General features: G+C 38.6%; 5 protein-coding genes across 13 annotated transcripts; 1 reads left to right on the top strand and 4 right to left on the bottom strand.

The window, feature by feature from the left end:
• The first annotated feature begins 28,989 nt into the window (after positions 1-28,989).
• On the top strand, positions 28,990-32,882 carry rnf26.L (ring finger protein 26 L homeolog). 3 transcript variants are annotated; one of them, XM_018224207.2, is made up of 2 exons: positions 28,990-29,171; positions 30,982-32,882. In XM_018224207.2, exon 2 carries the CDS (start codon positions 31,131-31,133, stop codon positions 32,451-32,453), a length of 1,323 nt encoding a protein of 440 aa, XP_018079696.1. In that variant the 5' UTR covers positions 28,990-29,171; positions 30,982-31,130; the 3' UTR covers positions 32,454-32,882.
• A 5,888-nt stretch (positions 32,883-38,770) lies between these two features.
• On the bottom strand, positions 38,771-53,559 carry LOC108696431 (complement C1q tumor necrosis factor-related protein 5). The gene is made up of 3 exons (XM_018225782.2): positions 53,460-53,559; positions 45,112-45,329; positions 38,771-42,334 (listed from the first exon to the last, which is right to left on the bottom strand). Exons 2-3 carry the CDS (start codon positions 45,326-45,328, stop codon positions 41,886-41,888), a joined length of 666 nt encoding a protein of 221 aa, XP_018081271.1. The 5' UTR covers position 45,329; positions 53,460-53,559; the 3' UTR covers positions 38,771-41,885.
• A 663-nt stretch (positions 53,560-54,222) lies between these two features.
• mfrp.L (membrane frizzled-related protein L homeolog) lies at positions 54,223-70,559 on the bottom strand. 2 transcript variants are annotated; one of them, XM_041569236.1, is made up of 14 exons: positions 70,188-70,303; positions 68,216-68,393; positions 67,196-67,351; positions 65,392-65,491; positions 62,044-62,166; positions 59,818-59,919; positions 59,218-59,425; positions 56,868-56,998; positions 56,659-56,784; positions 56,255-56,480; positions 56,008-56,138; positions 55,745-55,879; positions 55,525-55,652; positions 54,225-55,116 (listed from the first exon to the last, which is right to left on the bottom strand). In XM_041569236.1, the coding sequence occupies exons 3-14, from the start codon at positions 67,331-67,333 to the stop codon at positions 54,892-54,894; spliced, it is 1,773 nt and encodes a 590-aa protein (XP_041425170.1). In that variant the 5' UTR covers positions 67,334-67,351; positions 68,216-68,393; positions 70,188-70,303; the 3' UTR covers positions 54,225-54,891. The 2 variants fall into 2 exon arrangements, with proteins under 2 accessions (XP_018081270.2, XP_041425170.1); XM_018225781.2 differs by lacking the exon at positions 68,216-68,393 and having other exon boundaries at positions 54,223-55,116; positions 70,188-70,559.
• Positions 70,560-77,621: 7,062 nt separating this feature from the next.
• usp2.L (ubiquitin specific peptidase 2 L homeolog) lies at positions 77,622-131,159 on the bottom strand. Of its 4 annotated transcripts, none has more exons than XM_018225779.2 (13): positions 130,967-131,159; positions 98,797-99,476; positions 87,006-87,056; positions 86,799-86,919; positions 86,515-86,626; positions 85,827-85,937; positions 83,643-83,707; positions 82,030-82,133; positions 81,304-81,384; positions 80,236-80,314; positions 79,665-79,772; positions 79,106-79,226; positions 77,622-78,607 (listed from the first exon to the last, which is right to left on the bottom strand). In XM_018225779.2, the coding sequence occupies exons 2-13, from the start codon at positions 99,433-99,435 to the stop codon at positions 78,520-78,522; spliced, it is 1,680 nt and encodes a 559-aa protein (XP_018081268.1). In that variant the 5' UTR covers positions 99,436-99,476; positions 130,967-131,159; the 3' UTR covers positions 77,622-78,519. The 4 variants fall into 4 exon arrangements, with proteins under 4 accessions (XP_018081268.1, XP_018081267.1, XP_041425169.1 ...); XM_018225778.2 differs by lacking the exon at positions 130,967-131,159 and adding an exon at positions 121,098-121,543; XM_041569235.1 differs by lacking the exon at positions 130,967-131,159 and adding an exon at positions 119,056-119,151.
• A 2,747-nt stretch (positions 131,160-133,906) lies between these two features.
• Positions 133,907-143,404, bottom strand: thy1.L (Thy-1 cell surface antigen L homeolog). 3 transcript variants are annotated; one of them, XM_018225777.2, is made up of 4 exons: positions 143,296-143,404; positions 138,119-138,175; positions 137,417-137,764; positions 133,907-136,240 (listed from the first exon to the last, which is right to left on the bottom strand). In XM_018225777.2, exons 2-4 carry the CDS (start codon positions 138,153-138,155, stop codon positions 136,128-136,130), a joined length of 498 nt encoding a protein of 165 aa, XP_018081266.1. In that variant the 5' UTR covers positions 138,156-138,175; positions 143,296-143,404; the 3' UTR covers positions 133,907-136,127. The 3 variants fall into 3 exon arrangements, with proteins under 3 accessions (XP_018081266.1, XP_041425168.1, XP_041425166.1); XM_041569234.1 differs by lacking the exon at positions 143,296-143,404 and adding an exon at positions 143,257-143,280; XM_041569232.1 differs by lacking the exon at positions 143,296-143,404 and adding an exon at positions 142,746-143,250.
• Positions 143,405-144,179: the final 775 nt, after the last annotated feature.

Below are 144,179 nucleotides of genomic sequence, written 5' to 3'. Positions count from 1 at the left end.
ATACATTTGGAAATGCAGACTTGGGGTCAATTAGGGAAAACTTGGGGTCAACATATATTTGCTATCCTAGATATTCTTGGAACTATGGCATCTGTTTAATTAATGATAATGATGTACCAAAAATTGCCAGTGCCTGTTTGCTAACCTTTTATTATTTTACAGAGTAAATGGATTCAAGTTCAAGACAAAATGGTTCACATATAAGCATTTCATCAGAATTTATTTTCAGTTTCAATTGGATGTTGTTAGGAGATAATAGGGAGAGCCCTGCTTACATTCATCTGCCATCACTTCTGATTTTTGTTGTACGTATATTTTTTCTATTAACATATCCACCCTCTGACTAAAGTCTAGTGCCTACCTAAATTATAGCTCAGTCTTGTGAAAAATTACGCCAATTTCAATTGCTGACCATTGTATGGCAGTTATTAAAAACAAATACCATTATTAATAATTTAATACATTTACATTATATTGATTATACATACTGTATATAAAGACAATGAGATATATACAATTTTAACACAATTTAGGAAATAGATACCTGCATCTAAGTGACTGATACAGCAATAATTTCATAGTTTTGTAGCTCTGGTATGAGCTAAGGGGCCCTGACCAAAGAGTGGACCTTAAATGGAGACTGAACTGAAATAACTCTGGTTTACAGTATAGAATATTATATATAATACGTGAATAGCCTGTAAATATACAAAGAAGAGTAAGTGTTTACAGGCACACATGTAGGTGTCAGACATTTTGCCACATTTCTGATATGGCACCAAAGGACCAATATGCCTCATATTGTGTTGAATAGATAGTGCCTGAGAATCCCATTCAGCAAGACACTGAGGAAGATCATTTCAGGCTTTGACTGGGAGGTCATTTTTATTGTGGTGTGAAATTCCTCTTTCCAACTGGCTTTCTGTCCAGCTGCCAACATCAACATTTAGAACTAGAGTGTAATTTCAGCCAATGTTGGTTGCTTTGGCATCCTAACAAAAATGAGAAGCAGAATGCCCAAAAATCTTGACTTGTGTGTCATTGTCTGCCAGCCCAGCATTTTGAAAGAAATTTAACATACGCAATACTTTTTTTTGTATCCCAGCAGAACACTGCCCCCCCCCCCAAACAGCGATATCCAATGCTTCAGAGGACAAAGTGAATTGCCATGTGTTTTAGACCTGCACTCTTAAACAGTACAACTACTGGAGGCAATTCATACAAATCACATCATGAAGACAGACATTCACTGAGGTCAGAGGCCACGCATATTCAGACCCTGGAAAATTCCACAAGATTACAGAAAATGCTATAGACTGTCTATTGCTCTATTGCTAAAAGGAACCTAGGGACCTTACATTCTATCATATGTCCCTTTAATTTAATATCATGGCTAATAATCTGGTCATCTATGAATGTTGGGAGTTGCAGCCTGGCTAAAGTTGGAAAACCAAATGTAAGTGGATCCTGGGCTACATGACTTGCTTACCTCCCCAATAAACCAGTCTTTCACACTATGGGTCAGATTCAATTCGGTTAGAAATAGTTATCTCATGGTTTATCACGTGAAAAGTCATGAACAAGATTCAATTTGAGGAGAATTTTTTTTTTGTAAATCCAGTTTTTTCCCCATAGACATTCACTTGATAAACAGTGGAGATAAGTTTTTCTAAATTGAATTACATGTCAAATTGAATCTCATCCATGACTTTTCACCTGATAAACCTTTTTCTCACTGAATCGAATCTGGCCCTATATGAGAAACTAAAACATGGGCTTGTACACTTTGAGGCACATAAAAGGTCGAATTTCGAATTCATGTGAGTTTTTTAAAACTCTATTAAATTAGAATATACTGTACTTGAAATTCGACTGGGGGGTTAGTTATAAAAAAAAATTGAATATCTAAAACTTGGATGATTTTAACCAACTATAAAACTCGAATCGAATTCGACTAAAGTCGATTTGAGTTTTTTCTCCGAAAAAAATACAAACATCCAAATTGGTCGCTGGACCTCTCCCATTGACTTGTACATGAAGTCGGCAGGTTGAATTGGATTTCTTAAAGGGCGAGAATCTTGAAATCTGAATTAAAACTCGAATCGAGTTCGGATAATTCACAATTCGAATATGAGAGTTTTGACCATAGAAAAAAATTCTAAAATTTGAATTTTAAATTCGACCCTTAATAAATTTGCCCCATACTGTATATTCATCTAAGAAAATGCTTCTCAAACTATGCTCTCCCTTCAGTTTTAAAACCCCCTCGCCCTTCTTCCATTTTCTCCTCCATGCAGACTCCCCACCCTTTCTATGGCCTCTGCAGCTGTCTCTGTCACTCAGAAACCTCTGATGAGAATGAGCTCCTTATTTCCCAGAGCAGCTCTTGTATCTGAATCACCCACAGGAAGAGCAGACTGTTAGGGGGCGGGAGCATAGCCCCCTCTATGTAATGTCAGGGATCTTCTCACGAGCCCCAGACCCTTTCCCAGGGCTCCACATTCTATTTCAGTCTCAGAAGATGCTACTTTTAGAATAAGTGGCTCATCTGGAAATGATGGTGTCCCCTGCTGGTCTGTTCTGACACAGCTGGATTGGACTTTGCCCCAGAATCCCTTAGTCAGCTGAGCACTTCAGCTAAATCTCACCTGTGGCAAGAATACAAGAACTTTAGAAGAAACATGGAAAGAATCATATGATACCTGATTGCTATAATGTGTGCTGTGGGGAGGGGGACATTTGAAAAATAATATAGAAGGCAAAGTGTGCGTATGCTGCTTTAAACTAATAACTGGGGAAATAATCATACTGGGGATCGGTAAGCAAGTGAAAAAATAATATAACAGGAATATTTTTATTCCTATATGACTGCGCTAGTTTTGTGAAATTTTCCACATTAAAGGATAGAAGATGGAACATAGAGATGCACACCACTCACTCTTCAGAATACAGAATAATGCAGGATAATGTCAGCATCATCAGACTTATACATATAAAATAGACAGTACAGTATAAAGCAACTGGTGTCCCAATTGGTATAGGGGATTCAGTGAGATACTGAAGTTATGTTGAAGTTTCAGCATAATTTTATGAAAAATGTACTATTCCCATTGTTTAGGAGGGGCCAGTATCAGGTTTGTTCTGGAACTGGCAACCTCAACTTCAGGAGCACGGAGTTGCTGATAGCTACTGATCTTCTTTGACTACCACTAGAAATGTATAAGGCAGAAGACAGGCAGCACAGAATTTACTGTAACATGCTCCATAGTTTCTGCAGTACTAGCAAATGGCAAGGCTTATACAGGTTTTTCACAGGCACTTTGCCCACCATGATTTTTTTTCTGAATTGCACAGTTTCCTAATATTCATTCAATTTTTATTGGGGACAATGAAGGGCCCATTTATGCTGTGGATATAGAGAGGATAAATAGCCAGGTTATTTAAATACCTGTGTGTCCCCAGCTATATGTAATGTCACATGCATTATTTTCTCTATTAATTGGAAAACTCTCAATACTGCTCACGCAGGCTGCCATTAATTTCAAGGCAAACCTGTCAAAATTCTGAAAGTATACAATAAATGAAATTCCCTGTGTTTGTACAGTGACCGGTGGTTGCAATGTAATTTACCAGCAGCCGTGTGTGGGTGGCCTCAGGCACCATTGAGCTAAAAATGCTGGGAGAGAAAGTGCTGTATGTTTGATGCTAGAGCTAAGATCAGATCCATAATGAGTAACTCTATCTAGGTATAATTGTTGTGAAACACTACACAAAAGGAGAAAACAAATAACACTTTTCAAAATAAAAAACACAGAAAGAAATGATTGCCTCTGTTATTTAGTAAAATATAGCTGCAAATTAATGTTAATAAAACCTTACTGTCATGAGGTATCACAAGGAGTAAGCCAGGTAGAAATTCGTAACAAAGGTGTAGGCCTTCAGTTATTGATAAGAAGAGACACTGAGTGACATCCTCTGTCAGACATTTACTAAGATGGACAAAGTGCAAACCAAGTGCAACGCACCAGTATACCAGTTTAATAGTCCCAGCACAAGAAAACTTTTGTGCCCAGATTTGCATTGAGTAGTACATAGTGCACATTTGGGTTATGTATGGGGGGTGCATTCAAGTGATTGAGTGTAAGGTGGATTGATCAAACCCTTTTTTGTATTTTTGCTTGGGATACAGAGTTTTAATTAGTGCAATCCCAGTATCAATACTGTAAGGGTTTAAAGGACAAGGAAATCCAATGCACAGGGATTTACCAATTGACTAGACATCCCCAAAGTGAATTAAACCATATTCACTCATTTTGCCAGGGATGCGATGTGTGTATGTGCAATGAACAACTACTTTGTGCATTAGCCTGCTCTGTGTGTTGCAGGCAATCTCTGGGGCATGAGCTAAAATGGTGACACGTTGCTGTGAAGCAGTTTTACTTTTGATTTGACTAAATGTGAATCTGAAATCCTTATAGCTAGAATGTAAAGTCAAATCAGATAATGGGCCAGATTAAATTCAGGGAGAAAAAAAGTTCATTACGTGAAAAGTCAATTTGAGATGCAATTCAGTTATCCCATGATTTATCACGTGAAAATTCTAGTGAAGTCTATGGGAAAAATCTGGAACAGAATTTGTAGAGAATTTGTAGAGAAGTTATTTTCTTTCAATTGAATCTCATTCATGAGCTTTCATGTGATAAAACATGAGATAACTTTTTCTCATTGAATTGAATCTGGCCCAAAGTCTGATGGTGTAGTTTGTTCATGCATCTACATCAAACATTCAATGTATTTCAATGGAGAAAAACGTCGGTCAGACACCATCAGATTTAGTGTACGGTTGCCACCTTTGCTGGAAATATGTACCAGCCTTTGCATATTTTTATCTTTCTTTCCGATTAACAGTAATCTGCGAATCTGTCGCTTTTCACTTCACCGAAAATTTTTAGAATATTCACGAATACAATGAAATGCGTCAAATTTCATGCCCGCATTAAAGTCAATGGGCGTCTGAATAATGTTGACGCGAATCAGTTTTGACGCGAGCGACTTTTCCGACGCCCGTCCAAATTTTTTTGATGCTGGCGAATTTCTGCTTCAGTTTTGCGAATTTATTCGCCCATCACTATCTATTAATAACATTGGGAGCAAGAGTAATTTTTACCAGCCAGGCTGGTAAAATACCGACAAGGAGGCAACCCTAATTCAGTGAGAAAAAGGTTTATCACATGAAAAGTCATGGACAAGATTCAATTTGAGATGCAATTCAATTCAGAAAAATGTATCTCACAGTTTATCACGTGAAAACTCCATTGAAGTCTATGGGAAAAACTGGAACTGAATTTGGAGAAAAGTTTTTTCTCCTTGAATTGAATCCCGTCCATGAGTTTTCACATGATAAACCAGAAGATTAAATTTTTCTCACTGAATTGAATTTGGCCCTATTTCATCAGATGAAGATGCAGCATTCTCATCTGCCAGTCATGTTGCTTCCATGTAGTTTACACATCAGATTTTTGTATCAGTCCCATTATAGCTTGACCCATGCAAATACATCAGACTTGTAGGATGCATTTTAATGATCCGACACCATCCTACAAAATCTCCTGTGGAGTTTAGCTCTTAAGGTTAAAGACTCAGGTGGGGTCCTCTCTAGTGATGGATGAATAAATTCAGCAGGCATGGATTCACGGTGAATTTTCACATTTTGCGGCAAAAATTTGCTGGCAAAAAACCCGTTGCATCAAAAAAATTTGTTGCACGTTAAAATTTGCGCTCGTATTAAAATTGTTGCACGTCATAATTATTCGGATGCCCATTGACTTTCATGCATTTGAACAAAATAGTCGCATGTATAAGAACTGTGGCTCACGTCAAAATAATTTTGATACCTATTGACTTCAATACGTTTTGCAAATGTTTCACCTTATTGCTAATTTTTTCGCCATTTTGCTAATTTTCCGGCGAAGCGGGACAGATTTGCCCATCACTAGTCTTCTCTCCTAGTGGAAAAACATTGGTGGAGAAAATGCCAATGTGATCTGAACTGATGGTAGTGAGCACTTACAGAATCCCTTTGTCATGTGCCCTTGGGCTAAATTCAGATAGAAAATGCTCTTAAGCATTTTTAGGCTGAACTCCACACTAATTAATATCAGATTTAAGATGAACTACAAATAATTATTTGCTGTCCAGGATATTCTGTGACTATGGCTAAATGACTGGTGCAGCAATGTTTTCTTATAGCTTCCATTGTAGAACATATGTTAATAAAAGAGACTACAGAGCAACAATGTTTAAGCTCCAGCATCAATGCTCACCAGGCCAAATGCTTCTCCCCCTCCTCAACACTTCACATTCAGTCACCTGCTTCTCATCTTGTACTGCGTGTGCAGCTCTCAGTGCTGATGGATTCCAGGCACCTGCCTGGCTGAGAGAGGAAAGATATAGGGGCAAGGGAGATTTTATGGAGAAGGAAAATAGGAAAGCAAGAAGAGAATGCATTGGTTTTTCCAGTGGGCAGAAACATGTTTAAAGGGATCACATCATACTCCAGCTATCCATTAGTTAGCTGGAAATGGAATGAATTAAAATGAGAAAGATATGTTGTGGGCATTTACAGAATAAAAGGGGAGGGGGACTCGGCTCAGCAGCTGCTTCCAGCTGGTAACTCCTCAGTAGTTTAACACTGGGTGCCATGTTGACTTTGTGGAGGGGGTTGATGGGCAATTACTGTGACATTAGGTCTTTGTGTAAAGTGACAGCTGTCTTTTGCATGCTGTGTGGTATAATTTACTAAAGGACAGTCCTATTTAGTGGCCATGCCATTCAATTAAGAGCAGCACTGCTGGCTGTATAAGGAGAGCAATCATATATAAACAAAACTGAAAATATGCATTTAATGGGCAGACTGGATGTGCCAATAATCTGTCACAACAATGTTATTTTCATCATCATCATCATTTATTTATATAGCGCTGTCAAGATACGCAGTGCTTTACTGCAGTTATAGCAAACAGGGAATAAATGGTGGATAACAGACAAGGATTACAGAGTACAATAGGGTTTACAAACTAAAAGGTTAGGGTACAATTGAGACATTAGGATTGTATAAACACTTTGTCATTTTTGATACAGTGATGATTAATTAAGGTACATCGAATAGGCCTCTTTAAACAGATGGGTCTTTAAGGAGCGCTTGAAAGTTTGGAAAGAAGGAGAAAATCTGACAGCTTGTGGCAGAGAGTTCCAGAGAAAAGCAGAAGCCCGAGAGAAGTCTTGTAGACGGGAATGGGCAGAAGTGACCAGAGGAGAAGTGAGGCGAAGATCAGAAGCAGAGCGTAGGTTTCGTGAAGGAGTGTATTTGGAGATTAGAGATGAAATATAGGGAGGGGTTTCATTATTAAGGGCTTTGAAAGTGAGTGTAAGTAATTTGAATTTGATTCTAGAAGAGATTGGGAGCCAGTGAAGGGACATACATATGGGAGCAGCTGATGTTGAGCGGCGAGCTAGATGAATGAGTCTAGCGGCCGCGTTTAGAACGGATTGGAGTTGTGAAAGGTGACTTGTTGGAATACCTGTGAGGAGTAAGTTGCAGTAATCAAGGCGGGAGATGATGAGAGACTGAATCAGTGTTTTAGTTGATTCTGAACTGAGATAGGGTCGTATTCGAGCAATGTTGCGCAGTTGAATACGGCAAGATTTTGCAAGTGTTTGAATGTGTGGTGAAAAAGACAGATGAGAGTCTAAGATGACTCCTAGGCAGCGTGCCTGTGTGGTGGATAATAAGAATGTCTCAAATAGTGGCCTGAAATCAGTAAATAGCAAAACATAGATGTATAAATAGACATGCAGAAAGACAGACAGACAAAAAGAGAGAAAGATAGACAGACAGTCAAGTAGTTAAAGGGATACTGTCATTTTTCAAAATGAATAAGTTAAATTCTGCACTGAAATCCATTTCTCAAAAGAGCAAACAGATTTTTTTATATTCAATTTTGAAATCTGACATGGGGCTAGACATATTGTCAATTTCCCAGCTGCCCCAAGTCATGTGACTCTGATAAACTTCAATCACTCTTTACTTCTGTACTGCTCCCCCAGCAGCCAAACAAAAGAACAATGGGAAGGTAACCAGATAACAGCTCCCTAACACAAGATAACAAGCTGCCTGGTAGATCTAAGAACAACACTTAATAGTAAAAACCCATGTCTCACTGAGACACATTCAGTTACATTGAGAAGGAAAAACAGCAGCCTGCCAAAAAGCATTTCTCTCCTAAAGTGCAGGCACAAGTCACGTGACCAGGGGCAGCTGGGAAATTGACAAAATCTCTAGCCCCATGTCAGATTTCAAAATTGAATATAAAAAAAAATATAAAAGAAATGGATTTCAGTGCAGAAGTCTGCTGGAGCAGCACTATTAACTGATTCATTTGAAAAAAAATTTTTTCCCATGACAGTATCCCTTTAATGGTTCAATCAACCAACATATTTTTTTGTCTAATACTTATTCAGATTGGTGTATATCAAACCAAAATCAACCAAGGATACCAGCAACATACAAACTACATACATCATATGCTACTTTATGCATGGGACTTACACTGGGTATATGCTCCCTATCATTTACTTTAGTCCCTCGGTCTGGTTGTCTCACATGGAGCCTAACTGGCCAAGTGCCAATGATTTATCACCTCTTGTAATTCAGAATATTCTTCCACACCTTTAGCATGAGCTACACCAACAGGTGTAAAGGGGCTGGTATAAGAGGCTAGCTCAGCTCCTCCAGATGGAGTCAGTAGACTATTTGTCAATGTATGGACCCTTCCTGACAGCCTGGCTGATATGTGACACAAATCAGCAAATCAGATGTCTATCCTACAGGTTAGAAAATCTTGTTGGGTAATGTGGCCCTCTCCCAGCAGGCCTGCATAGGCCTGCTGCATTTTGATTTGATCGTTGGCCGAGATGAGTGGTTCTTTAAGTCAATGCTTAAGGTGGCCATAGACGTAACAATTACAATCTTTCTTGGAAAAGGTCTTTCCAAGAAAGATCGTTCGTTTCAATACACACGTGTGGAGCTGAATCGTCAGATATACAGGTAGATATACGGGAAGAAACAATAGAATTCTACCTGTATCTGACGATTCAGCACTAACAATGGCCGATGTTTGGGTCCCTTCAAAGGCACCCAATCAAAATTTTCCATCCAGCCAGATCGACGAGCTGACCGATATCCAAGTCTTCTGCCGATATCGGTCGGCTCTTTTTCCACCATACACACACCGAATATCGAACGAAAATTTGTTTCGTACGATATTATCTGCGCGTCTATGGTCACCTTTAGATTAAGTCACCCAGTGTTTACCTTGTCTTACGCCTGATTTTAAAAACAATGTACTTATAGTTGCTAAGGCGCCTACTGATTAACTAATATAGACAAAAACAAAACAGGGTAACACCCTTAACTTGTAGATAAAGATGTAAAACACTATAACTCAATACATCAGCATTCCAATACAGAATGGTTTCTTAACTTGTGATAGGCCACATGATCATTTTGGGAGTCAGTTTTGTGGACCCAAGATCAGGTTTAAAATAACATTATTATTATTATATCTATGATCATCCATTGAAGATAAAAATATCATAGTATAATAGATTTGGGGGTTTATGATGACCCAAGCTAATTACAGCATGGTGAACCATTTTTTAGGTTCCAACCCATATTTTAAAAGCCCCTGCCCTAGAGAATCATGTTTTAATAAACAATAATCTCTTAAATAAAAAATTCAGCTAAGAAGAACATTAGAGACGGAAACAGGGAGAAGGAATGGGGTCATTTGTATAAAACAAATATGCATAACTGTTTAGGAAACAGAAACCCCCAAGAGACTTGACATGTTCTAATTAAAACAGTTCCTGGAGATGTTTTTGTAACTTGTCATGTATGTGAATGAATGGAAAAAAGAAAGGAATACTCTGTAAACCAATCAGTACAAAAATCTGAGTCTCACAAAGCTATCATTTCACGAAAAGGCATTATGGTCTAGGATGGCTATACGTTTTACATAGCATCAGTTTAAGTTGGAGTCAATTATTCACCTGCTTACATGGAATGTTATCTGCTACCAGGTTCCAGCAATATCTATTGTTAACAAAATAAGGGATAAGAGCAAAAGCTGTCTCTAGAGAGGTTTTAAGAAGTTGAAGGCAGATGCAGTAAAACAAACTCATCATTCTCTAAAAATATAACACTTTTTAGAGATTACAATTGTGGCATGTTGTATTTAGACAGGTAGGAAGGGATCAAAAATATTTAGAGAGGGTCATCCAATCTGTGGGGCAAATTTACTAAAGGGCGATGTGGCTAACGCTAGCGCAAATTCGTCAGCATGATGTAATTTCGTTACTTTGCTGATTTACTAACGGGTGCTGGTGTAAATTCGCTAGCGAAGTTGACCTACTCTAGCGCTACTTCGCACCCTTACGCCAGGCGAAGTTGTGCTATGTCGAAGGGACGTAACTACGCTAATTCACTAACTTGCGCATTTTACTGAACGTTACCTCTTGCGCCAGACTTGCCTTCGCCACCTCAGACCAGGCGAAGTGCAATAGAGTAGATAGGGCTTGCTTCAAAAAAAGTTGACATTTTTTCAAAGTCCCAAAAAACGCTGGCGTCTTTTACTTTTTTAAGGGTGATAGGCTTTTTTTTTGGGGGTACCCTCCTTCCACCCTACATTTCCTAACATATGGAACCTAAACTATACAGTGGCCACATGTATAGGGCAAAATAACAACTCTATTTTATTTTACGAAGCTTTCCCAGCCTTGTGTAGTGTAATGTATTTGCTGTTACATATACCTCTATTGCCTTTAACTTGGCACCGTATGCAAATTAGGCATCATTAGCGTAACTTTGCTTAGCTTGACGAAGTAACGCTAGCGCAACTTCGCTACCTTTTGCCTCCCTGAGTGCAACTTCGGATTTTAGTGAATTAGCGGCACTCTGGCGAAACTTTGCCTGGCGAAGTGCGGCAAAGCCAACACTGGAGCAACTTCGAAGGTAAGTAAATTTGCCCCTATGTCTGCAGACTGTCAAGGGGTACGGGAAGCAATAGCAGGAGTTTGGATAGCCCTGTGTAATAAAATAATAATAATTTGGCCCAAACAGGTTATATTACCTTGGACTCAAACATCATTTAGGACAGCACAAGTGAAAAATGTTATATATTTTACATGATTCTGCTTAATTTTTTTTATCTTTCTCCAAAACACCCACCGTGCTACCGTGCTTATTAAATCATTTGGCCTGGGGCGAAGACAGCATCAATTAAGGGACATGACCTCCTTTAGAGCTATGCCTTAACCATAGCAGTATTTTAGGAGACCTGTTTTTTATGATTTTTGAACTACTCTTTTTTTACTTGAAATACACTAAATGGTTAAAAGTATCCAGCAACCCTTCTACTTAATGAATGGGCTATTTAAGCCACAACAGAGGTGTTTATAACGCCAGGTAGAATGATAAGTAATGGCAAGCAGAATGGGTCATAATGAAGAACTTTCAGTCTGGCACCATTACAGGATGTCAACTTTCAAACAAGTTTCTTCATCACATTTTGGCCCCATTAGAACTGCTATGGTCAACTCTGCTCTGATTGTGATGGAAGCATCAAGGAGTAACAACAACTGGAAATGGCAGGTCACACAGTTTGCCATAATAGGTATTCATGCTGAGTTCCCACTTCCACTGCTATTGTTCCCTTATGGGGGTCAATTAAACAGCTTTGGAACTACTGCAATAAAGGAGTTGGCCTGCTTATTACATTACTTTATTGTATCTACATGTATTTTTTAAATCTTTTGGTGGATGGAGGCCTATTTTTTTGCCACTACAGGACATGCATATGACTCTACTTGGATTTCACGCAAGCTGAACCTGAGTCAACAGCTATATAAGAGATACCAAACTAAGAGTAATCATAAACTGTTTCAATATACCTATTAAAGAGTATGTTCATACTATAATTAGCTTTTACTGCGGTGACAATGCTATTTACAGGGAGTCTGCAATTGGCCTTCTTTTGCTGTGCTCTGTGTAGGTGTTTTAATAATTTGCTTTTCTGTTCCTCTAAGGGAGATTTAGTCGCTTGATGACTAATTGCCCCTTCTGCGGGGCTTGCGGCACTTCGATTTCCGAAATCGATGGAAGTTGAGGAAACTTCGGGCAATTCCTGAAATCGAAGCACCGCGAGTGCATTGTGCTGGCGTTTTCTCATTCAAGCAGGTGGAAGGCAGGAAGAATTCAGTTTGGGGAGATTGTCGCCCCACAGAAGAGGCGATTAGTCGGCAGGCGACTAAATCTCCCCGAATCTGCCCGTCTGCCTCAACCCTAAAATGTTCATCTCATTGCCAAACCTGCCGGTCAAGTAGAATCACTTTAAGGCTAGTTTTGTATTCTTATTATTACTACTTTTGTATGCAGGGTCTACTATTTATCTTCCATAGTACTATTTGTCATAGCACTTTTGTTGGGAAGTTTGGCTAGTTTCAAACAGTTTCCATCTGGGCATGTCCGTCAGTCATTTCTGATAGACTGCCCTGCAATCCTATTGAACTAGAGTGAATTTGTCCAAACTGAATTTTTTATCTGCCAGTGTACAGTATCTTGTACACAGGGACATGGAGCATGAAAGATGACAAAGCCACAGCTGCTCTTCTCTTCCTGAACATTCTGTTGTTAGGAACAACAGTATATGGCCATCACCATTTAGGGCCAATCTTATAGTCTCTGCCTGCAGGTCAATCAGTCAGATGCCATAAAGGTTGGCCAGTGTATCAACTTCTTTATACAAGGAGTACGTCAAATAGACGTTGATGGAAAAATCAACCAATGCATAGGTCTACACATGTCTAATTATAGCTATGTCAAAATACAGCCTTATCCAAGAGCTTGACAACATATCAGAATCAACAAGAGACATGAAAGATGATTGTAGAGCATTATTTCATCTGGCTTACAGATACTGCATGTAGATAGTTTCAAACTGTTTTATGTCCTGTGGTGGCATCACTGCTTGGGCTTTAGGAAACAAGAATTCCCTTTTCTAGCTGGCTACAAGTAGTAGCTACTACTTTCACTGTGTGAAATAAACCTTAAATATGAAGTTTACAAAATTAAAATAATAAAAATGTTGCCACTCGCAAATCGTCTACATTTTGCCACCCATCTGCCTGCTGGGGATCAGTCTGTGTGCCAGTGTGGTACGGCTAATGACACACAAGTCGGTTTCTTCACTGATGTATAAATGTCAGTGGAAGAACAAACATTTATTCATTATAAACTATAGTGTAAGTTCAGGGATCTCATGGTATCAAATACTTATAAGAACTCTGTTGAACTTTTTTTTAGAACTATGTTGTAAATTATTTTCCTGTGGGTTAAACCAGGAGGGACAGATAGTGTATTATGGAATCAATACAATCTTCTTACTAATTCCCCTAATAAAAGGAAAGGGTACAGACATCTGAGGATTTTCTTTGCATCCGTCTGAATAAGGAAGGAGGGCACATATAGCTTTTGTTCTCTTTGTTCAGATAAAGAGTAAACTATTTAGCTACAATCCCCCTAATGAATAGTGTCATGCTTAACAGGAAAATCTATTAAAGTCAAATATTTCAGCCACTCCCTTCAGGAACCTTGGAGGTACAAAGACAAAGAAATGCACAGAAAGATCAAGTAAAAATTAACATGAGAAACTTTAACAACTGTTCAATCCAGCAGAAGTGTCTTTACAAGCAAATAGTAATACTCCCTAAGAATTATTTTCAAGTGTCAGTACTTCAGGATTGGTGTGTAACATACCTATGGGTGCTGATACCTCAGTGGATGGTGCAACAAAGCTCTGCTCTTGTCCTGATCAGGAGCCCACAACAGAGACTTGGCGGCTAATGATAGAAACCAAGGAGGAAAACAAGAAGTCAGACAGGTGTTAAGCAAACAAAAAGAAGCCTTAATACAACAGAACAAATCAAAATGACAGCACTAGTACAGGAAGGGTTAACTGAAGGAAAGGCAAGTAGAACATTTTCTGGCACAGCAAGGGTTAATGCAGCACCAACTCCAATGTACAGGCAACAGGGCTGGCAGAGTTCAGACAAGGGTCAATATCAGTGCCAGGCCATTTAGCTTTTGCACCCAAGGCCACCCCTTCCATCCCATCCCCTGTTCATCAACCCTCTTCTCCCACTCTCTTTCACACATCAGCCTTCTGAATCAAACTAGTGCTAGTCTGGCAGATAAAGTACATGCCTGGCTTCTCCCTTCAAATGTTATGCTCTAGGCATGTGCCCCTTCTGCCTACCCCTAGTTGTGGCCTTGGTCAATACCAAATAAGAACAGGATCAAGGAAGCAGCAGTACCTACCATATGCAGAGTGACTGGCAGAAACAGGTCCAGCGAATTTGCCACAAAAGCTGGAGTCTGTGAGGTTTTAAAGGAGATTTTCACACCACCAGAAAGAGCACTTACATATGTTCCAGAATTACTGGTTTCTATTGGGCATGCGGCAATCCTCTGGATGTTAGTACTTTCACAGTGCAATACAAGCTCAATGACTGACCAGGCTACCCCAAATACCAAAGCTGTCTCCTGGACTATAACAACCCCTAGCTTTGCCTAAACTGTCATTCTCTCAGACTGGCTAGCTAAAGCTTTACTTTCAGTACTTTCAGTACCTTCTACTTTGGTACTAACAACAGGGAGTGGCTGGGTGAATTATGTTAGTACAGGTAGGTTTGCCTTTATTACCAAAAATCTCTGTCTGGTTTGCTATGAGAGGGTGCAGGTCTGTGATGGGGTGGGACGATGAAGCAAAAAGGACAGGATGGGACAGATCAAGCCAATCAATTGCAATGTGGTGAGTCTGGCAGAAACATAAGCAGAGGAGCAGGAGAGGACAGGGACAGATTTTGGGGTGGGCCAGCGGCATAACTCAGGTAACTACAAATTTACTGGCACATATAGTGGCATTACTATAGAGGAAGCAGACCCCACTGTCATGGGGGGGCAGGAGACACAAGGCCCAGACCACAGGGTTTGCTTTCTATAAGATGTAGAGCAGTGCGTTTTGGAGGACTTTGCAGTGCACGCCGGGCCCCTCCAAAGATTCTTCTGCAGGGTGCACGGAGATCTGTAGCTACATTGCTGGGTTCATACATTGCCAGTAAATTTGTAATAATTGCAATACCAGCCATGTGGTAACCCTAAGTACAGGACACAATAGAAATTAGGATGATGTCCTGCTATGCAGAATTCCTTTAGGCCAGTACTGTCCAACTTCTGTGATACCAAGGGCTGGAATTGTTCTGGCCTATGTGGTGGAGGGCTGATAATGGAAGCCAGTGTTTTAATCCACACACTTTAAACCACGCCCAGGTTACCACATTATGGTGGTAGCACACCAAGAAACCAAATGGCTGGTGCTCACTGCAGGGATATCACTCATATGTGAAAAAATTAAGTGATATTAAAACATACCCATAAATCTATATGCATCCTCCCCTATGTCTAACACAATACCCCCAGCACATGATTAAACACCTTAGGGGACAATTTCCAAATGCTAACAAACCCCCAGAATAAAGCCTATTAGGCTCACATCCCAGAAGTAGCATAGGGCAGGCAGAGTATGGCACACACAGGGAGCATAGGACAGGTACAGTATGGCGCACACAGGAAGCATAGAGCAGGCAGAGTATGGCACACACAGGGAGCATAGGGCTGGCAGAGTATGGCACACACAGGGAGAATAGGGCAGGAAGAGTATGACACACACAAGGAGCATAGGGCAGACAGAATAGAGCAGTAGACAGGGAAACCTCTCAGGACCATTCTAAGATTAAGAATTCATACTGTGCTATATACAGTGACACAGTGCTGGTGCCCCTCCAGCAGTGTGAACAGGTGAAGAATGTGGGCACTTTCAGTCTGGGTCTGAGATGTGAACAGTACAGGGCTTTAAGGGTATGAACAATAGAGGTGGAAACATCCAGAAAAAGATACAAAGTTTCTAAAACGTAATTAAATAAGTGGCAATTCAACTTCATTAGTAAAAATGTAATAACACATAACACCTGACCCCTAAAACCCCTCCAAAATTTCAAACTTTCAATAGCCTGCCAAATTTTGTAAAATGGATATGGTATTTAGGGTTCTGCATGGAAAATCTTATTGTCCCTCTTTATATTTTCAAAATGTTGGGAGGTATGCAGGGGGGATTATAAGTGTGAACAATACAGAACCTTACAGTCTGAATTTGAGATGTAAACAATACAGGGGGGCAGTTAATCTTTTAAAGCTTACACAAGGAGTATGTCACAGCAGGCAGACTTTCATGTGGGGGGTCACAGGTCAGATGCGGACCGCCGTCAGCCAGCTGGACAGCACTGCTTTAAGATAATAACCTAGGACACCATTTTTTTTAGTTCATTGCTAGCTTTCAAAGCCAAAGGAGAATCACTTGCCACAAAGAGTGCAAAATTAAGGGGAGTTCTTCATCAGTATTCATTCATTATTTTATTTGTTTCAAGAGTTGAACTTTACTTGAAAATTAGGGTACTGGTACAGATGGCAGAAGTATTTGATCTGAATATCACACACCCCTCAGATAATAGGGTGAGTCCACCAAAGGATTCTGACCTCTGCCTTCCAGGCACTTTATGTGTTTTACAAAATGAATAGCTTTTCAGTAGCCATGGAACTTGGGTGTACGATTTTATGAATACTTGCCTATTTTTCTTTGAAATGAACAATAACCATTATATAATTGTCTGTCTCACTCTGTGCTTCATAAGTCTGAGAAGTGAAGTCTTTATTTCTCACCCACTAACACATTCCATTCCTTTCATCTCTTCTTGAGGAATCCCCCTCCTTTTATGCACATTGTACAGAAACTGTAGATAAATATTTAATGAGCTTTATCAGAGAAATTCAGCAGCAGTAAGTAGTGGGGGAAGGACTACAGTGTAGAATGAAGAGTAAAAACTAAATATACTGATAGGCTCTCTAGCTACTGCTGCTGCTGCTGCCAGAATTGTGATCTTAGGATGAGTTAACTGTATAGAGCAGGCTTATTTCAGTAATTGTGCTAAATCCGAAATATAAAGGGCTGCAAAACACAGGCATATCAAACTGTAAAACTCCAGCCTGATTAATTAGAATTCTGGCTTCTTATTGTTATTGTTAGCAGTGGAAGCTGTAGTTCAACAATAGATGTAGGGCTGCAGGTTGGGGAACCTTGTTGAAGGCTTAATGGACACTGCTTTTGTTTACATTTTTTCAGCCATTGTCCTTCCAAGTAAGTCAACTCTTTAGATCCTTAAAGAAGAACCAAACCCTAAAAATGAATTTGGCTAGAAATGCCTTATTTCTTATACTGATCTTACTGCACTCTTCAAGAGGCACACCACCCCTATAACAGTTATAATTCAGGTCATCAAAATTGAGCACAGGAGTTTGACATCTTGGATTTTGTTAGGTCATCTTTTGAGTGTCAGTGACAATGCACGTGCTCAGTATTTTCTGGGCAGCTGTTGTACATTATTACAGGTAAGCAGAAAGTGACATTTACTTGTCTGATGATATAAGTCTGCTTATTCAATTATGATGCAAAGTGCACTGTTTTCTGAACTGTCATGTAATGAGAATCTAATCTATTATGAATTCCTAAGCCTTTTTTGTGACTTTTATATATTCAGTATATTGTGAGTAGGCCCCTAACGTTAGTAACTGACTAGCGTGACTAACGCGAGTGACGTTATTTCGGGAACTTCACTGATTTACTAACGGTCGCTGGCGTAACATTGTTAGCGAAGGAGATCCTTAAAGCCTGGCGAATTTGCGCTCTGGCGAATGGACGTAACTACGCAAATTCACTAAGATGCGGATTTTACTGAACATTACCTCTTGCACCAGACTTGCCTTCGCCACCTCAGACCAGGCGAAGTGCAATAGAGTTTCTAAGTCCCAAAAAACGCCAGCGTCTTTTCCTTTTTCAAGGTGATAGGCTGAAAAATAGCATACATTTTTTTTGGAGGTAACCGGCTTCCTCCCCTACATTTCCTAACATATGGCACATAAACTGTACACTAGGCTCATGTGTAGGGCAATGTAACAACTTTATTTTATTTTATTAAGGTTTCCCAGGCTTGTGTAATGTAATGTATTTGCTGCAACATATACGTCCATTGAACTTTAACTTCCCACCGTATGCAAATTAGGCAACGCTAGCGCAACTTCGCTTCACTTGGCGCAGCGGTCGGCGACTTCGGATTTTAGTGAATTAGCATTGTCCTGGTGAATTTACGTCTTTCGAAGTGTTGCGCTGTGAGCAAAGACGTCACTGGCAAATTTTCGGAGGTTAGTGAATTTGCCCTTCAGAGTCATAGATCTGTACTTAGATACGACTGTGGTTGCATTGGGCTGGTACAGAACCCCAAAACAAAATTATTAAGCTTTAATTTTTTTTAAACAGGCTTGCAGCAAGGGTAGAACACTGCCTCACTTAGCAGTGCCTGTTGTAGTTGTGTCTCATTACAGTTAAAATCTTTTACATATCAATATTAAACCCCAAAATGCTATACACCAAGATCTTAGAAAGCTAAAAAGCAGGTGGGGGGAGCAGGGGTACATTGGCAACCTATACTAGAAAACTGAACATTTTATTTATACAGTAATAGAAACCCCTGTCTATTCTATCAAATATGGTCTTCTCCTACTGACCCCTCACTGAGTGTTGGGGGATTAAAAGTTAAAATCTCAAGTTTAGCGTGACTGGCTTGCAAAAATAATAGACCTTTATTGGATATTGTAACAGAAATATAGGTCCTTTTATGTGCATGAAATAAGTCCTACCGGAGGTTGGTATCGCAGACATAGTCAATATCTTTATATAGTCTTTTGGCATGTAAACATGTGAGAATATGGTAAGGAATAAAATTCCATTATCATATTTACTAGTTCATTGTGCAGCTATCTGATCATTACAATATATTTCACCTTCCTGACATGTACATACTGTAACTTAAATAGAATTTACTAGATCTCAAAGCAAAATTATTTGGGCCCTTACGACACATGATCAGTTTCACAGAGGTACTATGTACTACATTTGCAACTGGTCAGTGATTCTGTGTACTACCAACTATAGTATTTTGGGGGTACTACATAGGTAATATCCTTAAGGTATGAATGGATCCCTGGAATTATTAGATTTCTGAACAATAATAGAGAATGAAAGGAATAATATTGCCTAGCTCTGAATATAATGGTGGATGGAGATCACATCCTAGAATCTTGATAAAGAAATAGGGATGCAGCAAATTCTCTTTTTGAGATCCAGGTGAATCCCGAATGTTTCGCACAGGATTTGGCCCCAAGCGGACTCTGAATCCAAATTTGCACATGCAAATTATACACAGGATAAATTATAAAAAGACATGCGTGTTAAGGTTACCTAATATTTTCGCGCACAAAATACATGGCCTGGTTTTCTGTAAAGCAATACATTTTGGCCAAACCACAGCCTGAAGGCTGAACTTGTGGCTCTCACATTTATTCTTTTAATGTGATGCCTCAGTAAGACCTTTCTCTATGTTTCATGCTTCACTTTGCCTGTGTTATCTATAATTTTGTAAAGCACTGCAAAAAGTGTATGCACTATATAAATAACATAAATATTAAATAAGGACAGATTGGCGTATTTCAGAGTAAAACTGCATGTGTGTGTATTCTCTGTGTATAAGCAGTTACTCAGCGTACAGATATTGGTTTTGTTTGTGTTTCTCTATTGATTTTTCACTGGTTTCTCTTAATGATTTCCTTTCAGTTGCTCTTAACTGCCTCATTGCCAGCCTGCAACATTATATTGGGTGTTGGGGGAAAAACTGGTGCAGGGCTATGGATGCCCAAGGGTACAGATAGAATGTATAAAATGATATCTCATTTAATATAATGTGAGATCAAGGACATTGCCAAATAACAATAAGCAAGACATAAGCTGGCCACACATGCCCAGATATGTAAGGCAGCTGCATGAGCAGTCTCTATAGCAGGGCAGGGCCAAGGTATTTTGGCACCCTAGGCAAGGGCTTCAATCAGTGCCCCCCACCCGGTCCTGCATTACCATTTCCCACCTTACCGTTCATATTGCCCACTGTACCTGCGCCAGCAGCCATTGTGTTGCCTCAAGTACCTGTGCCAACACCTATCACATTGCTCCCATTTGTACATGTGCCAACGGCAGTCAATCCCTTAGATTGCTTCCAATCTGTACCAGTATAAGCCGAAACATCCATCATATTGCTATCCCCAATCTGCACCTTTGCCAGCGGCAGCCAAAAAATCCATCATATTGCCCCTAATTTATACCTGTGCCAGCAGGAGCCAAAAATCCATCGAATTGCCCCAAACATCTGTGTACCTGTGCCATCAGCCTCCATATTGCCCCATGTACCTGAGGCAGCAGCAAGCAATCCCTCATTTTGCCCCCGATCTTTACCTGTGCCAGCATCAGCCAAAATATCCATAAAATTGCCCCCAAATATGTACTTGTGCCAACAGGAGCTAAAAAATCATCATATGTATCTGTGCCAGCAGCAGCCAAAAAGCCATCATATTGCCCCATATCATCTGTTTACCTGTCCAAGTAGCAGCCAAGATATTGCCCACAAATATATACCTGTGCCAGCAGCTGCCAAGAGGGAGGTGGGAAGTGTTTCTGCCCGCAGTATAAATAACAGGCAAGAAAAGCCAGTTTATAGAATTGAAATACTATTAAAGACCAAGTAAACCAAAAAATTCCCCTTAAAATTGCCCCCCCATGATAGCGCCCTAGGTGGGCGCCTACTCTGCCTATCCCTAGTTCCGGCCCTGCTCTATAGACTGTACTGTATCTAGTCACACTCTTCTACAATCCCCAAAATGAACCCTTTTCATTTTTTTCCTTATTGGCATAAAATTAGAGGTGGTCTTTTAGAAATGATTGTAGCTTGCTAACATTTTCAGGAGCACAGAGTGCATGGCTATTTTTCCACATACCCTTGTGTCGCCCCCCCCCTATTTAATAAGTTTTTATTAAAGATATCGGGATACATGACAAAATGATACATGAATCTGTATGTAAGAACATCAATAAAGTATCATTCGATACTGTTAACATCCATTGTTTTTGTTACATAATGGTTGCCCCCCCTTTTAAAACTCAGAAATATCTAAACCATAAGTCTCTATATCTAGAATAAGTCCTCATTTACCATTAATATCCTATGACAGAGACTCTCAACCCCCCCACAGCAGCCTTTCTTCCCTACTCAGACTTCATTATCATATGTGAATATCTTCTGCATCTATTCTAGTTATATAACCTCGTATAGGCACTTGCCATGCCCAAGTTGCTTCTTATCATTTCATTATCCCTACTCCTGGCTTAACCCAGCGTAACACACTCCCCCTCTCACATTCTCCACTAGCACAAGCCTGGCATGTCTCCTGTTGCTTTGTATGTGGCAGAAATAGTTTTGTGCTTCTAAATTTGGGCTGGCTATGACTTCAGCCAGACACACATCTCCAGTGTACAGTTAACCTTGCTGTAAAGAACTGCATACCATGCTCAGTAAATTCATATCATTGTTTAGAGATTTTTCAATTGTAGAGTTTATTTTGATAAAATAAATGTCCATGTATAGTAATATAAAAAACATGAGATAAGGCTCTTGACTTTCATATGCTTTATGTCACTGAATGTTAAAGGGGTTGTTCATCTTCCAAACACTTTTTCAGTTCAGTTGTTTTTTTTCAGATTGTTTTCCAAAAATAAAGACTTTTTTCAGTTGCTTTCCATTTTTTACCGTAAAGTTTAGCTTAGACTGTAATCTCTACAGGGCAGGGACCTCCTTTTCCTGTTGTGTCCCTTACCACATAGCACTTAAGCTCTTTATCCTGGTATGAATTATGTGTATATTTATTGTGTGATTTGTCTTCCCATGTATACTTTTATATATATTGTTTCATATATTGTTGTGTTATGCATTGTACAGCGATGTGGCTCCTTAAAGGATATATCAACCTGTGGGGAAAAAACCCTGTACCCCCACCCCAGGTAGACCTCCCTCCTCCCCCCAGGCTAAGCTGCAAACCAGCAAACTGCTCCAACTGCGCATGTGCAGAAATACCGACCTCTCAGTCAGCTTACAGAGGAGCCAGAAGATGGACACGTGGAACATTGCTGGAAGAATGGAGGTAAGTATGGAGTATGGGGCATTTCCCGGGGGAGTAGTTTGCCTGGGTGGAGGAGGGAGGGAGGTCTACCTGGGGTGGGGGGTACAGGGTTTTTCCCCCACAGGTTGATTTCTCCTTTAACAGCGCTTTATAAATAAAGTTATACATACATACATACAGTCATATTACAAAGTCTGGGAAACCCCTCTCAGCCTGCATTATAATTTACTCAATTTTCAACAAAAAAGAGTGGTATGTCTTTTATTTCCCAGGAACATCCCAGGAGTACTGGGGTGTTTTCTGAACAACAAATTTTAGTGAATCAGTATTCAGTTGTATGAAATTAAAGCCAATGTGAAAAACTGTCTGTGCACAAATTTGGATACCCTTGTAATTTTGCCAATTTGAATGCATGTAACTACTCAAAATTGGTTGGATTAGCTCGTTAAGCCTTGAACGGCATAGGCAGGTGTGTCCAATCATGAGACAAAAGGGGACCTTCCCCGAAACGTTGCATCGTGTGCAAATAAATATACGCAAGGGTTTCCCTGCTTGAACACGCTGTGTGTGCCATTTGCTTTCTTCTTTCGTTGTATGAGGAGGGTGCCGATCCTTCCAAGCAATTGAGCACCTGGCGGATCTTTAGAAGGCCTGGGTGTGCGAGTTTGCCATACTTTCTTGCAATCATGAGAAAAGAAATTTAAATTGGCCAATTGCAAGGTGTGCTTCTGTTTGACACTGAAGAGTGACAGCATGGGATCCTCAAAGCAACTCTCAAAAGATCTGAAAACAAAGATTGTTCAGTATCATGGTTTAGGGGAAGGCTACAAAAAGCTATCTCAGAGGTTTAAACTGTCAGTTTCAACTGTAAGGAATGTAATCAGGAAATGGAAGGCCACAGGCACAGTTGCTGTAAAACCGAGGTCTGGCAGGCCAAGAAAAATACAGGAACGGCATATGTGGAGGATTGTGAGAATGGTTACTGACAAACAAAAGATCACCTCCAAAGACCTGCAAGAACATCTTGCTGCAGATGGTGTATCTGTACATCGTTCTACAAATTAAACATTTTCTAATCCCCTTAATCATGTTACCTAAAGTCACTTGCTTTTAAGGGTTCCAATTTAGGTGAATCTGAATCCTGCTGAAAAAGGCTCAGACTTGGCTAAATCCTGAACCAAATCCAGGATTTAGTGCAATCGTTATTTAGGGTAATCAATATAAGCCACACTGAGAAAATCAGCTTTATTAGGAAAAAATATTAAAGTAGCTGAATACAACCTTGTTCATCATTACCAGTATACAACCCCAACTCCTCACCTTTTGTTGTGACTGTGTGGTTCTGTTCTGGTTGTGTATTATGCAGGGAGATTGATCTGTGCACTTGCAATCTAATTATCTACCTCGCAAGATCAAACGTGGGGTTCAATATCCTTCAATATCCCTATTTGACCTATTTGGAGAAAATAAAGTTTTTTAATAATTAAGAAATAGGCAGAAACGATTCTTGACACAAGCACTAATCAATGTTAAATATTAAAAAGGGGGGTATACTGCCCCTTTATGAAGGCACGTCAAAATTAAAATAATAAAAATTTATGATAAGAAAATTTGTTAAAAACACATTTAAAACACTTACATATAGTAAGTACATAAGTCCTAACGCTAAACTGTTAATTAGTGGCATAACTACTAGGGTGCGGAGGATGGATGGCAACCGAGGCTGCATCCCCTCTGGCCTTGCCAGTGAAGCAGAGCCAGGAAGAAAATTTTCACCTGGGGGGGGGGACTGGTTGCACATGCCTCTCCGGGGCCCACCCTGGGGTAGTTACGTTACTGCAACTAGCAATTAATTTAGATGCTTTCCTTATGACTGCACAGAAACCAGTGTAGTCTAAAGTATATTTCTGAACCAAATGCTAATAAGTTATGCAGGATTGTAGTCGGAGTCTTCAAGTGTTGCGGTAGCAACTTAAGATGTGACCTTTAGATATATTTATGGAACCTGTCATACCGTACAACATTATATATACAGTATGACTAGTAAGCAGCCAGTTAGCAGCTCTAGAAAGGAATAACTCCTATAACTCTGCCATGTGAAATGTCATACATAAACCCATAAGACAGCTCCCAAGTCATAACAGAACATTAGTATTTGTAAAATGCCCTGGATATTTTGTCTGCTCAAGGAGATAGCAAAGTCCTTCTTGGAGGGAATATGCTAACATCACCGGCAGAGCATTTCATAGCCTCGCCACCCTTGAAGTGAATAACTATTTGCACTAAAATTTAAAGGGAAAAATTTAACTAAAAATTCATCAGAGTGAGCTCTTTTTGAATTTACACTTTTTAGAGGTTACAGATATTAGATATTTTACATAACCCTTTGAAGCACCACTAAACCAGTAAAATGTAACCTAGCTTTGATAGGCTTTCTTGTCACTTAACTGTTTCATTCATTTTACCAGTTTAGTTGAGAGCATTTACAATGCCAACCTCAAGAATGTTTAAAAATAAAAAAAGTAAAAAAATGGTGCAACTTAAGACCCCTAATGTTTTTCGAAACATTTAATTTATTACCACTGTTTTTAATCTATCATTCAGTGTTCTCTCTTTCCAGGGTTTCTGCTCAGCCTCTCAGAGTAGGCAATTAGATTTGCTTGACAAGATCTCTTGCATGAAAAACCATGCTGGCACAAACTCACAGTATTGTTATTTGAAATACATTTCATACATGTATCCCTTAAAGGGATACTGTTACAGGAAAACATGTTTGTTTGTTTACATCAGTTAATAGTGCTGCAGCAGAAATCTACACTGCAATCAGTGCAAACAGTTTTTTTTTTATATTTAATTTTGAAATCTGACATGGGGCTAGACATATTGTCAGCTTCCCAGGTGCCCCCAGTCATGTGACTTGTGCTCTGATAAACTTCAGTCACTCTTTACTGCTGCGCTGCAAGTTGGAGTGATATCACTCCTCTCCCTTTCCCCCAGCAGCCTAACAATACAAAAGTGGGAAGGTAACAAGATAACAGCTCTCTGACACAAGATAACAGCTCCCTGTTAGATATAAGAACAGCACTCAATAGTAAAAATCCATTTCCCACTGCGACTCCTTCAGTTACATTGAGTTGCAGGAACAATGTCCTGCCTGAAAGCAGTTTTATCCTGAAGTGCTGGCTCTTTCTAAAAGCAGGCAAAATGACCGGAGATGGTGCCTACACACCAATATTACAACTTAAAAAATATACACTAGTTGGCAGGAATAAAATTTGATATAGTAAAGTAAATTATCTTTAGTGTAAACAGTGTAATTTAGAAATATAAACTACACCATAAAAATCATGACAGTATCCATATAAAGAAGAAAGAAGGGCAAATACACCAGTGGGTGGCAATATATAGCCTGCAGTGAATCGAAAAAAAAAATAAACTAAAAAACAGGTACTCCATTTAGGAAAAAAACTGCACCAACCTGGGACATGTAAGTAAGGTGGCGACACTTTGTTAGAGTAAGAGCTACACGCCACAGGAGATTTTGTAGGATGGTGTCGGATTGACAAAATGCATCCTACAAGTCAGATGTAGGATCTTACAAATCTCATACTATTGTGTGGTTTTACATGACAAAATCAGATAAAATTTGACCCACAAAATCTCTCATGTAGCTTTAACCTAAGAAACAACTGTAATTCACATGCACATGCCCCAAGTGACAAATGGGAATACAGTAATATGGTAGTGTGCTCTATACAGAGTACACTACCATATTACTGTATTCCCATTTGTATTTTTCCTCTGACTACTACAGTTTTTTTCCCCAAAGTGGAGCACCATGCTGGGGAAAAAAACAATTCACTGGGACATGCCTAACATGTTGGCACCCCAATGAATTGGCCTTCCTTGTCCTTTAATATACATTTTAAAATCTTTCATATGACAGATATCAAATTAACAGACCAATAGTTGCCTGGCAGAAAATCAGATATTATAAATTCACAAACCTGTTGCTGTAATTACTGAAGATTAGATTCACTTAAGGGTTGGAGGTAACTTGTAAATGTATTGAACAACTACTTGTCAGTGCTGTAACTAGATGTTATTGGGCCCCATAGCAAATTCGATTTAGGGCCCCAAAATATTGCTAAGTTAGTCTATTCTACCAAGATATATTAAAATTGCTCATTAATTAGGGCCTCATGGGCCCCTACACTCCTTCCCCCCCTGCAACTGCAGGGTCTGCTACCTCTATAGTTACGTCACTGGTGGTTATGTAACACCCAACTGGAAGACTGCAAAAGCAGTGAGAGTTGCTGCTGTCAGGCTTGGACTGGCTGTAGATCAGTGATCCCCAACCAGTAGCTCGTGAGTAACATGTTGCTCTCCAACCCCTTGGATGTTGCTCTCGGTGTCCTCAAAGCAGGTGCTTATTTTTTAATTCCAGGCTTGGAGGCAAGTTTTAGTTGTATAAAAATTAAGTATAGTGACAAGTAGAGCCTCCTATAGGCTGCCAGTCCACATAGGGGCTACCTAATAGCCAATCACAGTCCTTATTTGGAACCCCAAGAGACTTTTTCATGCTTGTGTTGCTCCCCAACTCTTTTTAAATTTGCATGTGGCTCACGGGTAAAAAAGGTTGGGGACCCCTGCTGTAGATTCTAACAAATGCCAGAGGGTATGTTATAAAATACTATAGACATGGTCCTGTGTGTACTTACAATGCCAGGGTCTGAAATAAATCTAGATAAAGGATAAATGCAAGTAATAAAATAAGTCCATAACATTAAACGGTTTTTAAGACTAAAGTAGAAAATCAACATTCAGGGGGTTATTTACTAAAATCCGAATTTATCTCATTGTCCCAATAAAAAAACCTCGACCAAACTCCTGTGCCCAATTATGTCTTATTTATTGATAAATTAACTCGATTTAATTAGATCGGTTAAACACTTGAGGCAAAACCCGTATTGTATGATTTTTTGGGCTTTTCTCCCAAAAAGCTAGATTTTTTTCGAGGTTTTGGCCAAAAATATTTTTTAGGCTAAACCCTGCGCAGACCAGGTTAACTTCAATTTGGGATAGGTGTCTCTCCCATTGACTTATACAGGACCTCAACAGGTCTGAGATGGCGCATTTTCGCTTTTTGCAGTATTGGGGTATAATAAATCACGAAAAATTTTAGTTTTTGCCCCAAAAAGCTAGATTTTTTCGAGTTTTTGTCCAAAAAATTGGGATTTTTGGGCTAAACAAAGTGCAGACCACGTTAACTTCAATTTGGGATAGGTGCCTCTCCCATTGACTTATACAGGACCTCGCCAGGTCTGAGATGGTATATGCAGTATCGGGGTATAATAAATCACGAAAGATTTGAGTTTTTGCCCCAAAAAGCTTGATTAGTAAAATTAGAGGTTTAATAAATAACCCAGCCTCAATGTATACATAGGCTGCAGTCCTTCCAGATAAAGAGCACATGTGAGATCCAAGTGGAATAGCTACCCTCAGCAACTATCATTCCTCTTATGAAACGCGTCCAAAACTTGCTGGCTGGCTGTGACGTCATAGGGCAGAGGAACAATAACATCAGGGTAGAAAGTGGGCGGATCAAGTCTCCAGGTGGAGAGCCTTAGGGCAAGGCCAGTTGTGGCGTTTTTTGCTGCGTTTTTAAAAAAAAGAGCAGCCAGGCGTAGATACGCCACTGAAACCACATGCGACCGTCAACATGCATTTTTCAGCACGTAGGATTCTTTTCCCAACATGCACTTCTCATTGTTTTCATTGTTCTCATTAAAAATTTGGAGGCCATACTTAAAATACGCTGCGTATTTACGCAAAGTGTGGTTTCAAACGTGCAGATCCCATAGAGTCTATTGATTTGGTTTTTTGACGTATTGGCGTTTCTGCTAAAAAACACCAATACTGGCGTCCTGTGGAGGATTTCGGCTTGCAAGCGCCCTGCGTGAATTGCCATAGTGTGTTTTCCATTAGTTTCAGTGGTAGTTCAATTTATGCGTATTTACGCCTGCCTGTTTTTTTTTAAAACATAAAAACGTCACGTCTGGCCTTGCCCTAAGAGCCCTAAAAACGAATGCAGTGACAGAAAACTAAAGAAGAGGGGGAATTACAAATTTACCAGCAATTACAATAACATTGATGCTAAACGTGTAATACAGGCCCCAGCCAAAGCTGCCGATTTATAGACTAGTCCAATAAAGGTCAGGTGGCAACTATATATATATATATACTGAGAGGTCACGATTCAGACAGTGAGAAATGCCAAAACTATAAAAATATTTGTATTTGTGTTCTGTTCTGTATCTGTCCCCATGCTGTGAAGACCTTTGTCCTAGTTTACACATAAAACACCATGAGCACTTTGTAAAAGAAATATTGTCAGATTACGGGAAACAGAGGCTCTGGAGGTGGCAGGTATAGTTGGCAAAAAACAAAGGTCTCGTTTTTGCTTCCTGGTAAAAAGTCAAAGTTCTGAAGAAAGAAAACAAATGAATTGTATTATTGGTCAAATAATTGAGGCTCTGGTGGCATTGGCAGCAATTACTGCTGGAACAAGCAGGAGCTGTGAGGATTGTTATAAAACAAAACAAAAAGTTAGTTGTGTGAAACTGTTTACACTGCTTTGCCTCGCGCATCACTCCGCTCAAAGCAGCTGCTTCTCGCGTCACTGCGTATAGCTTAGCGACACGCGTGACATCAGAATCTCATCTCGCGAGACTGTGACGCTTCTGGCTTAGCGTCCGATAGGAGTCAAGGAGCGGGACATATAAACAGCCATACGGAAGTGCGGACTGCTTTGTGAAAAGCGGGGTTTTGCTGGGCCACTTGGAAGGTATTCAGCAATAACATAAAAGAGTAGCGTGGCTTTTAGGTACAGACATATTTCAGCCAATCCTTTATTACGTATCTTTATTTTATTTAGTAAAGGGAAATGTGTTTCATTTGTTCCCACTGCCCCGTTCTAATGTGTCTGAATGGGAACAGTAGCAATAGTTGTGCTGTTGGCCTTTCCCTTAGTCATTGTCCTATTCAATAAGGTAGTGATAGCAAGGATTTCCCACGTTAGAGAAGCCACGCTTTTGTTTTCATTATTCAAATAATAATAATAACGCTGTTTAGTACTGGGGCAACCTTTACCACGTTTTAAAGGGGTTCTTCACCTTTGAGATAACTTTTAGTATGATGTAGAGAGTGATATTCTGAGACAATTTGCAATTGGTTTTCATTTTTTATATTTATTTAGCTTTTTATTCAGCAGCTATTCAATTTGCATTTTAGCTAATCTGGTAGTTAGGGTCCACATTTCCCTAGCAACCATGCATTGATTTGAATAAGAGTCTGGAATATGAATAGGGGAGGCCTAAATAGAAAGATGAATAATGAAAAGTAGCAACAGCAATACATTTGTAGCCTTACAGAGCATTTCCTTTTTAGAAGGGGTCAGCGACGCCCATTTGAAAGCTGCCAAGAGTCAGAAGAAAAAGGCAAATAATTATAAAACTAAAAAAATAAAATAATGAAAGCCAATTGAAAGGTTGCTCAGAATTGGCCATTCTACAACAGACTAAAAGTTACCTTAAAGGTGAACCACCCCTTTAAAGGAGAAGGAAAGATTAAAACTAAGTAAGCCTTATCAGAAAGGTCCACCTAAATACACCAGTAAACCCTCAAAGTAGTGCTGTTCTGAGTCCTCTGTCAAAATAAACACTGCATTTCATTCCTTCTATTGTGTACACATGGGCTTCTGTATCAGACGTCCTGTTTTCATCTTAAACCCAGGACTAGGGCTTGAGCATGCTCAGTTTGCTTCTCCCCCCCCCATCTCTGCTGTAATCTGAGCCCAGAGCTATGAGTGAGCAGAGAGAGGCTCAGGCAGGAAGTGTGTCACACCAAGCTAATATGGCAGGTTCTACAGAGAGATTCTAGAGCTTTTTACTCAGGTATGGTAAAACATTTAACAGAATAAATATAGCATTCTAGCTTGCACTATTGCAAATAAAATGCCTCTGTAGCTTTCCTTCTCCTTTATGCTGACCTCCTCTCATGCTTACAGGCATCAAAGCGCCCATGCCTGCACTTCCATGTGTTTTCCATTGACGTCAATAGGAAGCAACCATAGTTGTTTCTGTGACAGCAGAAAACCACCAGCAGTGAATTCTGCATGTGAACTCAGCCTTTAGTGTGTGTTTGTGTAGGGCATAGGGTATTCTCGCACCTCAAAGGGCTGATAGATTTTCACAGAGTCTGTTTAAAGTGCCAAAATATTTCAGTTCTAATCACACAATTTTATGCATAAGCAATAGAAATATACATGTACAGACACTTGTAGAGCTAGTCATCTTTTTTTCAATTAGCAGAGGTTTAAAACCCCACTTGTAAATCAGAATGCTTACTGTTCTATATTCAATTCACATTGTCCACATAACAATAAAAAGTACATAAGCAACCAAAAGTCCTATGGTTCCAAAATGCACGATTAACCACTTGATCACTTTCCTTTTAATAGGCAAGGTTTGTAAAACCTGCAGCTTATGCCTTTTCTCAACCAGGATCTGCTGGGAGTTGCTGCTCTATGAAAAGCTGGAGGTCCACAGGCTTTACAATCTTACACTGCAGTATAAAACTAAACCAGCAGTACATCTTTTTGTGTTTTTAACTGCTAACATACTTATGTTTTGTAGCAGAGAAGAAGAAGAAGAGAATGATGAATGAGGCACTGTCTGTTACCTGGCCCTGGGGATTCAAGTGAACATGCTTCGTCTGGCTTTTCCATGAAGGGGAATACTTTCCCCTACGTCCCACCTGTTAGCAACTTCATACTTCTTCAAACATGCAGGCGATCGTTATGCTCCTCAATGGGCTTGGTTGGACCCTGGACATGTTGCTTCTGTTGCTGGACTTAAATTACTTTCTGGTTTCCTCTGTTGTATCAGTGTTGTTTTTGACCATTCGCTTCATCTTCAATCTTCCTTGGACCATCACCAATGGCATTCTTCAGTTGTGCGAATCTTTATATGGATTTGTGTTTATGGTTGGTGATTCCTCCTGCAGCCTTGTACAGACAGTACTGGATGTTTTGTGGGGATGCCTTGCTGGTTTAGACAGTTTGAAGTTAATATGGAACTTGCTGTGCCATCTACTATTCCGCAGCAGAGAGCTGTTTCATCGAGGGCTGCTGAACATCACTGTCTATGTACAGACTTTTCACCATAATTTTTGGGAAGCGTTAAGCATCACTGGAAGTTTGGCAGCTTACTTGGTTAATAGCCTAGTAAACATATGTCTTATAGCCATCCAAAATGTTTTATCTGCTGCAATGGCTCTCTGGCTTTCCATGGTCAATGTGATCTTCATGGGAGCAGAGCTTGTAATCATGTTGTTGTCTCAGTTTTCCAACAGTGCTGTGGCAGTGTCAATTCTCTTGTGGACTCCTTGTCAGCTGATTTTAGATGGCTTTGCCTCACTTAGTAGAGGAGTAGGAATAATATTATATAAACACCTATATGCGATTCTTTTCTTTCTGCTTCTCACCATTATTTGCAGAATTATTTTTAGACCTTCCCCTGCTGTCCGCCAGTTTCAGTTAAAAGTAATTCAGATGTACCGCATTGCACTTGTGCTTGCCTGTTCACTTCTGCATTGTGAGTTTTTGAGAAGAGTCATTGCAAAAAGTGTGCAGATAATAAGAATGTTTAGAATATATGGAACAGCTCTGGTCAGAGGATGGAATTTGAGAAGAACTAGAATACAAAATCCACCTGTTAGGCCTGCCACTGTGCAGAATCCAATACGAATAAGGGAGCCAAACCCAGTTCCCGCGAGGGAGCAGAATCCACCATTGAGACCTAGTCAGAGCTCGGTTCCTAACAGTGCACAGAACACGCAACCTGCAACCCACATTCCTCAAGCCAGTTCAGCATATAAAAAAAGAGGGGAGCCCTCCCAAGATCCATGGAAACTTCTAAAGCAGCAGGAAGAGAGCAAGAAATGTGTTATTTGCCAAGATGAGAACAAAACTGTACTACTTTTGCCTTGCCGCCATTTATGCCTCTGTGCCGCCTGCACACAGATTCTTCTGCAACAGCCTGTCCATCAGCGCAACTGCCCTCTGTGTAGGCAGATGATTCTGCAAACCCTAAATGTCTACATTTAACAAACCAGCAGTGATTTATTACTATGGTGGACACTGACTATGATAATACTGAAAGTCCAAAAACTGACCTAAATGATTGAAATAGGTTGAACAAATGTGAAATATATAATCTTCTGAAATGTTTACCAGGATGCCTTCTCTTAAGCCACTGCAGGACATCTGTTATGGCAATTCCAAAGATGCACAAGTGCATGATCTTCCCTACTTTCACTGTGCCTGCTGAGATTTTAAATATATCATTGTTCTATAAGTTTTATTTTTTTTTCTTTGCACAAACGTGGCATAAAATGTCGGTAAACATTTCTGAATGTAGGATGTGGCAGTGCACAACATTGTGTCTCTGACTTTTCTGATTACCTCAGTGTATTAAGTGTTGTATGCTCATTCACTGTTTGAAAGAAAAGTTTTAAAATGTTTTTTTTAAATGATCATTTTGAGGTATATTTTGTATATATTGGGGTATATTTTGTATTTCCAAGAAGATAAAAATGCTCCTTATCACAAGGAATGGGGAGGGCAGAACCAAAATTTCAAATTTGGATATGCCAGAAGTAAAACTAATTTAGGAGCAATAAACCTTTGCAACATAAAGAACAGCAGGCAGAAGATGCCACTTCTGCTGGTAATGAAATCCTGCCCCTGATAAATATTCTCGGCACATGCATTCTGCAAAGACTCCTAAAGTAATAATCTTGCAAGTATCACATTCTAGAATAAACACCTGTACGTAGCTGTAATTCTCCCCCCCCCCCACATAACAATATTGAGCACCTAGGTGGTTTCTTTAAAGTACCCCAAAACCAAGCAAAACATAAAACTACATGTTAAGTAGCCTTTATTGCTGATTGTGCAGCTGCCGCTTTTTTTGCTAAATTTCAATCTAAATTCTTTGCATGTGCAAAGTCATTAACAGTCATTCAGACATTTTTGAATTCTGCTATTCAAGGGGCAAAAAAAAAACCATACATGAGCTCCTGCAGTTAGGCAAATCAGTTGCAAGGTAGAGAAAAGATAAATGATGTGCCACTAAAGTTAAAGGATATGTTTTCAGGCATAAGTTAACAGTTAAGGGGGTGATGTTATGAAACCATTTGCAAAATGTGTGGGTTTTGAGTTATTTAGCTTTTTATTCAGCAGCTCTTCAGTTTCAGCAATCTGGTTGCTAGGGTCCAAATCACCATAGCAACTAGTGATGTGCAGGCTGGCCTGAAGCCCACCGGACCCATGAGTTTACCTGCAGGTTAGGTGGGTTCGGCCAACTTCACACAAAATCTTCGGCCCTTCTTATGCCCCACTTCCGTTTCTGCACACCTCAATTTATATACTCGTGCAGGCCCTGGCCCATTTCATGATGTCACATTGGGTTGGGTGTGGGTATATAAATAGGGGAACATGCCGGTTTATGGTTGGGTGCGGGCTGAGGAGCAGCAAGTTAGGGTTGGATGTGGGTTGAGTTTTGCTCAACCCACACATCACTACTAGCAGTTATGCATTTATTATAATAAGAGACTGGAATATGTATAGGAGAGGGCCTGAATGGAAAGATGAGTAATGAAAAGTATCAAAAACAATACATTTTAGCCATACAGAGTATTTGTTTTTAGATGGTCAGGGAAAGAGTCAGAAGAAAAAGGTAAATAATTTAAAAAACTATAAAAAAAATAAAATAAACAATGAACAATTGAAAAGTTGCTTAGGATTAGCCATTAATATAGTAAAAGTTAACTTAATTGTGAACCAACCCTTTAAAACTCTGATGATGGTGTCAAATTTGAAATTGTATACATATGCATTACAACAAGTAATGGTGTTCTGGACAAAAGGTATGCATAAAAGCCAGTTTAGGTTATTCCTGTATGTGTGCTTTGCTTTCAGTGATGGGGAAAGAGACTTTCTTAAATGGAAGTTAACACCAAAATGCAGCATAGAGTCTATGCCACTTTTACTAACGTTACAGAGTGCCCCCCTGCTGTAAGAGAGGATGTGAGCTCCGGTGCCAGCATAATTTTTGTCCTATTCAGTTCTCTGTACCCTCACTGGTCCCTTCAGTTTAAGTACTGGTAAAGCTGTACAGGGATTGGATGGGTGAGTTAAGGAACTTAAGGAAGGAACTTCCACTCCAGCCTATCCAATCCCAATGCAACTTCACCGGACTTAAACTTAAGGGAACAATGAGGGTACAGAAGAAAAAAATCATGCTGGCACCAGAGCTCCCGTCCTCTTTTCTAAAGATTTCAGCAGAATGGAAGCAGGGGGGCCTTGCTAATCAAGTAAGTGAAGCATGGCCCCCCTTAAAGGGCGATCAAAAATAAGAACAAAGGCACAATCTTTTTAGTGCTTCTGCAAGCACTGTTGGGTAAAAATGTTATCCTCAACCAAAGGTGCGGGCTAATAATCCGCATTCCGGTTGGGGATAACAGAATTTAAAAAAAAAACAAAAAACTCGCACCTGGAGGGAGCTCCTGGTGCGAGCAGCCATGTTGTGTCATTCGCATGCACATAACACGCATGTGACGTCATGCGCATAACGAGCAATTTGTGGCACATTTTTATAAAGCACATGCGAGTGACCGGACATGACTGCTCGCACCGGGAAACTTTGTAAATACAATCAATTAAATATTCTGCATTTATTTCTGAAATAATCAAGTTTATGTTCACTATTCCTCTCTCAGCATCTGTTTCTCTTCATTCTTTCTTCATACAGCAGTTGGGTGTCAGTCATTGACAGTTAGATCCAATATATCTTATGGGGGAGGCTTCCTTTCCTAGCAGATGTATTAGAGCTCACTTAAGCAGATGTATTAGAGCTAACTTTTTATAGCAAGCAGACAGGAGCCATTTTGTGGACACTGTTAAGACAAGTCTTGCATCATCTCAGAATCTTGTTTGTGCACCAGAATTGGGGACCTGATGTCCATCCCCATGCCCTGGCTACACAATTAAATGTTTAAGAGAACTGGGGGAAAGGAGCGAGAGCAGTGACATCTAGGAAGTGCTGAATGGAAAGTGAAAGTAATCGCTTGCCCTGCCTCGATGCCCAAGGCATAGAGGAGGGGGAGACAATATTTGATTGTCAGCTGAGATTTTTAAATGAGTTTACAACAGCTATGAATGCTTTAATAAAAAAAGAATTTGGATTTCATGTTTAATTTGAAAAGGACTTTTATTATACAGTTTTATGTCTGGATGACAGGTCCACTTTAAGAGAAATGCATGTCGATAAAACTGACAAGAATAATTAAAGGGATACTGTCATGGGAAAAAAAATTTTTTTCAAAATGAATCAGTTAATAGTGCTGCTCCAGCAAAATTCTGCACTGAAATCCATTTCTCAAAAGAGCAAACAGATTTTTTTATATTCAATTTTGAAATCTGACATGGGGCTAGACATTTTGTCAATTTCCCAGCTGCCCCAAGTCATGTGACTTGTGCTCTGATAAACTCCAATCACTCTTTACTGCTGTACTGCAAGTTAGAGTGATAATACCCCCTCCCTTTTCCCCCCCAGCAGCCAAACAAAAGAACAATGGGAAGGTAACCAGATAACAGCTCCCTAACACAAGATAACAGCTGCCTGGTAGATCTAAGAACAACACTCAATAGCAAAAACCCATGTCCCACTGAGACACATTCAGTTACATTGAGAAGGAAAAACAGCAGCCTGCCAGAAAGCATTTCTCTCCTAAAGTGAAGGCACAAGTCACATGACCAGGGGCAGCTGGGAAATTGACAAAATGTCTAGCCCCATGTCAGATTTCAAAATTGAATATAAAAAAATCTGTTTGCTCTTTTGAGAAATGGATTTCAGTGCAGAATTCTGCTGGAGCAGCACTATTAACTGATTCATTTTGAAAAAATGTTTTTTTCCCATGACAGTATCCCTTTAAGCAATGTACAGGGTAATGTAATAAATAGTCATACGTTTGCCCACATCAGATGTTAGCGTCTAGTAAATGCCCATGCTGATTGGTTGCAGTTTTTTGGGTCAAATTATTTTTATTGAGAATGCTGCTTTTGTGTGAATCTGTAGCTCAGTAATCATTAAGTCACTACTTGGATGTAAAAAAGCTGTTTTCACTCCTGGGGTGGCGGGGTTGGAGGTAAGAGGACATAGGTGCTTTGAATTGAGTACCAGCAGTTCAGAATTGCAGACTTTTTAAACCCCAACAGCACAGCTGATCAAATATGAACTATGTCCCAATAATATGAATTATTTTAACCTGTCCATTGCATTTATATATTTTTTTATGTTTAGTTGCCCACTCTTTTAATGGATTTATAATTAAGGTTACATTGCTTTCATTGATTGACTAGATATGACCATAATTAATTGGACATGCTAAATCCACAGTGTGCCTAATGTACTGTAGGTCCAGTACAGAGTAACAGTAAGGTGTTTCGAGACAGAAAAGGAGAATATGTAAGGTCTATAGATTTGCCACATCAAGGAAAAGAACATAAGTCAGAATTGCTTTATATTGCTGTCAAATGCAACAGCATAGAAGCTTACATGTTCATCTGTACTAGAAGTTGCAATAATGACCTTTTTTCCAGCAGCCCTTGAGAGATGAGCCAAAATTAAAATATTGCTACTGAAAATGAGCCATCATTTAGTCCATACTAGTCTGTCCTATTCTTGATTTCTTTCCTTGGATTAATTTGACAAAATCTAAAGTAAGGAGGGCACTCTTATATGGAAAATTACTTTTTCATATTCCTTATTAGGAACATATAATTATATTATGGGTACAAAGGTTCATACCATTTTCCTTAGGTCAGTTATGCCCAAAACAGAACAAAATACAACTGCTAGAATATCCCTATGCACACCTTAGTAAATGTAGTAATGTAGATGTATTGTTATATGCAAGTTTTAAATATAAAGTTTTTTTTCTTATTTTGCATATACAGGTATAGGATCTGTTATGGAAGGCCATCTCCCATAGACTCTATTTGTAATAATTAAAATTTAAAAAAGTATTTCCTTTTCTTTGTAATAATAAACAGTACCTTGTACTTGATCCTAAGATGCATAAATCCATATTGGTGTCAAACAATCTTATTGGGTTATTTAATGTTTAAATGATTTTCTAGTAGACTTAAGGTATGGTGGACCAAATTACAGAAAGTTCCCTTATCCAGAAAACACCACAGGTCCCAAGCATTCTGGATAACAGGTCCTGAGCATTTTGGATAACAGGTCCCATTACTGTACCACGGCATACTACATTTACTAAGGTGTGCATTGGGCTGTTGTAGAAGTTGAAAAACAAATTGTCAGTTGAGATGTTAAAATTCAAGAGATGTATTGTTGTGTGCTAAATCCCACTGGGCCGAAACAAATCAGCATTGTTTATGAGATTAGAATTGTAGATATCCCAAATGTTCCTTTCAACAGTAGTGCTATGCCAAATTACATACTGTGGCCCTACCTGAATATCAAGTTTAGTTCCCATGGATGTTGCTTTAAAGATGCATGATATAAACACTCCAGCAGCCTTTGATTTAAAGCTAGAGGCAATGAAAGTAATGTTGATCTCCCAATCCCATTTCAGATTAAGAGTTATTTTGATGATGGTATGTGTGTGATATGATACTGGGTTATGTGTTCAAAGCTTTTTGTTATACCAAAAATTCCAGTAATTGCACTGCAGAAAGGATGGAGTTTCCTTCCCCTTTTATTTTCCTGTGTATAACAGAGCATTGTACTGTCAGTTTTGGTATGTGCAGAATTAATAGTATATGTAGGTTTTACAATAGGAAGGCAAACATCTGTCGCTACACCTCATTAGCAGACAGAAAAAAGAAAGCACATTTAATAAAAAAGGAAATAGATTTGACGGATAACATCTTTGTATGGCCTTACAATATAATTGTAATTGTAACAAAGGTTTAAAGGTGTAAATTAATATTTATTTCCTTTTATGAGTATACCAGTTACTGTTATTGTTCTCCTATATGGCGAGGTTTAAACTCAGTAGAGGTAATTTATTACAAATGCAGTTGTGGTCATCAAAAAATTCAATTTAGTTTATTTTCTTGTTTTAAAATAATTTGTCACTTTGATCAAATTTTTTTACCATGCCAGTGCTGCTATAAAATAGAACTATATTCCATTACTAGAGGTCTAGAACAGGTGTTGTTGTATATGGGCCAGTATAGCATTTCCATGCAGAATTGTATTTACTAGGCAGAATACCAACTGAAGGTACAGATGCCATTGACGTTTTTGAAAAGATATGTTTAACTGATCTGATATAGTACAATCTGGTATATCTGGTATAGCACAATGAACCTATTGCTTTAATAAGGAACGGTTTCTAATGTGGAATTTTATTTTGTGGTTACACCATCACAGATTACAAGAGTTCATTACAGCAGAGTAAACCGCTCACATTATAGGATTCAATGCTAAAACAATTGCAAAACATATGCAGTAATTGTAATAAGACTAGATAGCAGATAATGCCCATATGTGCTGTGCTTACAACAGCCTTAAAATATTAGACCAGAAACAGGCCTTTGTTCTGTAGAGTATGGAAAAAAAGTAAAAATGTTTTGCTTTCTCCTATAACAACAAATAAAATGTAAAACATCCTTTTAGTTAGGTTAAGAAAACATAACTAATGCCTGCAGTTACATAAAGTCATACAAGCCAGACATGTGCTTTCAATATTTTATCTGTATTTGACCAATCAAAAATGAATTGCTAATAAATTCAAGGCCCCTAAATGTATTAGAAAAAGATCATAGCAAAATCAAACATTGTGTAAAAAAGGAAATGAGCATATACCATTGTATAGGGTAATTTACCATATGTCTGTTAAGCTTGGTTCTCAATTGACAGTATAGATAGTATATGATACACAATTCACATGGACACATTACCAAAAATAATGGACGTTTCCCTGCATAAAATAATCAATATTCTGGTCTCACTAGTAAAAAATAAGGAAACACTTAATTGATTCGCCTCTTCAGTTTCAGATCAGAGTCAGGACCATAGCAAATTATCAGCCTAAGCAGGTAAGGTAACATTTTAATTTGAAAAAAGGAATAATTTTGCACTGTGGATTGCTCCATTATTGGTCTTGGGAAAACATTTATCTGCAATAGCTGATATGCAACCGTATCTAGTTAGAAATGAATACCAATGAAATCCAATTTGACTCATGGAAAAGTGTTATGTGCACAGAGATATTAACCCAGAAAACCCATTTTGAGCAATGCCTTGTTACATCAACACCCTGTTATGGTCCTTGGACACACCGAGTCATGATATTAGTCCTACACAATTCTGTCTGTTTCTGGGGCAACATGGGGGTTGCTTTAGGTTAAAAATTTATTGGAATGCAAATTTGGGGAGAGGGAGACTGGTAGTTACTATGGCTGACCAGGTAAGGGGTGCAAGAGTTGGCAAGTCTGTATAAAATATGTGTATCTTATATGTTATCTGGTTTATAATGGGGTAGCAGGCGACCCTAACCCCTAAACCTATCATGAGTTCACTTCAAATAAGAGTGAGCAACCCCAAAATTACGGTCAGAGATCCTCTTGTTTGATTGTATATGCCATCCAGGCCCAAACACTCTTATTCATACAATACTTGTGCTATAGTAGGTGATTTGTTTAGTTTTTTGACAGTTGTAGCCCAAGTCTTACCTCAGCCAGGTATTTTGTTACTGCCTATGACAATGAGCCCCTACAAATGCCCAGAGAATACTGAAAATGAAGGGGCGAGGCTTCAAGATTTAAAGATATTTAGAATAACTTTAGAGGTATGGTTTTTCATTTTCCCCTGTGAAACTGCCCTTCAAACAAAATACAGCAAAATTACAAAAACTTGACAGCAGTTTCCTTTTTTGCTATCACAAACCAGTTAATTTCAGGCTGTCCTGTGATTTGTATCTGCTTTCCCATGGTCAAATAACAGTGATAATGTATGACACACATTTTCTGACATATCTAGTTCATATCTCTCAACATGTGATTATAAATACAGACATACAGTAGATACACAACTGATAGTCTACTGCAAAAAAGGGCCACTATACCTTAAACTGCAACTGATTAAGCTTATATAATAAATATTTATATGTATTGTTATACAAGCTTAAAACTTAGGGGCTTTGCTAATGCTACTCCTGTAGAGAGCCACTCTTGATCCCATCGATATTAGAGAATTCCGACTTGGCCAAATGATGTAGTTAGTTGTAGGAACTGTAAGTAAGAAGGAGGCCTGTCAATCAATCAACTGTAAAAAGAGTTGGGGAACAGCCTGTTGCTCACGAGCCACTGCCGGGGATCAGTAGAAGCTGCATTTCATGATACCGTATGTAGAATTGCCTGTTAATGGCACATGTCCTTGTCCATGATAAAATCTAGTTTTGCTAGTTTCAGGGTGACGTTTTCGGATCTCTGTTATTTCTTGTTTATTCCACCTGACATTTTGTTCTCTCTTCCTCACCCAAATGAAGATAAGCCCAGCCTGCCCAGTAACTATGCAGTGAATCTTTTGTTAACACTGGGTTTTGGGGGATCCATTTTGTAACACCTGACTATTATTATATTTGATTCCAATGTTTATGACAGGGAAGAAAAGACCGCATATATAGGGAAGCTGGAATTATTTTTACAGAAATGTTTTCAACCCTACTTGGAAAGAGCAATTTATTGTTATCCTTTGCTGCACAGAATGGGTTTGATGACTGTACTGGATACTGCAGTATAAATTTGTGGGGCAGACCAATCTCAGTAGAATGCATGTTATAAATCTGTCAGACTAGTGTTTCTCTAATACGAATTCATATATAACGCTTGACCTAAGATTTTTTTTTTACTAAAACTATGAGTCAAAAAAGATTGAATCTTTTTGTTTCCATAATAAAACAATGCACACATTTCCCGTAGATACAATGTAAACGGTTATATTTGCATACACCTTTAACTAGTTTTGCTAGCGGTATTTATATGTTAGTAAAACTTGGTGAAAACATGTTTTAGATTGTATACGGTAGTATGGGAAGAATCAGCAGATAGTTATTATAATACACAGGATGGAATGGTTTGAATGTGTGGCATAAAATGGTAAGAGTGCACTGGGTAGAATGGTTATCATGCCTATGATAGATTGTTGCTTTTATTTTGTAGTAATTGTTGTTGTAAGTGAGCATCAAAGAGAATTCAATTATCAAAAGAGACATAACTGAAATTATGAAATAACATAAATGTGTGAATGTCCATTTTACAATATTAATGATAATAACCAGCTCAGATACTATATAATCTGTGGTCACCTGCCTAGCTGTAGATATGGATGCCATTTAATTCTCTCCATGTCTTTTGGTTTAAGAATCAGTGTTGGCGAGAGGGTTAAATACAGGATGTGGTTCCCAGTCAGAGTAGATTAAGAATCCAGTGAACACACTGTCAGTCCCCCTCACTAGCATACAGGCCTGGATAGTCTCCCAACTGAACCCACACTTCATCCCCTTGTTCAAGGCGTAAGGCAGCTCCTCCACACAAACCTACAGGTTTTGTTGCATCACCAGACTGGAAAAAGGATGCCTGAGTGTGCCCATTCTTCATCAGCTGCAGGTGAAGGGATCCACGGAAAACAGTGCCATGGATGGAGAAGTAGTAGAGCCCTGGTACAACACAGCGGAAACGGCCAGTTTCTGGGTTGTAATGCCCCTGTTCGTTTATTAATACCTTGCCAAAGGGAACAGGCTGTCCAGGTATGGGAGATGTGCGTGACTCTGATAGCTTGGCACTAAATGCAGAGCGGGGGGACACAGCACACTCCCCCTGCACCCCCTTCTCACCTTGTATACCAGGAAGACCTTCCATACCCGGGAAACCTCGAGCACCAGAGATTCCTGTGGGATAGTAAGAGTGTATAAAGGTCAGATACATCATTAAAACCCCACTCAACTCTCTGAAATAAAGTAGAATACAGTATTTTATGATCAATGTAAATTACTTTTAGAGACCACAAGAATTCTACACCTTGATAGTAACCTGATTAAAATGGTATTCTGTTGGTCAACTCAAGAATGGAGACTATAAGCAAGATGTACTAAATAGTGTTCATCACAACACTTTACATTAGACAGGCACCAATCCGGAACATCCAACCAAAGTAGATTCCAAGAGCCAAAAATCATATATAAAATGTAATACTTTATTTTACATCACATCTAAAAGAGAAGAATAACGCCTGGCACGTTTCGTGTCACAACGACACTTAATCATAGTCTATGATTGAGTCCTTGTGACATGAAACGCATCAGGCGTTATTCTTCTCTTTTAGATGTGATGTAAAATAAAGTATTACATTTTATATATGATTTTTGGCTCTTGGAATCTACTTTGGTTGGATGTTCCGGATTGGTGCCTGTCTAATGTAAAGTGTTGTGAAGTACTCCCCTATGCTGAAGGTCTGGGGCATGTGCACCCGGACCCAACTGGGAAAGCGGTAAGCTTATCCTAATGACATATTAAGACTTATGCCTCTCGTGAACTATTTGGATTTCTAAATAGTGTTCATGCCTATTAGGTAGTCATTTTGGACATATTTTTGGAGCATAAATTTATTCCACACTTTAAGTTTTTTTATGCTAATCATAGTAAAGAATTGATATCCTCTTCTGAAGATTCTAACATGAGATCTGCAATCTGATCTTTTTGAGCTGTAAGAAATATAGGTCCTGATCTAAGGAGACCCCTGTCCCAAAAACCGAGGACCTCTGGTGTCATATAAAGATGTCAATATGGATGGATTAAAGATGTCATGGCGTGATTTTATGAAATAATTTTCATGCACTATGTACTGATGATAAATGCAACCACTTATGTTCATTGCAACATGAAGCAACTTTTGATAACAGATAGGAATACAGCAATAAGCATCTTCTATCTTGAGATAGAACTGCTAAAGTGGACAGTATGAACAGCGCACAAGTTCTCTGTGCTGATTTGTTGATGAACCTGAAGTTTTTAACAGATTTTTAAAAGTAACCTAAAAAAAACTCTTTTGGGAGGGGGAAACTTTTAGATTCCCTAAAGGGCTAAGTGACTAACGCTAGCGAAAATTTGCCGATTCCCTAACGGGTGCAGGCGTCACTTCGCTAACGAAGGAGAAAGATGCTACCGTTGCTTCACACTCTAATCCCAGGCGAATTTTCGCTCTGGCGAACGGACCTAACTCCGCAAATTCACTAAGATGCAGATTTTACTGAAGGTTACCTCATTCGCCAGACGTGCCTTTGCCAGTTCAGTCCAGGCCAGTGCAATGGAATGCATAGGACTTCCTCAATTTTTAGTGCAAAATTTTTCTAAGTCCCAAAAAACACTGGCGTCTCTTCCTTTTTTCAGCGTGAGCTGGCAAAGGTCCGTAAAAAATTTATGTTCCATTTAACATATGGATCATAAACTATATATTGGGCTCATGTGTAGGGCATTATAACAACTCTATTTTATTTATTAAGGTTCCCTGGACTTGTGTAATGTAATGTATTTGCTGAAACATATACGTCCATGTAACTTCATCATTTCCCGCCGTATGCAAATTAGGCAACGCTATCGCATCTTCGCTTTGATTGCCTAAGTAATGCTAGCAAAAATTCGCCAGCGTTCAGCGCCCTGGACCCAACTTCGCACTTTAGGTAATTGCCGTTGTCCTATCGAATTTTTGCTGCTTACGGAATTAGCCCCCTCGTCTCAACAACATGGTGGAGAGACCTCGATGGAAGTAAATGTACTCACAGGTAGGTGAGGCAATGAAAGGACAGAGGAATATCCCTACAGGTCACGTTCCATGCATAGGTTAAAAAACCCTTAAACGACAAACTACAAAAGGCAGCCAATGGAAAAGCTCTGTTCTAAATAAGCTAGAATCTTACCTGGAAGAGGTAACAGGAGAATGTGGATATGAGAGGCTTAGGTGATGCTCATGAACAAACATCTTTGTTAGAACCAAAATATCTAATGACCAATGTGAGACAGGTAGCTGGTCAGTAGCAAATCAATATGAACATAGCTCAATTAATTCAACAAGTATAGCAGGCCATCTAGTGGCAGAATTAGTGCAAAGAGTTGCAAGAATCTGATGGATTTCAAACTTTTGAAGTGATGGATAATTCAATAAATGTATAAGTGTAAGGACCTTGTTATTTAAGAATACCAAGATGCTTGGCCAGTGTATTGCAGAAGACCTCTTGCCTTTTTCAACAAACATTAAAAAAATTAAAAAGGAAGAAATATAGTATCCCTGCTCCATGAATATACTAGTCATTCTAACATCAATACAATATATAACATCTGTCGCTCGTACTATTATTGGCTCTCGCATGGGAAAGGTTTACAAGCTCCATACTGGTTATCTTTCATTTTAAATCCTGTCCTATTTGACTTTAAGTTTGCTAGGGTAGGGTATGCTTGCCAGAGAATGAGAATTACTTCAACGTTTCGGAATAAAGCCATTCTCAAGGGGAATTCTGAATTATCTGGCAAGGGTATCCACTTTCTTGTATTGCTTTTATATTACAATTTGGTGGTATGTATTTGAATACCATTATTGATTTGATTTGTCTTTAATGCACATTAGTTGTATGGAGCACATTTGCTGTACAACAAGTAATTGTAGTATTATTACCTGGTTCTCCATGATCACCTTTAGTTCCACTTGTGCCAGTGGACCCATCCTTTCCATCTCTTCCATCCCTTCCAGGTAATCCAGCATTACCATGTGTCCCAGGTATACCTGGAATTCCTGGCATTCCACAGCAAGAAGAGGCAATCTTGTTATCCTCTATTGAACTGGAGCATGGTATTAAGGTGATCAGGAATAGAAGATGGAGCGATGATCTCATCCTATGGGAGAAAAGTTGAGAATGGATGATAAACACAGGAGAGGAATGAGACTATTAGGGATGCACTGAATCCACTATCGATTCGGCCGAACCCCCGGAATCCTTTGTGAAAGATTCGGCCGAATACCGAACGGAATCCGAACCCTAATTTGCATATGCAAATTATGGATGGGAAGGGGGAAAATGTTTACTTCCTTGTTTCGTGACAAATAGTCACGCGATTTGCATAGGCAAATTAGGATTCAGATTCGGTTCAGCCAGGGAGAAGGATTCGGCTGAATCCGAATCCTGCTGAAAAAGTGCTAATCCTGGCCGAATCCCGAACCGAATCTTGGATTCAGTGCATCCCTAGAGACTATGCTTAGTGGCAGCAGAAAGGGATATATACTGAAATCAATATATAATAAAACAATGAAATCCTTTGTATTCAGTTTGCTGATTGTCTGATGGCCAAGTGTCTCTGACACCAGAAACTTCAAGTGTGTCAAAGAAGTGATAGGTAGCACCTTCCATTGTTTGAGATGTAGAAACACATTAGTGGTGTGCAGGGTCACAAGCTATATGAGTAAATCAGGAAAGAAAAAGTATGTCCCATGTTGCACCTTCCCACTCACTCAATCTGACAGTCCCAAAAATTTATAAAACTTAACTTTACTAGTACATTTAAAAGAAAGATTAGGAGAGAAAAGCTGTTATGACTCTAGGTCATCAGCTTATAAACGGTAGGCAAAAATTCTATGCTGGATTGATTATCACAGTTCATATATTCACTGTTGAACTAATAAATGGTGTGGTCTGTCCCTACCAGACTGCACCATTAATTGGTTCAACAATTAATTCAGACCTGCTCCCTGCTGGAAACCCTGGATGATCACTCTTAACTCCCCCTGAAAGATACATGTGGCGGGGGAGAGGGTTGCAGCTGTGGGTACGGACTCTGGTGGAGCTTACAATGTGGCAGAAGTCCTTGAGGTGGTGTGGGGGCCTCTGATGTTTCAGACCCTCTATGTTATAGTAGGTACAAAGTTTGCTCAAGTCTAACAAGCCATAGCAACCAGTCAGATAATTCAACTAATGTGGTACATTATAATTTTATTCTGACCTGCAGTGTCGGACTGGCCCACCGTGTCACCAGAAAAACTCCCGGTGGGCCCAGGTGTCAGTGGGCCTCATGCTTCTAACCATTAAGCATATTTCATGGTCATTCCCTATTCCTTTATGGGGAAAAATGCTTAATAATGGAAAAATATACTAAGTAGATATAAAAGACTAGCAGAATAAAGAGGTTGAGAGAGGAGGGGAGAAATATTAGTTTGGAAAGTGGGCCCACTGTCTAAGGTTTTCTGGTGGGCCCCTGGCATCCCAGTCTGACACTGCTGACCTGGGTATGGAGTTTGTATGTTCTGTCTGCATGGGTTTCCTCTATGTACTGTATTTTCCAGGTAAACCTCAAAAATATATTGGCTGGTGAATTGTGTAAATTGTTTACACAATATTGTGAAAGAGGGCAGCAGCAGTTGAAAAGTAAGCATACTGTTCCACTAAGGCTCCAAATAAACCAACTGGCTGCAGAATGAAAAAGAAAGAATTTGCCAGTGCTTGATCTAACCCACACTTTGGCATTGACCAGCTGCTAAAAGCTCCCTTGTGCCAGCGCTCGGTCTAACCCACATTCTGGAGTTCACCAGCTGCTAGAAGCAATAAAAGCCATGTTTTGTACACAAATAGAAGGAGAAAGATTGCCAGCACACAGTTTGCTTTTAAAAATAATTATTACAAAATAAATGAGGTGTTAGTGCCACACGTTGGCAAAAATATGTAAGCTCATTTAACGTCCTACATTGCCTATTACCATTCCAAGTCTGTACTGTATTTAAAATCAAGTCACCCAGCGAACAGTGTGACTGAGTAGTAAGACTATGTTGTGCTTGACTCATTCTAAGTTTGTAGTACATTTAAAATCAAGTGGCTGCAGCAGTTGCTGCACAACTTCAGAATTTGGTGCAATATCTTTTTTTTCAATCTCTTCTGTTTCTGTGAGTTCTTCCAGAAGGAAAGCTGAAATTAACACGGTACTGGCAGGTATTTTACATTAAAGGGTGGTTCACCTTTAAGTTAACTTTTAGTTAGTTATAGAATGACCAGTTCTAAGCAACTTTTTAGTTGACCTTCATTATTTAATTTTTATTGTTTTTGAAATATTTACCTTCTTCTTCTGACTCTTTCCAGTTTTCAAACATGACACCATCATCAGAGTTTTAAAGGGTTAGTTCACCATTAAGTTAACTTTTAGTATATTAATGGCTAATCCTAAGCAACTTTTCAATTGGTCTTCATTGTTTATTTTTTATAGCTTTTTTAATTAATTAATTACCTTTTTCTTCCGACTCTTTCACTGACCCCCATCTAAAAACAACTGCTACTTTTTAATACTCACCTTTCTATTCAGACCCTCTCCTATTCATATTCCAGTCTCTTAATCAAATCAATGCATGGTTGATGGGTTATTTGGACCCTAGCAATCAGACTGAAACTGCAAACTGGAGAGCTGCTGTATATAAAGCTAAATTACTCAAAACCCCCTTTTTTATCTTAGAGTGTGTGCACCACTAGTGTGTTCTGTGAATGTGAGTTTATAAAATTTCAGGAGCACTTCAAGCACTAAGGTATATGTTTTCAAGGGTGGTGAGATTCCCTGGCATATGGCCATGTCTGTAAATCCAGAGATAATAAAACGAGGGGGCACAGCACACCCCAAAAGTAACTGAGGTGTTAGTGTTTTTTATGCCATACCAAGGGAAAGGTGTTATGGTGTTGCTCTGCTTAATACTGGAAGAAACATCATTGTATTTGTTTAAAATAATCTAAAATTGTCTATATCTTGGAAACGAACAAAAACATTGTTAATATAAATTGATAAAGTAAAATTGAACTAAAACTGAATTCTATTTAAAATGTTTATGCTGTTGATAAAAACAGTTGCCTGTTGATAAGGAACCAAAAAGTGTTCAATAAGTAACCAAAATGCAAAATACATTGAAATTCTATAATGGCAATGACAGATTATTTGCCAACTCTGGAGTAACCATGTCTCTGGAAATGGAATGATCTAAAAAATAATTCTATAACAATGGACAGAAAAATGTGTGTTTACATTGTGTAAAAAGGTGAAATAAAATGTAAAAAAAAATGGCAATATTCTTCATCCTTCTCAGGCGCAGAAATGTGAACTGTTATGCCCAAATAATGACTATTGAGAGATACAGAATGAGGCTAACTTGCTTTGGCATACTTCTCACAATGTAAATATAGATGCAACCTGAATTAGTGCTGCCTAAAGAACATTTTAGGGCTTCCCTACTCATATGTCACATGACTCTAACGTCTAACCATACCAGAGGCCACTGATTTTTTGGCATGCTTGCACAAGCAAATTAAGTAATGAAATGATAGGATAGTGACGGTAGCGAGTTTCTTTTCGCATCACCTCCTGCCATGCTTGGCTCTCCGCAATGGGACAAATGCCGAATGACTAGCTCACACTTAAAGTATGCAATTATGCAATATAGACAGGCTTGCAAATTAATTCACAATGTTTTTATCCCCCTTAGAAAGATTTGTTGTTGGCTGCAGGAACACAACAACTAAGTCCCTTGTGCATAATAGAGAACACATGTCAGGTTCAGAAGAAGCACCACCCCACCTGCAAGTCTTAAGGGATATAGACAGGGGGGTGGCATTGTGATTTGAACTTGGAATGCTTTAGGATATTGATGGTTGTTGTACCAGTTGTTAGGTGGGTTGTTCAGAACTCTGCAAACAGTTCTGTGACCAAGGCTCAAAATATTGCAGGCAACATGGAAACCTGTACTTTACACCTGCCAATTACCAGGCTCTCTTTGCACATTGCACCCACATGTGCCAAGCAAACCACATACAATTTAATGGTATTTGAATGCATTTTGCTTGTCCATGTATGTTACTTTTGACTTGCTTGCAGTTTTCTGACTGCCAAACTATTAGTGCCCACATTTTATGGCACACAATTGTGCACCAGTTTGTGGCTGCCTTTGGCTAATACGAACACAGTCTTTCCTTTGAGCTGTATAGCTGGTCTTTCTGGGGATAATAAGCACAAAGCTCATTGCTTTTCTTGCACTGTGCTGCTGGTCTGTCTAGCAACAATAGGAACCTATGGAAGAGATCATGAGGTCTGAAACATTGTGTATAATATTTCCTTAATAGAGCATTAATGGAAATATCTGAGTGTTCATTCATATGCTTTTTTGGACTACTACCCCCCTCCAAGCTTAAAACGTCGGCTTCGGAGTGGGTCAAAGGGGGGCCTCATCAATAGTGCAATGGGCACTATAGCACTCTCTGCACTAGCAGACCACAGAGCTGAATTTCCAGGATAAAACCCTGAAATTCGATATTAAAAGGGATGTTGTCATGGGAAAATGTGTTTTTTTCCCCCAAAAAAAGCAGCAGTTTATAGTGCTACTCCAGCAGACTTCTGCACTGGAATCTGTTTTTCAAAAGAGCAACCTGATGATTTTATATTTAATTTTGAACTCTGACATGGGGCTAGAGATATTGTCAGTTTCCCAGGAGCTCCCAGTCATGTGACTTGTGCTCTGATAAACTTCAGTCAGTCTTTACTGCTGTCCTGCAAGTTGGAGTGATATCACCCCCTCCTTTTCCCCCCAGCAGCCTCACAATAGAAAAGTGGGAAGGTAACCAGATAGCAGCTCCCTGACACAAGCTAACAGCTCCCTGGTAGATCTAAGAACAACCCTCAATAGTAGAATTCCAGGTCCCACTGGGACACCTCCAAGTTACATTGAGTAGGAGAAACAACAGCCTGCCAGAAAGCAGTTCCATAGTGCAGCATGTTCGAAAAGTACATGACCTGAGATGGCTGCCTACACACCAATATAACAACTTAAAAAAATACACTTGCTGGTTCAGGAATTACATTTTCAATGGTAGAATGAATAATTTGAAGAGTGTAATTTAGAAATAAAAACAACACCATAAATATCATGGCACCTAGCCTCGTGGCAGGAACAGCCCAGTTTAAGATCTAAATGAGAAGTGCAGAAAATGTACACCGCCAGACATGCACTCGGGTAGTGGCAGACGAGGAGATTAGTCGCCCAATGACAAATCTTCTCTACTTTGGCAACTAAAGCATGCTATTTATAATTTTGTCATAAAAGTATTTATAGATACTTTTGCATTACCCCATCTTATCCCCCATGTTCCTCTAGAGGGGGCTGCCATATTTGTGCAGCAGGAGTCCGTTAGCATTAGAAACTCTAACTGACATATTGAGAGGGGACAGTCAGGTTGGCAAAACAGTCAGGTTTAGGAACTTCAACTAACAATTACAAAAACAACCCTAGCAGTGAAAAACAATCTATGAGCTATAGGTAACTTTTGATGTGCATTAATATTTTGAATAATATTTTTTTGTGTCAGTATCACTTTAAGAGCTTTGTTACCTTTTTACTTGCTTCCCTTGGCGAATATACCTACAAAGGTTTTAGGCTGATGGTACACAGGGAGACTAGCCACCTGTGATAAAGTTGCTTGGAAAAACAAAGCAAAGTATGTGTTTTGTCACCAGCGACTTATATTATTGCTGATGGGAAAATATTTTCAGGAGGTTTGTCATCTGCGGTAGTACTGATTCATTGTGACAAATCTCCCTTTGCCATGGCCATTAGTTTTGCCTAAGCTGCTGTAGTCTCAGGCTAGCTGGTTACAATACTCCTTATTCATTTACAATAGATGTCCCTAGTGTGTTCAACCAAGAAGTCAACAGGGCGTATGTCAGGAGGTGTGGCCTGAGATAATTGGATATCCTGACTACCAACAGGGCTGTAAATTGAATTTGGCATAGCAGCATCTTTTTTTTTTTTTTTACTGTATAAGCTATGCAAAGCCAAAGCAACTGTAGTTGTGCAAAAGGATGGAAAGGCGGCACTCCGGTAAAAAGAAAAGGGTGGTTTATTGAAACAGGTCGCAAACCAACATCACCTGATGCGTTTCGGGAGCAACTCCCTTAATCATAAATAATCATAAACAAACTGTAGTTTAGGTATTCTATGCTAAACACAATTCAGTTTAAAAGAACAGTGAAACCAACAAATGAAAGTCTATTAATTTAATTAAAATATAATGCACTTTTGCCTACACTGGTAAAACTGGGTTGTTTGCTTCAGAAACTCTACTATAGTATATATATATATATATATATATATATATATATATATATATATATATATATATATATATATATATATATATATATATATATATATATATATATATAGATAGTCCACAGTACCAGCACGCATTACTAGTTAGAGGCCAGTGGTGCACGATCAAAATTGTAGATAGTAGAAGGAGAACCAGCACACACTGTAATCATTTAAAGTGAAGTCTTTATTTGCACAACGTGTTACATGTCAAAGGATTGACATGTAACACGTTGTGCAAATAAAGACTTCACTTTAAATGATTACAGTGTGTGCTGGTTCTCCTTCTAATATATATATATATATATATATATATATATATATATATATATATATATACACAAGCTGCTGTGTAGCTGTGGGGGCAGCCATTTAAAGATACATAAGGAGAAAAGGCACAGGTTAAACAGCTGATAACAGATAAGCTCTGTAATATACAATGCAATTCTACTCAGCTTATCTGTTATCTACTATTTGTCTTGTGCTTGAATGGCTGCGCCCATGGCTACACAGCAGCTTGTTTATATAAACGATAACAGTCTTTCTGAAGCAAACACACCAGTGCAGGGCAACACTACATTATTTATTTATTACTTAAAAACACTTTCATTTTTCGATGTTACTGTTCCTTTAAGGCAAAGTGGTCAATATAAGCACTTCAGTTAAAGGAACATTTTTTGAACAAATAGTACAGCAACTTTGCACCAATACATTTTTACATAGCAAGAAACAGATTTTCATTTTGTACAAATTAAATCTAATTATTGTTTGGCTGCTTTTAATTATAGAACTACTGGATGACAGAGACCATGGTGAATTTCCATTCATTGTTCGTCCAAGCTGCAGTTTCTTCAGAAAATCAGGATAATGCCAGGATATACATCAAATAAGTTTCTAACTGTTGTGTGCCATAGCTTTACTCTTTTTGCTTCCAGCTATTTAATTGCTATTTCAGTTTCAACAATTCATTTGGGCCTAGTGAATTTTAAAGGGGTGTGTCATAGAATGGCTAATTCTGAGCAATTTTTCAATTTTTTTTATAGTTATTTTCTTCTGACATTTTCCAGCTTTCATCTAAAAACAAATGTTCTGTAAGGCTACAGATTTATTGTCATTGCTGCTTTTTATTACTCCTCCTTTAATTCAGGCCTCTCCTATTCACATTTCTGTCTCTCTTTCAGATTAATGTCTGGTTGCTAGGCTAATTTGGACCCTAGGGAGCAGATTGCTGAGATTGAAAACTGGAGTGCTGCTGAATAAAAAGCTAAATTACTCAAAAACCACACATAATAAAAAATTAAAGCCAATTGAAAATTGTCTTAGAATATCACTCTCTACATCATACTAAAAGGTATAAAGGTGAATGACCCCTTTAACAAGTGGTGACTTAATATAGCATCAGTGAGGTGCCATGCTGGGGAGTTCACATACAGTATATGGCTAGAAGGAGGAGACAAGCTAACTCTAGTCTCCTAGAGGGTAACGTAGAGGTATCATAGAGAGTAGCAAATGAATGCTGAAAAACCTTTCTGTGCTTCATCAGAAATCCCACACACATTGGCCTGACATGTTGCTTGCTTTCTATATGCCATTAATTGTGTGTAAAATATGAACAACTTTGCTTTCTGTTCTTTGAAAGATATTCCAGGGCTCTACACTCTGTTAGTACATTTCTATCATTTGATATCAGCATGTAGTAACTATGTCTGAACACACCCATCCCCCCTCTCTCTTTCTTTCCACTCAGTGTTTTAATTTTATACTTTTATCTACAATGCCCCACTTTTTTTTACCTGGTACACTCTTTAGTGTTTTAGTGTCAGATGACTTAGTAAAGGTATTCATTTTTTTCAGTCTGTACTCACTTTAGCTGTTTGTCTTTCTTGCCCTCCTGATGCCGGGGTGTCTACTTCTTTATCCCAGTAGGCCAGTACAGACGTTTTCACCCTCTCTCTCTCTCCCCCCCCCACCCTCTCAGTGAGTCAAACTATTCTATTAGGGAGCCAAAAACCACAAGGGAAATATCAGCAGAACAGGGAGGGGGAGAGAGAATGTGTGAGACAGGAAGAAAAAGAACTAGTGGGACAGAGAGTGGATGAAAAAAGTCAAACCTGACAGAAAAAAGAAGGTCTCATAAACATTGCGCAATAAAGATGAGGTATGACAAATGTATTAGATGAAAACACAGGGCAGTAAACGACTGAGAATTAGAGCAAATGGAGACAACCAGGAAAAGAGACAAAAAAATGGGCAATTGATTTTTGTGTGATATGTTGGCAGGATAAAAAAAGAAGCTTTTGTTCTTCTAACAGAAAATTTTCCAACAGAGTTGAACAGCCATGGTAAGTGCCATAAACCCACATGGCAAGGGGCAGTTAGGTATTCTATACATTTCACTTGACTGGTCCTGCCAGCACTGTCCTCAGTGTTTGAGACTGGCCCAATGTCTGAAATCATCTCAAAACTCGATCTTTTATCATCCTTTTAGGGGAGGTTCGCCTTTGAGATAACTTTTAGTATGATGTAAGGAGTGATATTCTGAAATAATTTGTAATTGGTTTTAATTTTTTATTGTTATTATATGCGGTATATATATAAAGCTCAGAGCTGGTGCACCAATAAAAAAAGGAAATGCCTGGGTGCTGGTTATACTCCAAGATATAAAAAACAAAATGAAACCGCACTCGGACTTCCTGATGACGGCCCCAGTGTAGGAGCCGAATCGTTGAAATAAAGCCTAGCATGTTTTTTTCATCAAAGCCCTGGGAGTGTGGTTTCATTTTGTGATATATATATATATATATATATATAAACAACAATACATTTAATTTATAACCTTACAGGGCGTTTTTTTAGGTCATTGAACCTCCATTTGAAAGCTGGAAAGAGTCAGACGAAGAAGGCAAATAATTAAAAAAGATAAAAAATAAATAATGAAGACCAATTGAAACACTGCTTAGAGTTGGTCATTCTTTAGCATATCAAAAGTTAATTTAAAGGTGAACCGCCCCTTTAAAGAAGTCGGGGAGACAGAGGATATTTGAGGGAAGGCTATTAATGGGTGGGGGGATGAGGAAAGAATAGAAGAGAGAGAGAGAGTAATTAAATAGAACCCATTGGGAACAGACCTACAGTTTGGAATCCTTTGATGTGAAGCTTGATATAATTGTTTCCTGTAAGCTCTGTAATGTCAGGTTTCATAAAACAGATATTTATATATATTAGCGGGTCAGAGGTGGGAAGAAATGCATGTCCAAATATTTGTATTTGTGTGACCTCTCAAGTATATTGAATCTCTCAGGGAATGACACAGTCTGGTTGCTGGATGTGAGGTGGGAGTAAATCACAGTTAAATGGCCAGGATAACCCAAGCTGATGTAGCTGTGCAAAGCAGAGTTGTTCCGCATTTACACAGACAGAGCGACATGGCTGTAAAACACCACCCTCAGCAGAACAACTGGGAACCAGCAAAGCACAGAAAAAGGGCCTCAAAACTGGGTAACATGGCAGCTCCTGAAGGATCTGTCAGGGAATAAAAAGATAATAAATTGATATTGTGGGCACCACCACAGACAATTATTATGTACATATACAGAGCAGATCAATTTACATAACTAATAATAAATACAGGATGTACAATAAATACATTAATATATAGTGGCTTTAGATGGTATTTCATAAAAAGTCCTCACTACCCCACGTCCTACCAGTGCTACATAGATCAGCTTGCTATTATCTAAAATAGGGTATTTTAGCAAAATAAGCCAAATAAATGTATTTGTATAGCTGATACTTTATAAAACTTTTTAAAAAATTTTAAATTTTAAAAATTTACAAAGCAAAAAGTGTCAAAAATGGTTCCTGTATAATATTCTTGTATAGATATGAGTTATCATAATGTTTTCACATTGCACACAGTTATATAAATACCTTGTATCTGGCGAGAAGCTCACTAGCTGCTTGCTGCTCATGGAGTGACACCCAAAGATTAGGGAACACCGTTTGTGAATAAGAAAGGCCCTGGCACATAGGAACCTGCACAGGCTGGCATGGAATCTCTAGAGAACAGTAGAAAACAGTGAAAATGAACAAAATACTTTCACTTAACAAGTGACTTAACACAGAGGTCCCATTGGAAGAAACAGTCTACCTGGCTTGGTGTCTGGTGTCTCTGGACAGTCCAGCTCATCTTTTCCATCTGGACAATCAACCCACCCATCGCAAGCCCACTGCAAAGACAAACATTCACCACCACCACATCTCAGTTCCCTGGGATCACACTCATCTAGGAATAAATAAGTGGAGGCATAGATAGTAGTAACAGACACACAAAAACTTAGCCTTAGAAAATTATGTACAGTAGATAAAGAGACAAATGGCCAATAAAACTCTGTGATTAGGGTCAACACTTACTTTCTGTGATATTTATGGCTTGATAGGTAGCAGAAAAACCTAATCCGGATGTTTCATCGTCTGTTACAAACAGAACAGTCATTTGTGGCCCAGAGGAAGTAAGGGCTGGAGGAAGCTGAGACCCACAAAACCTAGAGGGGAGAATACGAAATATGGCAGAACTGGGTTGAGGAGTATATTGCAGATGTTTACTAATTATGTAGGTCCTAGAAGTCCAAGGTATAATTTTATACCAGCTTTAACTGACCTCCCCATAAGGCTGGGCGTGCCCAAACCAGCGCTATCATGTATTTCCACATAGTCAAATCTGCATCTTAGTTCTGACTCTAGGCTGAAGTTATGGAACTGAAGCTTAATGATGAGACCATCTTCCACAGAAAGAAGCCACCGGCATATGATCTTCCCAGGGTAGAATCCAGGGTGATTAGGAGACTGGAAAGATCCCTGTGTGCTGCTTAGTGAACCCCCACAGTCTGAGAATACAAGTAAATATTTGCAAATGTAGGTGAAGAGATAGGTAGATAGAGATAGATTGATATATACTACTACATATCTGTATGCCCACTGCACTTCAATACATATTTTCTCTGGTGTGTAACTGCATGCATTCAGTATAACCCTATAATTATTATATGTTTTATCTTATAATACCCCAATTTGTCTGACTGCAGTTCTCCTCATCCCTCTTGTCGGTGCAGTCTGCGATCCCATCACACAGTGCAGGAAGAAGGATGCATCGTCTTCCATCACACAAGAACTCATCCCATGAACAGCTCCCTGTTTAAGGTCACAGGTTAGTCACAGCAGTCCTCTGAGGCACGCATCCCCTCTTTTACCCACATTTCAGAACCTGAACCTACCCTCACTCGGCTTTATTATCCGGTATGTGGCCAGAAATCCTGTGGCCCCTACACTTCCATCTGATACAAACACAACTTTTAGCCAGTGGGAGTCAGAGATGAAAGTGGTAGGTGCAACTGAGCCACAGAACCTGTCATAAAGCAGAGTGAAAATACAGGAATAGAGATAATAAATACATAGGAAATGTTCTGTATTCATGACTCTTTTGTTTATTTGATGGAACCTGTAACATTCAAAGCCTAGCCTGAGGGGAAATTATATAATACACAGAAGGACCTAAAAGGTCTGAAATGTTGCTGGTGTTCAGGTCACAGTCGCTTTTTCTAACAGATCCCCACCTTACAGTGCTAGTATCTGTCACAGTCAGCATAATTACTAGTCAAATTAATGGGATAGGGCTGCAGACAGACAATGGCATTTTCACATTCAGGAGATTGCAGTGGATAAAACAGTATTGGCCAGTTTTCTTTAAAAGTTTGGGGGTAGCAGAAAATTAGGTATCACAATTGTGATTCCTTGTTTTAGGTCGATTTATTACAAACAAAATTAATTACACTGACTCAGTGTTGCCTGGATGCCATAGAACATAGATGTTAATGGAAAATGTACAACAGGATTTTGGAAATTTGACATTTTTTTTTCTCGACATTTGCAATTGCTCAAATGCAAAAACACTTTTGAAAAAAACCATAGTTCTTGACTTTACACAATTGTGGTCAACCCATTCCTGATTTTTCAAATATGTGTTCAAAATCACGTAAAAGTCACAGATTTTTTCACACAATTGTGGCCCTTTTTGTGCTATAACTTAAAAACAGTCTATAGATGCAATATGCTTGAAATTGTAAAAAATATATCTTTGGGTGCAATATTCAACATCCTTAACATATTATGGGCCAGATTCAATTTAGTGAGGAAAAGGTTTATCACGTGAAAGTCATGGAAGAGATTCAATTTGAGATGTAATTCAATTCAGAAAAACGTATCTCACAGTTTATTACGTGAAAACTCCATTGAGTTATGGAAAAAAAAAGTTTTTTCTCCATTGAATTGAATCTTGTCCAGTTTTCACGTGATAAAACATGAAATAACTTTTTCTCACTGAATTGAATCTGGCCCTATGTTGGACGAAGGTGTGACATTTTACTGTGAAATGCAAATTTGTTTTCCATTTACTACTTTTATTAAATTCCTTTTTTTCGTTTACTGTATTGTTAATTGGCGTTTTTGCAATTCTCTACAGCCCCAAAAACTGCGTAGGCCTATTTACTAATGTCAAAATGCATTTGCCCAATTTTGCCCTCCATAATTATCCACAGTTTCCAACAGTTTATCTAACAAAATGCTTCAAATGAATGTGAAATATTGGTGGAAAAAAAAGTTGAAAAAGTGTAACAAAAAGAATAAATATTGCCTAAATTTGATTTGGTTTATAAAATTATTAAAATAGATTTTTTTATTACTATTGTGTTTAAATACAGTTGTTATGAATTAGAAATGTTATTATTGTTGTTGTTATTATATGACACACATATTAAAGGTATATAGGGGGTTACAACCACAACCCAATTGAGGGCCCACTAAATTGTCAGTTGTGCAAAAAATCCCATTCATCAACATGTACTCCTGTATAGTTGTGCTTGGTGCTACTGCCTTCCTCCTGCCTCCTGTTCTAAGATGCAGATTAAAGCAGGGGAACCCTGGAGTTACTTCACCTCCAAATCAGGTGGCGATTCAGGGTTCCCACAGCAGCCCATAGTGGCCTTTGATGTGCACAGTTGTCACTCACACAAACCAGTGGAAATACTGTACCTACCTGACACTTTGCATTTGTGCCAGATGCATTCCCCATTGTGTCTAGTACAGTTATAGGATCCATTATCTGGAAACCCGTAATCCAGAATGCTCCGAATTACAGAAAGGCCATCTCCCATGGACTTCTTCGAATAATCCAAATTTTAAAAAATGATTTCCTTTTTCTCTATTATTATAAAACAGTAAGTTGTACTTTAACCAAACTAAGATATAATTAATTCATATTGGAAGCAAAACCAGCCTATTTGGTTTATTTAATGTTTACATGATTTTTTAGTAGACAATATATGAAGATCCAAATTACAGAAGGAGCAGTTATCAGCAAATCCCCAGGTCCCGAGCATTCTGGATAACAGGTCTTATAGCTGTAATACAAGTAACTAGTCGAGTGTTACAGTGGGGGTCGGAATGTCTGATTATTATGCCAGGCAGAAATCTGCATGCTTTAAGATAACACTTGTATCTCCTGGTAATTTCTTTTACCATGTGCCCTGGACCTGAAACATGTGTTTTCTAATGTGTTTTCCATAATACCTTTGTGTTGTATTCCCATCACTAAGCTCCAGCCAATCAATAAGGCAGCTTCCATAGCCCTCAACATCTAACACTATAATCTTCAACTGCACCAGATGGCCCGGCTCTGCTTCCAGGATCCAGGAGCAATGAGAGTTAGGAGGATAAAGGAATGGATAGTTTGGTGAATTGAAAGATCCTTCAGGGTCATTCAATGTACCTCCACAAACTAGGGAGAAAAAAAAAGATTTATTTGAAATATATAGAAGTATAGAAGTATATAGCATGCAGAGACCCTGAGGAATTTACTCAGGGTTTACTCAGGCAGTTTCCCCTATATAGTTGGACATCTAAGTGGTCGTTTGATCTGCCCAGGCAGCTATGTCTGCCTTCCTGGGGGGCAGTAATTTGATCTAGGTTCTTGTTGCCCAGTAGATGACAGTGTTTAATAGTATGAAGCAGAGTAGCCCCATGTGCTCATGGTCTTTGCTGGGAATTAAGCTCTCTGGGAGGTTGTTACAGGCCCAGGGCTACAGTTTGGTAAAAGTTTAGATTTAGCTAGTGATAGTCAATTTTAATGAAATTGACTATAATGACTACATGCACAGGACTTTAACTCACCTGTTGAGGTGGATTCTGTAAAATCCCTTGTATCTGGAGAAGAAATGTGACTGTTGTTATCTAGTGATGCACCAGTTAGACTCACATCTTCCCCTTTGTGTTCTGTTAAAGAAATATTATTTTAAAAGGTATATTGTGTACTTGGGCTTCCAGTACCTACTGTCTTTTACTGGATAATATGCTTGGGGATGCCAGAACCTCTGACAATGGGGCAAATTCACTAACCTGTGGAAATTCGCCAGTGACAGCTTCGCTCACATCGCCACACTTCGCCAGGCGAAAATTCGACAGGACAACGCTAATTCACTAAAATTCGAAGTTGCGTCCAGGGCGTGGAACTATGGCTAAGTTTAACTAGCGTTAATTCGGCAATCAAAGCGAAGTTGCGCTAGTGTTGGCTAGTTTGCATACGGCGGGAAGTTAAATTTCAATGGACGTATATGTTGCAGCAAATACATTACACTACAGAAGCCCAGGGAACCTTAATAAAATAAAATAAAGTTGTTATATTGCCCAGGGCAGGGCCAAGGTATTTTGGCACCCTAGGCAAGTGCTTCAATCAGTGCCCCCCACCCTGTCCTGCATTACCATTTCCCACCTTACCATTCATATTGCCCACTGTACCTGAGCCAGCAGCCATTGTGTTGCGTCAAGTACCTGTGCCAACACCTATCATATTGCTCCCATTTGTACATGTGCCAACGGCAGTCAATCCCTTAGATTGCTCCCAATCTGTACCAGTATAAAACAAAACATCCATCATATTGTTTTCCCCAATCTGCACCTTTGCCAGAGGCAGCCAAAAAATCCATCATATTGCCCCTAATTTATACCTGTGCCAGCAGGAGCCAAAAATCCATCGTATTGCCCCAAACATCTGTGTGCCTGTGCCATCAGCCTCCATATTGCCCCATGTACCTGAGGCAGCAGCAACCAATCCCTCATATTGCCCCCGATCTTTACCTGTGCCAGCATCAGCCAAAATATCCATAAAATTGCCCCCAAATATGTACTTGTGCCAACAGGAGCCCAAAAAATCATCACCTGTATCTGTGCCAGCAGCAGCTAAAAAGCCATCATATTGCCCCATATCATCTGTTTACCTGTCCAAGTAGCAGCCAAGATATTGCCCACAAATATATACCTGTGCCAGCAGCTGCCAAGAGGGAGGTGGGGAGTGTTTCTGCCCGCAGTATAAATAACGGGCAAGAAAAGGCAGTTTATAGAATTGAAATACTATTAAATGCCAAGTAAACCAAAAAATTCCCCTTAAAAGTGCCCCCCCCATGATAGCGCCCTAGGCGGGCGCATACTCTGCCTATCCCTAGTTCCGGCCCTGATATTGCCCTACACATGTGCCCAGTATATCGTTTATGTGCCATATGTTAGGAAATGTACAATCTTTGTAGCCTATCACCCTGAAAAACTGAAAAGTCGACCAGCGTTTTTTGGGACTCCTATCTACTCTATTGCACTTTGCCTGGTCTGAGGTGGCGAAGGCAAGTCTGGCACAAGAGGTAACGTTCATTAAAATCCGCATCTTAGTGAATTTGCGTAGTTACGTCCATTTGTCAGAGCGAAAATTCGCCTGGCGTTAGAGTGCGAAGTAGCACTAGTCTATCTCCTTCTAAGCGAAGTTACACCGGCGTAGTCCCAAAATTTACGCCAGCGTTAGTCACTACGCCCTACGAGAAATATGTCTCATAGTAATCACAGCTGGTGGGTTGTTAATGATAACTCACCGATCCAGTCCAAGAATTGTAAACAACAGCAATGCACAGTTCTAACCAGAGTTTGTGGGGCTCTGCTATTTATAAAAAAACTATGGATCTGCAACAGCTGGTGAACTAAAAACCCTAGGGATCCTAAAAACTTTAGACTTTTGGTGGATACAGGGATTTAATGTCATGAGCAACTGAAGTGATACAGAAAAGTGTTTAGGTTAGGGGCATAACAAAAGAAGAAGCAGACCCTGATAAGGGCCCAGATAAAGGATCCCAGTAGGTCATCTTTAATATATGTTTATAAAAATGTCCTATTGTTTGCTAAATGTTTTTGCTGTAGGACCAAGCAACTTCTGTCTAAGCCACTGGTTTCAGTTACCATCTTGCCATACTATACCTGCTATCTACCACTATTACTGTTTAATACCAATCTCACAGCTCTTGCCATAACTACAAAGAGAAACATATAAATGCTAACCACACGAGCAATACTGGAACTTACTGGAAATCAAGATTCCCATTGTGAAGCTGAAGATCAGGACAAAGAGTATCAGCAGTGTAGTAATAACAATGATGATGATGTGGTTGGGCCTAAGGGAACAACACATTCCCCTTGGTCTAGACACTGTTGGAGAAGAATAACAGATGAATACAAACAAACTGAAAAATTGACATTTTGGGTTCTATTATCCAGAAACCCAATATCTAGACAGCTCTGAAATACATCAATGCCAGTTCCTATATTTTACAAGGATCCTCTGCTCAAAAACCCCCAAGGCAATATAATCCTAAGCAATTTTTCAACATTAATTACGAACTGTCAATGGTTTTAAAGTTATTAGTAAAGTAATTGCTATTGATAGTAGTGCATGTCAGGCTGTTTACATTTTCCACTGACTCCTGAAACAATGTTGCAAGCAAGCTGATTAAAGCTGATTAAAGGATCTTGTGCAGATCTCTTGTTACGTTGTTTTTAAGAAACAGAACAGAAAACAAATACTGCTTTCAATAGGAATTGCATATATAAAGAACTTTAAAACAATTGCAAATGTTTAATTAATGTATATTGGAAAGTTGCTTAGAGTGACATTTCTTTCATTAGGCAAAAAAAACAAAACTGTTTTTGATTTCCTTTTTCTCTGTATTAATAAAACAGTTGAACTGTAATTGTAAACTGTATTAACTGAAAACTGTATTAAAGTGGACCTGTCACCCAGACACAAAAATCTGTATAATAAAAGTCCTTTTCAAACTAAAAATGAAATCCAATTTCTATTTTTTATTAAAGCATTCATAGCTGTTGTAAGCTCATTTAAAAATCTCAGCTGTCAATCAAATATTGTCTGCCACTCCTCTATGCCAGTTGCATAGAGGCGGGGCAGACAATTACTTTCACTTCCCATTCAGCACTTCCCAGTCACTGCTCTCCCCACATTCCCCCATTCTCTTTACCATTTAATTGTATAACCAGGGCAACAGGATGGACATCGGGTCCCCTATTCTGGTGCACAAACAAGATTTTGAGATGATGCAAGGCTTGTCTTAATAACAGTGTCCACAAAATGGCTGCTGCCTGTTTGCTATAATTTTGAAATCCCAGACTGAAGGAAGCAAGATTCAAATAATTTATATAGTGTAATTAAAGTTCATTTTGCTTGACTAATGTGATAAAATAGGATTTTGAATATTTTTTTTGGGTGACGGGTCCCCTTTAATAAAACAGCTGCATAAATCCATTTTGGCGACAAAATTATCCTATTTTTTAACATTTAAATATTTTTTGCAGCAGCATTAAACTTAAACTATGGTGATCCAAATTATGGAAAGACCGCTTTGGAATCTCTACCTAGTTACACAGCGACAATGTAAAAGCAAATCCATCAACTTGCTTTGAAATGCTAGCTAAACTCGGTCTTCCACAAAGGGGGCTGATTTCCAAAATATACCAACTGCTCTCTGAGCCTCAGGCTGATCCTCTCCTGAGATTAAAATATATGGTCAAATGGGACACCAAGTTCACTCAACCTCTACTAGATCAGGATTGGGCTGCTATATGGGATAATGCAAGAAAGATGTTACAATGCGCTAGACAAAAGAAGCATATATAAAAAATATTAATGTTTTGGTACCATACCCCAGCCAAACTCCATACACTTTTTCATGACCACTCCCCATCGTGCTGGAGGAATTGCAAGGAAATTGGTACCCTCCCGCATATATTTTGGACTTGTCCGGCAATTACTTCATTATGGACTGAAATCACAGATTTACTGAGCAGTATATTATAGACCCCTATTCCAATGGACATGTGTACCTTTTTGTTGAGTAGACCAATTCCTAGAGTGGGTAAAACCACCCAAGCTCTGATAAACCAGATTTTAACGGCTACCCCAAATATCGATAGCATCTCACTGGAAATCTAATATTATACCCACTCTGGGTGAAATTAAGCGATGAGTGGAAGCCAATGAGAAGTTTGAATATGGCATTGCCAAAATTCATAAAAAAAATACTTCTCTACTTAGAGATATGGGCACCTTGGGAAATGGTAGCCTCTGAAGAATGATCTCGGACAGCTTTGCTTTTACAAACAGTAGCCTCGAACTTCAAATTCAAAAAGACCAACCGAATGATGGTCAAAGTTTTTTGGGGTCGAAGTGGGCTTACTTTGAATCGTACTTCGATTTAAAGGTTTTTTTAACTTCGAAATTCGATCTCCCAAACTCCCCCAATTGCCTCCATACAGGTTCTAGGAGGTCCCCCATAGGCTAAAACAGCACTTCGGCATCTTTTAGGTGGCGAATGGTCGAAGTCGAAGTTTTAAAGAGACAGTACTTCAAAAAAAATTCAACCTTCGAATTTCGAAGGTCGAAGTACCCAAAAATGACTTCAAAATCCTACATTTTTAACTTTGAACCTTCACTTCAACCCTTTGATAAATCTGCCCCTAATTGTAGATTTTAGTATCAAAAAACCCTATGATATTATACTTGTCCAAAAAATCCTCAAAGCCCCTCTTAAAACCATTACCAGCCATCACAACATCAGCCGGCAGTGCATTCCACAACCTCACTGTCCTCACTATGAAGAACCACCCGCTGCTTCAAATGAAAGTTCTTTTCTTCTAGTCTGAAGGGGTGGCCTCTGGTACGGTGATCCACTTTATGGAAAAAAGTCCCCCTGCTATTTGTCTATAATATATTATAATGTAATTGTAAAGTGTAATCATGTCCCTTCGCAATTGTCTTTTTTCCAAACAGAACAACCCCAGTCTACCCTCATAATTGAAATCTTTCATCCCTTAGCCAGTTTAGTTGCACATGTCTGCACTCTCTCCAGCTCATTTATATCCTTCTTAAGGACTGGAGTCCAAAACTGCACTGCATACTCCAGATGAGGCCTCACCAGGGACCTATAAAGAGGCATAATTATGGTTTCATCCCTTGAGTTAATGCCCTTTTTTATGCAAGACAGAACTTTATTTGCTTTAGTAGCCACAGAATGACACTGCCTGAAATTAGACAACTTGTTATCTACAAAACCCGCTAGATCCATTTCAATTAGACAAGAGGAGAACCTTGTCTTAGGAGGCAGCATGCAGCACTCTCCCCCACCCCTAGATACATTTTAGTTTATTAGTTTTTCTTATGCAAAAATGTGTTTCATCTAGAACAGAGAGCACAATTGCACAATCTCTGACTTTTACAACAGTAGCGCATCACTATGTTTCAATTATCTGCTGCTGTCTGTATGGGAATAATTTTTATTAAACTTTTTTTTTATTTTTTATTAAAATAAAGATCCGCCATATTACACAGCAACATTTTTTTTACATTTTCAATAAACTTACCAGTGCTGCCCTGGGAGGCTGGTGGCACAGAATCTTCTGTAATAGTTCCTGTTAAGCAGACCTCAGACATAGGGTCAAAAGCAGGATTACAGAACCTTACCTGAAGCAAAGGGGAAAAGCTGAGGCATTTCAAGATTTTTTAACTAAAGTCAATGGCATGTTACATTTCTCTTCTACCTTATCTCAGCCAGTTGAGAATCTGGTATTGGCCTACACCACTCATTTTCTCTGCTGGCATGTTTCTGCTGGTGGAAAAACACCCAAAGACTATTGATCTGCTTTCCATTGACTTGAATAACAACGGTCTGTTACCATGCTTACGTAAGACTTTTTGGATGAAATCTTAAATAGGCAGCAGAGGTGGGATCAGGCAATCTATGACAGGGGTAATATGCTTGTGTAGAAAATCCCTCCCGTGCCACTGACCTATGAAAAAGCAAACCCTTCTTGTACGAAAACTGCTAATTTTATCTGTTACATGTATTTTTAGTAAAATGGACATGATTTTTATAAATAAAGCTACATTTAAGCTAAAAACATATTGGTGGATCTGCCAGTCTGATCAGATTGACAAATATATTGATTTTTCCCAGTATGTTTGCCATCTGCAGTTGATATTTGAGCTTTGCCAACATTGACCTGAGATAGTGGTACAGCTTCTGTATTGCCTGGTAAGTTGTGGGACCTTTTATATAGAGTGTTGGTTCAGAGGGAATAGAAGCATCTTTTCTCCAGAATCTCCAGAGAGTGGAGATTGTTCTTTTTGATCTTTCATGTGCCTTGCTAAGAAGGGCAGGCACTAATAGTGTGTCAGTTGTATAAATAATAGTACAAATAAAGGTGGGCACCAACAGATAGACACAGAATATGTACATGGTTTAGGCCCTGTAATAACAAAAATAAATTATAAAGATCATAGAAAGCAAGTGCATTCGCCGTCACAAAGAGCCTTATAGGGCTTGAAACATGCTGCGTGGCAATAAACACTGATGTGAAGCAGTTAATCTTGCTGGATTGCCTTTTCTTGTCCACTATATCCTTTTTGAATGCATTAGCCTTGATATAATGAGAAATGAATGAAGGCATCCAGACTGCCTGAGAACTCCTGACTTAGACAAAAGTTATGAGATGCCTCATTACAAGAATTAGAGACACCTCATTACTGAGTACTGTGTCTCAGAGACAATACTATAAATATTTATTTACATTTGTTACTTAGTTTTTTACCACTCTGGCTCATTCCATAATAAATACTCAATGGCATATTATTAAAAGTGTAGAAAAAGTGATAGCAAGTATTTATTTCTAGAAAATATAAGTACTTATGGTATTGCAGTATAAACATGCTGAACTTGACCCAACCCTTCCGACTATTGTTTTGCTTTGGATAAACTGTTCAGCGGTTTATGATAAATGCACCCAAAATTATTTTTTGAAAGGTGTAGTCAAAGTTCTTGTTGTTGCTGGAAAAGTATCAAGAGGAAAAATAATTTTATTTAAGGTATTAGAATCCCTTATACTATGCAGGAAAGCAGAGCGACTTCAAGTCCCAGAATGCAACAATGTGGAACAAGGTGAGAGATGGGTTGGATCACTCTGTGAGTCTAAGGAGGGGGTGACTGGTTTCTGGAGCACAGAATCTGATATTTATTTTTTGAAAATTCAGCTAGTGCACCTTTAAGCCCAACTGAATGACCTCATGTCAAAAGGGATGGATGGGATATTTCACCACTTTAGAGAAATTCTAATGTCATATTGTAGCTTTGTACTGGCATAATAAATAATGCTGGTGATTGTTTCTCACCTCATCTTCAGATGTGACATAGAGGGGTGGCCTATTATTTCTGCTCATTCCTTCCTCTTGATGGACGAGGCTGGTTTCTCTGGATTCACCAAGTTCCAAATTTGCAGCCCAACCCTGGATGTGATGTGTGATTGTCATTGAAATGGCTTGAAAGTCCTATTTAAATTAATTTTTTATATCAGTATAAAGTATAACCAAAGATGATATTTACAAATTTTGCAATGAATGTAATAGCTATATAGCTACATCTGCTCAATCACAATTTCTGCATCTAATATGTACTCTGTACCTGGCTGCCAAGGAGCTGTGGAGGTAATGAATGTCATATTATTATTACTCTCACTAGAACATAATTCACCACCTAAGCACTATAGATTCATGAATGGGGACCTGGGGTTAAAGATCAAGTTGTCAATTGGGCCAGTGCACATACAAATGTTTATGGGATGTACATTTACATGGTGAAGTTTAGCCTGGTCCAGTAACACATTGTAACTAATTAGCAGACAATTTTGGCTGATGCAGTCCCTTAACGCTAGCGAAAATATATATGTGATTATGTTGCAGTGGGCTAATTATTTGCTAAATAAACCCATAGAAAAATGGACTTTCCTTGTTTTGGTGATTTACCACATTTCAGGACCTGATTATTTTATTATAATTATGTCATTCAAAATAGTCCTGCAAGAGAGTAACATCACATTGCTGATTAGTATCCAATGACACTTGTGAGGAGTTGATCAGCAAGCAAAGCATTTTGTAGTAAACAAATGTACTACATGATGGCAGTGTGTGTTAACTTATCTACTGCCTCACATGTCAATGCAATATGCAAAAAGTCTAAACCTGAAATATAAATAACTGAAATTATGGGAATACACCAAATCCAGGATTAAGTTGAATCTGACCAAATCCTTGCTTCATGCTGAGTTTTGTGCCCAGGAAATCAATTGTGATTGTGTTTATAAGGAAACCCTTTGTTCCAACTTATTACTGAGGGCCCATCTGAGAATGCTTTACCTGGAATAGTCGGAGAGTAGTCAGTATGTAGCAGAATTCACACTACTTATAGCCTTAATTGAGGTATGTGATTCTTGAGAGTGAGTACCTAGAGGTGCTTGTAGACTATGTACAGTTTAATGTTGTCCCACAGTTATTCGGTTTCTTATTTGTAGATATTCACATGGTACCAGAGCTCCTGCTAAACACAACACATTATATTAGGCATATACAGCCACACAGACAACTACATTTATTTCTTTAGAGCCACATAAATGTACTTGATGTTTCATTCAGGCCACATGTTCCTTCCTCTGTTGGCTCCAGCTTGCAAAGTATCTGCAGGGCACCATCTCTTACCACATGGTGTGGCTCAAGCTGTCCTAACGTTACTATTTCTTACTGCTAGAGTGAGCTATGACTCAAGATATGTCATTCTGGTTTCCAGTTTTCCCCGATCTGGCTAAATGCATTTTTGTTGTTCTTTCACTCCTTTTTACCTATCTTGGCAGGGGCACAAGATTGCAACCCTGGGCCACCCCCAGCAGAATATATTTCTGGTCCACACTACCACCATGTGTGCAGGTTGTAATCACTTCCCATAAGTGGTGGGAGATCTACAGGTGCAGTCAGACAGGATGGAAAATTTAAATAAAAGGGCCTTTCCAGGACCCCTCTTTCCTGGGCAATGGGGTTTGCCATCACACTAGTAACACCACTTCTCTTAGCCCTGTCCAAAATGCTTAGGAGAAATAAAGATCAAGAAAGGCTAAATGACATGACTTATTTATATGTATTATCTTAGATTTCTGTTCTGGATTGAAGATGCCTGTGGGTCTGTGGGACTAGCAGCCGTCTTCTGTGGCCAGATTATGTGGCACCTATGGCATGCCTTAGATTGTTATTAAATATCATTCTATGAAGTATATCTGAGTAGCTGCTGGTGTACTTATTTATACTGTACTTTGTACTTATTTTAATATTTATTGTTATTTTCTTTTCAAAATTCATGTGAACATGTGAAGGTTTGCAACCACTGTTTAAAGGAAAAGTAACAAAAAACTGAAAGTGTTTTAAAGTTATACAAATATAATGTCGTGTTGCCCTGCACTAGTAAAACTGCTGTGTTTGTTTCAGAAACACTACTATTGTTTATATAAATAAGCTGCTGTGTAGCAATAGGGGCAGCTATTCAAAGGAGAACAGTCTCAGGTTACACAGCAGATCGCTGATAAGCTCTGTAGAACATAATAGTGTTATCTGTTATTCACTATTTATCCTGTGCCAATTTTTTAGATTTCCACCATTGCTACACAGCAGCTTGTTTATATGAACTATAGTAGTGTTTCTGAAGCAAACAGACCAGTTTCACCAATGCAGGGCAACACTACATGATATTTTCATTACTTTAAAACACTTTAATTTTTGGTGTTACTGTTCCTTTAACACCTGTTACCCACTTTCCATTTAAGGGTGAGCTATAGTGGTAGGCCAAGTGGTCAGGAGTGAGAAGTGGCTGATGTAAGTGGACGACAGCAGGCGGTGTGTGCAGTTCTGGGGGGGCAGACTAGGGTCAAGCAGACAAAAGAGGTACAGTCGGTGTCTTGTGCCCCCCTACCCTTGCACGCTAAGCAAATGCCTCTTCTGCCTACCCCTAGTTCCGGCCCTGCTTCCTCCCTTGTTGCCTCGCTACTTTCCCATCTTATTGCATTGTCAACAAGAGCTTATTTTACCTACTTGCTCTGCAAGTCCATTGACTGCTCTCCCTGCATGCATTTGGGGCAGCCTCTTTCCCTTCAGGGACTTCCCTTGCTTCATTACAACCTTTATAATCTCAATAATATACAAATTATATCTCGAATATATATAGTATGATACAAATATGATTATTTTAGGGAAGGTCTCTCTCTCTCTTTAACATATTTGTTCAATGACTATTTAATCAATTCTTCTGTTAATGAAAATCCCTGTTAATAGCCAGCATAACACATACCTGTTGTGTATTTAATGAAGAAACACATGTATGGTACTCAGCATAATTTAAATAGATGTCTTCATTTGTTGATCTCAACAGTGTCCAGCTCTGACATTCCGACTGCCCTCCTTGGTATTGTGAAGGTTCCTTTGCAATTCTCAGCATTTAGAAGGTTAGAGAAATATGCTAAACTGTCTAATCCCAGTCAGGTGATACCCCCCAGCTTTCCCTCCAGCCTAAGGAATCTAACTCCATGCTAACAACTACAATAAGATATCTGGGACAGGATTAGTTTTTCCTGGAATAAATAATATGCAAAAAATGTCTTAATTAAAAAATTGTATTCAAATTGTTGTAAGAACACCCATCAAATAAACTGGTTACTCCCCTTAACTGGAATGTCAACACATTTGCTCAAACGAGGTGTTGCAGGACTGAGGCTCCCAGCTGACTATACATATGGAGATCCGTTGGCGAGGTTGCCAAACAAGAGGATCTCTCCCCGATATGCCCACCTAGATGTGGGCAATATTGGGCTGATGCGATTGTGTACCCTAGGGCCCAACGATCGGATCACAACAAGGAGAATAGGGACGGTTGGATCAAGGACTGCAGCAAAGAATTGAATCAGTCCTCAATCCGACAGAATTTTAAACCTGCCCATCGACATCTGGCTGACTTTTGGGCAGATATCGATCAGGCAAGCCTGTCTGAGGCCCCATACAATGCCCAATAAACTGCCAACATAATCTGTTGGCAGCTTATATTTGCTCATGGAGCCTTTACTCCAGCATATAATCAAAATTTAAAACATGCTGGGCGGTTTAAACCAGTAACAACAGGGATACATTTTTAAAGCAACTTTTTTCCTAAGCTGTCCTGGAAAGGAACACACTTAATGTCCACCAATGAGCAGCATTCCTTCTCTGTATACACCAAGCAACCTGAATTTTGTTTCTTTGTTCCATCACTCCATCTGCTTTCCTCATGTACAAGATCTGGGCAGTAAGTTCTCAGGGTGGTCGCACACAGGCCAATAAACGCTGCTACTCAGCCCATGCATACTGATATGGCAGCTTCTTGACTCATTTAGACATATTTATTGGGCACTTTTGAAAATAATGCTGCACGTGGACATCAATAACATCATTCCTCTCTTCCTGGTCTCCATAGGCTGTCATATGATTGTTGACCAGGTGGCCATATCAGCCACATTGTACACAGGACCAAGTTTCTGATCAATGGATGTCCTCTTCTAGCATGATAGAAATGTCATTGTCTGAATAGTAAATGTCTGAATGTGAGGGTCCAGCAGAAAATAGGGAATTTAGACTACTTAGAAAGAGACTATAGGAGCCTTGGAGTAAGAGATGAAAAATTATGAAATGAAAACTATTCCATACAGTAAAAGGTTAATTGTGTGAGAGAAGATACAGCTGGTGACACGTATAATAACATGCCCATGGAGGCCATAATCCCAGTAAATCATTGGAGGAAATAAATATATTGATATAGTAAACATTCCTAGCCTGTGGCAAAGTGGAAAAAACTAAGGGCAAAAGTGAGTTAGAGTGAACTTCTGGTACATTGACCAAAGAATTTTTAGTGTTGTGCTGCTATAGAGAAACACAGGGGGTCATTATAAACCCTGGGCAAATTTGCACCTGGGCAGTAACCCATGGCAACCAATCAAATTGTTTCTTTCAGTGTTCAACATGCAGCTGGCTGAAAAAAGCTAATCACTGATTGGTTGCTATGGGTTACTGCCCAGGTGCAAATTTGCCCGGTGTTTATAAATGACCCCCTGTGTTTCTCTATAGCAGCACAACACTAAAAATTCTTTGGTCAATGTACCAGAAGTTCACTCTAACTCACTTTTGCCTTTGCCCGTTTGTCTTTAGTATTTTCCACTTTGCCACAGGCTAGGAATGTTTACTATATCAATATATTTATTTCCTCCAATGATTTACTGGGATTATGGCCAATTTGCCCGGTGTTTATAAATGACCCCCACTGTGCAGTGGGTCAATGTCATGAATTATATTGATCTCATACATAAAGTAACTGGAAAGCAAACATTGTCAAATGCATGGCGAACCCTCCCTCACATTTGGCCACAATGATATTAACCTGTGGACCTTAATAGCTTTTACCACATGGGTTGTAAATTCTAAGGAAGATATTTGACCAGATATGATGAGAAATACTTAATTCATGCACATGCAGTAGAAGTCTATGGGCCAGATTAATTTCCAAATTATTTTATGGTTTATCAATTGAGAATATATGGGCAAGATTTAATTTTAAGAGAAAAGGTTTATTTCTTTTACATCTTTTTCTCATAGACTTCCAAAGAGTTTTCATGCGATGAACATGTAATAATTTTCTGTATTAATTACTAATTGCAACATTTCTATTCTATGGTGTGGTGTTTATACAGATGTCACTGTGCCCAGACTTATACTGTGCATACTTCCTGGTAGCTTAAAAGTTACTGTTGTGTAATGCCTGCATGACTCTGCTAATAAAGCACTGTTATACTCTACTCATCCTCGGCTACCAAAACATAACATATAGTGTATATTTATCAAATAGTGAAGATAGAGATTGCCACAGTCCCCTAGAGTGAAATTCCGCCACTCTCCATTGACTCCTATGGGATTTTTAAAAGAGTATTTATCAATGGGTGAAAGTGAAAGTTCACCATTTGATAAATACGCCTTTCAAAATCCCACAGAAATGAATGGAGAGTGGTGGAATTTCACTCTAGGGGACTGTGGCAATCTCTAACTTCACTCTTTGATAAATATACCCCATAGTGTGCTGTATATTGTGAGTGGGTCCCTAAGTAAGTGACAGCAGCACAGAGCATGTGCAGTGTATTAGCAGAAAAGAAGATGGGGAGCTTCAGGGGCATTTTTGGAGGCACAGATTTTAGTCAGATTAAATTCCAAGGTATAGAAAGTGTCAAATTAGGACAAAGGGGAGGAGATATTAAAAGGATTATTGATCCAAGAGAAGTATATTTACCTTAAAAACACAGCATCCATATGGCCTCAATAATGACTGGGAAGTAACTTGTTTCTTCTAATCATAATATATACATATACACATTATGTTGTTACTAAATTATGTTTATTATATTCTAAAAAGTGTCAATTTATAACAATAGTTGCTGTAACCAATATGACATGTTATATGCAAATTGAGTTTTGCAATAAAAAATCCTTTTTTTTAATGATTGATAATTTTAATTGATTCAAGCATATAAGGCATAGGATATCCTGTGACCTCACCTCTGATGAAGTGCCAAAAAAAGGCATGAAATGCGTCAGATGACCACACATGTCATAGAGCAGGAAGTTCATCTGTAACTGATGCCTGTCCATTATTTTAAAAGTACAAATAAAGTCTTTTTTTGATTTTAATTCCTATTTGCGGGATAATTTTCTCACCCACAAAACCCTGTGCATGTAATATTGACTGGAATGGAGACCAGTAAGAGGAAAAGCCTGCATAGGAGCAAGCACAATGAAAAGGCGATTGCTTGGACTAGGACATGTACCTGTATGTTTTTTTAACTTTTGACTACTTCTTTAGTTAAGCTTTAGTTCTTCTTTAACAAATATGTGTATAGTCTTGTGGGACTACCAATTCTATTCCAAAATGTTACCCATTGAGAGCCAAGAGATGTAGCTTGAAGCTTTGGCCTTGGGTCATACTTTGGAGAGCATTGCTGTACACAAATTTGTCCCAAGACTGAGACTAAGTTGGCATAACCAAAAATACACAAACTATTTCTTATAAAAGTAGCATTATATATGTGGGGTGCCGAGAGAGAGATAACAAATGAGTTGATCAGCATTTTGATGGAATTAGTAGTTCCACCAGTTGTGGGGACAAACAGTGAAAGCCCAACTTACCCTGATTTTCCATTTCCAGGGCATGGAGGACATGACAGAGGGAACCCAGGTTTTGGTGTTGATGAAATGGTTCTTAACAAATTACAGGTATGGGACATGTTATCCTGAATTCTCGGGTCCTGGGGTTTTCTGGATAAGGGTTCTTTCTGTAATTTGAATCTCCATACCTTAAGTCTGCTTAAAATCAAAATCATTCAAACATTTAATAAATCAAATAGGGTTGTTTTTCCACCAAAAAAGGATTAATTAAATCATACAGTAGTTGGAATCAAGTACAAGGTACTGTTGTATTACTACAAAAAAAAAAAGAAACATTTAAATTATTTAATTAAAATTGAGTCTATGGGAGACAAAGTAAATGTTTATTTCAGCATATTAAAAGCATCCATTCCCTAATGAGAGACGACCTTTGCGTAATTCAGAGCATTCTGGATACTGGATTTCCGGATAACAGATCCTATACCTGTATTTTAGTCCCATGCGTTAAATATTTATAAAATGTTTTTGATTCTTGTTTGGTATTGGACTGTGGAAAGAAGAGCAAGAGCACTAAGGGGCCCCGAAGTACTTCTTCACCAAGTCTGGCTGTTTGCAGAGCACAGCTCAAGGTGTCCAAAGGAGTTGAGATGGGTAGATGCCTAAATGCCTTCCATCCCTCATGATGCACTGGGGAAACAGAACATAGAGACCAGTAGCAATTCAGGACCAATGGAAAGCAGTGTGCATAGTGCAAAAACATGGGCAGAAGCAAATGTTTATCAGTGTAGTTCAGGAATAGTGTGACAGTTTGCCTATTCCTGGTGTAGAGTGTATTGAAGGGAACACAGGAGTCAGATACAGCTGCAGTGCAGAGTATAATTTATTTATGTACATTTGCATAGAACACACAATTCTTCAGGCTGATATGTAGCTCTTCTTACAATTCTCACACTTACATGGTAAGCACCACCTCAGTGCCTCCTGATATATGTCTGTGTGGTAATAATATTATTATAAATATTCACTGTACAGAAACTGTGCTGCTGACCCCTAATTAACTTCCTGATAGGCCACCAGACTTTCACATGAGAGGATAGGTCAACACACACTATTTGCCACACCATAAACTGTGTACAGGTATGGGACCTGTTATCCAGAATGCTCGGGACCTGGGGTTTTCCGGATAACGGATCTTTCCGTAATTTGGGTCTTCATGCCTTAAGTCTACTAGAAATTCATTTAAACATTAAATAAATCCAATAGGCTGGTTTTCCTTCCAATAAGGATTAATTATATCTTAGTTGGGATCAAGTACAAGCTACTGTTTTATTATAACAGAGAAAAAGGAAATCATTTTTAAAATTTTGGATTATTTGGATAAAATGGAGTATGGGACACAGCCATTCCATAATTCGGAGCTTTCTGGATATCGGGTTTCCGGATAAGGGATCCTATACCTGTACATGAAACACAGTGCTATATTCATCAGGCACAAACTGCAATGTTCAACATAAGCACATTATCATTGATTACCAGTCACTTCTCTCAACAGCAAGTATCCAAACTCTTCCCCATTAAACACAGTGCTGTTAATGGCACAAACAGTTAACAGCTCTGAAATGTACTGATATTTCCATTACATGCTCACTGCTCTTGCATAGCACACACATACTCACACCATTTAAGCCCACTTAACTGGATAAAGATCATAAGAGAAGACACGTTCAAATAAAACATGTTAGGAAGAATGCACAGTTGCAAAAAGGAATTAAAATTGGTGTTATGTAGTAATTTTTGCAGGGTGATAAAAACCGACCCAATATTTGCCCAGGTCTAGTGATAGTAGTTGCTACCTGATGACATGACCAGTAGCAAACATTTCACAGTTACTTAGGGATGCACCGAATCCAGGATTCTGCCTTCTTCAGCAGGATTCAGATTCATCCGAATCCAAGTACCTGGCCAAACCGAATCGTTAACGTCACATGACTTTTTGTCATCAGCTTTAATCCTTGGTAATAATAACATATTTTTTTTATAACTCTTTATTTGAGATTTTTGTCAAATAATTGCATGAAATCACATTTCAGAACTATTTTTTCACATCATATTAGGTGGAACAGTGATGTGGTATGTACTTTTATGCAATCTACTCCTATGGAGTAGTGGCCATGAGTATATACCACTTAGTTTGTACTCTTATGAAGAAGCTGTGGATATGAGTCATACATAATAAAACAGTGTGGGACATAAAAATAAAAGATTTAACTTTAAACCATTAAAGCCCGGGGGAATCTTAAACTTAGTCCTTATGTACGCTTAGAGGGGAGAGGGGGTCTGTTCCCTCATATTTGACCTTGCTTCGAAGGGGGTAGTCAACTTTGGGTGAAAAGGGAGTTAGTTAGTTGTAGGGTTCAGTAAGTCCCACTGTGACCATACTTTGTCAAAGTTCATCAGCTGGGACCGATTTAGTGTTGCTAGTTACTCCATCCTTCTGATATCTTGGATAGCTACTTTTAACTCGTTGTCTATAGGAGGCCCTGGTTTCTTGCAGTTATGAGCTATAACACGTTTAGTTGCAGTCACTATGAGGTTGGCCTGTTTCTGGGTAATAATAACATTTTAAAGTATGTTGAAAGCTTTTACCCAGAAAAATTTTAGCAAAGAAACACAATTAGGGAAGGTTTATATGATCTTTAGATTTGGATGCTTTTTATTTAATACTGCTTTTGTTCACTTTAAATACATCATAGTCTGTCTCAAGCATCTCTATCTTTGGTACAACATGTGTACAACATAAATGCTCGGTCTAGTATCTAGTAACATGCCTCGTAAGAGCTTATATACAGTACTTTGAAGGCTACAGTTTTGCTGAATAAGATATATAAAAAATGTTTAAAGGCCTAAAATAAATATTGCTTTGATTATCTTATCCCTTCAAACAACAAACACCTATGTGCATTCTTCTCAGGGAGCTAAATTCCAACCGCCTTCTTTTGAAATGAGAGAACGATCCTCTCATAAAAATTGCAACGAGATCTGCCTATTCATTTACAAAGCTTGTTCAAACGTACAGATAAATTACAGCAAACATCAAAACACACGGCACTTCAGACAGATGACATTATATACAATGACCATCCAGAGTGGGACATCCACACTACATAGCTCTTCCAAAAAGTGGCCCCCAAATGAGTAAGACTTTCTACCAAATGACATTTCATTTAGTCAGACTTACACTTAAATATTTTTTATAGATGAAATCCTTTCCTTAGGCTGCATACTATTAAAATGCTTTATATATCAGTTAGTGTAACTCAGGGATCCCCAACCTTTAGAAGCCGTGAGCAACATTCAGAAGTAAAAGTAGTTGGGGAGCAACACTAGCATGAAAAATGTTCCTGGGTGCCAAAATAAGGGCTGTGATTGGCCATTTAGTAGCCCCTATGTGGATTGTCAACCTATATTGAGACTCTGTTTGGCAGTACATCTGGTTTTTATGCAACTAAAACTTGCCTCCAAGCCTGGAATCGAAAAATTAGCACCTGCTTTAAGGCCACTGGGAGCAACATCCAAGGGGTTGGAGAGCAACATGTTGCTCGCGAGCTACTGGTTGGGGATCACTGGTGTAACTGATACTTTATCTTTTGCCATTTTTCAACAATAATAAATGAGAAGCGTATTTTTATTACAGCACCTTTCACTGCAAGACTAAAAACACTGAGCCGTGCTACCACTTGCCAGCATCAGATCTGCACCATGATCGTAATCTAGTCTGAAAAACACAATTCATTCTTCCTGCATTAAGATGGCCATAGACATGCAGATTATAGCCTATGTCGGAAGAATGATTGTCCGTGCCAATCTTCCGACCTGCAACTAACCATCCATTCTAAAATAAAGAGAACAAATCACACAATGCTCAGGCCATTAATTGACAGACAGCAATCATACGAAAGTTATGTCTAACAAATAATAATGACAGTCTCACATTGATATGGGATAGATCTGCAGTATATGCCGAGATCTTATTGTTAGCCAATGTACTGTAAGTTTTTTAACCTGTCTGATCGACTGAACGACCATGGTACAAAAAAATATCAGGACACTCCCCCACACTGTCGTAGGAAATTGTAGGAACTGTCGTTTTGTATGTTGGTATCCTTGCATCTATGACTAGCTTTATTAAGCTCTGATACTTAAGGTGATCACCCGGTAATAACCCACTGGTCCAGTCCTTTTGCTAGGTAGGTAAGGCAGATGATGGCTTCGTATAAAATGCTGGTTTTGTTGACTCCATACTTAAACTATGGAATTAAAAATATCGTATAAAAAATATAGTCAAGTGGCTCAGTGCAGATGGAGTGTCCCAGTTAGGTCCTCTCCAGATATTGCAGCATGGATAAGGTCTTGAATTCTCCAGGTTTGCAAGGTCTTAAGTTCCAAGTCTACATTCTGGATGAGGGACCAGACAGCTCGTAGAATAAAACATAGGCGTCGCTACTTTTGACCTGACTGGAAGACATTGCAGTGACTCTGCAGGAGGGTAAAATAAGTTGGTTAGAACTGTCATGGGGATTAAATAGAGGAAATAATCAATTGAAGAGGCAATGTGAAAATTAAAGAAGGACAGAAAATCTCTAGGAAGGCAGAGAAAAGAGTAAAAGGGTGCCAAGAAGCATGATAAAGGGGATAAAATATGACCAGTTTATAGGTGTAATCTATTTTCAAACCAGCACAAAAAATAGCACTCATCTGTATGCACATTCTTTTACTATACATGGTAAGTTGAAGCTTTACTTCTGGGTAAAGTCCCTCAGAACAGCGCCCAAATGGCATTTTTTTGAGCTAAGCAGAATGACAGTTCCATTAAATATCATGACCCATGCTGTTATCTGTTAGCTAATCTTTCTAGATAAGTTTTCTGTAGAGGATAGACAGAAGAGTAGGCAAAAATAAGATAAGGGGGAGAGGAGGAGAAAGGACAGGTGTATGTCTTGAGTTGAAGACATGAGAAATGTGGGCACTCCTTACCTAGAATCATTAAATGTATACCACTCTCCGTTACTTGGGTTTTTGCAATAGGCTGTGTAATGTCCTCCCATAGTGGTTCCAGAGTGATTGGACACAGCATAGAGATTATATGTTGCATGAGCTGTAACAAGGCAATTCAGAGACATGTAACCATGTATACAGTATGTCTGGTAAGTACAAAGCTATCAGTAATAATGGCATAAATGTGATTTATATTTTTAAGTCCCCTAGTTTATGAAAATGTATTATGCATAAAAGCATAATCCATGTAGTAAATCCTGGCAACAACAGTAAATGGTCAGGTTGCTCATCTTCTTCTTCTTATCTGTGGGGTTATTCATCTATGTGGTTACAGCACAAAATATACCTTCTTATGTTGAAACATGGGCAACTGTGCCAATATAAATTGTGGAGGTACATTATTGGTGGTATTGTGGATTTTAGGTACTATACCAGGGACATTATGGGGCACCTATATTGGGGAATGGTGGAGGTGCATGCCTTAATATTGCCCCTGTGCTTAGATATAAATATATAAAAAACATAGCGTCTAACTTACGGTTTGATTCTGAAGAGAATTCCCTCAGGTCCAGGTCTTTAAGAGGGAAATTGACAAATGTGGAGAGTTTGCCACTTCTGATGCGTCCTTCAGAAAATCGCTTTAGATCTAATTTTGAGAGTAAGTCAAGGAGGACAAACCAGAGCAAATGGATATATATATATATTTATGGGGACTTTGCTCCAAAACAGGTTAAGAAAACTAACCAAGGATCAAAAAAAGGTAAGCCCAAAATAAGAAAGGCTAATTATCTAAGACTATCTAGATCGAAGTATACATCTAAAAGAAGTTTACATATAAAATATACACAAGAGGGTTCTCCTACATCAAAACTTCAATAAACCAGAACAACTGGTGTGCTGTATGGGCAAATACTAAGATCCAGAGGAAGAAGACAAACTAAAAACGTTTAAAAAGGTATATAGAAAAGAAAACATGAAAGACTTGACTATAGTGGAGCAAGTCTAAAAGCACTGTAATTCAAGCCCTGTGCACGTAACTTAATTAAAAGATGACAAATGTTTGAGTGCAGTCATGTGAATTCCTTAGAAACACTAAGTTGGAAGGATACGAAGCACAAGAATTTTGGGAAATCTTTGGATGGTGAATTTCTTTGTGCACCTTCTGCGAGCTTTACATCTGCAGCATGTCTGGAAGGAAAAAATTAGATTTAGAGATGCATAGAAACAGGCAACTGCTGTGAAACTGCAGACTCTACAATATCTGTATGCAGGTACATATATTTATACATGTATAACAAAAAAAACAGCGATGGCTGCGATACGTAGCATAAGTTAGTTAGTTACTATTACAGAACATGAAAACAAGAAAAAGTCTTTTGGAAAAGCCAAGACTTCAGTCTCTTTAGATCTGCACTGAATGTCTAATCAACTTGAAAGGTATTGTGTTTAAAGGGATACTTTTCAAAATGAATCAGTTAATAGTGCTGCTCCAGCAGAATTCTGCACTGAAATCCATTTCTCAAAAGAGCAAACAGATTTTTTTATATTCAATTTTGAAATCTGACATGGGGCTAGACATATTGTCAATTTCCGAGCTGCCCCAAGTCATGTGACTTGTGCTCTGATTAACTTCAATCATTCTTTACTGCTGTACTGCAAGTTGGAGTGTTATCAACCGCCTCCCTTTTCCCCCCAGCAGCCAAACAAAAGAACAATGGGAAGGTAACCAGATAACAGCTCCCTAACACAAGATAACCGCTGCCTGGTAGATCTATGAACAACACTCAATAGTAAAAACCCATGTCCCACTGAGACACATTCAGTTACATTGAGAAGGAAAAACAGCAGCCTGCCAGAAAGCACTTCTCTCCTAAAGTGCAGGCACAAGTCACATGACCAGGGGCAGCTGGGAAATTGACAATATGTCTAGCCCCATGTCAGATTTCAAAATTGAATATAAAAAAATCTGTTTGCTCTTTTGAGAAATGGATTTCAGTGCAGAATTCTGCTGGAGTAGCACTATTAACTGATGCGTTTTGAAAAAAACATGTTTTCCGATGACAGGATCCCATTAAACTCACTGCCAATTAGAGACTGCTTCATGAAATTGCCACTGTTACCAGCCTAGAGAGAACACTTGGCTATTCAGTGGGAAGGGAAACTATGTGCAAACTCACTGGCTTTTCGTCACCGTCTAAAACATCTTCCTTAGTAAAAAGGCGCATACAGTCCACGAGGGATACTTCAGAGGCACTCTTCTGTTGAAAGGGAACAAAAGCAGTTTATACAGATGTAAAATAAAAATGGTTCTGCTGTGGAGAATAATATTTTGTTCTGGGCATTTTGTTTTAAAGAAATTGAAAATATTTTATTATTGAAGCCTGACACTATACGCTTAGAGAACATAAAATGATTAAAGTCTGCACAGTAAGCCTGAGATGCAAATAATAAGAACATATAGAAAAGATGAAAAATTTAAATGTTAAGGTCAGCAAATTGGGATTGAACTTTTAATATGATAGTAAGTAGGGTTGGGAAGTAGAGCCAAGATTTAATTTCCATCTGAATTATATTGTTGCACTGATAATTTGAGCTGTATTTTGTAGTAAAACAAACCCTTACAGGAATGGACCGTAAGAACTATACTTGAATGCATTAGTAGCAAAGTAAATTAAAATGGACATTTACTTGACTCATCTTTGGAGCTATTCATTTACAGCTTTAGCATAAGCAACATCTAGCTGTTAGCTAGTATTAATATAGGAAAATCCCTCCAGTTACGAGACTCTATTCCATAGATTTTTGCAAAGTTTAAACACAAACTGAAGTGAGTTCTAGTTGCAATAAAGAGGTTGCCTACATGGATGCAAATAGATTTTTTTGTGCATGAAAGAGGAACTTGCCTTAGCTATTGGAAGTGAGAGGTCCCAAAAAGGGTCAAAAACAGTTGAGCAGTATCCGCAGTCTGTGCAGGTAAGGGAACTCTTCAGCTGGCCAACAAACAGTTCTGTAATTGGGAGAGAATATTCATAGAGATAAGAAATTGGGATTCAAGTGAAGCCGTAGAGGAAACCAAATTTCCACTTTTTGATAAACATGCCCTTAAAATCCTAGGCAAGTTAAAAGAGAAATGTAACATTTGGTTCTTGTAAACTATTGTGAGCTTCATTTTTATATACTTATTATAAAATGAATACTACGTTTCCTGTTCACCTTTACTCGCACGGTATCTGTCTATCTTTAAGGTCTAAGTCCCTGATGGATTTTTTTGGCATGTTACTTTTAGTTATACATGGGTGTAAGGCCGGGAATTCGTCTTTGTGGTATTTAACTTTGTATTAGTCTTCTAACTGTTTGGATGAGATCATTGGAAAGACTTTCGATTATAGCATCCAGAGGACTGAAGCCATTTTGCTATTTTTAACTTTTATACAGGACTGCACTAAGCTTGATTTTTTAACATTGCTGTGGCTTCTCAGACATTTTAGAGGTTAAAAATCCTCAGTTCTCAGAAACGGGAATGACTTCAAAGCAAATGTTCCAGTTATATGAGCATATCTTGTTCTATCACTTAAAAGTATTTTATCATGAATACAATTAGATATAATTCTAGGGATGAACTGATTCTATTATTTTGGGATTCAGGCAAACCCCTGAACCCTTTGTGAAAGATTTGTTTGAATACCAAACCATGCAAAAAATGTTTACTTTCTTGCTTTGTGACGAAAAGTCATGTGATTTTAAGGATTCGGATTCAGTTTGCCAAACACAAGGATTTGGTCAAATCCGAATCCTGCTGAAAAAGGCAGAATCCTGACCAAATACCGAACCGAATCCTGGATTAGGTGCATCCCTATATGATGCTATGTTATTTCTTTATTAGATATAATAATATTAGACAAAATACTTTTTATTCTCTATTTGTATAGACAAAATAGAGAATACCATTACTTTTATATGTCTTAACTAAAGGTACAACTTGATACACACAGAGACCTAATCTAAAAACAGAAATGTAATATATTGTGTGTACCTTCCCCCACTCCTCCCCGCTCCCTTTCTTTTCTGTATCCCCTCCCCCTTTTCTTTCTGGAAAACAATAAAAATTATTATACAAAAAAAAAAAAAAATGTAATATACATTCATTCTGCTGTACACCCGTTTACATGAAAAATCATCATACACAAATCTTCTTCTTCTGGGTTCACACCAAAAGATAGCAAGCATGTTATGAAAGATGCTATGTGTATGTAGGTCAGATTAATCACAATATTTGTTTCCTTATTACTCAGTATTTTAATACAGATATGGGAGCTATTATCCAGAATGCTTGGGACCTGGGATTTTCCAGATGAAGTGCTCTATGTAATTTGGATCTCCATAATGGTTTTCTAGATAACTGATCCACATGCCTGTATTAAGTTTTAACATCATGTAAGGCATCCCCTTACTACAGTTTTTTTAACATCCAAGCCTACTGAAGCAGTAAGTTTAAGCGATGTTAAGCACAACTTACCCACTATTCTGCTGTCTTCCCTCTCCAGATATCGCTTCCACATCTTTTTGCCTTTCTCAGAGTCACTGAAAGGAGAAGGTGGGGGAAGATGTAAATGTATATAGTGAAGAAAACAAACAAAATATTTATTCCCCGTGTGAAAATCTAAACTGATAATATAAAAATTCTAATAATCTTCATAGTACGATAGTGATTTTTGGTGCTATTTAATCTGGCATGATTGGGGCACTCTGTCTTTTTCAAGGCAAATTCATTTTCAGTTAAACTTGCAGTCAATACAGTGATACACAGAGGAATGCCATCGCCGCCAATATTTCACTATGGGCCAGATTCAATTTGATCTCTAGTTATCTCATGCAAACTTAATAAAAGTCTATGGGGAATTTTGAAATTTAGATAAATTTAAATCTGGCATTATGCATGGCCCTCCTGTCTTCACTTGGGCATAAAATGAATTTACCCCTCTTGTGGCCAAAACTCTGTTATGTTGAAGTTGAAAATTCCTTTCTTCTAATCTAAATGTTAAGGTCAATGATACAACTAAAAGGAAACAAACTTAAATATGTGTATTTGTGAGAATGAGCAAAGGAGGGTTGTGATGTTTTGGTTTCATTTGACGTTATGAAGCAAATGGGTATGTTTGTTTTAGCAACAAGAAGAAGTGTCCTACAATTCATGTGATTATAGAATGTAATAACATGTAAATACAGTTACATAATAAAGAATGATTCACTTAATTACTATGGTAGGGCTGTGATGAAACCTGGCATCTGGAAGGACTCCAGGTTTCAACTTGTTTTGGAAAGCTGATTTCCCAAGGACGTTCTCTACACAACAGAAATATTTGCTGACAAGGTCAAACTGAGAAAAGATTTCTCACATATGTATATATACAATATTTCACTGCAGGCTTAAAGGGCCAATTCTTTTATACAGTATGTATGCTTGTTTTAAGCAACCTCACTGTCAGGGAAGTTAATATACTTTTGCAGATGCTGATTAAACTATATGGTTATGCATTGTGCACCCCCAATAGATTTGTTTAATTAACCTATAGTCTGGGTGCACCAGCAGTGATCAGCCACAATGAAAATGGGGTATATCTGAAATTTGACCCAGAAAATATGTTGTCCATTACCTAGGGTTCCAATCCCACAGGTAGATATGCAGGTATGGGACCTGTTATCCAGAATGCTCGGGACCTGGGGTTTTCCGGATAACGGATCTTTCCGTAAATTGGGTTTTCATGCCTTAAGTCTACTAGAAATTCATTTAAACATTAAATAAACCCAATAGGCTGGTTTCGCTTCCAATAAGAATTAATTATATCTTAGTTGGGATCAAGTACAAGCTACTGTTTTATTATTACAGAGAAAAAGGAAACCATTTTTAAAAATTTGGATTATTTGGATAAAATGGAGTCTATGGGAGACAGCCATTCCATAATTCGGAGCTTTCTGGATATCGGGTTTCCGGATAGGGGGATCCTATACCTGTACAAACATAATGTTCTACACATGGACTACTGCAAATCTCACCCTTAGAGGTTTTTCCGGGTTTTCCAGTGGCTGGAATGAATGAAGTTACAGAAAGCTGAATCTAAGACCTAAGCAGAGCCCAAGGGGCCTACTTATTAAACCTCTATTTTTTTCTGGTAGAGGTCTTTAAGGGGAAAACTCCCCATGGAAAAAAACCTCAAATTCTTAGAGATTTATTATACCCCAAAGCTGCTCAAAATCTGAAAATATGCTATCGAAACCTGTTGAGGTCACGTAGAAATGAATGGCAGATGTCCCTGATGTTGTTTCTTGAAATCATGATCTGCACTCAATAATCCAATAAAGTCAGGGTTTTGTCCGACAATCTGATAAAAGTTTTCGCAGCAAATATTCAATAAAAAACAAGTTTTTGGAGAGTCAATTGTGCAATACAAATTAATGTTCGATTTGGTCTCCATGTTTTTTTCAAGAAAAATTATTGATAAATGAGTTCAATTCGTGGAAGGGAGTCGAGATTAATTCGAAATTAATCAGCCCCCAAAAGTGTTAGTGTTCAGTTTGCATGTAAAGGCAGTCGAATTTGAGTGGTAAAATCAAGCCAGACAACCAGGAACACTCAATTAATGTAGTTTGCACATGTACTAAGAACTCTACTTTCTCTTGATTACATATAATCAATACTCACGGCATATGGTCCAAATCTTGGCTGGAAGGTCTTGGTTTGACTGTCACCCTGTTGACCTCATTGTGTAAACCGTCCAAGAGAAATCGTAGAAACTCCTGAGCGTCTTGCTGGCTGTGTAAATGAACAGACAAAAAGCGAAATGTAGTCACAGGTTTTACTTTGATTCAAACGCAGTTCTTTGGGCAACATTACCAGTGATTCTTTGCTACACTTTTTACAAAGCATGATAAATAGACCCCTTAATAAATTGTTAAAGCTAAAATGAAGAGAGAAACTATCAGCAATAGCTATCAAGAGGAATGACATGTTTCCTGGCTATGTGGCTAAATGCTAACATTTTTTCTCATGCCTGTTAACATTCCCAATTGAAATCTCTGGCCACTTTTGACCATGCCTAAAATAAGATTACACCTCACCCTGACCCACCATTACTTAACCTTATCTACCTTAAGTGATAAACCAAAAGATACGTTTTTCTCATTGAATCTGGTCCAATTTACACAAACCAAATGGCAATTAGTGTCAAAAGTTTACTCTCTTACATATGGGTTTGTATAATATAAAATTAACAAATGGTAGGTAGGTAAACTAGTCTTCTGGATTAAATGGTTGACAGTTTGAAAAGAGTTTGTAACTAGCATCAGCCAAAAAAAAAAACAGACTATAGAAAAACATTGAGTTTGCTTACTTATATCCCATGAAGCGAGGTGCATATCTCTGTATCTGGGTTTTGAACTCAGATGGGCTCACCACTTCATTGGCTGAACTAGTCCAAATTGCCTGGAGCAAACGTGCAAATTCTGGAATAAAAAGAATCAATTCAGTCATAATGCATATCTCCAATTCTTCAGTGGTCTTTTATCAGTTCATGTTTTTGTATCAATGTGATATGGTGATTGTGTGTTTTATATTGCCATTCACCCGGTTCTTTGCACTGTACATTTTTAGTGCTTATATTTAAAAATCTCTTACCTTCCATTATTGCAGTATTACATTTTTTTGAGCTCAGATCTCGTCGATATGAATTCTGCTGACAATAATCTCTTAGGTCCTTGGTATTGCTCAAACACTGAAGTATGGAGTTCATAAAACACTGGGGTGAAAAAAATAAAGCAGAGGTAAGAGAGATGCAGAGAAACTGGTATGCACAAGCCAATGTTAAACAAAAAACAGACTTACCGTATTACCAAGATTCCGAAGGCCAACCAGACCCTGTACATGTTTGGAGGACTGCAAAACAAAGAAAGGTGTTACTATCTTAGCTAGGGGCCCATAAAAGGATTCGCAAGATTAGGTGACATCAGGAAAAATTGAGCAAAACTGTAATATTTTCAGCAGTATGTAATGCAGGCTTCCCAGAGAAGGAGGTTTCCTCTCCCCTGCGGTAGTTCTTGTACATAGCTGAAATATGCTGAAAAATATGTTATTACACTCTGGCAATAGAGATAAGAGAATTACATTATTATGCATTGTTAAATGCACATTTGCAATTATTTATTATGTTGGCGGTTGGGATTTGTCTCATAGTCATGGGTTTAGATGTATGGTATCCTGTACTTTTCATCTCAATAACTTGCTGATGGGCTGCCATTGGTTGATTGTTTATAGAGAGCAATGTAAGATCTATGTTTTCTTAAGGTCAAAATAATTAATTGCAAGGACATGGTTAATGTTATCTTGAATAAAGCTGTGGCCTACCTATCCCACAAAGGTGAACTGGTGTCTCTCTTATTTCTCCTGGAGAGAACCTAAAAGATCCAGCACTAGCACAATACAGGAAGTGGGGCGAAACAATCCACTTGTGGAATAATAATTTAGCCTAAGTTTTGGTACATAAATATGTGTTTTGGTTTATCAACATAGTTTTTCCTTTATTCAAAAGAAGAAAACATTCACACCAGCAGGAGAAACTAAACTAAATTATTCTGAGCCTTTTACAGACATGATTTTGTCAAATGCAGGCAGACATATAATGATCAGATAAAGTAAGAGCCAGTGAGCACAGTGACGTGAGTAGGGAGTTAAGTGGTGGCCTGATTGTAGTGTCAGCCAAGAATTCCAAGAATTCCTTCTCCCCTGGCTGCTAAAGGCTTTTTAACCTTGTAAATGGTAATAAGATGTTGCTTTGAAATACCCCAGAAAGGAACATGGGTGGTGCTGGCTAAGAAGGCACTGCAATGAATGAGAACATAAGAGGCTGGTTTAGCTACATTCACATGTAAGTGAATGAATGAATGCAGCTATGCAGCCATAACCTGACTGATCTGAACTGCCAGCCATTCCCCTGCAGATATTCTGAGCAGTGGGGGAGGGGGCTTTGGACTTCTGGCAGTCAGTGCTTTGCCGGTCTCATTCATTTGCATTCATACATTGTTCTACAGGCTTGTACGCCTGCCATGTGTACACTATTCTGTCAACTGAGAATTTCTCTTCAGAGCTGAACCCGGGAAACGTGATTTATTTGTGGCACTGTGCAGCAGAGGTTAACTCTTGCTCTGATAATCTCCAGGCTTGTTCCCTCCCACCTCCTACCAGTATCCCAGTTTCACTTCAGATGTGAAGAAAAGAACCTAGCCTGGTTAGGGTTATGCTGCACTTCAGATGTGCAAACCGGAATTAGCTGGTCCTGGCAAGTATTTGACAGGGTCACAGAGTCCAAAGCTTGAGAAGGTTGCTCGGATGATAAGGATTTTCTGAGGCAAATTGCAATTTTGAAATATTTCACAAAACTTAGTAGAGATTGGCACCAGGGCCCAGTGTTTCATGGTTGTAAAATCCCACTTTTTCATATTCTCTGCATAATTACTGCACAGATTGGTTAATACAATATGGTTGCGACTTCTTCATGGGTTATATATTACCTACACATCACTCATCAGATGGTTTATGCAGTAACTGGATCCATGCATACCTGCAATTTTTATTAAACTACAGCCTTCCCATATACAATAATGCCAGAGGCACTGTGCATGCAGGCCATTTTTGTGAGCCAGTTACTAAATTACAACACATTCACAAGAGCTCACTGGGTCCTTCTCTGCAGGAAGTGAGGAAGCAGATCTGACCTTGGACCAGGTGCAGCATTGATAGCATAGCTTCCCAACCACCCAACCTGTCCTGATTTTCCTGGGAAAACATAATTTCTAAATAAGGCAATTTCAATTTCAACTCAGTTATCTATTGTTTTTTGCAAATATTTTGAAGCATTTCAATTCTTAGGAAAGTTTCTCTATAACTCCATATACAGTATGTATGACTTTATTTATAAAGCCCTATGTGGATATGCAGTGCTGTACAATCTTACAATGTAGTCTAGTACACACCGGGTAACAAGCACTGCAACAAATAAAACATATAAGAATAAATATACATAAAGTGCCTTGTTGTAGTAGGACTAGTAGTACCTAGTAGAGCTTGCCATCTAAGTGTTGTCAGCTTTACAGGTGACTGTCATATGCAACATTTACTACAGAATGGTAACAACTTGGTGACATTCACTGATCTCCTTAAAGACCATGGCACTACATACAATGGACTCAAAATCTACTTTGCCACTTGATTGAATTCATGTTTCTGTTGCAGAGAGAAACATTTCTACATGCCAATCACTTGCTCGAAGGGACGCAAATTGGCTGTGCAGGAAAGCATTAAGTGACTGCTGGCTTTATTAGAAACTGTTGCACTCTGAAACTGATGTTAATTCCCTTACCAAAATAAATATGTTGCCGGCTAATCTGCATGATTCACGGGCCTCACCATGTGTTCAGACATTAAAGGGCAATGCCCTTTAACTTCTGAACACATGGGAGGCCCGTGGATGACGCAGATTGCACATAAGCAGAGAGTCTACGTAGAGGGGCATATATATTATGGGGTGTAAAAAACAGCAGGATAATTCACCACACATGGTCAGACTTTGCAGTGTAAAAAACAGAATAAAAAACGGCGTACCGTTTTTATGCTTTTTATTCTTACAGTGACTTCTGCAGGAAACAACGTAAAATAACGGTGTTTGCATGGTGTCAAATATAACACACCTTGATAAATTAGCTATTTATTTTACACAGCTTTACACTCCGTTTTTCCTGCGAATTTCGTCTTACATAACATAATAAATATGCCCATTAGTGTACAAAGTTTAAACTCTGACCTTGCACATTTTGTTTGACTTTGTAATTATGAATGCAGCTGTCTCTTTCCCAGCAACTATTCCCATATTCTGTGGATAGTCTCATCTCATCGAATCTTCTGTCTTTTAGCCCATTATGTATGTAGGTATCTTACCTTTGCTCTGTGGAGTATGAAATCCATAATGCTGGATAGTATGACTGTCCCAGGTATTTGGTGCTCCCTGCCGGCACCCATGCCATGTATTCTTAGAGTGTGGGAACGCATTGTGAATTTGGTAAGGCTGATGAAATGCTCTGATGAATTCCAGCTTCTGGATTATTCCTGGTTATGTCTTGGTCCGTACTCTAGGAAATGAACTAATCCTGGTTCTGCATTGAAGCTGGCTCTAGGAGATTACTTTATATCTGTGCAGATTTGATTTCAGAAGCTTTTCTTGAAATAATATTAAGATGTATTATCCTATTCTTAGTGCTACTGATTTCTGCTGGCCTCAGAGAAACAGATCAGTAACCCTGTTTTTTCGAAGAGGAACAGACTGACCTGCCTTCCCTCCAGATATGACTGCCTCAGCAGGAGGAGACGGCTGCATGTGGAATTTGACAAGTTCCTGACGTCAGGTGGGAGGACTAGAAATACATACTGAGCACATAGTGATCTCTCCCTGGGAGGTGTGTCACCTGCTTAGTCATGACATAGAGGTGTATTCGTGTGTGTGTGTGTGTGTGTCTGTGCTAGTGCCACAGGACACAAACCTACTTAATTGTTGTTCCCAATGAAGCCAAGAATAAAAGAATATTTAAATTTCAGGAAGAAAAGAAATCAGATCAAATATAATAATAATAAAAGAATAGGTAGGGAAAAAAAATGCAAATGTTGACAGAGATTAAGCAGCATGTTTTGGAAAAATCTTGTACCAGCATATCCTTTGTCCACAGTTATCAAAGGTCTCACCCAGAATGTCACAGTCTCCCCTATATAACTATTGTATCCTTCTCTGTCAGTTAGTCACATTGCATCAGAATCTTTTGACTTTTAAACAGTGACTGGAAAAGTGGTGAGCACTGGTGCAATATCATCTATTGTTCTATTCCAAAATTCCACCAGTTCACCCATGAAATCAATTATTTGTACCAGCCACCTGCAGAGATCTAATAAAGTGCTACAATTGTGACTCTTAATATGAAATATTCAATTCTGAAGGTCTCAAATATACACTTGTAGCAATACACAAAATATATATTGCCTACAGGTTTTCCTCTGTGAGAAATCCAAGCAACATGTTCAATGAAGCTGTAGTTGCCATATCTCACGGTTAAAATCCTAAAACTGCAGTTTTACACAAGAAATTTAAGAAAAGACATAAGATCAATACTCATGATCAATGCCTAACCATAGGCATACACACCCCATAATGTATCATGCAGGCTAAAACATTTTCCAAACTGCCCAACTGACAAACTTTCAATATACATTCTACTGAAAAATGTAATTTCATACAATATTAATAGTACTTGTATGGCCAGCTTATGGCTATATGCACATATAGACTATTAATACTAATAATTAATATTATACATGTATCACCATCCTCATTGCTATGGCACAGACATTTGTTTGGTCCTCACTTGTAACTTATAGCATAAAAGGAGTTCTAAACCAATCCAGTAACAAAGAGCTTATCAATAAGAAATTACACTACATGCTGAACACTACATGCTGATTTCTACACCGTGTCTATAAGCAACATCAGCACAAGCACAATTATTTGACGGTAGTACGGAACTTTTATAGACAAGCAGCCACACAGAAGCCTAACATCACTAGGGGGAAATTTGCTAACATTCGAAAATTCGCCAGGGGCGGCTTTGCAACCTTTACATTTCACCATGCGAAAATTTGCTCAAACAACGCTAATTTACTAATATGCAAAGCTGCGTCCAGGGCGCCGAATGCTGGCGAATTTTTGCTAGCATTACTTCGGCAATCAAAGCGAAGATGCGCTAGCGTTCAATTCTGCCTAGCGCAACTTAGTTAGAGGTTTTCGCTCAGGCTAATTTGCATACGGCGGGAAATGTAAAGTTGAATGGACGTATATGTTGCAGCAAATACATTACATTACACAAGGCCAGGAAACCTTAATAAAGAAAATACAGTTGTTATAATGCCCTACACATGATCCCACTGTATAGTTAATGTTCCATATGTTAGAAAATGTATGGGGGAACCCGGTTACCCCAAAAAAAAATTTAAGGACTTTTGCAGGCTATCACTCTGAAAAAAGGAAAAGACTCCAGCGTTTTTTGGGACATAGAAACATTTTCCACTAAAAATTGAGGAAGATCTATGCACTCCATTGCATGCCTGGTCTGAGCTGGTGAAGGCAAGTTTGGCGAAAGAGGTAACGTTCAATAAAATCTGCATCTTAGTGAATTTGCAGAGTAACGTCCATTCAACAGAGGGAAAATTAGCCTGGTGATAGAATGCGAATGAGCTCTAGCATCTGTTTCTTTCGCTAGCGAAGTTACCCCTGCGCCCATTAGTAATTCGGTAAAGTGCCCCTATGCCTTTGAGGGAAGCCGTTTCGGCCAGTGGTACAGAAACAGCTGCATACAAAATGCTTCTGTCGACCTCTCATTGCCCCTAATATTATTGAATGTAAAGTTCTCTGTCTGACACATAAGAGGGGGACAACTATAAGACATCAGCACCAAAATACACAATTGATTGTTTTGGAGCTGATAGATTTCCTATGTGCCATTGGCCTTTCTATTTAAGCATGATAATGGAGTCAGACCTGTGAACACCTTCCACGTGAACACTTTTTTGATAATCAGCACCCAACTTGCGCTGTGACTATGAAATAAAATTGAAACGTAATGTTTCTATTTTCATCCTTCAGCAAAAGTAATCCTTTTTAAAAACGGATTTCAAATTTCTAATAATATAAAATGTACATGGTAAGGTATAATGCTACCACATATAGTCCTAGACCCACTAGGAACTAAAGAAGGATGACGAGAGTTGAAGATCATTAGCAGCACAGCTTTGTATATAGAGTTTAATTCCACCCAAAGACTGCTGTACAGGTATGGGAGCCCTTATCCAGAAACCCATTATCCAAAAAGCTTCAAATTTTGCAAAGGCCATCTCCCATAGATTCCATAACTAAGCTAATAATTCTAATTTTTAAACATGATTTCCTTTTTCTCAGTAATAAACATTACCTTGTACTTGATGGCAAGCTGCATGAATCCATATTGGTGCCAAAACAATCCTATTGGGTTTATTTAATGTTTAAATGTTTTTTATCAGATTTTAGGCCTGGGAATCCAAATTACAGAAATTATTTGAAAAACCCCAGGTCCCAAGCATTCCGTACATATAATGGATCCTATACCTGTATACTAGACTATATCTTGTCTCACAATCTTTTAGCAAATGAAAACACATATAAACCAAAATGAATTTCAACAAAGCCACTTGTGTTTCAGACTAAAATGATTTATGTGAAAATATGTAAGATTAAGTATAAATTGAACAAAGAAAAAATAAAATTTTTACAAGTCATTTTTAAATTTGCTTTTCATAGAAACTGCAACTTTATGTGTGTTGAGTAGAGTTTGGGTGTAAAACCCCACACACTTTATTATAAGGACTTTTCTTTTGCCAAATTGCTGTTTTTCCATTCCATTTCCAAGTAAAAAGCGGGAAATAGGGGCCGATTCATCTCCTGTACATCTTCCATGTAAAAGCGATTATGTGTGTGCAGGTTTTGATTCCCAGTATGTTATGTAAAGTAATTTATTTTAAATGCCTAATTCTCTATTAATGTGTTGATGATGAGTGATTATAAACACAATGCTTCAGGTTACTGCAACAGTATAGGCTGAACTAACGTACAGAACTGAATTCTAAATTACAGACTCCATGTGGAACGGTTTTGATGGCAAAGTTTAGGCTACTGATGGGAAACTAGCCCTATCTGCTTTTTATTCTTTGAGGAACTAGTCCTTAAATGAACAAAGTCTAAAAGCAGTTCTGGCTGGTTTGTACATTGCAGACTTTTGTGCACAAAAAACTGTCACTTTATTTGGTTGTTAAAGGGATCCTGTCATCAGAAAACATGTTTTTTTTCAAAATGCACCAGTTAATAGTGCTACTCCAGCAGACTTCTGCACTGGAATCCATTTCTCAAAAGAGCAAACAGATTTTTTTATATTCAATTTTGAAATCTGACATGGGGCTAAACATTTTGTCAATTTCCAGACTGCCCCTGGTCATGTGACCTGTGCCATGCTTTCTGGCAGGTTGCTGTTTTTCCTTCTCAATGTAACTGAATGTGTCTCAGTGGGACATGGGTTTTTACTTTTGAGTGTTATTCTTAGATTTATCAGGAAGCTGTTATCTTGTGTTAGGGAGCTGTCATCTGGTTACCTTCCCATTGTTCTTTTGTTTGGCTGCTGGGGGGAAAGGGAGGGGGTGATATCACTCCAACTTGCAGTACAGCAGTAAAGAGTGATTGAAGTTTATCAGAGCACAAGTCACATGACCAGGGGCAGCTGGGAAATTGACAATCTGTCTAGCCCCATGTCAGATTTCAAAATTGAATATAAAAAATCTGTTTGCTCTTTTGAGAAATGGATTTCAGTGCAGAATTCTGCTGGAGCAGCACTATTAACTGATTCATTTTGAAAAAATGTTTTTTTCCATGGCAGTATCCTTTAAGGCAAATATAAAATATATATATATATATATATATATATATATATATATATATATATATATATATTAGGGATGCACCGATACACTATTTAGGATTCGCTGAACCCCCAAATCCATCGTGAAAGATTCAGCCGAATACCGAACCGAATCTGAATCATAATTTGCATATGCAAGGGGAAAACATTTTTTACTTCTTTGTTTTGTGACAAAGTCACGAGATTTCCCTCCCCACCCCTAATTTGCATATGCAAATGAGGATTCGGTTCGGCCGGGCAGCAGGATTCGGCGGAATCCAAATCCTACTGAAAAAGGCCGAATCCCGAAACAAATACTGGATTCGGTGCATCCCTATTATATATGTATAATATACAAAAGCTCTGAATATCCTATAAATAATATCCTTATAAATAGTGCTTTGTAATGCCATCAGTAATAATTAGGGCTTAGTAATGTAATGTGTGTCACGTGACTCACTGAAACTTGTGTATTATAATAAGTACCCCCTGTTGTACTTTGCTATGACCTGTATAAAAGTACTCAGCCTTAAAACACTTTTTTTAGTTCTGTTGTTTTCAGATTGTTCCCCAGAAATAAAAACTTTTTTCAATTACTTTCCATTATTTATTGTTTACTGTTTTTTCAAAATCTAAGTTTAAAGTTGAATGTTCCTGTCTCTGGTGTTTCAGTCTGGCAGCTCAGTAATTCAGGTGCAGACTATAAACAATTTTGCAACATTTAGTTGATACATTTCTCAGTAGAATCTCTGGAGTATTAGCAACTATTGTATCAATTATAACAGCTGCCTGTAATGAAACCCAGAGATTCTGCTCAGCAGGGACAAAGATAAGTAATGTATCAACTAAATGTATAAATTTAGAACAGTTTACAGGGTCGGCGACCCCTCCCTCCCAGAGCTGCTTTAGAAGGTGAAAAATGACACGTTACACTTCAATATTAGAAAAACGGTGACACAATGAAAATAGAGTAAAGTAATTAGAAAAAAGTCATTACTTCTGGTGATCTATCTGAAAACAACTGGTTGTTTGAAGATGAACAACCCCTTTACCTGGAAAGACACCATACATTCTCCAAACCCGGGAAAGCTACTGTCTATACTTTATGCTGATATAATAATAGGTTACAAATCCCAATTCAACAGTGCCTATTAATTATGGCTGGTGGCTCTGGATTCTGGGACTGGCTCAGGACCAATGGGAAAAAGAAGTAGATACTGGTTATAGGTTTCTCATGTCGATACAAGATAGGCTCATTCAATAAAAAACACTGATCTCCCTCAAACTTCAAAGACTAATTGGCAATCAGACTTGTGCATGTGCCCTATGTGTGGCAGTACTAAAGCAGACTTTCTCCACAGTGATATGTGCTTGTCCCCCCTATATTTTGATTCTGGGCACAAGTAATTGGTGTCTTGGCCAACAACCTGGGCACGCTTCACATATTAGATCCTGTTATCTGTCTACTAGGAGTGATTGAGGAGATAACTACTACCATAGCTAGGCTCAGACTCCCTCATGTTTTATGTCAAAAAGGAAAGCCTTATGCAATGTATGGGCAACTCTCTCCCCACAACAGACATCTGGCAGTAGTTGGTAGATGATGACCTCCCCCTAACTATGCTGAACTATGAATTACAGGTAGTTGGTTCTAAATTCAATAAATTTTGGGGGCCCATGGTGTGGGGACCATGAAGACACTCTGTAAGCTGACATATTGTGTATTAAACTTGGTGATGTCAAGGGGGGGGATAACATAAACTTAAACTACTGTGAATAATTATGACTGCCTTGTTTTGTTTGTTTGTTTTTTATTAAAAAAAATGTGCACTATAAAAAAGTACTGCTTTTATGTAGTCATGGTGACTTCGAATATCCTTATATTTTGCAATAGGGGTAATAACTATATAATGCTGTATTAATGTGTTTATGATGAGTGATTGTGAACACTGAATGCTTCAAGTTACTGCAGCAGTACATTCTAATCTTGCACTTAGGTACATAACCAATCACTGGACTGGATGCATTATGACAGACACTATGTGGAATGGTATTCGAGATAAGAACAAAGTTCAGACTACTGATGGGAAACCAGCTTCTTTGCGGAACTAGTCCTTAAATGAACAAAGTTGAAAAACAGACCTGGCTGGTTTGTAAATTGCAGTATTCTATGGACTAAAATGTCACCTTCTTGTATTTGGCAGTTTAAACAAGGTTTTATAGAGTTTTTAATAGAACGCCGACATTCCTGGGTACAATGGGGCAAATTCACTAAGATTCGTAGTTGTGCCAGGCGTAACTTCGCCACACTTCGCCAGGCGTAGTTTCGCCAGCGCTTCGCAAATTCACTAAAATCCGAAGTTGCGCTCAGGGGTAGCGTAAGGTTGCGAAGTTGCGCTAGCGTTGATTCGCTAATTAAAGCGAAGTTACGCTAGCGAAGGCTAATTTGCATACGGCGCCAAATTCAAATTTCAATGGAGGAATACGTATCAGCACTACAAATGGCTAGAAAAGCTTCAAAACATCAAATAAAAATGTTATTTTGCCCTACACATATATATATATATATATATATATATACACAGTAATCTTTCAGTGTGAGGAGCAGCTTCCAATTCCATAAAAAATGAAGTAAAATGTACTGAGCTCTTGAGAAAATATTCAGAAAAAAGCTAAATACAAAGCTAATTTTTAGAACATTACTGGGAAAATTAAAAAAAAAACATCCTTGCATTTTATTGTTATTTGGTATTGCTATTGCTATACATCCTTCCTGCAAAAGTGCATGGCTTTTCTCTTTTAAGAAAGGCAAAGTTTGTATGTTCTCCCTGTGTCTGTGTGGGTTCTTCATGAGTCCAAAAATATACAGGTTGATGAATTGACCATAGCGTGTTTGGACATAGGAATTTAGATTGTAAGAACTAATATTGCAGGGATTACTGTAAATTATATATAATCTCTACATTTCTGCAGAATATGTCAGTGTGGACAAAGTGTATATCGCACCTCATTCCTTATATTTTGTGCTGATTGTGAGGTTGGCAGTCCACAAGTGGCTCCTAATGGTTTTCTAATAAATCTAGGTGTGGCAGCTTTTATTATTCTTTGAACTTTACCTGAGAGGAGATTAGTACATTTGTGCTAGTGATAGCTGAATGGTAAAGCACAGGGACAAAAGTCAGTGCTTAGTTGGGTGCTGCCCTGATGGCTCATCTACAACCTCAAACCTGATTAGTTTTAATGATATTAAAAACTAGTTTTAATGATATTTAGAAAGGAGAATTGTTCATGCTCAGAGTTCATGCAGTCAATATGCATAACTTAAGAATTAACACCTACCTGTCCAGAATTCTCTTTCCACCTGCACATGAACTGATTTGTACCTTAATAATCTCACCCTATTGCATAAAATAACTCTTTTTACAATATGTACAGTGCTAAAATGACACCAACTAAAGACCTTTAATATACAAAACATATCTTCATTTTGTACTATAACAAAATATTTTCAACTCTTCTTTCACTCACACTGTCATGTAAACTGTTGCACACATACACACTTTTTTCCCTCTCCCTCTCTGCTGGTAGTGTGAACTCTACTATACATCAGACACTGTTTAAGCAGCCTGGAACAACAAATGCATTTGGTGCAAATGCAGGAAATGTAAATATATGACATTTAAATGAACGGAAAGTTGTTGGGGCCATTAAAGTGCACACTGTGTAAAAATGTTATGAATTTAAATTTGACACCTATCCCATCAATTCTATGATCCAGTCTAGGTACCAGCACTCAGAAAGATAAGCAAGGCATAGCATAAAGCACAGGAAATTGCCATGCAAGAAGGAAGGAAGCACATATATGGAAAGGCAGTCAAACAAGAGAGCTGACAGTAGAATAAAATGTGGGAAGACAAGGTAAAATATGCCAAAGGCCACAAGCTGATTTAGTACCGAGAGATAAACTGATAAAAACTATCCAGTGAAACATAAGAGCAGAAATAAAGCAGTTTAATTATAGCTGAGTGAGGTAAATTCCATTTTAGGGTGCATATGATACTGCCTACTCTACATGCTTTCATTAACCAAAATAATCTACTTACTTGCTCCTCTTTGCCATTTGATTCCTCATTTTTCTCGTAGGTGTAAAGGAAGCGTGAACTAGACCTTGGAGAGGAAGGTGCTGGGTCTTGAAAAGTAGTACGGGAAATTCCATAACCATTGGTGATCCCCCTCTTTTTCCCATAGACATCACTGACTTCACTGAGATTAGTGGTTTTTGAAGCCCGATAGTTTCCTTCTGCTTCAAGTCGGCTGCATGTAAGTGCTGGACTGGGAGAGTAGTAAGTATCAGAAGCCCGCAACTCTGACAGTCCATGGGAGAGGTCTGTGTGACTGGAGGACTTTCTACGTGTCAGAGAGGTGACAGGAGAATATGTTGAGTTGTAGCCATAGGAATATGTTGGGAAATTACTTGTCCCATATTTAGATGTAGAACGTCCCACAATGTCATTCCTTTTGCTAGTTACATCTAGACGAGGAAGGCTTCGCTCCAACTCCGGGTAGGATCTGAGATGTGAGGAGCTGGACAGATATGAGCTACCATAACTTGTCTTATATGGGAGTTTATCACGGTCAATGTAGGATGAATTAAGGTTGGAGGTGTATGAGCTGTATCCACCATAACTTTTGGTATAAGATGTATCTGTATATCTCTTGAGGGTGGAGGATGAGTGGGACATGCTGTGGGTGCTGAGGAATCAAGGGAACAGACCAGCATAGGCTACAAGAAAAGAGTATATGGTCAATGAAAGCACTGTAAAACACACCACATTGTAAAACTGACACTATCTTTATTTTCAACATATTACCAAGAATGGAACTAGTATCATTTTCTATATACAGTATACCCTTTTATAATTGATAATGATAGAATCCACCCAGGAGATCTATGTCTGTGTAAATAAACTCTTATGATACAGGTAAAATTATCTTATATTAAACAGAAATTACTATTTAACATAATAAAATATAATGAAATGAAACCTACTCATATCTCTGTAACAATGCTGGTGGTGTATTTTACCAATGTCACCAATTGCATCAACAGTAAGTTATAAACAGTTACATACATTTGATGTCAGAAGCAGCTGTTAATTATATTATGTTTTGGAGAAAAGCAATTTATAAGGCTGTAAATTACAGAAGGTTGAAGTGTATATGCCTCTTGCATATAATAAAAGAGCATTCACCTATAGTGCCCAGGAAACAGTCTGTCAGTAAATGGACAGTTCCATAAATAAAATACTTATGCTGACATGGTATTCTTCATATTGTTTACATTCAAAAATCTATATTTTTTTGTACAAGGTAAAGGGCAAACATTAACTCCTCTTTTGTATTAGCCAGATTAACATTAAATAGTGGTAATGAGCTCTGTATAAGTCACCTTCTTCTTTATATTTGTTGTGTTATATCTTACAGGTAAGTAGTAGTTCATTAGGCCGAGAGTTGCTCTCAAGAACCTTTTGGCTGATTTTAGTTCAAGAAATTGTCGATTTTTCTTGATTAAAACAATAAACAAAAAGTGTGTTGTATTGTACTGATGTTGAAGGAGGGAATATACTGCCACTTACCCTTTAAGAATAATGTTTGTAAATATTGTTACAAACAGACTGTATCTCTTTTTAGTGCACAATAAGACACAGATTATAAAAAGATATAAGATAATAAGACACAACTTTCTGATTAAATTACATTTTTTATGCATCATGTGCATAAGTTCACACTGACTAATTCCCTGTTAAATTTTAGTGAATGTATAGAATACTTTAGCACTGTACTGTAATAATTGATAAAGAAAAATGCATGCACTAGATCTCAACAGTAATGCAGAAGAGCTAGCCTTACTACACACTATTCTAATCTGCAGTATCAGTTATTGAAATATGAGAACACCAAGTCATTTTAGTGAGGTAGTGATTAGCAGTGCTGCTGAAATCCTGTAATTGCACCTTATATAAGACTACATCCTAAAATTATTTCCAGGAATGGCTTGTCCTTGGGCATTTGTGACATATTAAGATTTTGTTAAAAGATAGATCTGTAATAGTTAGCACACCACAGGCCCACAGCAGTTGCTCACTGCAGGAAACATTTGTAGAAACTGGATAACATGCTTTCAATTCTTGATATGTTACAAGATTTGAGTGTATTTAAATAAGCACAGTGTCTCACTCACTGTACCCACCATGCTTAATGTGCACGAGCACCCAGCCAAGGGGAGTAAGGGACTGCAAGAGCCAGGAAGGGGACTTCGGGTTTCTGATGGACATGGTGACTTAAAGGAGGACTACTGTAACTTAACTAAAGAAGTAGGCTAGAAATGTTGTACATTATCTTTTGGGCTTCTATACCAGCCCAAGGCAACCACAGTCCTTTAGCAGAGAAGATCTGTGCCTCCAAAAAAGCCTCAGTTGCCCCCATGTTCTTTTCTGCTGATTCACTGCACAATGCTCTGTGTTGATGTCAGTTACTGAGCTTAGGGACCAACTCACAATATACAGTACACATAGAATATAAATTTCACAATATAAGGCTGATTAGTAATTAATGCAGATAATTACTACATGGCAGCACAACTAGTGAAACTGGCATTGGAATTTAATAATCAGCCTTGTAGCATCAGCTTATATTACAGGCCAACCTCATTTTATGCTTGATAATTTGCAACAACCCCTAACCTTAGCTTCTTAACAGCTGCTCAGAGCTGAGCAGGTAAATGTTGCAGACACTTTATAAGATGGTGACCCCCCTGGACAAGTTTGATATTCTGGATCATTGTTGCTACTGAGAGGATGAAACTTTACACTGGTGCAGTAAATTCAGTATATAAAATATGAAATTTTTACCAATATTTATTTTTAGGGTTTAGTTCTCCTTTAAGCAAAGAGCTGAGACAAAGAAGGCAAAAACCAAATGAGAAGCAGGATTGGACACAGGACGTGACAAGCAAGACAGGAGCAGGGAATACTACTTATCCCCATATACAGTAACCATTGTTCAAGGAAATGAGATTTTCAGTCAAGAAGAGGAGGTGGGGAAAAAGCAGCAGAGAAGGATTAGGTTCATCTGGCACTGCCAGTATGGATGTCACCAGTACAGCCTGCACAGATGGGAGAACCAGTTACCGCCCAATATGTTTTGGCAGCCAGTGGAACTTCAGGTAAAGGGAGTTCATAAAATACAAAATGCTGTTCCACTCAAGCTCTGAATAAGTGAAGTGGCTTGTGCAGTTCTTTTTTTTTTTAACTTATGAATCAGCAGTTTTTTCAGTAGGGAAACAGACTGATACTAAACTTGCTGGTATTTTATTTCAAACCTTTATGCTTCAGGAGTGTGTGCAATACTGTGAATTTTCTTTATTTAGGTTACAATTGTAAGGTCCTTTGGGGAGGGACCTACTTACCTGATGTATTGGTTATTGGCTACTTTCTATGTAATCTGTATGTTTAATGTATACGCCCATATATTGTACAGTGCTGCAGAATATGGTAGCGCTATATAAATATGTGATAATACTACTACTAATACCAGTAATAATAATAAAGGGGGAAAGGTGGAAAGCACAAAGAGGATTGCTGATCAGGTTAATTAGAAGTGCATAATGTATTTGGGGTTGTTAGGAGGGAGTTAAAGACATGGGAGAGGATCAGCTGTTCATAACCATATTGGGATTACAAGTGCGGTAAGGCAGGCTTGTTGAGTTTGGAAAAAGATTCTTGTCCACTTAAATGGTCAGCTGGTATTTCAAAAGGAAGACTTAAGGTGGCCCTTTAGACTGATTCGGCAACTTATCTGCTTGTGTGAGGGGGCTTCCGACAGGTCTCCCCGATCAATATCAGGCCAAAAATCAGCCTATTATTGGATTAACTCGATACTACATTGCCTTTGGTGGGCATATCGGGTTAAGATCCGCTTGTTTGGCAACCTCACCAAATGAGCAGATCTTATTGTGCATGGCCACCTTTATTGTATGGATAATTAAAGCTTTTAAAAGATGCACTGTGATGTGATAGTCTTGCTCTATACCTGTGGAAACAGTGGTTTGCAGAGCTCTAAGAAATGTGTAAAAGCCAAGTGCTACTTTGACCCTGTTGCAGTTGTTCATGGTGTGTCAGTTCTCTTGCTAATAAGTGACCCTCAGGCGAAACCACAAGGGCTACAAGTGTTTATGTGAAATAAGAGTGAGAAGGAGATGAACAGATCCAAGATGTATGGTGTAGTGATGAGGATAAAGTTTAAGTTGGCAGAACTGGATGAGGGATTCATGTACCTAGCAAGTTGTATGTTAATAAGACATAGGAAAGAGGGTCATAAGGATGGCCAATTATACAAAAAGTTATGTCCAAAGTAGTGACAATAAACTATAAATATAGTCAGATATGCAATACATGTAGAGATGTTACCGTTAGCCAACAGAAATTGTCTAACTTGTCGAATCGACTAAACGTCCGATCGCCATGGCACGAAAAATGTCGGGACAATCCACACACGGTCCGAAAATCACACAATACAAAGCTATGTTGTATGACTTTATCTTTGCATGTATGGCTAGCTTAAGAGGACAGAGAGGAAATAGTATTCTAGCTATTATGTTAGACATCCAGTCAACCCAGGCTTTATAAATTACATTTTTGGCTAACTAGTTACATTGAAAACATTTATGATTTTGCACAGCCTATCTTTTTTACTCAGTTTTATTTTTACTGAATCGTTTACATTGGACTATGGATATCTGGCCGTTTTTTTCATTTTCTTTTCTTCTCTATCTATTATTGTCTAGTTTCTACATCTTTGTCAGTGGATAGAATTTTTTTCAATTTTGGGTATGGGAATGTTTTGGTTCTTGTCTGAAAGAAATAAGAAATGGGGGGGGGAGAAAAGAGCACATGTTGTAAGGAGAGCAAAATATCAGAAACCCTTTACCCAGAATGCTCTTAAATACATGTATGTTGTTACCAAATTGTTCCATTTAAGCAAGCAATTCTAACCTTTTGATTGATATTTTGTTGTGTAATAGTACAGGTATAGAATACGTTATCCGGAAACTCGTTATCCAGAAAGCTTCGAATTATGGAAAGGCCATCTCCCATAGACTTCATGATAATTAAATAACTCCCATTTTTAAAAATGATTACATTTTTTCTTTATAATAATAAAAAAGCACCTTGTACTTTATCCTACCTAAAATGTAATTAACTATTATTGGAGGCAGAACAATGCAAATTACAGAAAGACTCCCTTTTCTGGAAATCTTTAGGTCCCGAGAATTCTGGATAACAGGTATATTTATATATATATATATATATATATATATATATATATATATATATATATATATATATATATATAAAACCAAAATTTAAGGATTACGATTTTGTCCATGGTAGTTGCCACAGCTGACTTTTTTATAGAGTTTCTGCAAGGATAAAGATATGAAGACAGAGACAATGATGAAACACTTTCACAGAGCAGCAAGGAACTGTCAGAGGGTGTAACATTATGATTATTAGAGGCTACACTTGGGAATTCTCTCCTGAGAAGTATGTAAGAGGAGCAATAAAGCGCTTTTATGACAGGACCTGGGAAGCTAACATACAGTAACTGTGATTCATGTAAAAACAGGCTTCTTTTAATTTATTTGAGCAAAGGTTAATTTCCCTCTTTGGCCATTAATGGGGATAAAACTTTTCTTTAGTAGCAGGCAGAAAGCTGTGGATCAGTTCAAGTTGCTCTTTGTTTTTGCCTTTATTTATACACTTTTTAAATTGATATTTTTGGTACATGTAAGGCTAGTTTGTGTGTGACATGGAATGTTGATAAAGATGGTCAGTTCCAAGTAGTGCTTCCAACCTGGTTTGTACCTTTGTTCTTGTAACAATGTATGTGATGCTTCCTAAATACGCTTATCTAACCTGACTACAATGGACGCTGTTTGTATTTTTTAATCTTGTAATAAAGTATGAAGATCTGTTAACGTCTCCTTAATCATATCTTATGTGTATCAGAATTAAACACATTTATGTAAAAGATTACATAAGCCAATGTCATAACCAAACTAAGAATGCTAAACCAATGTCATAACCAAACTAAAAATGCTAAGCCAATGTCATAACCAAACTAAGAATGCTAAGCCAATGTCATATCCAAACTAACAATGCTAAGCATGCATCATAACATGTAGGAGGCTACACCAATCATATTATGGCCTTTTCCAATATAACTTCATTCTGCAATGTGCAATGACCTGCACACCAAATCAAAAAAGCAATCAAGGGATTAACAGTGCAATAATTTGTTCTTGGCTGCCAGGCCAACCAACCACTAATATGGCAGTTTTATAACATCCCATTCTAATATGGTGAGTACAGCATATCTACTAATGGAACACTCATATTAATACAGCTAAGGGACCTGTTATCCAGAATACTCAGGACTTGGGGTTTTCTGGAGAATGGATCTTTCCATAATTTGGATCTTCACACCTTAAGTCAACTAGAAAATCAGGCATGGGGCTTCATACCCCTGCACTCTCCTTATGGCTACTGAAATGTACTTGTGTTTAGGGATACATTAAGCACTGTGCACAGATGGAATCAAATGGAATAGTATGTATAATTCTGATGAGTGAAAAATAACTTTGGGAAATAAGAATGATAGAACAACACAAAGTTCCATACTTCATTTACTTAAAGGAGAAGGAAAGCTATGGAGGCATTTTATTGCCAATAGATTAGCTGCAATAGTGCAAGCTAGAATGCTATACTGTATTTATTCTGTAGAATGCTTTACAATACCTGAGTAAAAAGCTCTAGAAACTCTCTGTTTGTTTAGGATAGGAGCTGCAGTATTAACATGGTGTGACATCACTTCCTGCCTGAGTCTCTCCCTGCTCTGGGCTCAGATTACAGCAGAGAAGGGAGGGGGGTGGAAGAGGAGCAAACTGAGCATGCTCATGCCCAGGGCAATGAGGTTTAAACTGAAGGCAGGAAGTCTGATACAGAAGCCCATGTGTACACAATAGAAGGTAAGAAATGCAGTGTTTCTTTTGACAGAGCAACATTACTTTGGGGGTTTACTGGTATATTTAGATGGACCTTTCTGTTAAGGCTTACTTAGTTTTAACCTTTCCTTCTCCTTTAAAAAGAGTTTTTGAGATTTCCAGCTCTGTAAAACATTTTCGTCTTGACAGCATTCTCTGTGATATGCTTTTATGTGAGTCAGCTACCAAACCTGAAAGTCGGTATATAATCAATAATGAAAATATAATAACTTGTATACAAGCGTTTCACTATATTAAACTTATAAAACAAAAGAATGGTAGTATATTTCCTTTGCACATTTCCATGGGAAGCTAGTATCTTAGAATATATGCTAACTGCATAAGGGCAGTTGCCCACAGCAACCAATCAGATCTTTTTTATGTATATATTGAATAAAAAGTCATTGCAGTTGTTCCAGGCAAATGCACTTGTACAATTTAACATCTATGTTAGTAATGGAGATCTACGGCCTTGCAAAATGGCAAAATATGCTGAGATCTGGAATTTGAGATTACGTTATTATATTTAATTTATTTTGCACCAACATATATCTGAGAAATTTACAGAGATTAATACATCATTGCATCAGTCCCTGTCCCAGTAGAGCTTACAATCTAAAGTCCCTATCACATTCGCACATGCAGTGGTCAGTAATTCAGGAGCAAATTGCTTGGAAAAAACGGAAGGGTAAGAGGAACAGAAGGAAACTGGGGTGCTCAGATGAAAAAATCCACAAAATTTTGTTGTTTCTAATTATACTTTAATTTTCCCCAACTGCTTTATTTTTGTAACCATTAGCTTAAGGCCCATTGGACTGTTATGTAATACAATTTTGAAATAATTTAGCCAAACAGCTGGTAAAGTTGAACCTCTATAAATCTATAGGTACTCTTATCTAGTTGAGTGAAGAAAAACATAATGAGACTGCAAAGGTAAGACCTATAGGCAACAGCACAGGGAGAGTACCAGGCTCCATTATACAAATACTCTACTCTATACAAATAATGTAGCATTTAAAAAAAATAAACATTTCAATAAAGAGGCTATCATAAGTAAAAGTAAAAAAAAAAAAATATTGCTTTCTCCAAATGCAGTTTGTATTGCCATGGCCTTTCTTCCCCCCTGCATTGTGCAGCCCTGTGGGTTGTACAATAAAAGGTACAAATAAAGGTTGTCACTTACATGTTGAATATATATGAATCTCCCTCTAGTGACAGAGTAGAAGAACTACATAACAGCATGATTTTTCTCAGGCGGGGCTGTGAGTGATTTAGCAGCCTTCTCTCAACCCCAGCTGCCCTCTCTTCTATACCTCTTCTCACATTTCTAGTGACAGTATATAGGTCCCACAAATAAATTAGCAGTTCTCAGCACACACATCCAGGTTTAGTTTTCTACAGCCAGAGGTGAAGTTATAATCATATTTAACATAGGTGTCAGCTGTCTAGTACTCATTTTTCTGTCATGGTAAGCAGGCCTGGGGGTTCTGGCAAATGCCAGAGGGGCTGCTGTAAGTAGCCATAGAAAGTCACTATTTATTGGGCTGGTGGGCGCTGTTTGGGCCTCTGTGTATCTGAAATGCTAGAGCCTATTTTGAATCTTAGTCCAAACCTGACAGTAAGGGGCAGATTTATTAAGGGTCAAATTGAAAATTGAAATTTGAAGATTCAAAAAAAAATTTTTTGGTCAAATTCGACTAGGGAGTTATCCAAACTCAATTAGAGTTTTTTAAAAAAAATTCGAACTAGATTCTCGAGATTTATCATACTCTGGCCGTTTAAGAATTTTAATTCAATTATTTACCACCTAAAACCTGCCGAATTGCTGTTTAAGTCATCATAAGAGGTCCAGGGATCAATTTGGTGATATTTGCAGCCTTCCTGACATTCAATTTGATTCAGTTTGATCTAATTGTATTCGAGTTTTCGGGTCGTTTAAATTCATCTGAGCTGGAAAAACTTGATTTTATTAATAAATTTAGATTAGTCAAATTTATGGGAGTTTTGAAAACTCACATGAATTCGAAATTTGACCCTTGATAAATGTGCCTCCCAGTGTGCATTAAGGGGGTTATTTATCAAAGGTCGAGTTTTTTGAGGTTTGTGAGATTTTTTCTACTTCGAATAAACCCACAATTCAATGTTTGCTTATTTATGAAAAAAAATGAATGTAAAAAACTTGATTGAATGCAATAGGGGGGAAACCTTAATACTCAAAATGATTGAGTAATGACAAAAATAACCTGGAATACCTCTAATTGATTGATTTTTTCAAGCGCAAAACTGACCTTGACAGGTTTTATCTGGAGTATTTTTGGATTTTAGCAGCTTTGAGGCATAATAAATCTGGAAAAATCTAGTTTTTTTTATTCTGAAATAGATTGTGAAGAATGGGGATTTTCAAGAAGTATTTTTTTGTCTGTACAGATGATCAAGAAATATGCATTTGAAACGCCTTTACACTTAGGGGATATTTATTTAAGTGCAAATGTTTTTTTTTTACTAGAAAATTTATTTTTTTTGTGAATAAAACTAGAACCTGATTCTGATATCCAAAGATTTCGTGTTTTTCAGGCAAAAATCCGATAAAATCTGATTTTTCAGGAGGAAAGTCTGAAAAATTGGTACGATTCTAATTTTCTGATGATTTTCACGATTTGTTAGTTTTTTCCCAAACTGGAATTTTTTGGGAAAATGTTTTGATAAGTAAGGGGAAATAACGCATGCGGAATTGGTCAGAGTATATTTAAAAAAATAATGAGATAAATTGGATTTTGATAAATAACCCCCTAGTGGTGGGCGAATCTGACCCGTTTCGGTTCAATTAGCGAAAAGGCGAAAATTTGCAGAAATGCATTGGTCTATGGGCAACACATTTATTTCTGGTGAACAATCTGAAAACAATTGAACTAAAAAAGTGTTTGGAAGAAACAAACCCTTTAACTGAATAGGGGGCATCAGCCACAGCATTTGACCAGAGAAATAAGCATTTGAATTAGTGTTCACTGTTTATACATCTACAACAAAAAAATACATTTAATTTTTGTTGGATCTAACATTAAAAAAAATATTATTAAACTAATTTGACAAAATCGCATTCTGTAATTTACTAGTAATTTACTAGTAATTTAGTAAAAATTCTCTATACTTTGTTCCTTTACTCCACAGGTTGTGCCCTGGAGGTGAAGCACTTTGCACTTTTGGAATAGAGCTGCAAGATATACAGTTGTTAAATACAGGGCTCCCTTGCATCAAATGTGATGTGCTCGCTCTCTGCTTTTAGCACAAGAGGCAGGGCACACGTGCACCACTAATAGGCACTAAGGGATGCAAATACACATATGATTTTGTGGAAAGTTTGAAAACTTTGTAGCGTTTTGTAGTCTTTGAAAACTAAGGGTCTGAAATTCTATTGATGAAATATTTTTCCTTATTTTGTACAGGCCATGTAAAAGAAGACATGTTTTCCATTTTTTGAGAGCAAAAACCAGTTAAATGAATTGTCATTGATACATTAAAACAGTGTTAGTACCATAATGTAATGGCCAACTTGGTTTGATGTTATTGAAAAAATAAAAAGCCTTCGGCTCACTCAGTTCCATCCACACCTCTGTGAAAAAAACAATATATATATATTGTTTTTATTTATGCCTGCAACCTTTCTAATGTAATCAGTTTATATATCCTCTCCACATCCATATCATTAACCTAACATGGCATTCTTTCCAATACCAATTGCCTCCAAATTACCTGCCCACACATTTCTCCTAAAGCAGCTGAGCTAGCAAGCCTTCCCCTCCCACCCACACCTCACTTTTAATTGGGTTGCACTCCCTACCCTTCCCTCCCAAACCTCTATCTTAATGCAGCTGGCTTGCCTTACCCTCTTACCTACCTCATTCTATTAATAAAACTAGCCTCCCACCAGTCTGCACCTCTCCACATTTAGCTGGTGTCTCCCTTCCCCTTTTCTCTCATCACTCTCATCTAATGCTGGCCTGCAACACTTCTCTCAAACGTCTGCCTGTGTCTGAAATGTCCTTCCACTACATGTAAGACATTACATTAACTTTTCTTTCCCCTTCAAACACTCCCTAAACACTCAACCCATCATAAACAATCACCAACTGTATTCAACATCCTCATGTTTAAACTGTTTACTTGAGTGTTGTTTGTTACACTATTGTTATAACACTGTTTGTTATAAATTAATGTGAAGCTCTTCATAAAACTTGCTGGTGCTATATCAATAAATGACGACGATTACAAAAAGTAATAAAGGCAATTAAATTAAACTTTTAATTTTGTGAACATAATCTCAGCAAATTAGCCAGCCCAAAACTAAATTGCACTGTAATATAATATAATAGTGCTTGTAAGGGGAATTTCTTGACACAGACCCCAAACATAAAAAGGTCGGAACACCAATTCTTAAAAAAATGAAACTTCTTTATTTTTCGGATATGTTACTGGCAGTCATATACAAATTCCAACAGACTTTTCAATTGCCGTTTCCACTTTAACCTTACAATTGCTTTCCGACCTGGTAGTCTGTGCGTTACTACCCAGCGTTTACAATAGGGTTACTCTTTACTCACACTCTGCTGGTCCTCCTTGGTCTGGCTCGGTGATCCGGTGCACCACTACACCCCTTCACCATTCCACCAGTTTCGATCATCCGGCACTCGACCAGTGCCCCTTGACCACTCCGGCGGGTACCAGCCACCTGGACTTGAAGTCTTCTACTTCCACCCTCTCTTGCCTAACAACCTCACCACTATTACCCTATCTTGGGAATTATTCCCCGGATCCTAATCCGACTACGCTCCTTGTCGGGGCAAAAGACTACCCATACTAACTTCCCTATCTCAGACACCTAGTGCCTGCTAAACTATGAACTACTATGCTAAATTCTATCTTACTTTCCTTTCTGTTTTAGCTCTTCTTCAGGACTGCTCCTTTCAGACAGCATCCTCCCATTCAGACTCTAACTCTAGGGTGTGGCCTTCTTTTATAACTGCCCAGCTTCCCAGCCACTGCTGTATCACTTCCTCTGCATGTGCTGGTCCTCATTCTGTTCATGTGTCTCTCATCTGCTAATGGGGATAAATTACACTTTTCTTATCCTTGAGCTCCACCTGCTGGCCACTCACCCAAATAACACTCTACTGCCACCTAGTGAATTGAGATAACCATTTACACAGTGTTACATACAAAATTCTCATTAACATCACATAATTCACAAACAACATTTTTAACCATTTCACCCTCTCACAACACAATTCACTCTCTTACACACGCACCTTCTTAAATGTGCCACGTCCTCGTGCACCACAACACTCGTACAAACATGCATTCAATGAAATAGTCAAGACAAGTGTAATGAAATGCTGAAAATGTTATATTCAACTGGTACCTTATTATCTGCATAAGGCGTTTCTTATGAAAACTAAAATTACTATTAAGATTTTTTTTTTTAACAACACATTAATACTTATGGAATACAATGTCATCTCCGGAGAAAGTTGAGAGTCCCGTCTTATAGTTCCATAACTATGAAGAGATAGTGCAACTGAACAAAGTCACTTAAAATAGTTCAACAAAAATATTTGTTACCAGAGTCCCGGAAGGCAGAGTCCAGCAACTGTCGTTACAACACGACTCAGAAAAAAAACTAACTGTAAACCTGCAGAGTATTGCATCAACTTTTAGGCCTTAAACCATGCGCTGGAACCAACTCTTTGTCACCTCATGTGGGATATAGTAAGCTGGATGAGGCTTCTCCACTTTGAGGCCGTCGAACCCCAGGACATCCTTGCTGAGGTGACGTTCAGGAGCCCGTTTGCAGACACTCCTCACGTGATGTTGTAAGACTGTGCGCCCCAACCACCACTTGGCCAGACAACCTTTGACTTGCTCCTGGGCCTGTTGCCTAGCGGTACTATCAGGCTGCTGTAGACTTTTACTGTCGAGTTGTAGATATTGCAGGATATCCTGGTTGATTCATTCCTGCAACTGGGTCTCGACACGTTGGTATACCCACCTCGGGGCATAGGGCATGAAGAACACCCAGCGCTTGTGCACTTCCACATTGATCTTTCGTTGCACCTTTGAAATAGCGCGAAACTCACGTGGGGAAGCTTCTCCTGGAAGAACCCAAAATTCCCTGGCTTCCTCAGGTAACATGAAATCTGCTTCGGTCAAAGCTAGCGTGAGAATAGCTCCAGGCGCAGACCCCATCTCGCTATCTTCCTCATGGGTGTCAGTGTCGTTCTGAACATCGGACACGTCCCACTCCTCGCGCCACGTGGACTCAGTTGTCTCTCCAGAGTCGGCATGCTCACCCCAGTTAGCCTCGATGTCAGTAGGGCCTACTGAACCGGAGGGCAGAGTGGTAGGTAAATCTGGCTGCGTCACAGTGGGGGTAGACGCGGCCGTTGCCGGTGGTATATCAGGATGGGGCTCTTTCACCGGTTCGTTAGTTGGTAGAATGGATTTCCCAGCCACGGCACCCTGTACAGCGGTACCTACAGGAAGTGCGGGAGGCTCCTGTCCAGTAAACAGTAGCAGCTGCGGCTCTGCGACCACCACGGGAGCTGGCTGTAACTCTAGCTGCTTAATGAGCCGATCCACTATCTCCACGGTAGGTGGTAGCTGTTCCAGATAAAAGGGACCCATATAATGCTTACGCTTGCAGGTCCTGCAGCGCCCCTCGATTTCCACAATACCCCAACGCAGCTCAGCGCCGCAGCCGCCACAGATGGGGATTAGAAGAAGCTTGCCACGGTCAGTGAGTTTTTCTGCAAAGTATCCAGCCCACTGAAATCTGCCGCCGGTATCAATCAGCGGAGTGCTGGCAAGGGCTTTATCCATCGTGGTTACACTCACTTTTCACACTCACAAAAAGTTCTGCGTTCGTCAGTAGAAAGTGCTTACTCAAAATGGCGCCAAGTCCACGCCTGCAGCTCTATTAATAGCGAAAATGCCCCACACAATATGGCCGCCAACGTAGTTCCTGTTCCTGTTGTCCTCAAACCAGAAACAGCGCCACCTTCAAACAACTGTCAAATTCACAGCTGTATAGTTCCAAATAACACAGTCCGAACCCTGCTCACAGCAGCGCCAAAATTATGTAAGGGGAATTTCTTGACACAGACCCCCAAACATAAAAAGGTCGGAACACCAATTCTTAAAAAAATGAAACTTCTTTATTTTTCGGATATGTTACTGGCAGTCATATACAAATTCCAACAGACTTTTCAATTGCCATTTCCACTTTAACCTTTCAATTGCTTTCCGACCTGGTAGTCTGTGCGTTACTACCCAGCGTTTACAATAGGGTTACTCTTTACTCACACTCTGCTGGTCCTCCTTGGTCTGGCTCGGTGATCCGGTGCACCACTACACCCCTTCACCATTCCACCAGTCCCCCGCTTCGATCATCCGGCACTCGACCAGTGCCCCTTGACCACTCCGGCGGGTACCAGCCACCTGGACTTGAAGTCTTCTACTTCCACCCTCTCTTGCCTAACAACCTCACCACTATTACCCTATCTTGGGAATTATTCCCCGGATCCTAATCCGACTACGCTCCTTGTCGGGGCAAAAGACTACCCATACTAACTTCCCTATCTCAGACACCTAGTGCCTGCTAAACTATGAACTACTATGCTAAATTCTATCTTACTTTCCTTTCTGTTTTAGCTCTTCTTCAGGACTGCTCCTTTCAGACAGCATCCTCCCATTCAGACTCTAACTCTAGGGTGTGGCCTTCTTTTATAACTGCCCAGCTTCCCAGCCACTGCTGTATCACTTCCTCTGCATGTGCTGGTCCTCATTCTGTTCATGTGTCTCTCATCTGCTAATGGGGAATAAATTACACTTTTCTTATCCTTGAGCTCCACCTGCTGGCCACTCACCCAAATAACACTCTACTGCCACCTAGTGAATTGAGATAACCATTTACACAGTGTTACATACAAAATTCTCATTAACATCACATAATTCACAAACATTTTTAACCATTTCACCCTCTCACAACACAATTCACTCTCTTACACGCTGTTTAGATCTAGAAAATAAAAGCTATGTACTTGAAGTCAGGGGCAAAACTTGTCACACTTCTCACACGTGTAGGCCAGGAACAGGGACTAGCAAGACACAGGGTCAGACTGGAACATTGGGGGCCCACAACTCTCGCATTTCGCCTGCGTGAGCGAACACCATTGTGCTGTTGCACATCATCTTTTCTTTAGGGCCTGGGCTGGCAGGGGGCCCATTAGGGCCAGGGTATGGGCAGTGGTGTCCTACCGGCCCAGTCTGAACCTGGCAGGACACATTCATACAAGCCCCTCTTTCTCTCTGTGGAACCCCTTTTGGTGGGGGGTTCTGCTCCCCCTATATTTACATCACTGCTTCTAGCTCTGATCACAGAAACAGGGACATATCCATACACAAAACTGTCAAGATTGACATTTAGCTGGAAAAACATTTTATTGTTAATGGTTGCCTTGATGGCACACCAGCCACTCATTTAGCTTGTTTCAGTCTGAAAACACTAAATAGTGAATTTATGTTCTAAAAAGCATCAGTAGTAGTGCTGGTAGGAGCTTTCCATTACAGTGAATGGAAAACAACAGAGGCAGTTTTGGGTGCTTCTCTGCTAGTAGAAAAAGACATAACAATACACCATAGAATTCTACCTTTGATGATAATGAGGAATTTCAAAAGTATTTACATCACCTTTAAATAGCTTCTTTACCTTACCTTACAACAAAAGGGTTTTATTGCTACTTTAAAAAGATACTGACACATGCAGGGAAATGTGCCCAACTCCTCATCTTTAATAATAAACAATAGGTGTGTTATTAGTTTTGTTTAGAACCTGGTTATTGAGATCATGTGAATTGTAATGGTCATATGACTAATGAATTTGTATAACTAAAATATGTAGTGTCTTCTAGTTACCTGCCTTTCAGCTGATCTCAATCGCATAATATATCACTTAGAGGGTTATGTATTAAGGTTTGAGTTCTGTTTTCCATGAAAATTCCAGTTTTTAAGGTTTTTTATTTTGTTAAAACCCACATTTTTAAAAAAACTAAACATTTCTGAGATTTATTATGAAGCTGGAAATAGTTCTAATCCAAAAATACACCATCAAAAACCCTTTTGAGGTCATGTTGGAGTCAATGGCAGAGGTCCCATTTGAAGATGTTAATAGCCTGCATGGTTCAAGTTTTTTCAGGGGTTTTGCCTGAAAACTCAATCAGTTTGAGAGATATGAGTTTTTTTCACTGTAAACTCGATTCATTCGAGTTTTCAGCTTTCATGACTGAAACAAGTTTTTTCCATTTGAGTTTTTTCTTAAATCAGAAACCATTTGAATTGTGAGTTCAATCAAGTTAATTCGAGTTCATTTGAGGTATAAAAAACTCTAACATTTAACCTTTGATAAATAACCCCTTTATTATTCAGGTGCTTCCAAAACTCATCCAATAAACTCCAAATGCAGGTTCAAGCTTGTGTGTATATTACATTTATATAATATATTAAATGGTTTTAAAAACTTAAATTGATGGGTGGGCTGTGAGTTGACCTCCAAGCTGGGGAAAGGATATGGACATGTGCTTACACACCCTCATACAATTTACCGGCACAAACATTTTGGACGTGTGGGCAAAACACACAACGGGATCCCCAATTCAGTAAACAGAAATGTGCACTTTCAGAAGGTTAACAGTAATGTAGACAGTGGTGCTGGCGGTTTAGCAACTGCTTGATGTGCATGCAAAAAGGAAGTGACACAATTAAAGCCGGTTTACAACCACAATAAAAAAAATATTCTAGTTCCAAATGACCTCACATGTATAAACAAATTAAAAACCACAACACAAATTCCTTAAATGTATAAGCCTAATATTGATGTAGTCTTGATTTATAAATATACTGGTGATAGTAGGCAGTCAAGGCTGGTTTTGTTTTCACACTCAGAAAAGAAGCTTTACAAGTACATTAGAGGGCGTTATAGACAGATATCGGGGGATTTCTTTTCCCATAGAAAAAAATCAATGCACCAGAGGCCACCTCTTTAGACTAGAGGAACAGAACTTTCATTTGAAGCAGTGTACTGTATGTGGTTCTTCACAGAGAGGGCAGTGAGGTTTTGGTATGGTGTTGTGATGGAAGATTCTATTAATGTCTTTAAGAGTGGCTTGGATGATTTCTCGGACGAGTATAATATCAAAGACTATTGTGATAGTAAAATCTAACATAAATATAGAAATTTGTATATATAGTTTATATATGTGAGTGTATAGATAGGCCAGTATAAGTATGTGTGTAGTAGTGCACTGGGATTCATTTTTGAGGGGTTGAACTTAACGGATTTTGGTATTTTTTAACCCAACTATGTAACTATGGTGCCCTTCAGGATTAAAAATCTGGGTTAAATTTTGCAGAGCTGGTGAGCACAAAGAAATCCTGTCCTTACTGCCTGCCATAGGCCGGTGGGAGGGGAGATGGGATGCCACTAGGGATGTAGCGAACGTCGGAAAAAAAGTTCGCGAACATATTCGCGAACTTGCGCAAAAACGCGAGCGGTTCGCGAACGGTTCGCGAACCCCATAGACTTCAATGGGAAGGCGAACTTTAACATCTAAAAAAGACATTTCTGGCCAGAAAAATGATTTTAAAGTTGTTTAAAGGGTGCAACGACCTGGACAGTGGCATGCCAGAGGGGGATCAAGGGCAAAAATGTATCTGAAAAATCTGCCTGTGTGTGCTTGGAAGAGATAGTGTAGGGGGAGAGCTGTTAGTGATTTCAGGGACAGATGATAGTAAGTTTGCTGGCTAGTAATCTGCTTGATACTGCTCTGTATTGGAGGGACAGAAGTCTGCAGGGATTTGAGGGACATTTTAGCTTAGGTAGCTTTGCTGGCTAGTAATCTACTGTTCTCTTTAAACAACTGCCATACGTTGACCTTGTAGGCATTGTTTGCCCAGTTTTTTTGGACGCAGCCACTGAAGCACAGTTGCCAGAAAAAATATGCCATATAAATGCTGAAAATAGTAATTTTTCGCCATACGTTGACCTTGTAGACATTGTTTGCCCAGTTTTTTTGGTTGCAGCCACTGAAGCACAGTTGCCAGAAAAAATATGCCATATAAATGCTGAAAATAGTCATTTTTTGCCATACGTTGACCTTGTAGGCATTGTTTGCCCAGTTTTTTTGGTCGCAGCCACTGAAGCACAGTTGCCAGAAAAAATATGCCATATAAATGCTGAAAATAGTCATTTTTTGCCATATACGTTGAGTCAACGTATGGCAAAAAATGACTATTTTCAGCATTTATATGGCATATTTTTTCTGGCCTCTGTGCTTCAGTGGCTGCGGCCAAAAAAACTGGGCAAATAATGCCTACAAGGTCAATTTATACACTAATACAGCGATGGATACGGATTACGTAAAATATATTATGGCTGCTTGAAAAAAGTCACTCCGGTGTTTTTTCTGGAGACGGTAATATTATGGATATTTAGACAGAATGTGAACAAGGTCACACAGCTAGATGGCAGTTGGTTGAATAACACACTGGGCAAAAAATGCCTACAGGGCAAATAATGCCTAAAAGGTCAACTTATACACTACTACAGCGGTAGTAAAATAAAAAAAAGTAAAATAAAAAAAAATGAATATTAAAAAAAAAAAATTAAAGTTGGTGCTGCTGAACTACTAGGAGCAGCAGATTAGCACACCAGTCCCACTCCCCAACACTGCTAGACTAATAGCACTGGGCTCTTATAGTAGTAGTAGTAGTAGTAGTAAAACAACAAAAAAATAAATAAAAGCAGTCCTTACAAGGACTACTGTTATTGCAGCAGTCAGCAGATGAGATCAGAAGCAGGACAGCTGCCCACAGCAGCTACATACAGAGCACTGCAGTAGAAGGTAGATTACTAGCCAGCAAAGCTACCTAAGCTTAAATGTCCCTCAAACCCCTGCAGACTTCTGTCCCTCCAATAACAGAGCAGTATCAAAACGATTACTAGCCAGCAAACTTTCAACTGTCCCTGAAATCACTAACAGGCAGCAGCTCTCTCCCTACACTATCTCTTCAGCACACACAGGCAGAGTGAAAAAACGCTGCAGGGCTTCGGTTTTTATAGGGAAGGGGAGTGGTCCAGGGGAGAGCTTCCTGATTGGCTGCCATGTACCTGCTGGTCTGGGGTGAGAGGGCAAAAAAAAGCGCCAACAATGGCGAACCCAAAATGGCGAACGTCGCGCGACGTTCGCGAACTTCCGGCGAGCGCGAACACCCGATGTTCGCGCGAACAAGTTCGCCGGCGAACAGTTCGCGACATCTCTAGATGCCACCCCTAGACCACACTAATTATATGTTTAGAAAAATGAAAAAGATTATTTGAAAAGCATCATTTTTTAATTCTGGTGAATACTGAATTCGGATTCATTTTGGCTGCACACTTTGGAGTAGTTGATTACAAACAGAACGATAAATATGGTGCATTCTGTAATTTTTTTAAACATTTACAGTATATTTAAATGAAAAACCTGGCCCTGGTCTTTTGGCCAGTGAAATCATAAATATGATCACTATGTTAAGGCATACCCCCTCAATGGCTCTGAATCACAGCCCTCAAAATGATTTATTGAAAAGGAGGTGAGGTTTTGGATGGAGTGGAGCATGTCTGTGTGTGTTATTGGGTTTAACCAATGTGGATGGTTTCAATTGTCTTGCTTTTTAGTGATGAAATGTTGGGAGGCATGGACGAAGAGGAAACAAGAGAACTAGCTCTACCTGAAGGCCTCCTGTCCTGGCTTGTGTTGGGTGATCACAATTCTCTCCTCATTCTGAATCTTTATTTCAAAAAGAGGATAGAATAATCACTGATACATTTTTGAACACCACTTTCCACATGTTACCACATTTTCTCTACTATTGAATGCAATAGTATGGTGAGGTGGGCTAAAAATAACCCGATATAAAATATAAATAATAAAATATGGTAAGAGCCTCTTTAAATAAGAAGACATTCACATGTTTTAGCTACACATTTACATTACACAGAGAACAAGCTTTTGCTCTTTAAATATGGTATAAATTTGCTACACTGTGATCAACAAGCCATATTTCCCTGCTAATTGGACAGCAATGGTAGAACTGAATCACCTGTGAATGTCAATCCAAACAGAAACACAACTGTTTAAAATAAGAGGTTGGTGGTCTTGGTACTTACTGTTCTGTGAAGGAATGAACCAGAGCAGTTCCTTCTAGTAAGTGTTCCCATGTGCTTCAATCAATGGCGCTTAAAATTCATTTGTGACAAGCTAGCAGTTATGTCTTATAAAAGCAGGCTGTCTCCCAGACACAAAGTTTATGCATGCTGCTAAGGAAGATGACATCAAGTGCAAAGTATTCATTGGGCTGTGTCATCGCATAACCACTTTTATGTGTGCTTTGGTAATTATGCATTGATACAATGTTTGTGTTCTGTATCGTGACTGAAGAAGTCAATGCATTTCTCAATCACATTTCTTTAGCTGACCAGTAGTTGGCAAGTGTCAGACATAGCAGAAATATAGGAAATGATATAACCATTATACTCATGAATAGACATAAAGAGTGAGTGTTCTTGAAATAACAGAATGATGGTCATTACAGGACTAAAATGTACCAAAGAGAGAAGGGAAACTTCATGTGCTCCGTTCCAAGATTTTAAAGAGTTGCCCCTCTCAATGGCAGGTGTACCTCATGGAGTTGAGTGTGTTGTGAGTGAAAACAATTAATTTTGTGCCTGTGTTTTGCTATTTTCACCTTGCCCGCTATTAAATAAGCCCTGCATTTATCTGACCAAGATTTCCCAAACTACAACACCCAGACCCTCTTATATGTGTTGCCTGTTGAAGGCTACAAAACATGTTGACAGCATGTCATTACTAGTGGCAGTTACACACCATGACTTGGTTAACTTCAGTTGCTCCTGACACTGGCCTATGCGATATAAATGGTCTGGACTCAATTTACAGCATAATTAAGTGAGGGTGCTATCCAAAGAATTGGTAATTTTACTGAGTTAGAACATCATGGTACAGAAAATGCACTGCAGTTTGCATAACTAAAAATTTCAACTATGGCAGAAAGATTTGGCATTTGTTTATAGACCAGTTAGAATCCCATGTGTAACCAATGCTACAATACAGATCCCAGTTACTGTAGTTGTTTTCACTTTCTGTTGATACTGGTAACTGTAATAGGAAAGAACAAGTAAAATCAGAAGATGTTTATGCAGATACCAGGTTACTTTAATTAGGCCTCCCTCCCTGTTCTGAGCTCTAGAATTGTACCTCACTTGCCAACATACCACACCTTCAATGCTGATCAATTTTATTTATAGACAAAAAGACTGTAAGCCTTAGCAACTAAACAGCAGGTAGTAGACTGTAGAGTTGGACCCTTAAAATTTTAAAAACAATCTGCAAAAAAAAAAAACAAGACTCCACTCGGCACAGTGTTCTGTGTTACCCACTGAGCGCACAGTGAATGGCAAATATCACCTGCTTATAGAAGACATTGTTTACAGGGCTACTAAGGAGGCTGGCCACATACCTTCACAATATAGAAGAAGACCAGGTGGAGTATATGTAACACCCATGACACCATCATACATGGCAATGATAACCACTGGCAAATGAATTGACCAAAATGTCAGATTTAAATCAATGCAACATGAGCAGATTCTGATTAGATTTAGGATGACTATGACCTTCAGTTTTACAACAAATTGGCCAGATTTGCCAACAGCAATACAAATTCAATCTTCCAGTCTTCCACTCCACACTTTATGCAAGAAGTTAAGAGATAACTTTATCTTCTGAATCGGGACCGTTTTTGCCAATATGTATCTAGCTTTAGAAATCCCTTAGTAAGGAATTGTAAAAGACGTGTTTGAGTTTAAAACTCTCACCTGAATGAGAATAACTATAAGCAGAGCTGTGTAAGTAGAACAAAGAAATGGTAAAGAGTGAAATATTTGATTATAGCAACAAACAGCATAATTAAGTAGTTAAGAGAAATTCATATTTCTTATATGCCTTCATACATATTTCCCCATCATCCAAACCCAGCCACATGTTAACCATCGCAGGTGGACTTTAAAATATCTAGCTAGACTCAAGGCATTCCAGTTTCTCACTTCTGAGCAATTATTTCCTCATATATCATGTCATTGATAATAATATGCAAGTTATTACCAATAAAAAAGTAAATAAATACACTCACCCTTTGTTGTCACACAGCAGTGTGTCTCTTTATTACTCCAAATCTTACCGATGGAAAAGTGGATACAACATTCCTGTTTCTGTCATATTATTCCATGTTGTCTTTGCACCTGTCTCTGCTTCTCTTAAGTTTTCTCAACTTTATTGGCTGTTATCCTCTCTGCCCTGCTCTCTTCTCTACTCTTCTTGCTGTCCACTCTTGAAAATAGTCCTTCCTTGTCTCCAAGGCCTCACTTTGGAATCCAAGCGTCAAGCTTAAATAAATATTCCCCTAGAAGGTTTCTTAGTTTAGTTCTAGTCCAACTGTCTCTAGAACTATTTCTATTGTCTCAGAAGTTTGATGTTTCCTTTGCTGTGTTTTTTTACAAACCTCACTTTTTCACCTCTGTTTTCTCTCTCTGTCTCTCAGTCTCTCTCTCTTGTAAGAGGAGCTGCGCTGTCTCACATGGCTGCCGAGTCCCTGTTACCTAGGAAACGACCCTGATTACAAACACTTTTCATGCTGCTCATTGAACTAGCTGCAAACACACAGAGACTTCCTCTTCCCTGTGAGAACAAGCACAGACCTGTCCTACAGAGAAGAGCCTTTGTACGCCGGCCATTCCTACAGACTGGTGGGACCTATTAACCAGACCATAGTGCCGCCACCTGGCTGATGTCTTACCATCCTGGCCAGTAAAAATGATGCGAGATGCCAATGTTATTAATAGGGGAGAAAGGTAAAAGCTTAAAAAGGCTGGTATTTGTTCCCAGAAATGTGGCAACCATAACAGGGACCTCTCATGCAAATTCATAGCTGCAGTAGAAAATATGCACTTTACAAAGACCAGACATGATTATTAAACATATAAAACGAACCTTAATAGAAGTATGACTATCAATAATATAATACTATGCAAGCCAATTACAGTGACTGTAGTTCCTAAGTATATAAGCAGAGGAGCTAAACGTATATCACATGTAAATTTATTTTCTTCCATCCAGTGGAAATGGCACACCAAGCAAGTGCCATATAGATGCTTTTTAGGCAACTATTGCCCAACAATAGCTTATAGAAGCCAGCCATGTAAGTCTATGGAGGCAATTTAAAGATGTAGTTCTTAAAGGAAAACGATACCCCCTGAACAACGTAGGTCTCTATAAAAAGATATTGCATAAAACAGCTCATATGTAAAACCCTGCTTCGTGTAAATAAACCATTTTCCTAATAATATACTTTTTTAGTAGTATGTGCCATTGAGTAACCTAAATAAAAAATTGCCATTTTAAAAAATAAGGGCCGTCGCCTGGTATCCTAGGATTCGCAGTGTACACAAACAAACCAAACAAACTAACATAGATGTTAGGTTAGGTCGCATGAGCCAATTAGTGTTGTCTTTTGCTTCCACACTTCTTCCTGTTACAGTTGGAGCTGCAGTATTTCTGGTCAGGTGATGTCTGAGACAGCACAGAGAAACAAAATGGTGGTTCAAGGCAATATTTACTTAAATATATATACCAGTTTGGTAAGATTATTTAATATGCCACTTAATTTTATATAAATTATCCGATGCTTAATTATCAATTTCAGGGGAGTAGTTTTCCTTTAAAGTTACCAAAACAGCCCCATGTGCCACATCCTATGACACTTCACCATGCAGGTAAATTGGCAATTAAGGATATTTCTGTAAAATAACTTTCCATTTTTTATAGATACATTTTGTTTGTTCGTACAAACTTTAGGGACAAGGGAATGTTGTATACAGAAACCTCTCAGGATTTTTTGAGACTGACCAAGGCTAATGTGACATTTGGAGACCATTGATTTTATTGTTCCTCAGCATTTTTAAAGGACTGTTCAACTTTTAATACATTTTTAGTATGATGTAGAGAGTGATATTCTAAATCAACTTGAAAATTGGTCTTCATTTGTTTATATGTGGTTATTGAATTATTTCGGTTTTTGTTCCATAACTCTCTAGTTTGAATTTAAGAAGCTATCTGGTTGCTAAAACTCTAGTAACATCTTTATAGAGGATAGGGAAAAACCCTTGGACATGAAAAGAGCTCTAACTCATTATAAATTCACATCCGGCCTACTGTTTGGCATTCCTGATGTGGTACAATATTAGCAATAGCAAAAGTTTACATAATGCAAATATTAACCACAAACATGTCTTGCAGTTCACAAATACCTCTTATACTTCCCATTAATCAAACTTGTGTTGCTAAAATGCTTCCAATTAAAGCAATACCAACATCAGAAATGGAGTATCTAAATAATGCAGCAGTGCTGTCGCAAGGACCCGATGTCCCAGGGATAGATTTGACAGCTACAGCCTACAGAGTATTTCAGGCAGTTTGAATGTTGGCACTCCCAAAAGGAATAACAAGCAGTGAACTGACATTGGAAGCTTCATAGCATTTGCAGGCCTGGATTTGTGGAAAGGCCACCAAGGGCCGGCCTAGGACAGCATGCTTGCCAACCACACCCACATTGGTGAAAAAACACTGGAGATGCGCAGGAAATACAAACAGTTTTTAAAACTCCTGTGCGCCAATCAGGGTCAGACTAGGCTGGACTAAAACCCGGTGGGCCGGGCTCTTGGGCCCAGATCCGCTTCCTAATGCTGGCGACGCTGTGCATGCGTGTGATTTAAAAGAAGCCTAGAGCGAGTGGAAAAGGCAGGGGTGGGGGAAGAGGAAAGCAGAGAGGCGCTGGGCCAGGAGCAGACACTATTGCAAAGAGCAGGCCGAGCCCTCCCAGCTCATTAGAAACTTTCAGCGGTGAAGAGCACAATGGATTGAGTTCCATGGTAACCATGTTCCCTGCAATGTTCTATTGTTTGTGCCGCGTGCATGCGCACAAACATGGCGCCATGCGCACTGATGCGGCGCCGTGCACATGCACACGAACACGGCTCGCTGGAACGGCAGGGGGGACCGGAGGGGGGCCCTAGGGCAGCAGCCCTAGTGGGGCCCCAAGCCCCCCAGTACGATCCTGGCACCAATACCCATTGATCCGGGACCAGTGATGAAAATTTGCACGAATGAAGGGGAGGGGACAGGAGTGACAAATGGCAGCGGCCATTTGGGTCTGTATTTCAGGCGTCTCTGGTCACAAAAATGTAGGACCATCCTCAAGATATGGTGATACTGGATTTTGTAATTGTTCTGGCATTTAAAAAACAAAAAGTCATTTCTGAAAAAAGCAAGGCAATTTCAAGCTAAGCCATTACAAGACAAAGTAGGTAAAGGTGGGGGTCCAAATTGCTATCATGCTCTCGCTGACCATTGATGCGCTAAAACAGATGATTCACCTTATAAAGTTAACAGGAGTGGTTTTAGTTTTCATTACTAAAACACAGATATGGGGGGTTGGGGGTATTTTATTACTGGTACTTGGTGAGTGACACCTCACTGCTGGATGGGATTTATTATTTGTAAAACATGGGACCTGGATTTTACTGGATCACCAAACCTTCATCTCATCCCTGATCTTACATAGTAAGCAAGGTTGAAAAAAGACACATGTCCATCGAGTTCAACCTCCCTTTCTTTTCTTTTTTCCATCAACTACCCATCCGCCAGCTGATCCAGAGGAAGGCAAAAAACCCATCCGAAGCCTCCCCAACCCGCCCCAGAGGGGGAAAAATCCTTTCCCGACTCCAAAATGGCAATCAGACTAGTCCCTGGATCAACTTGGACTATGAGCTATTTCCCATAACCCTGTATTCTCTCACTTGCTAAAAAGCTATCCAACCCCTTCTTAAAGCTATCTAATGTATCAGCCTGTACAACTGATTCAGGGAGAGAATTCCACATCTTCACAGCTCTCACTGTAAAAAACCCCTTCCGAATATTTAGGCGGAACCTCTTTTCTTCTATGTCTACAAAAGCATTAAAACATTACATGAACCCACTAGGATTTTTTTTTGCCACCAACCTTGATTTCTGCTAGCTTAGTTAGCATCAAGTACAAGGTACTGTTTATTATCACCGCAAAATGGAAATCATAGGAAGTGTTTGATTAAACAATTGTGTTAAATAAGACACCCTGTTGTTTTCATATTTTGGAGCTTTCTGGAGATTTCATCCAGGAAATTTTGATAAAGCAAGGTTTATATCCCCTTTGCGCACAAAAATGATTTAGGACATATTTATGGGGTTATGTAATAAAAGACACAAAGTTTGCCCAGGAGCAGTAACCCATAGCAACCAATCAGCTGTTCAGCTGAACTGGTCACCTGTTCAAAACAATACATCTTATTGGTCGTTATGGTTTACTGCTCCTGGGCAAACTTAGTGCCTTTAATTACATATGGGAGATAGTAGGGCAGTCAGTAAGTAAAGGACTTAATGATAAAGCAATTTTGTTTCTGATGTATCCAGTGATAAAGCATTCAGATGTTGGTATTGCTTTAATTGGAGGCGTTTTAGCAACGGCAAGTTTGATTAATGGGAAGTATGAGAGGTATTTGTGAACTGCAAGACATGTGAGTAATATTTGCATTATGTAAGCTACATCCCCTTACTTACCACTTACAAGTGGTAAGTAATGGGCCCCATCTGCAACTAATTGAATAAATCGCATGTAAGTGCGCAGGTACAAGAGGGAGGGGAGATGCCTACTTGTCATCCCCACTTGCACCCCTATAAAACAGCTCTGCCAAACACAGGCAGCGACAAAGGTCAGACTGGGCTGATGGGACACTGGGAAAAATTCTGGTGGGTCCCCGGCTCTTGTGTGCCCTGCCGACCCAGATCCACATCCTGCACTTCTGCCATGACCGGCTGACTTCTACCTTCCGCAACCAGCAAAAACAGGACGTACGCGGCAGCCAGAGGGGGGCCCCCGAGACAGCAACCCAGGTGGGCCCCTGGGCCCCCCATTCCGACCCTATCCGGGTGACCACCAGTCTCTGTGTATCTGAAATCTACAGAAATTAAACAAACACGGAAGGATGGGTGCAAAATACAAAGACATGGTATATTGGACCTGTTTTTTGCACTTTCAGTTCTGCTTTCTGTGTTGTAAATGACCTCTACATTCTCAGGGTGCTCTTTACATGACATAGTCATTGAGGCCCATTTATCAAAGGTCGAATTTCGAATTTCATTTTTAAAATTCGAATATACTCACAATTCAATCCCAGACTGACACTTCGAATTTCTATACTTGAACAAATAACGGGGGTTAATCTTATTGTACTAATTACCCCAGTGCTATTTAGTGCAAATGCTGTATATTTGCTAAAAAAGTTTTGGTTTCTAATTCAATTTATAATTATATAATACTTCAAATTGTTAGTGATCTCTTTAAGCAACAATGCAAAAAGAAAAAAAACTCCTTACTAATCCAATCTAGCCATTCGGATTTTCCCCGGATGAATCATAATTTAATAATTATAACTTGTTAAACTTGGAAAGCATTCCGTTGTTAAACACATCTCCAATGATTATGAACTGATTCAGCTATTAACATATCTGTGGTTCCCAGTCCCATCAGTTTTATGCCCTTATTGTACTAAATACCACATGGATCCCATTCAATCGCCCATGTTTACTTTATTTATCTATATTAATATCTTAAGTGTCTTAATTACCAATAGTTTCCAGGATTAGACACTGCCCATATAAGCACACAGATACACCCATGGGTTTAGGAAAAGGCAACAAAGTTCTACTCAATCACATTATTAACAGGTTGACATTGTATTATGTAAATAATAGTTCCTGTACCAATACTGCAACTGACTGTCTTTTTTTATTTATTAGTTCATTCATACAGATGGCTGCACATGGGCAGATCAAGCTCTTTTACTAAGCAGTCAAAACAGCAGATGTGCAGCCAATTTTGCCACAAATAAGGAGGGCCAAGTTGACAATTTAAACACCTATTCATACAGTAGTCCACAATATCTGGTCAATACAATTATTGACGTAATAAATGTACCATCTTGAAATGGTCTTAATGAAACAAGAGCTTCCCTTCAAAGACCAGATTTCGATTTTCTAGAGTAAAAAATAACGTGGATGGATTAAAGGGGTTATTCACTTTTAATTTAACTTTTAATATGTTTTAGAATGGCTAATTCTAAGAAACTTTTCAATTGGCCTGATTTTTTTCTTAATTATAGTTTTTGAACTATTTGCCTTCTTCTTCTGGCTCTTCCCAACTTTCAAATGGGGGTTAGTGACCCCATCTAAAAAAAAACAAATGCTCTGTAAGGCTAGAAATGTATTGTTATTGCAATTTTTATTACTCATCTTTCTATTCAGGCCCTGTCCTATTCATATCACAGTCTCTTATTCAAATCAATGCATGGTAGCTAGGATAAATTGGAACCTAGCAACCAGATTTCTGAAATTGCAAATAACTAAAAAAATCACAAAAAATAAAAAATGAAAACCAATTGCAAATTGTTTCAGAATATCACTCACTGCATCATACTAAAAGTTAATTTAAAGGTGACTACATATCTGATACTGCCAATGAGATTTATCCAGCTCTGTACTGCAGCCTATAGGAGAGATTAGTCACTGGCTTCCCTCTGTTTCCAACCAATTGCAATTCGTCTGTTTGCTCTTACTGGCGCAATACAATTTAAGCAGCATCAACTACTACCACTCAGGTAGAGAGGTATTTTAATTCTAAACCAACAACAAAGTTAATAGGTGTGGTAATACCATCCATGCTTTAGCCTCTTTGATTTTCTATAGATTGTGTTGACTTTTATCACCATGTATTGCATAACCAGTAGCGGGTATTATTTATCATACTTTATTATTGTTCATTACCTACAGTATTTAAACATATTAATATCAGTACTTTGATAGAAAGTGGAGTATAATTACCAGGCGGTGCACTAAATACTCATGTAGCCCTGATAGTAAAAGGTGTTTTGCCTGTTACTTAATAATTGTACGAAAGGTACATATATTATAAATTGCTTTACAGAAACTAGTGCTGGTTATTATGTACCATAATAGCTATGTTACTAAATATATTATTTATATACATTCTCCAATCTCTATACATTATTCATTGTATAAGTCTCTATAGTTATCTGTTTGTTACATGACTAATACTATTACGTGTGTCAGTTTTTTTCAGCTACAATTTAATCCCTGTACCGGAAGTTAATACATACAGTACAGTTGCCTCCATTATTTTACATTGCTTCCGGCGGAAGTCACTCTAAGAAAAAACAGGTAAAAATGTTATGCCGTTTTTGGGGTATTAGCCATTTTTTTAACACAACATAATAAATATAACCCTAAATGTATCTTCACTGGTGTCAGATACAACATTTATAATACCTCATATATATTGTACAGGTATATTCTCCTGATTCCTGATCACATTTCAGTGTATAGTTAAATACTTAAATGACCTTTTAGTTCCAAATGCTTTTCATAAGTGTCCCCCTTTAAAGGGATGAGTTGGCAGCCCTTATTCTTTTAGTCAATGGCCAGTTCTCTAAACCAGCAGACAGCTACATCATCAGATAGACACCGAGGGGTTAATAGTGTTAATAGTGAAGTTCCGCCACTAGAGTGAAATTCCGCCACTCTCCATTCATTTCCATGGGATTTTTATAGGCGTATTTATCAAAGGGTGAACTTTCACTTTCACCCATTGATAAATACGCCTTTCAAAATCCCATAGACATGAATTGAGAGCTGCGGAATTTCACTCTAGTGGCGGAACTTCACTCTTTGATAAATTTACCCCCGAGAAGCTTATTAAGCTGAAAAAATACACCACCTAAAATCTGTCGAAAACATGTAGAAGTCAATGGCAGATGTCCCTTTTACAGCTGGAAGATCTGATTGATTTGATTTGTGGTTTTAGAGGTTTTTCGGATGTTTTTGACACTTTTGTGCAACAATACGAAAAAGTCGTATTTATTCTGTAACAGCTCAATAATCTTGTGGTTTTCCCATTAGCGCTATTTCAGTTTAGATTTTTAATACATTTCATTTCATGGTTTTAGAGAAAGTGAGTTTAGCCACGGTTACAAAAACCCTCTAAAACCACAGAAATAAAATTGTTGATAAATAGGCTCTGAGCACTTCTAGAGGCACTTATCTTCACTACCATAAAATGTTTTTTTTTTCTCCATTTTATCATCCTCCTTCTTTATTACAGTCATACTGATGAGACACTGCTGGATTAGATCAATTGAACCTGGCCTAATAGCTGCGGGATTTGATCAGCCTTTTTAGCTACTAGCCTGGGCCTGTTAAAGGAAAACTATACCCCCCAAACAATGTAGGTCTCTATAAAAAGATATTGCATAAAACAGCTCATATGTAAAATCCTGCTTCATGTAAATAAACCATTTTCATAATAATATACTTTTCTAGTAGTATGTGCCGTACATGTTAGGTCACATGAGCCAATTAACAGTTGTTGTGTCTTTTGCTTCCACACTTCTTCCTGTTACAGTTAGAGTTGTAGTATTTCTGGTCAGGTGATCTCTGAGACAGCACAGAGACCATCACGAAATGGTGGCTCAAGGCAAGAGATGTAAATATATATTCCAGTTTGGTAAGATTCTTTAATATGCCACTTAATATGATATGAACTATCTGTTGCTTAAGTGTTCATTTTGGGGGTATAGTTTTCCTTTAAATAAGGACTAGTTATTATGTTGTGTTTCAATATGACTGACAGAGAAATCTTGCATCATGTTCTCTATAAAATAACAGACCGCACTATGTTATTTACCTTACAAAACAATATCCCTGAGAAAGGTTACACTTTGCTTAAATCTATGGAAACTACATAAGCTATTAATCACCAACATGATTCTAGAATCACAGCTAGGGCATATGCTGAAGAGATTCCATTAGTCTGGTTTTGCTCTTGCTGGAGCTCATTAGTGAGACTGGAAAATGTTCAGCTAATTGGATGGATTTGCAGGGAAAGAAAAGAATGTGACCAAATGCTCATTCTCTTACAGTGTATATGCACAACAGTTTTCCTGTGAAGAGAAGCCAATTTTTTATTTGAAATTTTTACATGCAGAACCCTACAAACTAGTATTTTCAAAGATTTTTAGAAGCACAGCTAATGAATTTGCATTAACCTAACCTACATTCTCCCCTTTAGTCATTTTGTAACAAGTTTTTTATAAAGTATACATTTGTATAAAATGTATTGTTACTTAACATAGGAAGGGAAAAAGAAGGGATACAAGAATTCTGTTTCTAAGTTCTAATAAGGAAGAAAATACTTAAGCATAGGAGACGTGTGGTGTAGCTACAGTTTGCCTGAAAATGCAAAGATATAAGCATAATTATACAGGTGGCTTACAGCTTTTGGCATTCACTTATTGAAAAAGGGACGACTGTTTTATAGGAGCCTCTTGAAGAAAAGCCATGTAAATCATGCATTAACTGACAGTGTGTAGTGTGTATGTATATATATATACATATATATATATATATATATATATATATATATATATATAGTCAAATACAAGAGTCCTCTTGTACTATATAATATATATATATATATATATATATATATATATATATATATATATATATATATATATATATATTATAGTCACAGGGGAGTCAGTTGCTGTATAGAAAGCCAACACCGGCTCAGCATTAGGGCCCCAAGAAACTGTGTCCGTGTAATATTGGTTACAGACTTTAGCTAGCACACACAGTGAGTCAAGGGAGGGATGATCTGACACCTGCGAGTTTGGCTATTTACACGACACAAGCATTTATTATAAAGAATTATTAGTTAATAAAACATGTAAAAGCTTAGTTAGTTGGTTAGTACGTAACAGAGCAAGAAGAAGAAGAATTGGTGAGAAGGTAACAAAAACTTTAGGTGTCACAGCCTGAAGTGTAGGAATCTCTCACCTTTCTGTGGGGTCAGCTGCTTTACGGTCACTGTTCAAAGGCTCTTAACTCCCATCCAAAACTATACTGGAGACAAATCAAAGGCTGAGAAGTGGAATCACACATAAAATCTACCCAGCCTGGTTCTGTCTTGGTGTGGTGGTTACTAACAGGACCCAAGGTCTACTCATCCCCCAGGAATACTCAGCTTGGGTTACTAGCAGACTATATATAGCTGCTGACTCGCTCTCTATCTCAGATTCCAACCTCTCAGGGCTTTTAACCTCTTGTGTGCCAGGACAACTATATATAGTACACATAACTTTACCTACTTACCTACTTACAATATCACTCCTTTTTCATTTATGCTTGAACACAGTTATCATTTAATTGTACTTTCGTTATGAAATAGAAAAAAAAACACATTTCTTTATTATTGGTGATTGAAAACTAACAGATCAATTCATAATGTGAGCTGCAATACTGGACAACATTATAATGTGTATTGCAGAAGGAAATATATTATATTTTATATACATCATTTTTACAACCAGAAAAGTAAGCATTGCAATACAGGTATGGGACTTGTTATCAGAATGCTCGGGACCTGGGGTTTTCTGGATAATGGATCTTTCCATAATTTAGATCTTCATACCATAAGTCTACAAGAAAACCATGTAAACATTAAATAAACTCAATAGGCTGGTTTTGCCGCTAATAAAGATTAATTATATATTTTTTATATATATTTTTTATTGTTATAGAAACAAAGGGAATCATTTTTAAAAATTTGGATTATGTGGATAAAATGGAGTCTATGAGAGATGGGCTTTCTGTAATTCAGAGCTTTCTGGATAACGGGTTTCTGGAAAACAGATCCCATACCTGTAGTAGGGCATTAATATGGGGAAGACAAATGAGACCCTTTGTCTGATTTGACTTGGAAAAATACCTACAAGCAAACATCTAGCATACCAATAGTACATTGTGATCCTAAGATGCACATTCCTCCATGACGTGCATGTTTGTTTTATTTGTGTCCTAAGGAAAGGAATCAGGTTTTGGTTTTGTGCAGGAACATTGAAACCCAGCCTGTCAGCTGCTGCCTCTGTTTACTCTGGTTAATGATGGAACTAGAAGGGAGTAGAGTGTCAAGAACAGCTGATCTGTAGCTGAGAGATGACAGTCCTGTCACTATAAAACACTTAAAGGGTCTGGGGAGGAAGGATCAATGTAGTAAAATCTCTCCTTTAAGAGTTTTCTCACACTAGTGCACACTCCCCTAGTTTCACATACATAACTGCATAGTGTGTTGTTGCACTGAAAATACAACATTTCTTGCTCTATGTGCACCTGTATATATTCTCCTTCCTCCAGTGGCTTGGGCTGGCAGCTGGTATTATTTTATGCAACAGGAAAAGTTCAGTCCAGTGAGTTGAAATGTGGGCAAACCAGTGTCGGACTGGGATACCAGGGGCCCACCCAAAAACCTTAGACCAGGGGCCCACCAAGAAAATTTAGACCAGGTGCCCACTCTCAGTACTATTATTCTTCCTCTCCTAGCTCAACCTCTATTTATAGTTTTACATACTATAATCTATTATTCCATCTATTTAGCCTCTTTGTTCTCATAGAAATAGGGAATGGCCGGTTGTGGTAGGTGCTCCAAAATGACTGCAACGAGCGAGCATTTGGTGACAAATTGGATGCAAGTGCAAGGAAGTATGTCACTCTGGAGTCAGTTCCAGTGTTCAGGGTTGAGTGACATCTACACCTGAATCTTTCGGCATAAGTAAGCTGCACCTATTGAGGCAGGTCATGAAGGGAACCCTTGAGCTGCTGTCTGTTTCTGAGGTGATGGTACTGTAGCTCCAGGGTTGCCTTGCATCAGCAGGTGGGTTTTGGAATGGAAGGCAGGAAGGACTAAGTGGCACTCAGCACAACTATACGGAAAAGGAGCACTTACCTATAGTTGTGCAAGGAGAGTGAACCAGTAACAAAGATTGCTACTTTTTGCGCAAAAAAATTCAACCTTCTTATCTCTGTTTTTCCTCATCTTGTGTCCTCCCTGTTAGTGAGGGATTAATCTACCCCCAAAAAATGTAACTTAAAATTCTAAATAACTGTCCAGTAGCCATACAGCCCCTTTATTAACGATTTTAAAGTTATTTTTAAATATACATACTACTGAAAGCAGTATCAATCTGCCCTGTTTTATTCTTTGCTCTGGTGGCTCTGACTGAATGATGCATGCAAGCAGGGTTGGACTGGGCCAGTGGGTCACCGGGAAAAACCCAGTGGGCCCCGACTCTTTTGGATCCCACTGGCCCAGACCCGCTCCCTGCACTGCCGCTGCTTACCTCCCACCCTGACCCCAGTTGCTTGGCGCAGGTATAGTTATACGCGTGCGTCCTAGCATGAGGGGGGGTGCAGATTGCGGCTGGGATGGAGGGAGAGGGGGCTCTGCAGCTGGGGGGGGGGCTGGGCTCCCCAGTTCAACAATGCATGCAAGGCTGATGTCTGCTGCATTGTCACAAAAGACAGAACCATCATCATTGCATAGAATAGCAAGGGACAGACAAATATTGCTTTCAACTCCATTTACAAATAACCATTGAAATGTTTTAACCAGTGCATATTGAAAAATGTACATTCCCTTTAAAAACACTGGCACCAAGTCAAATTTTTTATGAATTGGCCCAATAAAATACCAACCAGGTAGCAGTCCAAGTAGTTACTTGTATGAAATGGAAGTTTCTAGTTACGGTTTTTCTGGTAGCAAATGACATAATACAGGGCCTCAAGAACCTCAGGACAGCCTTCACTTCAGGGTATGTAAATTAGTTAATAAGTAACTGAGATTATATTTCAACATGTCATATAGACTAAATTACTACATAAAATATGTCACAACTTTTCTTGTACAACCTCTTGTAAATACAGATTCAGACTTCATTGTAGTCACTTCTCAAACAACACATTTATTTGTAGCTGACATTAATCAAAGAAAAATCAAATTGTTTTTCAGTGAAACATCTCACAACTTTACTTATTATATCAGATAAATGTAACACTTCCCTAGAATAAACAAATTCACAACCCTAGCCACTAGTACAAAGTGTTTATTTCCACTGTGCATATGAAGGACATTTTGTTAATGCTACAAATGATGACTATGACAAATGCTGAAAGTAACCACACATCAGAGTACCAGGCAACACCTTACTATCAGTAAGAGAAAGTAGGAATGAAGAACATGTTAAAGGAGAACATTTTAGAAAAAGGTGGTGTTGTGTCACTGACAAGTGTAAATGACCTGACAAATACTTTTTTTTAGCAAGAACTAGTGATGGGCGAATTTATTCGGCAGGTGTGAATTTGCGTGATTCGCCACTGGCTAATAAATTTGCGAAACGGGTGCAAAAATTTGCTGCTGAAAAACGAGACGCCGGCGCTGTTTTGCAAATTTTTTGCTGTTTGACGAATTTCGTGCGAATTTTCCGGCAAAGCGAAATGGCGCAAATTCGCCCATCACTAGCAAGAACATGGTTTAAATCAGAGAGGAATTTTTATGTCGTTTTCCATGTTTTTTTTTTACCATTCTACCTTCTGTTCTTCTGGTGTGCTGCCTTCAAGCTGTGCTTAAACCTCACAGCTGTTGAGCAACACCTAACAGGCAGCACACCTCATATTTTGTATTAAATGTACAACCTAGCAAGTAAATAAAAAAATTACTGGGTCCCAAAAAAAACATTTAGTTAGACCCTTACCGCCAACATTTTTAGAAAGTACACAGAAGTGATGTCTCCGCTGAACCCTAAGTTCTTCATAGCCCTCTAGAAATCACAGGGTCTGCTGCCCCATTACACCTTTAAATATATGAGAATTTTAGTGCTGCTCGTCCTGTAGTTTAACAACATCAATGTCAGTTAGACACAGACAGGGAAAATAAGTAAAAAGTAGCTTTAGAAAGTGAGTATGTTACAGTCTAATACCAATAACTAAATCAAGATATTGTCAACAATCAGCATGACACAAAAAACCTAAGGAATGTCCAAGAGCAGTGAGCATTTTTGCTATACACACACACACACACACATCTAATATGATAATGTGGCAATATGATGATATATGATAAACTATAATATGCCTTCAAAGCTGTGATTACTTGTGATATTGCATACAGTATTTTATAAAGTATATATGAGTAGGTGTTGGAGTTGGGGACAACATGAAGATTGCTTTAAAGTGAAAAGTGAGGAAGAAACATAAACAGAGGACAAGAAGCAGAGAGATCTATTGTAGACACAATACTGGGAGATGATAACATGGAATGAGTGTGGAATTGGATCTAAGGTGTGGGGCCTATTCAGGGTGCCTTATTCTGGCTGCAGATGGGACAATATATTTGGGAATAGATAAGAGAAGACTTAGAAGGCTAGATGAGAGAAGACGTACACAGTATGGGTGTACAATGCAGACATAAGCAGGAAGAAGTAGAGAAACTGTATGCAGGGGTTTGGTAGGAAGGACTGGAGGATAGAGAATATATTTGTATACAGTACAGGTTGGGAGAGGGCCAATTGCATCAGTGCAGTAAAGAAATACAAGATAACAAAGAAAGGACAAATATAGTAAGGATAAAGAATAAAAAATATGGTTCTTTGTAAGTAAAAGTAAGTTCTAATTGAATTATAAAAAATGAAATATGTATTAGCTGTAATTGACTGAATAATGTTGATAAAACAAACATTGTATTTAAAATTCTGTATTTCCCCATTATTGTCTAAATGAATGTTACAAATGACAATTGCCTGCATTATCTGCTCCAGGTTTTTGCATTTTAGATGAAATATCCCAGGACAGTCGATTGGATATATGTACAATCACATGTAAGGTGGTATTTTTGTTCTATGGAGCATAATTAAACATTCTGAGTTGGTTAGTTTGACACCCAGAAATAGGAAAATAACCCATCATCCTGAGAAAGTCGCAGACTTGCAAGAACTTCATTGTTTGTTGAAATGCTGTTCTCCATATTTTTACTGAAAAAAATCCAGGGGCAGAGTTTAAGAAATGACATGGGACAGGGGAATGTGTGGACTCCATGCTTTGGCACAGGGCTGCTTTCTTGTGGCCTAGTCGGGATGTCAGGGGTGTTCATACTGGTTGCAACGTGATGTTAGAAAGACATAAAACCTGCAGCCCGGAGTAGATTTAGTGAAAGGAGCAAGGCAAGGGGCCAAGAAGTGCCAAAGTTAAGAACACTGACTGCGCCGCATGTCCACAGTTTATCTGTAAAAAAAAATATGACATTTGATAAGCTTATAAGCTGGTGTTACATGTATAGAGCCACTCATTTGGCAAAGTCACCAAATGAGTGGATCTGATTCAGCGACATAAGTACTACACCAAATCAGGCTTATCCAATCATTCAGCCACTTTACCAACAATCAGATCAAACAGTAGACTGGCACTGCTCTGACTGAAATATGAACACCCACCCATCCTCCCTTTTTTCATTTCAGAGATATATTCCCAAAAACTCATATCTTAACTCAACATCATCCATGTCTGAATGCGTGCGAATTGCATGTGCAAACAATGCCTAATTACCCTTGCAACCAGACAGCAGAATCAAAAAATGAACAGTATAGAGCTTGAATAGAAATGTAGGCAATAAAAAAATACAATTATGGTAGTCTTGCATATGTTCAGTGTTGAACTGGCCTGCCAGGGTATCTGGAAAAAAAACTGTGATCCTTGGGGGTATGGGGGGGGGGGGTGGAACTGCTGCAAATGGTAATTGCCAGCAGTGCTGTGGGGCCCTTGCAGTGGCAGATGTGGTGGGCCCTTGGCTTGGGTTTTCAGGAGGGCCCGGCTACCCAATTCTGGCACTGCATATGTTTCTTGGTTACCAAATCAGTGGTAATCAACAACCAGGCCAGAAAGAGACAAAACAAAATTATTTTTTATAATTTATATAATATTAAGAAGCTATAAACAATGAAACATGGATAATAATTGAATAGTTGCTTAGAAGTGGTCCATCAATAACAAACTAAGGGGCATATTTATTAAAATTGGAGACAACCATCAAGGGTTTAATGATGTTGCCCATAACAACCAATCAGATCTATGCTTTTGTTTCCAACTTGTAGGTGACTGTTCAGATGTAATTGCTGATTGGTAGCTGTGGGCAACATCTTCAATGTTAATAAATACACCACTAAATGTTTATTTAATGGTAAACGTCCCCTTTAAAAGCCTGCAGCATTCCTTTTCACTTAGAGCCTCATTCAGAACAATTCTGCCACACAGCATGCATTCTGATTGGAGCAGGGAACCACCTGGTTTACAGGGAAATAGCTGATGCCCTCCACCATAAAAATAACCAAATTAGGTTACACAATGTTTGCCAATTATTTTGTAGTATGCCATGTTAATTTTCATCTCCACATTTTCTCTCACCTTTGAGGACTTTGATAGAGGCTGTCTGATTAATCGTTAGATCATTAGGGATAGACAAAGAGCAGGTGTACAACCCAGCATCTGAAGCATTGAAACGCTCAAGGTGCAGCTGAACTAGGCCACGGGAGATGTACGTGCTTGCCCTGTTTTGGTACTTATCACTGAAAAAGTTGACGTTAAAGGTACTGAGGATAATCTGTGGCTCTCCACCTCGGTTTACTTTGAATTCATATCGCATTGGGTTGTTTGTGATGTTTTGGTAACGGCAGTCTATCCGTAGCTTTGGACCAGGTTTCATGAGACAGGCAGTGAGTTCTGTAATTTTCTGGCAATCTGTGACCTGCAGGACTGATACAGAATAAAGGGATAGAAAATAGCATCAATTAAATCATCAACTGTACATAAAATATATAGAATATAATCAAATAATAATAATTTAATTAACTAACTGCTGGTCTTTATAAAAACTTAAAAAAACAGTACTCAGGGTACTCTTGTTTCCTCCCGCACCCCAAAAACTTACAGGCAAGTTAAATGGCTACTGATAAAACTGATCCTTGTGTGTGAAAATGTGATAGGGACCTTAGATTGTAAGCTAGATGTGTCAGTACTGGAAAAATATTGCAAATTATGAAAAGATATTTTACTTTCTCTTGTGTCATTATTAATAATATCCAATGTATTCCTGAGTATGGCACATACCACTCAAAATGAAGGTAACTGGTAGAAAGTAGTTCATGTTCTGTTTTTGCTTGGATCCTGAAATAAAAAATAGGACACAAAATATTTTCATTTTCATTTCTGACATACAAAGTAAAAAAGGTACATTCCATTTTAGAATACAATATAATATGTTCTCAGCCTAGTAGAAGAGTATATTTGAGACAACACTTAAAATACACGATTCCAAGGTAGAACTTTTGAACCTGTAGGAAAATATTAGGCTAAGAACTCAACTGGAGTTTATTACATGTCAGAAAATGCAAAGCATAACTAGGAACTGCCCCATGTAATGTTCACTACTTCTATGCAGTGAGATATTATTTTTGCAGAAAGGTTTGATCATAGTCATCCGTTTAAAACCGTTTTTTCGCTCTGACTTTTTCAAGAAAAATGATTGAAGGGAATTAGGTTGACTTTGTTTTACTGAAAAATTTTGATTAATTTGAGTTTTAGCAAATAAAGTGCATGGGCAGTTATTTAAAGGACACCAATGATTTCCTTAAAACAGTCCAACATTTCCAAGATTAGTAAAACCACGGCAATGCAATTTCAAGGCAATCACTATAACTAACAAGTGAAATGTAACTGAGCAAATTTGCTATAGAAATTTTTATTTGTGATTTAAAACACTGTTTAGTTTTTTAACAAGTTGGTTAAATATTGTTCTACCTTTTTAGGTTATCTGCACAATGGTTCACGATCAAATATACAAAATTGAATATTGGTGAATGTATTTACAATGACACCTAGTGGTGAGAACATGTATTTAAACTGTGGTTAACTTGCATTTCAATTGAATTTGATAATTGATATATGCAAATAATGATGTCACTTTGGCACTTTTTTGTATCTGAGGAATGATTATTTAAAGCTGAACCTTTACTAACACACTATTTTATATGTGTATATATATATATATGATGGACATGGAGCACTCATAGGACTTAATTTATGTAATTCAATGTATAGGTCCTACACCATAACATTTTTGCACATAATTTAAGGAGGAATACATAATGTAATAAAACAAATGAAGAGAAGCCTCCAAGAAGGAGTTAAACCAGAGCACCGATTTCATGAAATGTAAAAATATCCTTAAAGGAGAACTAAAGCTTAACTAAAGAAGTAGGCCAGAAATTTTGTACATTATGTTTTGGGCTTCTATACCAGCCCAAGGCAACCACAGCCCTTTAGCAGGGAAGATCTGTGTCTCCAAAGACGCCCCAGTAGCTCCCCATCTTGTTTTCTGCTGATTCACTGCACATGCTCTGTGCTGCTGTCACTTACTGAGATTAGGGACAATATAAGGCGGATTCGTAATTAAGTAATATAGAGAGAGAGGAGTATAAAGCACCTTCCACTGATCAAAAAACACATATATGGTGTGCAGGGTCAAGGGTTAATGGTAAATATTAGGTAGAGAGTAAAAAATGACCCAAAAGTTGCACCACCCCATTTATTATTCCATAAATCCCATGAACAAGGAAAGTAAAACTTAACCTTTGTTGGTATGTATTAAAATAACCCAAGGGTGAAAAACCAAAAAGTGATTAAAATTACAAAAAGGAGGAGCTCATATTTTGCTGAATTAAGTAGTCTGCCCCAAATGCTTAACAATTGATCGTATTCAAGCCTAATAGGATCATATAAGAAGCATCACCATGGGGATTACCTAAGTAAAGTTCTGTAATTTATGGCAAAATGACCATAGTGGAAGCACTCAATTCCCCAAAGGGTTAATCCACTAGTGAGTGCTAAATGATATGAGGTACGATTGTTAGTCAAATCAAGATGAACAGTGGGTATCACACGTATCAGCCCACAATAATTCCGAAAATACCCTCATGTGACAGGAAATGTAAGATTCAAAAGCCTGTCTGTAGAGATTCTGTTATCGGCGTTGCTTGATTTAAATGTTAGCCACTATGTTGCCATTCATCCCCCCACCCTTGACACACCCCCAGTGGTGCTGTGTGGTCGGCGGTGAAGTAAATTACATCCAAAGTAACTTGAACTACAGCAAATGAGCTCCCTGCCTATTTGAGCTAAAATTAGTAAAATGCGCCTGACGCGCGTTTCACTCGCTCAGCGAGCTTTGTCAAAGGCAATCTGCGGCGCGAAGAGTAGTGCGTCTATATATAGATACGAAATAGCCGTTATTATTCGAATGCACCAATGCGCAGGTGTTTAAACCTAATGAGCCAATGCGCAAGCATCTGAGGACATGTGGGGAGGAGCAAATACGGCTCATTCAGTCTCCCCATGCTCGTAGCTTTTATGCTGATGCCTATACTAAGTATCTAATTGCAACAATAGTAGTGCTTAAGGGAATTAAGTTAGCAACACTGTAACTTCTTAATCATGCTTCTTTCAGTAAGCTGCAAAGTATCAGATGGTAGGAACGTGGTAACAAAATGTATGGCTCATTATAGATAGTTTGGCATTTTATCCAGGCTAATATGGATCACATTGCTGCCAGAGTCAAATGGCCCCCTAGGCTACATCCTAAAGATTATGAGTAGATCCTGGATATTTCAAATGAAAATATTCATAGTAATACTTTCATTCAGGCCTTCAGGGCCCATGGCATTCATATTAAAAATCCATTCGCTCTCTTTAGCCAAAAGGGATGATTCCAAGATCTGTGTCTCCAAAGACGCCCCAGTAGCTCCCATCTTGTTTTCTGCTGATTCACTGTACATGCTCTGTGCTGCTGTCACTTACTGAGCTTAGGGAGAATATAAGGCTGATTCTTAATTAATACAGATAATTACGACATGGCAGCACATAAACCAGTGCAAATAGCATAGGAATTCAATATTCAGCCCTGTAGCATCAGCTTATATTAAAGGACAACATCATTTTCTACTTGATAATTTGCAACTACCACTAACTTTAGCTTCTCAACAGCTGCTCAGAGCCCACTGAGCATGTGAGTGTCACAGACACTTTCCAAGATGGTGACTCCCCTGCAGTGACGTAACTAGAGGGGGGCGGGCCCTGGTGCAGGACAGGCAGCCGGGCCCCCGCCCCCCTCCGTACACCCAGAACCGCCCAGGAATCAGCCCAGAATTCGTGGCGCATGAGCTGCCGGGGGGCCCTGAGGGGGTGAGGGCCCTAGCCCAATTGCACCGCCTGCTCCACCGGTAGTTACACCACTGCTCCCCTGTGACAAGTTTGAACTCCTGGATCATTGCTGCTATTGAGAAGCTGAAATTTTAGGCTGGTACAATAAGTTCAGTAAATAAAATATGTAATTTTTAGCCATATTCATTTTTAGGGTTAAGTTCTCATTTAAATTATTCCATATACAAAAAAAGTGTTAAAAACATACACACACACACCTGGCTAAAATACTTTAGTACAAAGGGTAGGGCAATGGGCTCAAAGCCTAGTGGAAATCCATAGTCATATCCAAATATCCAGTTTGGTATATTCCAATTCTACCGAGGTTAAATGTGTTTGAGTAATAATAGAATAATAGAATCAAAAAAAGCATCCACAAAAACCTTTTATCAGCGGCTAAGTACCTGGGTACATAAAGCATGGCCATGATGTCAGCATGAAAAAATTCCGGCTATAAATATAACATGAACACATCAGCGTGGTCAGAACAAAGACAGGACAATACCAATTTACCAAACAATTAACCAGTAATATCAATAAATAAATAAAAGTATAAACACTAGCATAATGATCGACTTTGTTGATAAAAGGTTTTGTGATATGTCACTTATGGATTTCCATTAAGCTTTGAGCCCCACCCTTTGTGCTAAATGATCTTAGTCTGGTGCGTGTGTGTTTTTAACAAGTTTCTGTATAAGGGATAAATAAAGGATCTTTTTATATTTTATCAAATTGGTTCTCTGGTTTAGCTTCTTTTTTTTGGAATTGTTATTTTCTTTTGTTTTGAAAAATCCTTGCCCCATAACTATTTTCTTTGTGTTAATAATTTGAATGAAACGAAAGAAAAACAAGCTAAAGAAAAACAAACTATGAAACTAACATTCGCAATTCAGTATAGTATTGCTTGTATGATGGCAGATAGACCAGCTTATTTTGTCTCTAAGAAAGAAAACCATTTTTCACATTCAGTAGCTGGTTACATTTTATGATTATAAATCTACATGCTATCACCATGAAACTTAGGGGGTTCTTGATCCTCCAACCAAGAATGAATTATCAATATCAAACATAAAATCATAGCCTTCCACACTCTTACTGTTATTACGCAACCTACTGTTATTATACATCATTCCACTACGCAGTGCCCTATATACAAGTAATGTTAAAAAATACAGTATATTGTTCTTGAGAATAGCATGTTAGTATAAAAACAATATTCATATTAAATGATCCATCCAAGGCAATATTCATATAGATTCATCAGAATACATGTCTATTTAGAATCTCTTCCTCCCATACTTATATACTTGTCATTCCTGACCTACTTTTTTGAATGCCTTTATACCTATTAAGATATCGCTTATTTTTCCTGCTAAAATAAGTTCTTCATTAATCTAAATCTGCTCTGGGCAATGTAATGGCACCTGGCAGAAATCCACATCTGTCTGAAGCATGCCTTTTACATGCATATGTGTGGTACCTTTTTAGCCTTCATTTCTCTGTTCTATGCTGGGACGTGGAAGCTTCTGAGCCTGCTTCTTTATGTCCCAAACAGGCTTGAAACACCACCTCATCTGATGTCTGTTGGTCTATCCCATGTCAGATTGTAGAATATATCCAGGCTTGAATTTGTCTTTCTGCCTGCTCCATTCAGGCGGATATAGTGAATCTTTCAAGCAGTTTATCTCAGTGCTACACTGAAGACAATGTTCAGCTGACCCTATGCTCCTGTCCCATGCAAGTATCTTCAAAATACTATATGTGTACCTCCCTACTGGTTTATGCAAAAATGCAATTTTTACCCCATGCAAACATGCAGGGGCTCCTAAACCTGATTAACTGCACCTATAGTTGACAGATGTAGGGTCCCTGTTTCTTATCTATGAATCTTATTCAAGGATTTTAAACATCCAAAGCTTGCATCTGCCTTGCAGAAATGTGGCACCTGGAATGTCTTGTTTGCATTTATATGTCTGCCCTATACATGTTACCATCTGCCCTTCTTGCTGTCTCCTGCAGTTCTGCATTACCTTCCTCACTGAGTCTGTCCGTCTATCCTCTGCAGTTCTTAGGCTGCTGCCTCCCTCTGCCGCAGTGTTCAGTCTGTTCTCTGCAGAGAAAGGAGGGTGCGCTGGACTCTTTCCAGACAGCATGAGATGAGCTATATGAAATTTCCTGTCCTTCACTGGCCTTTGGGAGGGTGTAGGAGGGACAGACAAAAGGAAAAGAGTAGCAAAAAAAAAGAATGAGAAGAGAAGGCCTGGGAATGGAGAGAGAATATGAACATTTTGAAAGTATTGTAAGCTTTTAAGAAAACAGAGGAAAAAAAGGGTGATCATCATACATGAAATATGAGCTATTTGTATGAATTAAAACAGACATGGTTTTTCATAGCAGATACTCCACCTAAATGTTGCTGGGCTACAATGCAGGGTATTTTTTTCACAGCTCCCTATCAACCTTTAAACACACAAACCTCTCCCTTATATAAGCAGCAGCCTTTGAGAGGCTCATTATCAGGGGCTTCTCAGCAGAAATGAATTCATTTTATGGCCTGCACTGCGTGAACACAATATAGACTTTTTGGTGTGGTCTGTTGTGTGGGCATTGCCCAATGAATCACGTGTTGCCTTTTTAATGCTATTACCATTAAAGGTGAAGTTTTAGGAGTCTGTTTATTTATTTATTTATCTAGCACCTGAACTGGTTTGCATGGAGAAGGGGGGAGGGGTCTATGCGCTATATAGGCTTACCTACTCGCATTTCTCTTGTGTGTTGATTTGTGCTTTATAGCTCAAACTTGCAGGTGCAACGAACTCGCTAGCTCCACTGTACAATTGATGTCAAATAGTTTAGCAAAGGTTTTATCCTTTTGTAGGATAGGCCAATGTTGCAGTATTGTTTTTTTAATAAA

This window comes from Xenopus laevis, chromosome 7L, assembly GCF_017654675.1.
Source record: "Xenopus laevis strain J_2021 chromosome 7L, Xenopus_laevis_v10.1, whole genome shotgun sequence".
NCBI lineage: Eukaryota > Metazoa > Chordata > Amphibia > Anura > Pipidae > Xenopus > Xenopus laevis.
Note: the sequence above shows the minus strand (reverse complement) of the source record. Positions and strands in the feature narration are given on the sequence as shown.

Excerpts from the sequence above, each read along its gene's own strand:
- usp2.L (XM_018225779.2), bottom strand. The coding sequence starts at position 99,435 with ATGTCCCACTCATCCTCCACCCTCAAGAGATATACAGATACATCTTAT. Across the intron at positions 86,920-87,005 it reads TTCGGAATCTTGGTAATACG|TGTTTTATGAACTCCATACT; the intron begins GTAAGTCTGTTT and ends TTTTCACCCCAG. Across the intron at positions 86,627-86,798 it reads TAATACTGCAATAATGGAAG|AATTTGCACGTTTGCTCCAG; the intron begins GTAAGAGATTTT and ends TTTTTATTCCAG.
- thy1.L (XM_018225777.2), bottom strand. The coding sequence starts at position 138,155 with ATGAACTACTTTCTACCAGTTACCTTCATTTTGAGTG. Across the intron at positions 137,765-138,118 it reads AGTTACCTTCATTTTGAGTG|TCCTGCAGGTCACAGATTGC; the intron begins GTATGTGCCATA and ends ATTCTGTATCAG. Across the intron at positions 136,241-137,416 it reads CTCTATCAAAGTCCTCAAAG|ATAAACTGTGGACATGCGGC; the intron begins GTGAGAGAAAAT and ends TTTTTTTTACAG.
- LOC108696431 (XM_018225782.2), bottom strand. The coding sequence starts at position 45,328 with ATGAGATCATCGCTCCATCTTCTATTCCTGATCACCTTAATACCATGC. Across the intron at positions 42,335-45,111 it reads AGGTGATCATGGAGAACCAG|GAATCTCTGGTGCTCGAGGT; the intron begins GTAATAATACTA and ends ACTATCCCACAG.
- rnf26.L (XM_018224207.2), top strand. The coding sequence starts at position 31,131 with ATGCAGGCGATCGTTATGCTCCTCAATGGGCTTGGTTGGACCCTGGAC.
- mfrp.L (XM_018225781.2), bottom strand. The coding sequence starts at position 70,334 with ATGCTGAGAATTGCAAAGGAACCTTCACAATACCAAGGAGGGCAGTCG. Across the intron at positions 62,167-65,391 it reads AGCCTCCCAGGGCAGCACTG|TGTCTAGACCAAGGGGAATG; the intron begins GTAAGTTTATTG and ends CTTCTCCAACAG. Across the intron at positions 59,426-59,817 it reads TACAGAATCCACCTCAACAG|TTTGTGGAGGTACATTGAAT; the intron begins GTGAGTTAAAGT and ends TTTTCTCCCTAG.